General features: G+C 38.6%; 2 protein-coding genes across 3 annotated transcripts; one reads left to right on the top strand and one right to left on the bottom strand.

Moving 5' to 3' along the window:
• The first annotated feature begins 12596 nt into the window (after positions 1-12596).
• LOC114659407 (annexin A13-like) lies at positions 12597-69748 on the top strand. Of its 2 annotated transcripts, none has more exons than XM_028811877.2 (11): positions 12597-12758; positions 16962-17037; positions 19795-19889; positions 25295-25465; positions 47986-48019; positions 53261-53340; positions 55204-55272; positions 56289-56390; positions 57860-57935; positions 64502-64614; positions 65600-69748. In XM_028811877.2, exons 1-11 carry the CDS (start codon positions 12744-12746, stop codon positions 65717-65719), a joined length of 951 nt encoding a protein of 316 aa, XP_028667710.1. In that variant the 5' UTR covers positions 12597-12743; the 3' UTR covers positions 65720-69748. The 2 variants fall into 2 exon arrangements, with proteins under 2 accessions (XP_028667710.1, XP_051788798.1); XM_051932838.1 differs by having other exon boundaries at positions 57860-57939; positions 64506-64614.
• Positions 69749-77363: 7615 nt separating this feature from the next.
• fam83c (family with sequence similarity 83 member C) lies at positions 77364-116816 on the bottom strand. The gene is made up of 4 exons (XM_028811876.2): positions 116040-116816; positions 114310-114477; positions 103096-103220; positions 77364-79806 (listed from the first exon to the last, which is right to left on the bottom strand). Exons 1-4 carry the CDS (start codon positions 116559-116561, stop codon positions 78864-78866), a joined length of 1758 nt encoding a protein of 585 aa, XP_028667709.1. The 5' UTR covers positions 116562-116816; the 3' UTR covers positions 77364-78863.
• Between the last annotated feature and the right edge of the window lie 17017 nt (positions 116817-133833).

Here is a 133833-nt window from a genome sequence, read left to right as displayed (position 1 = left end):
ATGTATGTGTGTATATATATGTATGTGTATGTATGTATGTGTATATGTATTTATGTATATGTGTGTGTGTGTGTGTATGTATGTGTATATATATATATATATATATATATATATATATATATATATATATATATATATATATATATATATATGTATATATATGTGGATGTGTATATGTATATATATATGTAGATATGTGTATATGTAGATATGTATATAAATGTATACAACGTTGTATACAACATGCTATACAAAAAGATCCTTAACAAATAATTATTGATTCATTTTCCCTCACTTTAAAAAGGTTTACTGTTTTTCTTAATAAAAATTTTAAAGCAGTACTTCCCCGCTTGAAGCGCGGGTATTTTGATATATATATATATGTAGATATGTATATATATATATATATATATATATATATATATATATATATATATATATATATATATATATATATGTCAATGTATGTATGTATATATGTATGTCTAGATATATGTAGATATGTATATATATGTATATGTATATATGTTTGTGTGTGTGTGTGTATATTATATATATATATATGACAGCAACACTCATAACAATGACAACACAATTACATATATATATATATGTAGATATGTATATATATATATGTGTGTCAATGTATGTATGTATGTATGTATGTGTAGATATATATATATATATATATATATGTAGATATGTATATATATGTATATATATATGTAGATGTGTATATATATGTAGATATGTGTATATATGTAGATATGTAAATATATATGTATATATATGTGTCTGTGTATATATATATATATATATATATATATATATGTATGTGTGTATGTATGTGTATGTATGTATGTGTATATGTATATATGTATATGTGTGTGTATGTATATGTGTATATATATATGTTGATATGTGTATATATATATATATATATGTATATATATGTGTCTGTGTATATATATATATATATATATATATATATATATATGTATATATATATATATATATATATATATATATATATATATATATATATGTATGTGTGTGTGTGTGTATGTATGTATGTGTATATGTATATATGTATATGTGTGTGTGTATGTATATGTGTATATATATGTTGATATGTGTATATATATATATATATATATATATATGTATATATATGTGGATGTGTATATGTATATATATATGTAGATATGTGTATATGTAGATATGTATATATATGTATATATGTATATGTATATATATGTTTATGTTTGTGTGTATATTATATATATAAAAGACAGCAACACTTATAACAATGACAACACAATTACATTGACAATCATGTTACGTTATTTTTAAAATGTTTCCTTTTCTTTTTCATAACCTCTTTAACACACTACTTCTCCGCTGCGAAGCGCGGGTATTTTGCTAGTTAAGACATAAACATATAATGTCAGATAAAGAAAAGGATGTATAATTATAATACCAGTCTCTTTAAAAATGGATCCGAGATCAGATGATAGGTCCTTCCCATGCCATGACATTATTAATTTTCAAAAGAGTGTCAGAAACAGTTTCTTTAATTCCTTTTCAGCTTCTTCCTTGCTTGAAAAAATATAATATTGATCTTGAACTTCCACTTTCAGTTTGGCGGGATACAAGAGGCTGTATTTGATATCAGCTTTCCGTAGCAACTTTTTAATGTCAAAGTAGGCTACACGTTTTACAGCTGTTAATGGTGAGAAGTCAGGGAAAATATGAATAATATTATTTTCAAATATAATGTCTTGCTTGTGTCTGAGAAGTGCCATCACATCAAGCTTACATCGTAGTCGCTCGAAGCAGACAATAAAAGACGTAGGTTTAAAGGTACTTGACCTGTACGTGCGATAAGCAGCTGCTATCTCAATGTCGAGTTTAAAATCATCTCCAATTATTTTAGACAGTAATTCTACTGCAAATTTCACTGGGCTTGAGCTTTCTCGTTTCTCAGGTATACCCTCAATTCTTATATTATTTCTTCTGTACCCGTCTTCCAGGGCTGCAAGTCTATCTCCAAGTTTTTTGCATTCGGAATTCGCAGCTGTGGCTTTTTCATCTGCTTTTTCATCGGTGTTAGACGCCAATTGTTCCGCTGTTTCAACTCGAGCCGTGAATGCCTGCTTAACGTCATCCAGCTGATCTGTAACGTCATTAATCTGGTTGGCAAACATTTTCAGTTTGGATCTATTTTCTTCGATGTATTCCTCTAATTTCTCCAACATGCCTTTAAAGTTCACGTCAAAACGTTTAAATAGACGCGTTTCCCGGTCTTTATTATCCTCTTTAATCTTGATGATATCCTTCTTAAGCTCGTTCTTAAGCTCAATGTTAGATTTCTTGTTATCCTTCTTAAGCTCATTCATGGCTGTAGCCACAGCGGCAGCCAGTGTAGCAATCATCTCTTTCAGTTCGGACAGTTCGCTTCGGCTTTCGTGCTCCGCGAGTGGAAATGAAGCTCCTGTTACAGCAGGTGCTGCGGGCTCTCGATGAGTAGATGAGAGCACATCCTGCAGGGCCTTTTCTAGTCTCAAATGATCCTCAGAAATCAGTGATCCATCGCGACCTGTATCACTTGCACCTTCGCTCCCAATATCACTCTCGACTGGAGACAATACAATGGAGCGGGAACCCAGGAGATCTGCGCATTCGTCTGCCTGTTCCAGGTCAGTCTCCGAGAGGCCATACCTTGTACTCGGGCCGGATGTCTGTCCAGACTTTGAAGCGGCTTTAAATTTCTTTTCCGGTTCTTTCTGACTTTTCTTCTTGTTACTCATGCTTGTATATTTTAGTGGAAGTTCTTTGGTCGGGTTAAATACAGGATACCTCTAAATAATATGAAATACGTGGGAAAATAAAGCTAGCGGAGCTCTGCTTCAGACGTCCATCTCCTATAAACGGACGAGACCAACATTTCTGTAAATGTTTGTGATACACCATCTGTTGGAATGACAAATGCAGTGCGTTTTATTAGTACACTAGCAAAATACCCGCGCTTCGCAGCGGAGAAGTAGTATACAATACAATACAATACAATACAATACAATACAGTTTATTTTTGTATAGCCCAAAATCACACAGGAAGTGCCGCAATGGGCTTTAACAGGCCCTGCCTCTTGACAGCCCCCCAGCCTTGACTCTCTAAGAAGACAAGGAAAAACTCCCAAAAAAAAACCTAGTAGGGAAAAATGGAAGAAACCTTGGGAAAGGCAGTTCAAAGAGAGACCCCTTTCCAGGTAGATTGGGCGTGCAGTGGGTGTCAAAAGAAGGGGGTCAATACAATACAATACAGTACAGTACACAGAACAGAACAGAACAATTTCTCAATATAGTAAGAAATAAAAAATATAAATTTTAGAAGTACAGAGCAGAATTTAACAGTAGATGATATATCCCATAATAAGATTTGGATTTGTATAGAGTCCTGGAGACCTCATCCTTCAAGCTGCCTCCCCCATTTGGCCATTCCACAGCTGAAACAGTGCTGGGCCAGCCAATCCGATGAAAGGACCCCTCTCTCCCACGATTCCTGCGATCCTCCATCTGGGATGACTTTTCCTTAGGCAGGCAAAACAACTTGGCAGGTGGGCCATGGCACCAAGTGCCACATTTGAGTACCGAGAAGAAAAACAGAATAAGTGAGGGTTAGTATATAATTATAACTGTCATGTTACTTATGTTTAAGTGCTAATGACTAACAACAGAGATGCAGTCTGTACAGTTAATCAGCAGCTCTAGTCAGGATATGCTAAACTGAAGTAGTGAGTCTTCAGCCGGGATTTAAAAGCTGAGACCGAAGGGGCATCTCTTATAGTAGCAGGCAGACCATTCCACAGTTTAGGGGCCCTGTAACTAAAAGCTCGACCTCCCACTGTTATTTTATTAATCCTTGGAATCATAAGCAGACCGGCATCTTGAGATCTTAATGTGCGCTCTGGTTTGTAAGTCATGATAAGTTCAGACAAGTAAGCCGGACCTCGACCATTTAATGCTTTATATGTTAAAAGAAGGATTTTGAAATCTGCCCTAAACTTAACCGGGAGCCAGTGTAAGGATTTAAGAACTGGAGTTATGTGTTTGTATTTTCTTGTTCTTGTAATAATTCTCGCAGCCGCATTTTGGATTAACTGGAGGCTGTATAAAGAACAGTTTGAACATCCAGTGAACACCGCATTGCAGTAGTCAATCCTACTAGAGATAAATGCATGAATTAGTTTCTCAGAATCCTGTTTATTTAAAAAGCGCCTTAATTTCCTAACATTTTTAAGATGGAAGAAACATGTTTTGGACAACTTTGTAATATGCGCTTTAAATGACATGCTAGAGTCAAAGATAACTCCTAGGTTGCGGGCTGATTCAGTAAAATTGACTGGGATTCCCACTGAGTTAAATGATGACAAAATATTGTTGTGATCAGCATCATTCCCTCCAACAATTAACATCTCTGTTTTATCTGTATTTAAAGACAAGTAGTTCTTATTCATTCACTCCTTTAATTCACTAACACAACTAATTAAAGACAACATTGGAGAAACTTCATTTGATTTAAATGAAAGGTATAACTGGGTGTCATCTGCATACGAGTGAAAATTAACATTATGTTTCCTAATGAGAGATCCCAGTGGAAGCATGTACAGTGAAAACAGTAAAGGTCCCAGTACTGAGCCCTGCGGGACACCATATTGAACTTCTGTGTATAATGATGGAGTACTGTCAGCACATTTCTGTACATATTGGAATCGATTTGATAAGTAAGAACTAAACCAAGCGAGCACGGTGCCTGTAAGCCCAACATCATTTTCTAGCCTGTGCAGTAAAATAGAATGGTCGATGGTGTCAAATGCTGCACTTAAGTCCAACAACATAATTACAGTGGAGTTTCCTTCATCAGAGGATATCAGAATGTCATTTACAACCCGTGTTACTGCCGTTTCTGTACTATGACCAGTGCGAAAACCAGACTGGAATTTCTCAAATAAATTGTAATGCATAAGGTGTGTCTGAAGCTGACTGGCGACTACTTTTTCTAGTATTTTAGAGAGAAACGGTAACTTTGAAATAGGCCTATAATTATTTAGTATATGTGGGTCAAGATCTGACTTTTTAAGTAATGGTTTAATGACTGACACTTTTAGTGTATCAGGTACTGTGCCATGCAATAATGAACTATTGATAATGTTTAGGATAGGCGCTGCAAGAACATCCATTGCACTTTTTACTGGTTTTGTTGGCACTGGATCTAGGGAACAAGTAGTGGGCTTCATTTTAGAAATTAAACTTAAGACTTCCTGCTCAGTTACAGGATTAAAATTACTAAAGTGCTGAGTGCAATGTGAGACAGGGTCTGCTAAGCTAGTATTTGGTTTGTACTGTGATGCAGAGATCTGGGATCTTATATTTTTAATTTTCTCATTGAAGAAGTTAATAAAGTCTGTACTGCTAATGTCTGTTGATATTTTGCACTGTTGATCTGAATTTCCATTTGTTAATTTAGCCACTGTTCTAAACAGTGGCCGAGGATTTTTATTATTGCTATCTATTAATGTAGAATAATATTCTGACCGAGCTTTAAAGAGGGCTTTTTTATATTTATTAACACTCTCTGTCCATGCAATTTGAAAGACATGTAGTATGTTAAAGAGGTTATGTAAACATATATATACATATACATATATACATATATATACATATCTACATATACACATATCTGCATATACATATATATATATATATATATATATATATACATATACACATCCACATATATATGCATATATATATACACATATCAACATATATATATACACATACATATACACACATACATACACACACACATATACATATATACATATACACATACATACATACACATACATATATATATATATACACATGTACATACATACATACATACACACATATACAGTGGTGTGAAAAACTATTTGCCCCCTTCCTGATTTCTTATTCTTTTGCATGTTTGTCAAACAAAATGTTTCTGATCATCAAACACATTTAACCATTAGTCAAATATAACACACGTAAACACAAAATGCAGTTTGTAAATGGTAGTTTTTATTATTTAGGGAGAAAAAAAAATCCAAACCTACATGGCCCTGTGTGAAAAAGTAATTGCCCCCTGAACCTAATAACTGGTTGGGCCACCCTTAGCAGCAATAACTGCAATCAAGCGTTTGCGATAACTTGCAATGAGTCTTTTACAGCGCTCTGGAGGAATTTTGGCCCACTCATCTTTGCAAAATTGTTGTAATTCAGCTTTATTTGAGGGTTTTCTAGCATGAACCACCTTTTTAAGGTCATGCCATAGCATCTCAATTGGATTCAGGTCAGGACTTTGACTAGGCCACTCCAAAGTCTTCATTTTGTTTTTCTTCAGCCATTCAGAGGTGGATTTGCTGGTGTGTTTTGGGTCATTGTCCTGTTGCAGCACCCAAGATCGCTTCAGCTTGAGTTGACGAACAGATGGCCGGACATTCTCCTTCAGGATTTTTTGGTAGACAGTAGAATTCATGGTTCCATCTATCACAGCAAGCCTTCCAGGTCCTGAAGCAGCAAAACAACCCCAGACCATCACACTACCACCACCATATTTTACTGTTGGTATGATGTTCTTTTTCTGAAATGCTGTGTTCCTTTTACGCCAGATGTAACGGAACATTTGCCTTCCAAAAAGTTCAACTTTTGACTCATCAGTCCACAAGGTATTTTCCCAAAAGTCTTGGCAATCATTGAGATGTTTCTTAGCAAAATTGAGACGAGCCCTAATGTTCTTTTTGCTTAACAGTGGTTTGCGTCTTGGAAATCTGCCATGCAGGCCGTTTTTGCCCAGTCTCTTTCTTATGGTGGAGTCATGAACACTGACCTTAATTGAGGCAAGTGAGGCCTGCAGTTCTTTAGACGTTGTCCTGGGGTCTTTTGTGACCTCTCGGATGAGTCGTCTCTGCGCTCTTGGGGTAATTTTGGTCGGCCGGCCACTCCTGGGAAGGTTCACCACTGTTCCATGTTTTTGCCATTTGTGGATAATGGCTCTCACTGTGGTTCGCTGGAGTCCCAAAGCTTTAGAAATGGCTTTATAACCTTTACCAGACTGATAGATCTCAATTACTTCTGTTCTCATTTGTTCCTGAATTTCTTTGGATCTTGGCATGATGTCTAGCTTTTGAGGTGCTTTTGGTCTACTTCTCTGTGTCAGGCAGCTCCTATTTAAGTGATTTCTTGATTGAAACAGATGTGGCAGTGATATCAGGCCTGGGGGTGGCTATGGAAATTGAACTCAGGTGTGATACACCACAGTTAGGTTATTTTTTAACAAGGGGGCAATTACTTTTTCACACAGGGCCATGTAGGTTTGGATTTTTTTTCTCCCTAAATAATAAAAACCATCATTTAAAAACTGCATTTTGTGTTTACTTGTGTTATATTTGACTAATGGTTAAATGTGTTTGATGATCAGAAACATTTTGTGTGACAAACATGCAAAAGAATAAGAAATCAGGAAGGGGGCAAATAGTTTTTCACACCACTGTATATATACACATACAGACACATATATATATATACATATTTACATATCTACATATATATATATATATATATATATATATATATATATATATATATATATACATATCTACATATATATACACATATACAGTAATCCCTCCTCCATCGCGCGGGTTGCGTTCCAGACCCCCCCGCGAAAGGTGAAAATCCGCGAAGTAGAAACCATATGTTTATATGGTTATTTTTATATTGTCATGCTTGGGTCACAGATTTGCACAGAAATACAGGAGGTTGTACAGAGACAGAAACGTTATTCAAACACTGCAAACAAACATTTGTCTCTTTTTCAAAAGTTTAACCTTCCTCTTGTGTTAGGGTCTGCACCGACCCATTTTAAATTTTAAATGCATACAAGATTCACATAAATTTGTTTATTGCATCAAGGCTTTTTGACTTTGTCAGGAACCTCTATTTCAACAAAATAAAGCAAAAAAAAAAATTTTTACTAAATTATAAAATGCTCTGGTTGAAATTATGACCTTTGTGTTGTTAGGGTCGGTTTCGACCCAGTTATGATAATACGATGATAAAGCAATAATTAAAGCCAAAACTTAAATCCTAAGTGCACTGTCAGCTGACACACTGACAACCAGCTCCTCTCCTAATCATGTGAGCTTTCTCATTTTGCGTGGCTTTCCAGTATACCTGCACAAAAACAAAACAAACAAAGACGGGCATGTCCAGATATGTGAGGTGAATTCACTCATTTGAGTGGCCATTTGACTTGCAGAGTGCACATTTACAATTTGCAGCATGCAAAAATGAGAAGAAGATTTACAGTGAGCCAAGTTCTGGATCATATTTTTGGTGAAAATGAAGGAGAGGACACAGCAGCATAGCGATTCAGATGAGCAGGTTTCTGAGGAGGAAGACAATGTGGAGTATCATCCAGAAGACACAGACACATCTGATGAGTCGGATGAGGAGGTCACTGGTGCTGAAGCTGCTCCTGCTGAAAGATTCAAGTCCAAAAATGGTAAGATCTTTGGGAGCTCAGTACCTCATGATGTACATGGCAGGGCAGCTACTGCAAATGTCATCAAAATGACCCCTGGAATCACAAGGTTTGCTCTGACCAGAGTCAGTGACATCAAAACATGTTTTGAGCTATGTATGCCATTGTCACTAAAAAGAATCATCATTACTATGACAAACCTTGAAGGAAAAAAAGTCCATGGCGACATGTGGAAAGATATTGATGAGGAATACCTGGATGCTTTCATTGGTGTTCTTCTTCTTGCTGGAGTGTACAGATCCTGCAATGAGGCCACTGATAGTCTATGGGACGCATCAACAGGCAGAAATATTTTCCGGGCAACAATGTCACTTCAGACATTTCAAATGATATCAAGAGTCCCCAGATTTAACAACAGAGAGACCAGAGTGAGATCTGACAAGCTTGGTCCCATCAGGGATGTCTGGGAGAGATGGGTGCAGCTCCTTCCGCTGATGTTCAACCCAGGGCCCATTGAAATCCGCTCCAATCACCACTTTCTGTCCCTTGGGTGCACTGTTCATCACTTCATCAAACTCACTCCAAAAACCTTCTTTCTCATCCACTGCATACCCAACTTGCGGGGCATATGCAAAAACAATATTCATTATCACACCTCCAATTTTCATCTTCATAATCATTACTCTGTCTGACACTCTTTTCACCTCCAAAACACTCTTGATGTACTGTTCAGAATAACCCCTACCTCATTTCTCCTCCCATCCACACCATGATAAAACAATTTGAATCCACCTCCGATCCACCTGGTCTTACTCCCCTTCCATTTAGTCTCTTGCATGCACAATATATCAGCCTTCCTTCTCTCCATCATATCTGCTAACCCTCTCCCCTTACCAGTTATATTGCCAACATTCAAAGTTCCTACCCTCAGTTCCACTCTCTTTACCTTCCTCCTCTCCTCCTGCTTCTGGACACATCCAAAAAAAAACCCTCCCCCCAACCCTTTTCCATCTTCGGCCAACAGTAGCCCAATTTCCGTCAGCACCCTGTTGACTAACAGTACTAGTGGCGGACGTTGTTAACCCGGGACTCGACTGATCCAGTATGTCCGCATATTGGTTTGGCAAAATTTTACACCGGATGCCCTTCCTGATGTAACCCTCCCCATTTGGGACTGGCACAAAGAAACACTGGTTTGTGCATCCCCTGTGGCTGGGTTGTCTGCTCTTGTTTATCTATGTAGCACAAAACAGTGTGACTGCTGACCTGTAGTTAGAATGGAAACTGACCCAGCAAGAAAAAGTGAAAAGACATGTCATACTGCTATAAACAACTTTAATTTTTAAGTATGATGCCAAAGTTGTGAAAGTCTCATGCAGGAGATGGTTGCTTGACTTCAAACATACAGCTGCCGCCACTTCACTCACTTTCTAAAGCTGTGTATGTGTCAGGACTGGCCACCCATCCTGGCTTACCACTACCAGACTGTTTTGACCTTTGTACTAACATGATTGTTGAATGTGGATAGAAAATAAATGTGCATTTCCACTCATGTTAAATGTGATTTCTGTCCATTTCTGACAAGTTTTGAATATGGTCTACATGATCCATTGTCAGCTCATTTACGCACATTTTTTAATGTTGTCAAGTACCATTTGGTGCTTTACCTACAAATTGTCACTTGTGTACTGACTTCCACTCTCAACTTTATATGCTGATGTCATTTTTTCACTCAATGCTGATTTTCATCTTGTGGCTGCTGGAAGCTTTCTTAATATGCTGCCTTGACCATACAACCATAAGCTGCTAAAAATGAACAAAAGTCACAAGAGAGATTTGAGGCAGAATATACGATTGTGATGATGAGTGCGATGTACCCTGTGACTTTTTTGTAGGAAAATTGTTTTGGTAGTTGCTGGTTGATAGAACCCAGTCCATATCGGATATTTAACATATTATTTTTGGTCCTCAATAAAACTAAAGAGACTAAAGGCAATAGTAATGGGCTAGGGATGGAGTCACAATCTTCCTGATAATACACTGATAGGCTAAGGTAATCAAACCTCTTAAATCTTGAAGAATTTGAGCTTTGTGGATCTTCGAAATCTCAAAAGGATTAGTGATGCAGACCAATCACAATATTTTCTAATAAAAATTAAATCATGCACTCAGATTTTTTGTAGGTTTTGTTCTCATGATGGACCTCTTCTCAGAAAAATACTCATGTCATAAGAGTCTGGAAAAAGTACTGAGTCATGTTCCTGAAACCTGACAAAATTTTAAAATGGTTGGAAGAGATTTTGTGAGAGTGTTACTACCAGTAAAGCAAAGCAGCTTAACTGACTTAATGTTCTCCTGCTTGTCAAATGTGTTATGCCCATCAGATGTAATCTGCTTTTTAACAAATGATCTGAGTAAAAATGAGTAGCATAAATACAGTGTTAAAACTTAGTGGAAACAAAAAATATACCTTGGCAGGTTTATATAAAGGGAGGAATAGGTAGAAGATGAGTAGAACTGGGCACAAATCATCATTTCAGGCTTCATTTAATTGTTGTTTGGCTGCAAGTAAAATGTTGTATTCCAGGACTAAGTTTTTTTTTTTTTGTACAGTTATTTAGAGCACCACATACAGGGCACCAGGAGAGTCTTACGAACAAGTGGGCTTTTCATGGTTATTCGCTTTTGCACCACTTCATGAGAAACAACATCTTTATTACAATATTCTAGAAAGATACTAGATGCTTCCCCTATCCTTAGTAATCATGCTAGTTTAGTTACCTTTGTTACACTGGTAGTTCACTTTATATTTTTGTTCAACTGGAAGAATTCTTCACCACAATATATTTCACAATGGCTTAGAAATGTGCTATAATGTCTGAAACTGAAAAGAATAAAGCTTAGTCAACTCGGATCAGCTCACCTATTCTTCAAAACATGACAGCCTCTTCTTGTTACAGCTCTACTTCTTCAAACATAAAAGCAACTTTAGATCTTTGTCATTTCTCTTCTGCTCAATTTTTATCTGTTGAGGGAACAGGTAGTAGGAGGATTGGGATTACTAAAGTAGTGGTATAATATTATATACATGACTCCATTTTTTTGTTGTTGAAAAAGTCAATGAATATTCTAAACAGTATGTCTACAAAATGAAAAAGACCTATGCTAAATGTCACAGTTATACAGTGCATGCATAATGGGTTAACTTTGAATCCAGAAACCGAGTATAGGAATGAATGTTTATATTAACAAATCCCAGGATGAACTTTGGCTGATATTAGACAGGAATTGCAACGGAATTTTGCAGTTACACGGGAGGAGGGTCCGCTAGGACTGTTCCAAAGCCATTTACATGGACAGGCACATGCTTTTTCTCCGTCAAATTGGCTTAAGCTTTACACTTTAAAAATAGCCTTTAAAAATTTTTAAAAATATATCGTAAGACTCGTGGCCTTGGTTGGATAGCCTGAAGCCATAAGACACGTCTCACAATAAATGTACAATATTCATAATTATTAGTTTTATTCTGCAATAATATAGGGCGGCATGGTGGTGCAGTGGGTAGCGCTGCTGCCTCGCAGTTGGGAGACCTGGGGATCTGGGTTTGCTTCCCAGGTCCTCCCTGCGTGGAGTTTGTATGTTCTCCCCGTGTCTGCGTGGGTTTCCTCTGGGTGCTCCGGTTTCCTCCCACAGTCCAAAGACATGGAGGTTAGGTGGATTGGCGATTCTAAATTGGCCCTATTGTGTACTTGGTGTGTGGGTGTGTTTGTGTGTGTCCTGCGGTGGGTTGGCACCCTGCCCGGGATTGATTCCTGCCTTGTGCGCTGGGATTGGCTCCAGCAGACCCCCGTGACCCTGTGTTCGGATTCAGCGGGTTGGAAAATGGATGGATGGATGGATGGATGTAATAATATATAATGTAGGCTGTAGACCTTAAATCCTTGTGAACAGCCTTTTAACACTTGGGGCGCTAGCTCTTAAGCCAAAACATTAAAGAAGCATGCAAGCAGCCAACTACCGCGCGCGCCACCTTTCTGACGTCATCTACACTCGGCACTGGCGCGCGCTGGTTGCTGCACTGACCTAGACAAGACTTGGCAGCGCTGACCGGACTGGGGAGCTGAGCGGGTGTCTGATTTTCAGTGTCCAAAAAAATAAAAATAAAAAAACGATGGGAAACGTGCAAGTGAGTAATTATTCCTACATTCCTCGTCGGTATGACAGTTACCAACTGGACCCACGGGGGAGACAATATGATACACGCTAAATAGTTTGTTTTATACTTGGAAGATGACAACAAATGCTGACGCGATGTCTGATATACAGCGTTCGGTTGTGAAATATATAATACGATGCGTCAAATAGATCCTTATGGAGATAAATGATAACAATGTACAACTTAAAAACTGCGTTTGACGGCAAAATGGTGTAGGATGGTATTAGGGCCAAGCAAAGTGCTAAGGCTATGCATGAAAGAAAGGAGGAGATTTTAGTGAAACATGCAGTTGCAGACCGTTAGGCGTGTCCCGTGCAAGCCGACCCGATTTCCACCTGCCTGGAAATCCCTTCAGGGCGTTTCCTCGTTCAGAATTTCAATATAAAATGCATTACACCATATTCTGTTTAAAAGTTGGTTGAAGATGTGATTTGTGACATTTTTCTTTCGTGGCGCAGTAATAAAATACTCATAAGTTGTTCATAATTTATTGACCTGTAAAATGCATGGTTAAATATCTTATACAGTGCTTACTGTAACTTGAGATGCTCACGGTTAATCATAACTGGAGATCTCCTTATATAGCACAAGGCAAAAAAAAAATCAAATCTAATTTTATATGGGCCAATTAAGTTCCAACAAGAAGGTGGACCTCTAACCTCAAAGGAGACGTACGCAAACGCACACACATAAGTGGCCCATGGGATGTTCTGTTCGGTTTAGTGAAACCAAGCAGGATAGAGGAGACAACTCAGTGATAGTTTCAAACTGAATACAGCAAAGGGTAATCTAAGGGTAATCCCAGCTTGTGCATGAGTGTATGTATGTATGTATATATATATATATATATATATATATATATATATATATATATATATATATATATATATATATAGATAGATAGATAGATAGATAGATAGATAGATAGATACTTTATATATCAATAATGTACATGTTTGCGTGTATATTTATTAAATAAAATTGCTCTTTTATGTGAAGTGCTTTCAGAAGAAGTAGAAAAAAATGTTAATTAATTTAACTACTGCATCAGTGTAAAGAGTGACTAGAGATGCAATAGAGTGCATTTGCTGGGATGTTTTTCTTCCAGTCTGTTGAAGTGTAATATTTTGGTGATTCTTTCATGAAGTGACTGTAGTACCTGAGGTATTTTGCCTCTAGAGGACTAAAGGACTTTTTGTCCTTTGTTAGCATGGCTTGTTCAGCCTATTTCACTCCCACCCCCCTCCCCCTTACCAGAATTCCAGTTCCCTTGTTTGTTCCTGTAATGGGAGGACTGACCCTGAGAAGCAATGACGTATGTGCAGTATTTGATTTAACAGCATTAAGCAAGGCTGTCTGGAAGGAATTGACAAACCACTGGGGGTGGGATTATTTCAGTGAACATGCAGCACTTCTACATATACACTGCAGCATTTTACTGTATACTTGTCTCACATTCAGTAGTTACAAAGTGCTGATTATTCCTTAGGCCTGCATAGAATAAACAGAAATGATCTTTAATCCTTTTATGCAGAATATATATTGATGATATAAGGATACATTTATTAATACATACACTTTCACATAGTCATTTGCATTTCCACTGTTTCTATTTCCCACATGTTTCAATAAATATTTCTTTGCTTGGTTTATTTGGTACTTCTTTGGTACTACTTATTTTGGTATCTTCTAGTATGTACTATACATTTCCGGGGTCTTCCCTTACTGTCAAATTTATATACAATTATTGTTGTTCCATCTGCTGCACCCTTTTGTGCTGCCCTCATTACCAGATCTGCTTTTCTACTTTACCCATTCTTTATATCCCTTTTTAATTTACTCTTAATTTTGTCTTGATTTGAAATTTTTTCTTTGTGATCTTTCCTTCTTTATTTTTCATGTTTACCAACTTACATTTTATTTTGGGTGCTACTGAAAATAAATTTCTCTGTGTAGTTTATGTAAATTTTGCTCTATTCTATATACTCTTAAGCATGGTTAGCATGGTAATATTCTACTCTACATTTTCATTGTGTAGTTAAATATCCTGCCATTTAATTCAGAGTTCTCATGTACAAATCCCACTCCATTTCTGATCTGTGTAGAGTGTACATTTTCTCCAGGAGTTTTTACCTAAGTACTCCAATTTTACTCCTATTTATTCCCAAAGACATAATATGCTGTATTAAATGGTATTTACAAATTGACAGAGTGTGAATATGGATATATGGGTATCTTTAGTAGGGGTGAATGTGTAAGTGGACCCTGAGATTGGTTGGCACCTCATCCAAAGTGGATTCCTGTCTTGTGTTTGGTACTAATGCCCTCATTACCTTGTACTGAGTTAAGCAGCTTTAAGAATGTTACATTATCATTTATTTTATTTTTTTTAAAGCAGAGTTTAACACTCATAATTCAAGCCAGTTCAGTTCTTTGCAAGATGCAAATGTTCATAAATGGTGCAAAGTAATATTATTCATCTGTTGTTTGTCCACTTACAGTGCATTTTTTCCTTGATTTACCCCTCTGCTCAACAGTTTAAAATTACAAATCAAACAATTCAGACATTATTAAAGTGCACATAACAAACTTTCATTTAAGGGTATTTGCATATATTTCGGTCACAGCATGTAGAAATTACTACACTTTTTACACACGAGCTTCCTTTTCATGCCACCAGAATGTTTGAGACATAGCTATGATAAGGTATAATAATTCTTAAAATATTAATTATATGGAAGGCACACTCAGTTGGATTAAAATGGGGTGACTATCTTGTCTATTTAAGAATTTTCAAATTTTTAGCTTTGGAAAATCTCTAATGTTGCCTTTTTAGTATGTTTGGGATCATTGTTCTGTTGTTGGATGAAGTGCCTTCTAATGAGTTCAGAGGCATTTACTGGAACTTGAACAGAGAAGATATTTCTATACACCAGAATTCATTGTGCCACTGTCTTCAGCAGTTCCATTATTAATGAAGATGAGTATGCCAGTATCTGTGGCAGCCATAACACCTCCAGCATGTTTAAGAGATGGGGCGGTAAAATTTGGATCTTGGACAGTTCTTTTTCGTCTCCACACTTTGCTGTTGCCATAACTCTGATACACTCTGATACAACATTCAGTGTTGCCTGTCCACAAGACCTTTTTCCAGAATGTGCAGGCTCTTTTAAGCAATTTTTCCACAAACTGTAATATGGCAATCCTATTTTTGTGGCCATGTAGTGACTTGCATATTGCAGTCTGGCCTGTGTATTTCTATTCATGAGGTCTTCTGCAGGTATTAGTCTCTGACACATACACATCTGCCTTCTTAAATCTGTTTCTGAATTGTTGGACAGGTGTTTGGAGCTTTTCTTTACCATAGTGAGGATTCTTCTATCATCAGCAGTGGAGGTCTTCCTTGGTATACCAGTCCCTTTGCAATTACTGAGCTCACCAGTGAATTCTTTGTGTGTAATAATATTCCAGACAGTTGATTTACAGTAGGTAATCCTGAGGTTTTACCGATGTCTCTAATGGTTTTATTCTTGGTTTTCAACCTCATAATGGCTTCTTTCTCTTTCTTTGGCACAGCTCTTGTCCTCATGTTGAACAGTTGCAACTACAGATTCCAAAGGGTAGAAGGAAACCAAAGTGTTTTATGCCTGAGTGATAATAATGAAACACACCTGAGTAATTATTATCACCTGTGTGATGCCAGTTTTCTCAGACATTATAGTGCCCTGAAATGGCCAGGGTGTATATTGATAAAGTTTTGTTATAAAGTCTGCAATATGCATTTTAATCAGTCATGAGTTGTTTGATTTGTAGTTTCAAACCGTGGAGCAGAATGGTAAAACAGAGAAAAATGTGTCTTTGTCCTAAACATTATGGAGGGCATTGTAACTAGACAATTCTTTTATTCCTTTTCTTCACAATTATGTGTTTCTTTTATTTTGATCCATTCTCAATTAATTTCTAAATTGCATGCTGCTGAAATCATTCTTTGTATTCTATGAATTGTTCTTTTTAGTAGCACAGATGGTATCAAGAAAGAATTTTCTAAAGTTAACAAAAAAGAAAAGATGAACAGTTGCTATTTTCACAAGTGCTTGTTTTTTGTGCAAGATGCTGACTGCTAATAAATCTGTTTTATGCTCCTTACTTGTGTTTTCTGCTTCTGTGTTCTAGCCCACCATTATAGAATATCCAGATTTTGATGTGATAGCTGATATAAAGGCCATTAGAAAAGCATGCAAAGGCCTTGGTAAGACATTAATACAAGTAATGCTTGTTTTTGAAAAGTGAAATTGCCATGTTTTCTTTGTCACAGTTGCTGCCAAATACTTCAATAAAATACTTAATACATTACATGCAGCAATCTTGTTGATACTTGTCTTTTAAATTATTTGCTGAAGAATATTAGGAATATCGCCAAAAAGTATAAGGAAAAGATTTGTAATACTCCACAGTACATGTTTTCTGCCTCTTCTTGACTCCTTATAAGGTAAATTAAGAGTAATTTGCAGAGAAGTAAAACTGCTTTACAGCTTTAGTCATTTTTACTTTGTTTTGTAGTTGCTACTATGTTAGCCATTAAGGTAGAAGTGGTTCATTAATTTTAATCATATATTAAATATTTGGAAGAGCTGTTAGAGAGTAAGATACACCTAGAAAATAACAAGAACAATGTTTGCGTTAGGTCCAAATGAAGACTCGTGTAATGAACAGTAGCCTTGCAAAAGTATTCATCCCCCAACGATCTTTGTCCTTTGTTACAACATGGAATTAAAATGGATTTGGGTGATTTAGCACCATTTGCTTTACACAACATGTCCACCACTATGAAGATGCAAAATATTTTTTATTGTGACACAAACAATGATCTATATTTCCGATCTGTTTGGAGTGCCCCTTGGTTTTCAAGTTGCTTGCTTGGTGGTGTTAGACATTATGTGACAGATCATGTAACACTTTGATTGCACACAGGTGGAGCCTAAACAACTATTTATGTGACTTCTGAAGTTGATTTGTTAGACCAGATCTTATTTAGTTTGACTTTATGTTGAATGAGCGGTTGCTCATGAAGTCCTGAGTGAGGCATATTACCTGCATTGTGAGGGAGCATCAGTTATGGCACTATAGCCATGTGGCGCAATTTCCCTGGGGGTCGTCTGGCTCACAGGATCTTCATTATTGAGGACCCTAGCAGCTGGACCAGACCAAGGGGATGCCCACGTAACATGGCTGTGGCAGATAGATGGTCATATCCAGGTGGAATGCTTGTCTGCCTGGGGGTTTGCCAACCAGAATCCCGGGATGTTTCATATTGTGGTGGGTGTGACAACGCATTGTACCAGTGCATGCTCCCCAACCTGACCTGATCTGATCTTATTTAGGAGTTTCGTAGCATTCACAACTTTTTAATTTTTGCTTGTGTTTATTTATATATGTGTATGTGTTTATGTGTGTATATATATATATATATATATATATATATATATATATATATATATATATATATATATATATATAATATACATGTACAGTATATACACACACTCACACTCACACAGGGAAAGTCTATTGGGTAGGGACCCAAGTCATGATGTGTTACTCGCATAATAATGAAGTGATAGAAATGAAAATAAATACAGTGCATACCTTGATAGATGTGTAAACAACAACAAAAACATCTATTTGTATAGTATGTTTTCATACAAATGATGTAGCTCAAAATGCTTTACAAGATGAAGAAAGAAGAAAGAAAAATATAAAAATAAGATTAGGCAATACTAAGTAACAATGAATAAAGTAAGTTATGATGACCAAGGAGGACAGAAAAAACAAAAAAAAAAAAACTCCAGAGGGCTGGAGAAAAAAAATAAATATGGAGGGGTTCAGAGGCCACAAGACCACCCAGACCCCACAGGCCATTCTACCTAACATCAATAATCTAAATTAGTCCTCATGGTTTTCAGACTTCATGTGGAAGAATTAGATGGTGATGTTCATGTGTATATCTGGGCCTTAATCCATCAATGTAGGGACTGCATGGTGCCTTGATCAGGTGGTGGTGGTGGTGGTGGTGCAGATTGCCATGACAGAAAACCGGAAAAACAACAGTAGAAAAAGTAGGGGTTAGTACGGATTGTGGAGGCATGTTAAAAATGATAATTAAATGCATATACAGAATATCAGGGTTATATTATGATGAAGCTATGAGAAAGTCATATTAAAATAATGGGTTTTTAGCAGTTTTTTAAAAATGCTTCACCATTTTAGCTTGCCAAATTTCTACCAGTAAGCTATTCCAGATTTTAGGTGAATAACAGCAGAAGGCTGCCTCACCACTTCTTTTAAATTTAGCTCTTGGAATTACAGTATAAGCAGGCAGTTAGTTGAGGTAAGGTAAGGTAACGATTTAGAGTGAAAGTTGAGAGGCGTTCTGAAATCTAGGATGGAGCAAGATTATTTAAGGTTTTGTAAACCATAAGCAGTATTTTAAAGTCAATTCTAAATGGCACAGGTAACCAATGTAGTGACCTCAAAACTGGAGAGATGTGCTTGGATTTTCTTGGATTAAGACAGTAGTACTAGGGTGTTGTACCATATTAGCCATTATGAAAATAGAGAAAAGCCAAGCAAAATGACACCTTTTATTGGCTAACTAAAAAGATTACAATTTGCAAGCTTTCGAGGCAACTCCTCGAAAGCTTGCATATTGTAATCTTTTTAGTTAGCCAATAAAAGGTGTCATTTTGCTTGGCTTTTCTCTTGGATTAAGATAGTAATACATCATAACTCAGAGCCCCGCCCATTAGAATCAACCTGTATATATTGAATATATTTAATATATATTGATATATATTAGAATCACCATATATATATATATATATAATAAGGTATTTTATTTTCATTCTACTTGTTAAATCCACTTCTATGCTACTCTGTAATATTTTTCTTTTAACTCTTTCACTCTTTCTGCTTTTGCTCAAAGTGTTATTTTCTCTTTTATTTGTAGGTACTGATGAAGATGCTATTATCAACATTCTAGCCAACAGAAGCTGTGCCCAGAGGCTTGCAATTAAACAGGCATACTTTGACAAATATGATGATGTAAGCAGTCTCGCATATGTCTTTGTAATTTATCCCTGCTCCCTACAACAGATAGGTGTCTAATAGGTACAGAAAAATCCAATAAGGATTCAGTGTTTAGAAATCAAGTGCAAATTTAATCTTTTCTTGATTTTAGGCTGAAATCAAGAAATATCATGACAGACAATTTATATCTTTTAATACAATACAATACAATACAATTTATTTTTGTATAGCCCAAAATCACTGCCTCTTGACAGCCCCCCAGCCTTGACTCTCTAAGAAGACAAGGAAAAGCTCCCAAAAAAACCTTGTAGGGAAAAATGGAAGAAACCTTGGGAAAGGCAGTTCAAAGAGAGACCCCTTTCCAGGTAGGTTGGGCGTGCAGTGGGTGTCAAAAGAAGGGGGTCAATACAATACAATACACAGAATAAAACAAATCCTCAATACAGTATAAAAATTTTAGAAGTACGGAGCAGAATTTAACAGTAGAATAATATCACATAATAAGATTTGGATATAGTTAGAGTCCTGGAGACCTCATCCATCAAGCGGCCTCCCCATTTGGCCATTCCACGGTTGAAACAGTGCTGGGCCAGCCAGTCCGATGAAAGGACCCCTCTTTCCCACGATTCCTGTGATCCTCCATCAGGGATGACTTTACCTTATACAGGCAAAACAACTTGACAGGTGGGCTGTGGCACCAAATGCCACATTTGAGTACCGAGAAGAGAAACAGAATAGGTGAGGGTTAGTATCCAATTAGAACTATCATGTTACTTATGTTTTAGTGCTAATAACTAACAACAGAGATGCAGTCTGTACAGTTAATCAGCAGCTGTAGTCAGGATATGCTAAACTGAAGTAGTTAGTCTTCAGCTGGGATTTAAAAGCTGAGATCGAAGGGGCATCTCTTATAGTAGCAGGCAGACCATTCCACAGTTTAGGGGCCCTGTAACTAAAAGCTTGACCTCCCATTGTTATTTTATTAATCCTTGGAACTATACGCAGACCGGCATCTTGAGATCTTAATGTGCGCTCTGGTTTGTAAGTCATGATAAGTTCAGACAAGTAAGCTGGACCTTGGCCATTTAATGCTTTATATGTTAAACGGAGGATTTTGAAATCTGTCCTAAACTTAACCGGGAGCCAGTGTAAGGATTTAAGAACTGGAGTTATGTGTTCGTATTTTCTTGTTCTTTATTCTTGCAGCCGCATTTTGGATTAACTGGAGGCTGTATAGAGAACAGTTAGAACATCCAGTGAACACCGCATTGCAGTAGTCAATCCTACTAGAAGTAAATGCATGAATTAATCTCTTGGAATCCTGTTTATTTAGAAAGCGCCTTAACTTCCTAACATTTTTAAGATGGAAGAAACATGATTTGGACAACTTTGTAATATGTGCTTTAAATGACATGCTAGAGTCAAAGATAACTCTTAGATTACAGGCTGATTCAGTAAAATTAATAGGGATTTCAACTGAGTTAAATGATGACAAAATATTGTTGTGATCAGTGTCATTCCCTCCAACAATTAACATCTGTTTTTTCTGTGTTTAAAGACAAGTAGTTCTCATTCATCCACTCCTGTAATTCACTAATACAACTAATTAAAGACAACATCGCAGAAACTTCATTTGATTTAAATGAAAGGTATAACTGGGTGTCATCTGCATACGAGTGAAAATTAACATTATGTTTCCTAATGAGAGAGGAGTAAGACATAGTAACCAACGTGAACAAAAAATAGAAAGTAATGGGGAAAAAACTTTCAGTTCCTTGCTTAGCTGTGTTCATATTTAATCAACCATATTTCAAATTATGTACAAATGTAATTTGTCTTTACCTGAAATCATCTGAAGTAATTCTGATTAATACTGAATAACATCTATCTATCTATCTATCTATCTATCTATCTATCTATCTATCTATCTATCTATCTATCTATCTATCTATCTATCTATCTATCTATCTATCTATCTATCTATCTATCTATCTATCTATCTATCTATCTATCTATTATTCCTGTAAAATTTCCCAGTTAGTTTTGATTGCATAGTGCAAAAATAACCATTGTCCACAAGGAGGTAGTGTAGGAGGCACAGGTTCTTACGGTTTACAGGCACAGTTCAGGACAGGGATACATGAGTGTTAACTCCCTTCAAAATTTGGGACTAGGCAAGAAGAATGCCCAGTGGAGGGGTTATTAAGGGTTATGTGGCAATCTTAAAAGAGTCACATGAATTTATGACAATAACTGCATATTCAATTTCACTTACTCTCCACCACTATAAACTGTAAGGCGACAAGGACACCATTTTTCACAGAATTTATGCATTTTTCAAGAAGATATTCTCTCAAACCCATGTGGGAAAAAGTCTTATGAGAACAAGGTGTTAACATTACTTTAAAAAATATGTTTAGCACAAATTTGACATAGTAGGAATTGTGCTATTAGAGTATGTGATAAACAATCAAGAATGGTGGCAGCAACGTCATGCTTTAGGGCAGGAGTGTCCAACTCTGGTCTTGGTGGGCCGCTGTGGCTGCAGGTTTTCATTCTAACCATCTTCTTAATTAGTGAGCCGTTTTTGCTGCTGATTAACTTGTTTTGCCTTAGTTTTAATCAATGTGACTCAGACCCCTTAGTTTCTTTTTCCTTAATGAGCTGCCAAACAATAATGAGACACAAAACAAGCTGCCACATGACCAGCTTACGTGAAAATAAAGAAAGGTTAAGGTCTTGGTCATGTTGATCTGCTCAGGTCACTAAAACATCTTGATGGTGGTCTTAGAAAAAACATTCTGCTGTGGCAGAATGAGAGCAGCAACAAGTTATGATATTCAATAATGGCTTTAATTAACAACAAGAATTGGCTTCTCATTAAGAAATTGGTTGATGTGAAATTGGCTGGAGTTTGACGTTCCAGTTTAGCTGGTCATCTATTGGCTCGTTTTGTATCTCATTTCTGTTTGGTTGCCATTTAATGAAGAAACAAATCAATTCAGAACACTGAATCCTTAAAAAACAGCTGAAAACTGCTCACAGATTAGGAAAAGGGTTAGAATGAAAACCTGCAGCCACTGTGGCCCACCAGGACTGGAGTTGGACATGCCTGCTTTAGGGTGATTTAACATCTTGTATTTCGCTTTTTGCATGCTTAATTTCAGGCTATCTTGCTGCTATTTGATAAACACAGTAATTTGTTTTACTTACATTTCTTATAAAACATAGGAGACATGACAGTGGTCACCTGCATAATGGCAGTATAATAAACTATTAGGTCTCTTGGACAAATTGTTTACTTTTATTAATACAGTATATTAAACCTGAAATTGTGGCCAAAAAGAAAATGATGACAGTAAATACTCTTGTTTACAAATTGTACTTTAATATGAGTACTTTAAATGAAATGGGTAAAATGTTTTAGTAAACTGAATATAATATATACTGTATAACACAGACAATGTTTCCTTGCATTTAGAGAGATAAATCAACCAGATTAGAGGCTAATCTTTTCAACTTTTTACAGGAAAGCTATGATTTTTTTTAAGTTAATCATTCTTTGCTGAAGACCCTTATATAATTACTGTTTATACTCGCGTATAAGTCGAAAAATTTATGCCTTAAAATTCATTCAAAAAAACAGAGTCGACTTATCCACGGGGCAACACAATTGTTCATAGAATTTGGGTAATGACATTGTACACTCAACGCTTCATGGTGTTAAGTCACCGGTCATTTGCCGTTTCCCATGGTCTTTGAAATAATTATAAGCCATCAATACCATTGCTAATTAGCTAGTTTTTTTCTAATTTCATTAAATAATTCTTTAAACTGTGAAATACTTGAATTTGAGCATTAGCTTTTGCAGGTTTTGGATAACAAACATACCATTAGCTGCCACGTGCAACCAGATTTGGAATCAAAAGAACCAAGGCAACGCACGCTATCAATGCGATTCAAAAAATTTCTCAGCCTACCTCTTTGTCTCGTCTGACAGTAGCTGAAAAGCAGCATCAGGAGAGAGCAGCCTGAAGTAGTCCAGCAGCGGGTGATCTGTCGTGTCCAACAGCAAGCTATGCTGACTTGTGAAGTCCGGTAGCCAGTTCGGCTCCCACGGATCAATGTCTGGGTATTCCTCCCACGCGAACCTTGCTGTAGGTGCATTGGCTGCGCGAATGCGTTCAGCTGGCAGCCGATCAGCTGGCACGGCATCGGCTGGTGTCCGATCAGCTGATGCCGGCTTCTCACTCTCTTGCTCGATTCCTGATCACTGTCAATAAAATCCGATTCTGAAAAATCAGAGTCCGACTCAGCGATAATGTGCAAAACATCATCTGCCGAGTGTTTTCTTTTCTGCACTCGCTTCGCTCCCTTGTGACATGTCGATGCCATCTTGCCTTTGTTTACATTTGTTTGCATTTTGCAACTCACGCACACGCAAGGATTAGTTGCCAAGTCAACGATTCTAGCATTTCTCTAAGCACAGAGGGAATGCCTGTGACATGACAGTGAGTTTTGTCGCCATTAACAGCTGATTGTCGCCCTCTATCTCTGATAGCTGTCAAGTTTTACCCTCGACTTATACGCGGGTCATAACAAATTTCGTAATTTTCGGCTTAAAAATACACTTGACTTATCTGCGAGATCGACTAATACGTGAATATCTACGGTAGTCACCTGGCTAATTTATGCAGTCACATTTTTGAGTGCTGCAGCCAGATTAACACTGGGCATCTTTAACATTTATCCTGTAGGTGTACAGATATGCAACTGCATCTGTTTTATGTGTATTTTCTATTTTAATGCCTGGGTATGAATCCTACACACATTCATTTTTGGTATTGATTTTGTATATTTCCTTAGTGTCTTTGAGGAAATTTCACAAAGTATTGGATTAACTAGTAATTCCAAATTAACTCAACATGAGCATGTGAGTGAATGGACTCTGTGGTAGGCTGGTGTCCTGTACAGTATAACATAGTTTCCTGACTTGTACCTAGTGCGGCCAATATAGGCTATAACCTCTTTCAAGCATTAATTGGATTAAGTGAATCTTAGAAGGTTATATACTGTATGTAGATTAAACATATCATAAACATTAGCTCTGTGCATTATTATTTTTTTTTTCATTTGTGTCTTAATATGGAGATTACTGTAGCACCTTCTGCCACATAGTTCACTGAGTCAGGGTGCAACTTCTGATCCAGTCTGAGTCTGTGAGTAGTATGTGAAATGGACCCTTTGGATATGTGGTTACTTTTCCACAGGAATTTCCTTTCTTGTCAGTGCTGAATATATAGACTCTGGGCAATTATATTAAGTGAGTTTGAGACTCTTATTCTAAGTTATTTACTATATAAAGAAATGGTAAAATAGAGCACTGCACATTATTATTGTGGATTTATTTTCTTGTCCAGGAGATCGTTGAAGTGCTTAAAAAAGAGCTTTCAGGAAACTTTGAGAAAGCCATTGTATCCCTGCTGGATTCGCCCATAGTGTTTGCAGCGAAAGAGCTTCGCAAGGCAATGAAGGGACCAGGAACAGATGAGGATATCCTTGTGGAAATCCTTTGTAGCCGAAATAATCAGGTTTGTCAAATCTTTATAATAACTTACTGCATTCTGTAGGTATAAACTTTTATGTTTGGCTTCTAAATTCAAATATTAATCATATCAAGACTTTTTAAGCTGTTGCATTTTAATTTTGTGGTTAATTAAAACCAGTGGTTGTCTACTACAATTACTTCAGCCATTATATTTTTGTCCTTTTTTGATTACTGATGTGCCCAGTCATGTACTGTATGCATTGTACAGTATTTGTTGTCTGCTGTGGAATATATACACAACATCTCACCTAAACTTAATCTTGTATTTTTGATTAACTTAATACATCATTTTAGCACATTGAACCTTGCATTTCAATAAAGACAGAAGGGAGAAGTACAGTTGGTACTAATATGAAGTGTAATTATGAACTATTTTAATTAAATAACTCAGACCTTCCAAGAGATTAAAAAATAGTTATGGAATGGTCCATTACAGTCAGGTCAGGTCAGGTTGGGGAGCATGCACTGGTACAGCATGTTGCTGCACCCACCACAACAGCTTGGCATCCTGGTTGGTAACCCCCCCATGCAGACATGCGGTCCAGTCCCACCCTGCAGAAATGACCATCTATCTGCCACAGCCAGGTGTTACATGGGCGTCATCCTTGGCCCTGTCCAGCCACTCCCCAACGATGAGGGTCCTGTGAGCCGGATCACTCTCTGTTAATCATGCCACATGGCCGTAGTGCTGTAACTGACGCTCCCTCACAATGAAGGTAATGTGCCTCATTTGGGACTCTGTGAGCAATTGCTCATTCAACACAAAGTCAAACCAGCGGTACCCGAGGATTCTCCAAAGAGGCACAGTACCGAAGGAGTCCAGTCCTCCTCTCAGGTCAATGTAAAGCGTCCATATTTCATAACCATATAGCAAGACAGGAAGCATCAGGACTGTAAAGAGTTGGACCTTTGTCCATTTGCATAGATATTGGGAGCGCCACACAGCTCTTTCCAGTGACCTCATGACTCCCATGCTCTCCCAGTCTGTCCACTGACTTCATAGGAAGAGTAACCAGAGACATAAATGTTGCTGCTGAGGTAAGTAAACCTCTTGACATGATACATTACAGTACTTGCATGTAAATTTCACTTTAGTGAAACCATAGGAAATCACTGAACAGAAGAATTCATAATACAATACTATTGTACTATGCAATAATATAAAATAAAGTACATAATGTTTATTATGTACACGAACATAGAGTAAAATGAAATTGAATGAAGTGAGTAATATAAATAATATTTAATTTGAAACACAAGGAGTTAAGTGAAGTGAACAAGCTGCATAGATAGATTGGTACAGGGGACCCTTATAATGCCTCTAGATGTAGGTGTGTGTGTGTTCATCCTTTCTTTTCATTATTCATTTTGTGCTCTGGTAGGACAAACAATCTCTCAGCTATCTTCACTAAAAAATGTATTTCGTATGCATGTGCCTGTGTGCAGATGTGCACTTGCCTATGCTTGTGTGCGCCTCCATGTGTGCGTACATGTACTGTATATTTAACACTAGAATCCCTGAATCCTATGAAAAAACTTGTAGTCCTGGGCCACCATAAGTTCCTTCACACCTCTCCATCAGCGTCTTTTGTTTTGCAAATCTGTTGATCAGTGCAAGCAGCCTGCAATCCCAACCTCTCCTTTGACGGACCTGAGTCTTCGCAAAATTCTCAGAGAGCAAGTCTCTTTATCTGGCAGTGAGGTGCCTGGAGTTGTATAGAGTAAATAATATATTGTTATTTGGAATCCATACATTTCATGTATGTTCCGTGTCTACAATGATCTGGGTAAGTGTAGGATGACATGAAATGAGAGTCAAGAAATGCTAAACACATACCTAAAGCAGAAACTTTTTCCTTGTTATACTAATAATGATGTGAAGTGTGTAATTTGTGAAGACTTTAGTCCAAATGTCAAACACGTGCACTTTTATTAAAGAATATAACCAAAGAAAAAAAAATCATTCGATTTGCATGTTACTCTCAATGAGTTAAAACCCAAGCTCAAATGTCAATTGACAGGAAGTTGATACGTATTCTTCAATGGTGTAGAGGTAAGAACTACAGCCTTATAACCCAAAGGTTCTGGGTTTGAGTCTGGGCATTCCTCGTTTTGCTGCTATTATTATTATTACTATAATATAAAAAAAAACATACATTTGATTTGAGTCTGTAACAGCCAGTGTAAAGTTTTGCTACCTGTAAAAGATATTGCTGAAGGGATAAAAGCAGACACACAAACACTGGTGTACTCTGCGTTGTGGTGCATGATACTGAAAATGCAGATAGACTTCATACAGTACAGGCAAGATCTAAAAAAAATGTTCAAATGGTATAGCGTTTTCAAATAGTGATGTTTTCATGTATGAATGTGTGTGTGTGTGTGTACGCAAGAGAGGCAGAGACAGATTCAATCTCATTCAAGTGGTTACTGGAATATAAAATAAACACTTTTGCAAAGGTATAACGAAACCAAGTGTGCTTTATTCAAGAATAAAACTGAATAACAAAAAATTCAAGTGACAACAAGATACAAGGAGACATGATTCACCAGCGTTTTTGTGTCTGCTTATATCAGCGATATCTTTTACAGGTAGCAAAACTTTACACCGGCTGTTAGACTTGTGGACACTTTTTGTGACTGAAGACAGAGAAGAAAATTAAAATTAGTCAAAACCTTTTATTGATACATACCAGACTAGGGTAAAATGTCAGAGAAACACAGTCCTAGGACACCGCGCTTCATCTGCCTCGAGCGCAGATGTCCTTGTTCTTTTATACCTTTCTAATCTCCTGATCGTTGACCACGTAAGCAAAAAATAGCGTCCTGACTCATTGTACTTTTCCAATTTTGTAAAGTCATTACCCTAAAGGTATATTTTCTTGTCACACACATCATCAAAAGAAAACTTCCAGAAAGTATACATGCTTCTTGTCACGTACGCAAAACACAAACAAGTTTCATCATTCTGTCCTATTTTCTGTACACACATACATTTTGTTCAATTACATCATTTTATGTTTCTACACTCCTCCCTTTTTGAACAAAATGATGTGGGCAAAATAATTCTATCTTGAAATGGTTGATGAAGGGGAAGGGGGGGAGAAAATGGAAGAAGCTATACGAGACATGCGCTCCTCATGTAGCATATATGTCCTTTCCATAGAGGCGGTAAAGTACTTAGATATTATATAGCGAAACAAAGGGATAATACAACAACCAACCAGGAGGAGGAGGCAAAATGCCACAACCAAAGAAATGAAAACAGATCTTATCCATTGTCCCCAGGATCCGAAGGTGGATGCAAACCACTGATCCCAGGGATTTGTAATGCCAGAATTAGTGGAAAGTTCTTTAGAGAGAGCAGTGAGGCCTGCCAATGCACGAGTTATTGATCCATCTGGCGCGGTATTATTTGGAATATATGTACAACAAGCATCACCAAACATAGCACAGACACCTCCCTTTTCCGCAAGTAACATGTCCAAGGCTAGACGATTTTGCCAAGTCATCAGAGAAGTACGATCAAGCTGTTCATGTATGCCTTCAATAGCGTCTTTGGTGAAGTTAAGGAAACGTTGTTGGTTCCCACAGTTGATAATAGAGCAGAAATCAAACTGCACTGATGTGGTAATTCCTAACGGGAAAGTCAAGGTGACCAGGGCAGTAGACAAGGGAAAAGAAAAGCATAGTAGCACAGCAATCAAGGGTGCCATCTCTTGCAATGTGAGGCGTGAATCCAGGCAGGCAGTCCTTCAACTTTCACGGCGTGTGGTGTGGATAGAAGAATTTGGAATGGTCCTCTCCACCTAGGCTGATGCCAGTGTTTCCTCCGAGTATCTCGAACCAGGATCCAGGTGCCCAAAGGAATTGGTAAATCCTTGGAAAGGGGGCTGGTCCTCCAGGCTTGATTAACCTGCTGGTGGATTTCCTTCAACGAGGTTCGCAAACCTGCAAGACTAGAGAGAAGATCATTGTCCACAGTATGCAAATTCACATTTCCTACAACCATGCCAATGGGCATGGGACGTCCGGTCAGAATCTCAAATGGCGATAGTCCCAGTTGTCGGTGTGTCCGTCCCCTTAGTCCCATTAAAGCTAAGGGTAGTGCATCCGGCCATGATAAATTAGTTTGTTCACAAATTTTTTTTTGTGAGTTTAGCTTTTAAAGTGCCATTGCATCGTTCTACGATGCCTCCGCTTTGGGGATGGTATTTACAATAACCAGGTGGTTAATTCTTTTATAATGGAGTTCACAAAATGAGTGCCATTATCTGTTTGTAACTTTTGAAGGATACCCCATCTTGGAATAACCTCTTTAATTAGTGCTTTAGCTACTGTTTTGGCATCGTTGTGTTTTGAAGGGAAAGCCTCTACCCATCGGGAGAACACATCGACAATCACAAGACAATATCGGTACCCTTTAGACGGGGTTAGTTTAATGAAATCCATTTGGAGGTGTTCAAACGGACCCATTGGATTAGGGGTAACGGCGGGACTTACCTGGGTACCTTTTCCCACATTAAACTTTTGACATATTGCACAGCGTCTGCAAAATTGCTCTGCATATGTAGAGAAACCTACAGCTTCCCAATGTTTTTCAACATCTCGAGCCATGGGCGATTTTTGCCATTCCTGGGAAAGAGGCTTTTTGGGAGAAAAGGTTTGTTAGTGTGTTTATGAGTCCAGACTCCATCAGAGAGGGACCCTTCTTTGGACCATTTTCTCCTTTCGATATCCGTGGCTGCACTCTGTAAAGAAATAATTTGATTATCAGGGTCCTGGTCATTTCTCTGTTAGAATAAAGAAATTGGTGTGTTATTATATGCAGCCTCTTTAGCAAAGTGGTCAGCTAACTCATTCCCTTTGCTAACAGGATCCTGTGTGAGCTATCATTTAACAATCGCTAGCTTCGATGGTTTGGTTATAGCTTCTAAAAGGGATTCGATCAATTTCTGATGTTGGATGGGTTTGCCAGTACTGGTCTTAAATCCCCTTAGTTTCCATAATGCTCCATGATCATGGCAGACTCCAAAAGCATACCTGGAATCTGTATAAATTGTTACGATCTTCCCTTCGGACAGCTGACATGCTCGAGTGAGTGCTACGAGTTCAGCTGCTTGTGCACTTAGCTTGATGAAATTCGATTTGCTTCCAGCAGGCGGTCCCCTTGGACCACTGCGTAACTAGTTGAGATGTGAAGTTTTGGCTTGTACTAGGATAGAATGTACAGCGTGAGGCACTTTAACTGTTAGGGGGCTCATGAGAACTACATCCGTGCTTGCTAATACAGCTTCTGTTGTTGCAGCCACAGCACGAAGACACGGAGGAAGTGCTGCGGCCACTGGATCCAGTTTTTTAGAAAAAATAAGCCACCGGTCTTTGTTTATCTCCATGTTGTTGCGTCAGTACTGCATTCATAAATCCCTGCTTTTCGTCCACGAACAAAGTGAATGGACGAGAATGATCAGGCAAACCTAGCGCGGGCGCAGATAGAAAAGCAGCTTTGAGGTCACAGAGAGCCTTCTCAGCCAGTTGTTGCAACGGCTGTGCTCTTTCAGTAAAATTTAGAACCCACTGTCTGTAGTGGCTGTAATGCGATCGCTAGAGAGAGCTCTTGTTCCATACGTAATGTCATGACCTAGATATTTTACAGTTGTTTTGATTAGCTGCAGCTTAACTTTAGAAACTTTATGGCCATTTTTCCTCAGAAACAGCGACAATTTCTGAGTATCTATTGTACAATTTTCTTCCATAGCGCTATTTCCGGCCAAAAGCCGTCTAAATTTTTCCATCTACATACTGTATCAATGTACTACTTCCTTCCGGCCAAACGCCGTCTAAATTTACTACCTCTTTCCGGCCAAACGCCGTCTAAATTTTGGGCAAGAGCTTGTCCATATACACAAAGGGCTTCTCTGTATCCCTGAGGCATGACGGTCCATGTCTAACAGCGGTACCGCGTTTGACGAGATCGGGATGTACGGCGGAGATGCCAGCCTCTGCTTCGGGAGACAAAGGATATTGGGCACGGTGCGGGCGGAAGGAGGATTTCGGGTGGATCACCAGAGGCTCACAATGGGCTATCCTTTGAAACACTACTTTAGTTATTAAATGGTCAGGAGTATTAAAAATACCTGGAGTCTGTTCTTTCAAGGCATTTTTCCACCCATGGTCCTATTTTCCCCCATTTAACAGTGTGAAATAGCTAAGGAAATATGAGGCACTATGCTGCCAAGATAATATATGTGCTGTAAGCATGTAAAATGAACAGAAGCAGCTGCCTTTGTGGATGAAATAAAAACACAGTAGATGTGAAGGGTTTCGGGGCAAGTACCAGAAGTAAGGAAAGATTCTAGCCAGGTGGTGTCTACTTCTATAGGGAAGTATTGGGCAGTACAGTGTAAAATGTCAGGGGCCTGTAAATTGGGAAAAAGACAAGGGGAAAAAGAGTGTAGGGCTTGAGGAGAATGGTGTGTGGGGAAATATCTCATGCTGCAAAAGAGGGTTTGGGGTAAGGGGTAATTTGACACAACAACTTTTGGGGTTGAACAAGGTATGTCCGCCAGGACGTGTCTGGACTTGAAGAGATTTTGATACTTGAAGAAGGTGAGGTTGTCCAGAAGCAGTAAGCACAGTAACAGTTTCATTTGAGGCAAGGACCTTTGCCAGCGAGAGGGTAGATCGAGTGGCACCAGTGTCGATTAAGAAAACAGTCTCAGTGCCATCAACGAACAATGTCAATAAAGGATCAGTCTCTGAATTATGGGTGAGCAAAGGTAGTTGAAAAGAGTGGCTGGAGGTCCCAGCGTTTTCCTATGGCCAGTATTGTTGGTCAGGGGTGTCAGAAAAAACAGGTGGAATAAGGGGAGGTGGGGGCTGTTGCTGTCTGTAAGGGCACTCCCGACAAAAATGTCCAGTTTCACCACAGGCGTAGCAAGAGAAGGAATTAGCATTGGAATTTAAGGGAGAGGGAATAAAAGGATTCTTAGTGTGGTCAACAGGAGGAGCTCTAAAACCACCTCGTCCTCTTCCTCGTCCTCGTCCCCTTCCTCTAAAGCCATATCCTCGACCTTGGTCAGGAGCATTCCTGGTATAATAGTTCATCTGTGCTGCCAATAATTTGGCATGAGAGTCCGATTCCTTCTGCTTAGTTTGTTTTTCGGCATGTTCAGCATGTCGTTTGACTTCATCAAACGTGGCACTTTCCCACTCAATACAGGAAGTGCGGACCTTGTTTTGTATATCTAGGCGCAAACCGGAAACAAAAGGTGGAACTGCAGCTCGGGTGCGGTCATCAGCATTTCCCAAGCCCGAGTGATTAGCCATAAGGTCTTGAATCCTATGTGCCCATTCATCAACCGTTTCATCTCTCTTTTGTTTTGCAGCAGAAATAAGGGACCAGTCCGTTCCTTTTTTATATTTTTCTGCAATATTTTGTCTCAACGCCTCCCATTGTGGGTTAAATTCGCCTTCTCCACCTATCCCCTGTCCTCGAGTTAAAGCTGGGTTCCATACCCATGGAACGTCATTGCGGACACCCCTGCTAACAGTGGCCCATGTGGTCCCAAGCTTTCGACGAAGTACCTGGGTCCATTCAGCAGCATTAGGCTTATACATGCTATCTAACTGATCAAGTTGTTCAACAAATTTTAGTCCTCCTACTTCTTTTGGATCTGGAAGTGCATTCACGACATCTTTTAATTCTTGGATGTCCCAGTTCCGATTTATCATAACTGTTGTGGGATTTTGGGGTCCAGCTGGATGGGCAGGGTTATAATGGGGATTGGGAACTTCTATTAAAGGGCAAGTAAGTAAAGGTGAAGGATCAGAAGAGAAAAAAGTTGGAGCTGGTTTGTGACTTCGAGTGCATTTGGAGACGGGGGTTTGTCTAGTACAGGGTGGGTCTGCTAGTTGTAGTGCAGGGGGGGCAGTCGGAATGGGGGATAGAGGAGGGGATAATGGAGGTGCCTGAGGTTGGTACTGAGGAGGGGAAAAAATAATAGGATAAAGGGGGTCTTTATTTGGATTATTCTTCCTTTTCCTCCCATCTGCCTGTGGTTCAGTGCCTATCTGAACTTTCTGTAATGTAATTAGTAATTCCTCTTTCTCCTTTTTAGCCTTTCCCTCATTTGCCCGCAACAATTCATTCTGTTTCTGTACTGCTTCTAAATTTCTATCTTTTATTACTAATTCCCATCTATCGAACATATCCATTCGATACGGTCCACTATTATAACAACCCTGCTTATTCCTACACAGGATCTTCCTAGTTTCCTGTATTTCACTTACATCTCCTGTCCCCTCTATCGGCCAACGCCCACCACTCTGTCTATTCCATTTCTTACATGCCTTCTTGAAATCCAAACCTGTCTTCTTTTCTATAAATTTTCTAGGAGACCCATTTTTACGGGGCGTCTGTTGATCCTCCGAAAATAATTCTTCCAGCACTAATGATTTTGATCCCCCTGTGCGGCGATTAACAGGCTTACTGTTATAAGTTCCCATTATGTTCCCTTGCCCTCCCGGGTTCTGTATTTAATTTTCCAACTATATACTGATTCGCCTAATCCCTTGTGGTCCTATGAATCAGCGAGGTATTAAGTGTGCCACTCACTATTCCCTTACTGTTCCCTTCTTTAGTTCCAAGGGGAGACACCTAACTATCGGTCCTGTTCCAGTTCCCAGGAGAACACGGTATTGTTGCTTATTCCGTATGTAGATTTATTTATTCCTTCCTAACAGCAATCCTGCAATCTGTGCTCTTTTCGGTTTACATTTCCATACCACCCCGTTACTCGTCCCGTTAGCCTGTCCGCTCACATCCCCGGATTCCAGCTCAGGTGACTTCGTGTCCGATTCGGTTCAGCAGAATACTACATCAATACGTCCAGCCGAGTCTAGGATATGGGTGAGGCCAGTATCCTTTCGTCAGACCTTTCGTATGCGTCAAACTGCTTGGGTCAAGTCTCCATCACCTTAAGCAACCCGTTGAGATATGAGTATGACTAGACGGTCAACAGGAAACTCGCCCTCCCGTTATTTAGAAAATAAAAAATGTTCGGAAATCCCCCGGTGCTTACCCCAGTCTGGAAGTGTGCAAGCTCTGTCTGGAAATCCGTTCAGTCACCGTGGATGTAGCAAAGAGGAGACCAGGGGCTCCTCACGCAAGAACTGTTTCAGGACAGGGCAGTCCTAACTTTTGCCGGAGCTGCATGCTCTGCTGCCGGAGCTCAAGTTGACGGCAGTCCGCTGGTAAGACGGATCACTGAAATGATCTCGCTGGAGGAGTCGACCGGCCGTCTCTTGCCCCACGTCCAGGCGCCAAAAACTGTGGACACTTTTTGTGACTGAAGACAGAGAAGAAAATTAAAATTAGTCAAAACCTTTTATTGATACATACCAGACTAGGGTAAAATGTCACAGAAACACAGTCCTAGGACACCGCGCTTCATCTGCCTCGAGCGCAGATGTCCTTGTTCTTTTATACCTTTCTAATCTTCTGATCGTTGACCACGTAAGCAAAAAATAGCGTCCTGACTCATTGTACTTTTCCAATTTTGTAAAGTCATTACCCTAAAGGTATATTTTCTTGTCACACACATCATCAAAAGAAAACTTCCAGAAAGTATACATGCTTCTTGTCACGTACGCAAAACACAAACAAGTTTCATCATTCTGTCCTATTTTCTGTACACACATACATTTTGTTCAATTACATCATTTTATGTTTCTACAGACTGAAATCAAAGTTTTCTTCATTTTGGGTGAATACACTGTCAGCATGGCACTGTCAGATCTAAACACTAGTGTGGCGAATTGCTCATGTACTGAAGTGACTTTAGCTGCAAATGGAAGTCCCATTTTACGTATGGTGCCAAGCAGAGTTGTGTTGCAGTGCAGCAGTCTATTTGCCAGCGAAATCGCTGTGAAGAAGCTTTCTGTTGTTACGGTTCTGCCTTTGTACAGAAACGGCTCCATAAGCTTTATCGCTGCTCTTGTGAAAAGAATGGAGATAAATTCCATCAACTCAGAGAGGGAGAGGGGCAAGTTTGTTGTACCACATGAAACGTCACTGACAGAATAAAACTGAATAATAAAAAAACAATGCTAACTTTTACAAGTAGCCAAATTTACACCAGGTGTTACAGACTCAAATCAAATGTGTTTTTATTATATTATAGTAATAATAACTACTCAAAACATGGAAAGCCTTGCCTCGAATCCGGAACCTTTGGTATATAAGGCTGCAGTTCTTACCGCTACACCATTCAAAAATACATTCTATGATCTGCTTCTCGCAACTGAAAGACGGCACATGGCGGATGTTAGCCCACTTGCTGACCGCAACGTTAGGGGCTTCAACTCTGGCGCTGACGATATTCGATTCTCGAGAGGGGATGAAGTGAGTGTGTATGCCTGATGAGCCCAGAATTAAGGAGAAACACGTGTTGCATACTCTTTGCATTATTTGAAAGTAAACTATTAAAACCATTCCATGATCAGCTTCTGGGAACAGAAAGAGGGCACGTGGCGGATGTAAGGCGACTTCCTGACCAACCACAAGCGTAACCTGGCAGGTAACCATCCATACAGTCAGATTGTGATTCAGAAAACGAATGCCATGAATTTAATTACCACGATCTACATACTGTCAAATAAACGAAACACACGCCGTAGCGGGACAGCTGTGAAAAGCGAGGTTCACAAAAAAACAGATCCTTAACAAATTGTTATTGGTATATTTTCGATCCATTTAAAAAGGTTTTACTTTCTTCTTAAAAAATTAAAAGCAGTACTTCGCTGCAACGAAGCGTGAGAATTTGGCTATATATATCTGGTTCTCACAATTAAAAGAGGGCACGTGGCTGATTTTAGACGACTTCATGACCAAACATAAGTGTTACCTGCCAGGTAGGGTTACCACTTTTAATACAAAAAAATAAGGGACGCATACTGCAGCGGGTGCCACATCCCAGTGCCAACAGTTTGCAGACTCTACTTAAAAGACCCGCCCTCCTCACTGGACAGTTAAAAAGACCAATCAAACTAACGATGGCATCAAGTATTACCCAATCAAAAGTAGGAAAGGAGGCATCTTCATAAAATGCGTGTGGGATGATTTGCATGAGACGCTGCTTTAAAAAAAATGATAAAAAAAATACGGGACAAATTCCGTCCCGTATTGATTCAAAACGGGACGCGCAATTTCATTCTCAAATACGGGACGATTCCGTATTTTAAAGGACGGGTAGCAACCCTACAGTGCCAGGTAACCACCCATACAATCAGATTGTGATTCAGACTAGGAATGCAATGAATGTAATTACCCCGATCTACATACAAGGCAAAAGTCTTGCAACATTCAAAGATGATGGCTTGGGATAAGTACACCATAGAACATAAAAGAGCTTATGAAGCCTTGAACCGAAAAAAGCAAGATCTCAGAGATCGTAAAAAAAAAAAAAAGAAGGTAATGTCGTTTTACTCGCTGTAGATTTTAGTCAAACATTACCAGTTATTTCACGAGGGAGACCAGCAGATGAACTCAACGCGTGTTTAAAATCCATGCTTCTCCCACGCTCGGTTATATGTCGCGTGTTCTCGGGTAGGTGCACCAAAAAATGTATACATTTAAGCATGTAATGAGCAAACAAAAAATGAGGTATACCCGAAGGCACTGCAGTAGTACTTAATGTAACTTTACTTCTTAAATGTTAATGTTTTACTGTTTAATAATTTATACGCTTCTTATATGTTGTTCAAATTCTTTTATCAAAATACCAGTGACAGCGCAATGCACGATAACGTGGAGTGAATACACCATACGCATCCGCCCACGGCCGCCCTGGTGTGCGCAGATAGGAGTTGATTCTACAATAAAATAAAATAAAGATAAAAATCCAAGATTGTTTCCTGCCTTGTGCCCTGTGTTGGCTAGGATTGGCACCAGCAGACCCCCGTGACCCTGTGTTCGGATTCAGCAGGTTGGAAAATGGATGGATGGATAAAAAGAGTAATACAATCATCACCCATAAAGCGGATAGTAGACGTGACGTTCTATATGTGTACCAGATTTCAAGTCAGTAGGTGAAACGGTTTGCGAGCTACAGGTGATTTAAAATCCTGGACAGACAAACGAATAGCCACGGTAGCACATTACAGAAGAAGATTTTACTGTTTAATAATTTATATTTATATGAAATGTGCTTCTTGTATATTAATTCATATTCTCATATGATAATGATGTTAATGTTGTTTATATTGATTTCTATGTTATTGAAACTGCATGTATGTGTGTATATGTATGTATATATTATATATATATATATATCTATAATAATAAAAGGCAAAGCCCTCACTGACTGACTCACTCACTCACTGACTGACTGACTGACTCATCACTAATTCTCCAACTTCCCGTGTAGGTGGAAGGCTGAAATTTGGCAGGCTCATTCCTTACAGCTTACTTACAAAAGTTAGGCAGGTTTCATTTCGAAATTCAAAGCGTGATGGTCATAACTGGAACATATTTTTTGTCCATACACTGTAATGGAGGAGGCGGAGTCACGTATTGCGTCATCACGCCTCCTACGTAATCACGTGAACTAAAAACAAGGAAGAGATTTACAGCACGAGTCACACGCGGGAACGAAGGTAAATGACGTTAATTTTTCACTGTCTTTTAATACTGTGTAAGCATACATATTAACACATGTGCAATTAAACGTGTGCATTTACGGGGTGATTTCTCAGGCTTAAAAGCTCACCTTTTATCAAACGCGGGAACAAAGGTAACTGACGTTGTTCACTGTCTTTTAATACTGTGTAACCATACATATTAACACACGTGCAATTAAACGTCTGCATTTATGGGGTGATTTCTCAGGCTTAAAAGCTCGCCTTTTACTAAAAAGGTAAATGCAAAACTATTTTCAATCAGTTTATTGAAACGCTCCCGTTAAGGATTGCAATAACATATTCGCGAGATAAAAGAACGAAGTAGGGGGAAATGGAGGAACAGCCGCAAACAGCGAAGAGCAAAAAATTAATTAAACAATTGAGAACGGAGCGAGTTAAGCATACAAGCATGTTCATAAGGGAAACAAAGCACGGTGTAAAACGTAAGTTTAAATTAAGTTTATAGAAACGCTCCCGCTGCGGATTGCAATAACATATTCGCGAGATAAAAGTTTAATGAGAAGACACGAGGTATAAACGAACCACACGCCGTGGCGCAACGTTAGGGGCAACACTTTCAACCATTCTATGATCTGCTTCTCGCAACTGAAAGACGGCACATGGCGGATGTTAGCCGACTTGCTGACCGCAACGTTAGGGGCTTCAACAATGGCGCTGACGCCACATCTCAGTGCCAACACTTTGCAGACTGTACTTAAAAGACACGCCCTCCTCACTGGACAGTTAAAAACACCAATCAAACTAACGATGACATCAAGTATTACCCAATCAAAAGTAGGAAAGGAGGCATCTTCATAAAATGCGTGTGGGATGATTTGCATGAGACGCTGCTTTAAAAAAAAAATGATAAAAAAAATACGGGATAAATCCCGTCCAGTATTGATTGAAAACGGGACGCGCAATTTCATTCTCAAACGCGGCACGATTCCGTATTTTAAAGGACGGGTGGCAACCGTACAGTGCCAGGTAACCACCCATACAATCACATTGTGATTCAGACTAGGAATGCAATGAATGTAATTACCCCGATCTACATACAAGGCGAAAGTCTTGCAACATTCAAAGATGATGGTTTGGGATAAGTACACCATACAACATAAAAGAGCTTATGAAGCCTTGAACCGAAAAAAGCAAGATCTCAGAGATCGTAAAAAAAAAAATAGGAGGTAATGTCGTTTTACTCGCTGTAGATTTTAGTCAAACATTACCAGTTATTCCACGAGGGAGACCAGCAGATCAACTCAACGCGTGTTTAAAATCCATGCTTCTCCCACGCTCGGTTATATGTCGCGTGTTCTCGGGTAGGTGCACCAAAAAATGTATACATTTAAGCATGTAATGGGCAAACAAAAAATGAGGTATACCCGAAGGCACTGCAGTAGTACTTAATGTAACTTTACTTCTTAAATGTTAATGTTTTACTGTTTAATAATTTATACGCTTCTTATATGTTGTTCAAATTCTTTTATCAAAATACCACTGACAGCGCAATGCACGATAACATGGAGTGAATACACCATACGCATCCGCCCACGGCTGCCCTGCTGTGCGCAGATAGGAGTTGATTCTACAATAAAATAAAATAAAGATAAAAAGAGTAAAACGATCATCACCCATAAAGCGGATAGTAGACGTGACGTACTATATGTGTACCACATTTCAAGTGTATAGGTGAAACGGTTTGCGAGCTACAGGTCATTTAAAATCCTGGACAGACACACAAATTGCCACGGTAGCAAATTACACAAGAAGATTTTACTGTTTAATAATTTATATTTATATGAAATGTGCTTCTTATATATTACTTCATATTCTCATATGATAATGATGTTAATGTTTATATTGATTTCTGTGTTATTAAAACTACATGTATGTGTGTATATGTATATATATATATATATATATATATATATATATATATATATATATATATATACTAGCAAAATACCCGCGCTTCGCAGCGGAGAAGTACTGTGTTAAAGAGGTTATGAAAAAAAAAGGAAACATTTTAAAAATAACGTAACATGATTGTCAATGAAAGCCCGTTTCAGTCAATAAGTCTTATGTGTGTGTTTATGTATGTGTGTATATACCGGTATATGTAGATGTGTATATGTAGATATGTATGTATATGTATATGTATATAAATGTTTATGTGTGTGTGTATATTATATATATATATATATATATATATATATATATATATATATATAAAAGACAGCAACAGTTACAACACTGACAACACAATTACATTGACAATCATGTTACGTTATTTTTAAAATGTTTCCTTTTTTTTCATAACCTCTTTAACACACTACTTCTCCGCTGCGAAGCGCGGGTATTTTGCTAGTATATATATATACTAGCAAAATATATACACATACAGATATATACATATATATATATACACATACAGATATACATATATATATATATATATATATACACATACAGATATATATATATATATATATATATATATATATATATATATATATATATACACATACAGATATATATATATATAATATATATATACATACATATATACACACACACATATATATATATATATATATATATATATATATATATCTCTGTATGTGTATATATATATGTGTGTGTATATATATAATATATATCTGTATATCAATGGAAGAGAATATATATATATATATATATATATATATATATATATATATATATATATATATATAGCAAAATACCCGCGCTTCGCAGCGGAGAAGTAGTGTGTTATAATATATGTGTATGTGTATATGTATATATATATGACAGCAACACTTATAACAATGACAACACAATTACATTGACAATCATGTTACGTTATTTTTAAAATGTTTCCTTTACTTTTTCACAACCTCTTTAACACACTACTTCTCCGCTGCGAAGCGCGGGTATTTTGCTAGTCATTATTATAACATGGAAAAATTTTCTGTGTTAGCTATGTGTTCAGCAGTTCCTGTCATTGTACACTTACACAAATCGTTGTCGACATGGAACACACATGAAATGTATGTATTCCAAATAACAATATATTATTTACCCTATACAACTCTAGGTACCTCACTGCCAGATAAAGAGACCTGAGTTCTGAGAATTTTTGGGGGTTGGATGGAGGGATGTGATAGCAGGCTGCCTGTTGCCAGTGCTGATTGACACATTTGCGAAACAAAAGTCGCTGACGGAGAGGTGCGAAGGAATTTAAGGTGGCGAATTTAAGGTGACGAGTTTTTTCGGTGGCTTCAGGGATTCTAGTGTTAAGTAAATTATGTATCACAAAAACGTATTTTTCCTTCAGCTACTCCAGCTACTTAGGGGTTGCCACAGTGGATCATCTTTTTCCGTATCTTCCTGTCCTTTGCATCTTGTTCTGTTGCACCCATCACCTGCATTTCCTCTCATAAACCTTCTCTTAGGCCTTCCTCTTTTCCTCTTGCCTGGCAACTCTATCCTTAACATCCTTCTCCCAATATACCCAGCATCTCTCCTCTGCACATGTCCAAACCAACGCAATCTCGCCTCTCTGACTTTGTCTCCCAACCATCCAACCTGAGTTAACCCTCTAATGTTCTCATTTCTAACCCTGTCCATCCTTGTCACACCCAATTCAAATCTTAGCAACTTTAACTCTGCCACTTCCACCTCTGTCTCCTGCTTTCTCTTCAGTGCCACAATCTCCAGTCCATATAGCATAGCTGGTCTCACTACTGTCCTTTAGACCTTCCCTTTCACTCTTGCTGATACCTGTCTGTCAGAAATTACTTGTGACACTCTTCTCCACCCATTCCACCCTGCCTGCACTCTCGGTTTTACTTCTCTTCCACAATCTCCGTTACTCTGTACTGTTGATCCCAAGTATCTGAATGCATCTGTCACACCTGTTGCAGACCTCACTACTGTCACACTTCCCTCATGCTTATCCTGTACAATTCTTACGTACTTCTCTGCCTCTCCCGACTTCCTAATACAATGCCACAACTCTTCTTGAGGCACCCAGTCATATGCTTTTTCCAGGTCCACAAAGACGCAATACAACTCCTTCTGGCCTTCTCTATACTTTCTCCATCAACACCCTTAGAGCAAATATTGCATCTGTGGTGCTCTTTCTTGGCATGAAATCATACTGCTGCTCACTAGTCATCACCTCCTTTCTTAACTTAGCTTCCACTACTCTTTCCCATAACTTAATGCTGTGGTTCATCAGTTTTACCCCCCTGTAGTTACTACAGCTCTGCACAAGCCCCTTATTCTTAAAAATCGGTACCAGTAACACTTCTTCTCCACTCCTCAGGCATCCTCTCATTTTCCAAGATTCCATTGAACAATCTGGTTAAAAACTCCAGTGCCATCTCTCCTAAACACCTCCATGCTTCCACAGATATGTCATCTGGACCAATGGCCTTTCCATTCTTCATCCTCTTCATGGCTGTCCTTACTTCCTCCTTGCTAATCCGTTGCACTTCCTGATTCACTATCACGACATCATCCAACCTTCTGTGTCTTTCATTCTCTTCATTCATCAGCCTCCTAAAGTACTCTTTCCATCTGCTCAACACACCCTCCTCTCTTGTGAGTATGTTTCCATCTTTCTTCTTTATCTCCCTAACCTGCTGTACATCTTTCCCAGCTCAGTCCCTCTGTCTAGCCAATCGGTACAGGTCCTCTTCTCCCTCCTTAGTGTCCAGCCTCTCATACAACTCATCTTATGCCTTTTCTTTAGACTTCACCACCTCTCTCTTCACCTTGCGCCTTATCTCGTTGTATTCTTGTCTACTTTCTGCATCTCTCTGACTATCCCACTTCTTCTTCGCCATCCTCTTCCTTTGTATACTCTCCTGTACTTCCCTATTCCTCCACCAGGTTTCCTTTTCCTCCATCTTCTTTCCAGATGTCACACCAAGCACAATTCTTGCTGTTACCCTTACTACTTCTGCTGTTGTTGCCCAGCTGTCTGGTAACTCTTCACTGCCACCCAGTGCCTGTCTTACCTCCTCCCTAAAATCAACCTTGCAGTCTTCCTTTTTCAGCTTTCACCATTTGATCCTTGGCTCTACCCTCACTCTTCTTCTCTTCTTGATCTCCAACTTCATCCTACAGACCACCGTCCTATGCTGCCTAACTACACTTTCCCCTGCCACCACTTTGCAGTGTTCAATCTCCTTCACAAAAACGATCACAAAAACTACTTGTGTAAAAACATAGAGAATAAATACCCATGGTCCCATCACTAAATGGAGTAGACTGCAAAACTACTGGTTAAATTAAGCAATTTCTGCAGCAGTCATCATTGTACATGGGTCTAAGCGTTCATAGACAGATAACCATGGCAGATATCTCTGAAACTGTTCAATATTTTTGTGTGTTTGCTAGGCTGTTGTCATCCAGGTGCTCTAAACAAAACAAAAATTGCATAATTTTCTAATGAAAATTGCAATTCTATGATGTGAGAATCAACTTAAATTTTTTGCAGATACTCACTCACTCACTCACTCACGCATATTTGCACACCCATACAGACACCAAAGTAAATCAGCTTTTCTTGATGTTCTAAACATGGTAGAATCAGAATATGAACTCAACAGCGACCCAAACACCAAACTTTTCTTTTATGTGCAAATAAAAATAAAATTTTCTCTTAACATGGAGTTATTTCTGAAAGTACATCACCTTAAACATACCCTGTCATTTGAGAACTTTCTTTGCCTCTTTTTCTTAGATCTCCCATTTGCAATCGTCTGATTACCCCTTGCCCCTTCTTACAACATGGCAAAAGAAGCTTAAACCTTCCCTATAATAAAGTTATGATTTAAAAGATAGGAATAAAATTAGGTACAATTAAAGTATTTTCAAATAGAAAATAATAACAAGAACAGATTGTAATTTAGTTATCATTATTCTTATTTTTGATCAAGAAGATGTTAAATCCCAAATCAAAAACACTTATTTATTGTACATATTATTGTTATGAAGCTTTTGCTGTTTTTTAGTGAAAGCTTTCATTGTTGTTTGAATATTATGATACACATAACAAAGAATTGTTTTGTTCGCCTAGATTTGTAAGAGTGGGTGCTGGAGGATCTTTTGAATTTTTTTTTTGTTGTTGTATCTGCAGTTTTTGAAGATTAATAACCAGAAAGTGTGCTTACACTGTCTTCCCTTAGACTGGATCTTACACATTTGAAATGTGTCATGTTAAAAGTGTATCTTGTACTGCAATTAAAATGGAAAGGGTAAATTACATCATGTTTCTTTATGATATCACATATTGAATCTGCTGTTTCTGTGTGTGTGTGTGTTTTTATTACACTCAGATTGTGTTATGTTACATCTTATTCGCAGCATCTTCATGTAACCATGATAACCTATGAATGTCAAAGTAGCACTCACACAAAGTGACATAATGTACATGACTGAGCTTTGTGAACAACATACAATCATTACCATACTATTAAATTGGATGCAGCCATTTCTAGAATAACCTTTCCAGTATGCTGAGTGAGATGTGTAAGATAACAACAATAACAACATTTATTTATATAGCACATTTTCATACAAATAATGTAGCTCAAAGTGCTTTACATGATGAAGAAAAGAAAAATAAAAGACAAAGTAAGAATTAAAATAAGACAACACTAATTAACATAGAGTAAGAGTAAGGTCCGATGGCCGGGAGGGACAGAAAAAACAAAAAAAACTCCAGATGGCTGGAGAGAAAAAATAAAATCTGTAGGGGTTCCAGACCATGAGACCGCCCAGCCCCCTCTGGGCATTCTACCTAACATAAATTAAACAGTCCTCTTTATATTTAGGGTTCCCACTGGAAGGACTTGATGATGATGGTCATGCAGACTTCTGGCTTTTAATCCATCAATGTAGGAACTTAATGCTTTGATTAGGTGGTGGTGGCGCAGGTCGCCACCACAAAAAACCGGGAAAAGAAACAGAAGAGAGAGTAGGGGTTAGTATGGATTTTAGAGCCACCATGAATAGTTATTATAATGAATTGAATATACAGAGTATCAGGATTAAATTAAAGTGAAGTTATGAGAAGGCCATGTTAAACTAATGTGTTTTCAGCAGTTTTTAAAGTGCTCCACTGTATTAGCCTGGCAAATTCCTATTGACAGGCTATTCCAGATCTTAGGTGCAGAACAGCAGAAGGCCGCCTCACCACTTCTTTTAAGTTTTGCTCTTGGAATTCTAAGCAGACACTCATTTGAGGATCTAAGGTTACGATTTGGAATATAGGGTGTCAGACATTCCGGTATATAAGATGGAGTGAGATTATTTAAGGCTTTATAAACCATAAGCAGAATTTTAAAGTCAATTCTGAATGACACAGGTAACCAGTGTAGTGACATCAAAACTGGAGAAATGTGCTGGGATTTTCTTTTCCTAGTTAGGATTCTAGCAGCTGCATTCTGCACTAGTTGCAAATGATTTATGTCTTTTTTGGGTAGTCCTGAGAGGAGTGCGTTACAGTAATCTAGTTGACTGAAAACAAACATGTGAACTAATTTCTCAGCATCTTTCAATGATATAAGAGGTCTAACTTTTGCTATGTTTCTTAAGTGAAAAAATGCTGTCCTAGTGATCAGATTAATATGCGATTTAAAATTCAGGTCACAGTCAACAGTTACCCCTAAGCTTTTTACCTCCGTCTACACTTTTAATCCTAATGCATTGAGTTTACTTCTAATAACCTCATTGTATCCATTATTGCCAATCACTAAAATTTCAGTTTTCTCTTTATTTAGCTTGAGAAAATTACTATTCATCCATTCAGAAATACAAGTAAGACATTGTGTTAGTGAATCAAGGGAATCGGGGTCATCAGGTGATATTGATAAATACAGCTGTGTGTCATTAGCATAGTTGTGGTAGCTGACGTTGTGCCCCGAGATAATCTGACCTAATGCAAGCATGTAGATTGAGAAAAGCAGCGGGCCCAGCATAGAGCCTTGTGGAACACCATATAGGATATCATGTGTCTTTGAGTTGTAATTACCACAACTAACAAAGAATTTTCTCCCTGTCAGGTAGGATTCAAACCAATGTAAGACACTGCCAGAGAGGCCCACCCACTGACTAAGGCGATTTCTAAGAATGTTGTGATCAGTGGTATCAAATGTGGCACTCAGATCTAGGAGGATGAGAACAGATAAATGGCCTCTTGTCTGCATTTACCCGCAAGTCATTTACTACTTTAATGAGTGCAGTTTCTGTGCTGTGATTTGTTCTAAAACCTGACTGAAATTTATCAAGAATAGCATGCTTATTGAGCTGGTCATTTAACTGCATAATGACTGCCTTCTCTAGAATTTTACTTAAGAAAGGCAGGTTAGAGATGGGTCTAAAATTTTCAAAAGCAGAGGGGTCAAGATTATTTTTCTTGGGTAGGGGTTTAACTACAGCAGTCTTAAGGCAGTCTGGGAAGACCTCCGTATCTAATGACGAATTTACTATGTCAAGAATATTATCAATTAGCATGCCCGATATTTCTTTGAAAAAACTTGTAGGTATTGGGTCAAGGATGCAGGTGGAGGGTTTCAGTTGAGAAATTATTCTATGTAAATCAGGTAAATTTATCCTGGTGAAAGAATTTAATTTGTTTATAACGGAATATTGGGGCTTAGGATGATCCGCAGTGTTGGGGAGATATACTATGTTATTTCTAATATCATTAGTTTTTTGATTGAAAAATACAGCAATAGCCTCACAGGTTTTACTGGAAGTATTTTGGAGGCATTCCTTTGTATTACCTGGGTTTAGCAAACGATCAATTGTAGAGAATAAGACTCTGGGATTACTAGCATTGTTATTTATAATCTTAGAGAAAAAGCAGTGCCTCTCAAGACAGACTGTGTTATTGTACAGTATTCTGTTATTTTAACCTTCAATATTTTATAGTGGATAGTTATTTTAGTTTTCCTCCATTTACGCTCAGCTCTATGGCATGTTTTCTTTAAATCAGACACTCTTTGGGTCTTCCATGGTATAACAATGCTAGAAGATTTTTTAACTGTCTTTTCAGGTGCAACTATTTCAACAGCAGCTCTCACTTTAAGATAAGGCCTGTAGACTTACAAGAAAAATTATTTATTTAATTATCTATTTGTTTGTTTGTTTATTAATCAAACCAATAAATTAACGCAATGGAGCTGTTAAAATTTCAGAATCTTTCTCCCTTTCAACATGTACCTTTGGTTACTTTTACTGAATGTGTCATGCCAAAGCTTACTACAAAAAGGTTTGTGAAAAACAAGTCAAGTGCAAGGGTCTCAACATCACAATAACGTTAAAATTAATTTTTATTGGTATTATTGGTGTTTAGTCTATAGTGGTTTTTACAAGAAAACTACATTTTGGTATACCTCGTACATCATTAGTTAAATAAATAAACAAGAATATAAAATCACAGTACTTTTTATTTAACTTTGCAGTGTGTCAGGGTTTACATCACATTCCAAGTAGGTCGCTGTCCTCTTGGACCTGAACTGGCAGCCTTGTACAAATGAGTCCTTAAAAAACTTTGCCCTCTAGGCTGTAGAAACATTTCTGGGAAGCTGCTGCCATCATTCTTCATTGGAAAGGTAGTATGTTATTGCACTCCTCAATACAAGAGGTGTGGTTCTTAAACAAAAAAAAATAATGTTTATCATAGCAATAGCCTGTGGTGAAGCCCAGTGCCCACTATGCTTGTATAAGGTTTATGCTATATTTGTGCAGACTGTTGTTCTATGTAAATTGATTTATTTATATGTGTGTTGTTTATGACAGGAACTATGGCATCTTAAGAACACGTATTGTGAATGTAAGTATTTTTTTTTTAAATCAAATCTCAGCTTTTTGCTATGTTTAAACAAAAGCAGAAATAAAACCATCCTAGTGCAGGGTAATGAGAAAGATATTAATGATTTATGTTAATTAATTAGTAATTTCCCACTAACTTCTGATTACTAATATAAAATAATGAAACAGAGTACTGTTAATTCTTCTCTCTCATTTAATCATCAATCATTTTCCATCGAATCCAAAAGCTACTATCACTGGAACTTGTATCCCATGTTTAAACTTTGTAAAGTATAATCAAAAAGGAATGAGGAGCAGAATAGGCAAGAATAATTAAGCAATAACATTAACAACCATGATAAAGGTATTATGAACTAATTACAGTTTTTAAGAAATTGGCTGGATGAATCATGTGAATGCATTATTAGATGCCTTCTCTCTAGCACTTCAGCTTTTACTTTAAACTGAGCAGGTGCTTAATTTCATAATATCTTATTAAATGGGTTAATTCTTATATTTAAGTAAGAGAATATGTATTTGACAGAATGTGTTCGTAAATGTTTGATATACAGTATTTTAAAGTGAATGTTTGCCAATTGTCAGTGCTTTGGTTTGCTGGCAGGAATGGTTGTATTGATTTTTTTAGGAAGAAAAAAAAACATGATAAGTTGTAAACAAATGTCATGCTACAGGCAGCAGTTAAATATTAACACTATGCAATTTGTTTTCCATGGTACTGTATATTTTAGTGTCATCTTACCCACATAAGTGTTTAACCCTTTCCTGACCTGGGCAGATGATTTCATGCTACAGAAATTTACAAACCAAGTAATATTAAAGTATTTTAGAACCCTTTTAACAGTGCATGTGTGTGAAGTTTGTAGAAAGACGCCAGTGATACGTGTCAATTCTAGTAACTTCAAGTGTGAGTTTAGCTCTCAACTACATCTCCTATGAAATTCCTCTTTTTAGAACTGAGAAACGTAATATGTGCAAAAATGTAAATTTTGAGAGACCAAGTAGGGTCAATGAGGTACCCTATCAGAAAGAGAGTGTTTGAATTTTATGGGGAGAAATAAAACTTTGGTAGTTTCATAAGAAAAATAATTAGGATAAAAATATCATCAACCAAAGTTTTTAACAGTGGGAATCTTGCTGGGTAGATTTACAAGTACATACATATATATATATATATATATATAATATATATATATATCCTGAAATCAGATTCATCCAGTTTAGGGAAGTGGAGGACAAGAGACTTACCTGGCTGCACTAGACACAGGTTGGGAAACAACGATTTATGTTGATTTATGTGTGGAACCATTGCTTTGTGTACAATGGTTTTTTGGAAGTTTTTTGGAAAAAATATTCAGCCCTCAAAGAGTTAAAACCAAAACAATGGACCTGAGGCACCAGGACTAACTATGATGCCATTCATATATTACAAAGGATAATTTTAAATTTAACAAAACAAGCTCAGATCATGCAAGATCTCTAAAAGTGTTGTTTAAAATAAAAGCAGATTTACATCTACTGCACATATAAGGAGATTGCCTGAGTAACTTGCATAAGGACTGTTTGTTTTGAGCTTTGAAAATTAGTAGTTAATGAATTACATGAGAGCCCAGATTGAATTTACATGGGAAATGAGATATTGCAGAGATTCTTAAAATAACAGACGAGTGAATTTAGACCATGTAATAACATTATTTTAATTAGAAACTTTTAAAAAGTCTTGGCCTTTTGTGCACTGTAGAGAACTATGCAGTCAAATGAATGAAAATGTAGTCTATGTAAATAATATGACGTAGATGACATTGGTTGGCTGAGGAGAGACATGATAAAGGTGGCCTGTTTGGTGATTTAATTTGTGGACCCAGCTATTCATTTATTATCTAACCTCTAAATCCAGTTCAGCATCATAGGTAATTTGTGGATAGCCTTTGATAATCTATGTGCTAGTTTTGTACCTAGTAATTTAAACTCCAAGTCTATAAGTGATTAAGTGAAATCTGTTTAATGGTCTATACCGTCATTCATTTTTCCTTGTTTGATCTTAGAATGCTATTTAAATACTATCTAAGGTAGAATTGTGACTAAACCTTATAGGTATGGAACAGGGTTCAATACAAAAATCTGCAGAAGAATAGGACAAGATGAGACAATGAGGAAAAAATATTCTTGCTTCTACTTTTTTACACTTGTCTCCCTGGCCATCTCAGAGGATATTTGTATTTATAATTCATAATAAATGAGAAGAGTAAAACAAAAAAAAACAATGACAGAATTAATTAGAATACCAGACATCTAATCCAAATATACTGACCAAACATAAGACTGTTAATTTTAACCACATTTTTTAAAAAGAAACGGTGCTCATTATTGACTGTAAGCACAGTTTTGTAGTTGTTTTTTTTTTAATGACAGTTTAACAAATACAACTTTCAATATTTTACAAAGCAGGTATTATTGGTAATATTACAAAAAGGAAAATGTAAGATACAAAGAATACAATAAATCCATAGCATTAGTTTGAGAGACAACACCTTCAATAGTACGCATTACTGCCTCATAACTCTTTGGAATAGGATTTGATTTCAGACCCACTATTTGTAAGAGTCTTTCATTGTGTCCATATGGGTTGTCTCCATCCATACTAGTCTCTTTCCAGATCCCAAAGACATGTATGGTAAATGAATTGATTGCTTGTAATTGTCCCACTATAGAGTACTACCAGAGGGATTAAAGTGTGTTATGAGACATCAGTTGTAATATCCAAATTTTCACATTAGCATGTAGATTTAGTTTGTTTAACTGGAAGTATTCCAGTTCAATTAATGACTTAGTGTGAAAATGATGTAATATATTACCTTAAATTGGAAAAAATCAAATCCTCTCTATGAGGATCTATTCAAATCTTTTTCAAAATGCGTTAATAATTCATTAATTCTAATATAAGAATGATGGAAGTGTGCTTGAATTTCTTACTCTATTTGCTGTTTTATCATGCATAAAGGACCATTTCAGATGGCACTGTCCATTTGTATTGCTGTCTTTTTTTGGGTGGGTACTGAATGCAGAGAACTTTAATATAGATTAATTTTGAAGCATACTCTTGTATTTGCTATGTTAATCTTAACTATTTGATTAAGTTTTATTCTTTTGTAATGTTTTGTTCTCAAATAGAGGAAAAAATAAAGGAAAATGTTGAATTGTAAAGCTTGAACCTGAATACTGTATTTGGAATTTACCCTTAATCAGCTCTTAGGATGTAGAAGTGCAAGTAATTTATGAAATTAAATAAGAATTAAATAGTTCTCAAGTTAGCGCCCACATATGTTGTATACAGACAAATACATACAGATATACATCTCCAAAAATGCTCTAAATGTGTTCTAGGTATAACAGAATGTATTTTTCCCATTGAAAGCCAGAAGTTGATTTTTTTCACAAAAAATTAAAACTTCCTTCGAATCTGGAATATAAAAAAAAAAGTAAAAAAAGGAGAAGAATGTTGTCCAGGGTGTAGGAGGAAACATTCAGTGTATTTGAATAATAAATATCACAAAATAATTTTAGCCTATCTATGAAGCTGAATTATTAACATAACTACTATTAGTGCAAGTATAATAATTTGACTAATACATACAGTTTATGCTTTACATTGTACTTTTAATTTTCCGCAGTTTTCAAAATCTCTTATTAATTAAATTTACCATCCGTCCGTCCTACTTTCTGACTATATTGAGCACACTATATTCATTCCTGAGACTTGGAGAACCAAAGCGTATTCCAGTAACCACTGAGAGTAGGAAACAATTCTGAATGCAATGCTAGTTCATTATTGAGCATCTCCTTCACACAGCTACGGTATATTTACTAGTTTCTGAGCAATTCAGTGTTGCTTAAACTTACAGGTTATATAATTTTGAGAGGTTACATGCTTGTAGTACAAAGATATAGCAAAAGGTAGTTTATACAATGTATTGAAATGAAAATGTTCCCATTGCATTCCTACATGCATAATAACATGTCAATGTAGACATTTTTTTTATTGTAGTATATATGATTTATCTTACGCAAAAAAGAAAAAGAAATCTGATTACATGTTGATTTGAATACAAAAAGGACATAACCAGATAGAAAATGCAAAAGATATTTTTAAAAATTACATATTTGTCACACATTTTAATTATATATTTTATTAAAATCAAAACAAGTGCACCATCTCAAATCAATCTTGGGTGGATTTAATATGAGGTGTAAATCAGAGGATTTTAATATGAACTATTCATTTAAAGATATTGAGACAGTGCAAAGGTTAGAATAGATTCAGCATGCTTAATCAAAGGCAGCATTATTAAATGTCTGTAAAATTCTTGGTACAAGTTAAACAAAACTAAATACTACTGGCAGGATAGGATCTTGTGCATCTGGCTGTAGTCTCTGAAACACAGGTCTTAGATAGTTATGAACATTGTTAATTCCATAGTAAAATAAAAATGGCATACTATGGAATGAATGCTGCAGCATTCAAAATAAGGTAATTTATATTTTGAAGGACATGCTGAAACTTCTGATTCAGTTTTGGCTTTGGGTCTGCTAGAATTGTTCCTGTCAGCAATTCCTATCTTTACAGGTTTCTTTTGAGTTTCTAAGAACCTGCACTCATTGACACTTTGGCTTTCTTTGCAGTTTTTCTTAAGGGAAGAGCTACTCTTTTATAATAGGTCTTTCATTGTTAATTGCCTTTTTATCACCATTATTATAGCAATATACAGTGCAGTATTGTCCAAATAATGCTGCCATGGGTGAAGCAACATAGCTTGTTTCAACACTGCCTTCATAAAAGATGGAGGGTTTGTAAGAAATCAACAAAAGTTGGGACACTTGTAGGAATTGTTTGATTCAACTTTCAAGGCTAAATAAATTTCCATTGCTGCAGAAAAGCTGTAGGTTATTGACCCATTTTTTGTTACCTGGAAACAGCTTTTGTACCTGAAACGTACATTCCTTTTCAGTTTTTAGTAACCTAATCTTATTTTTAACTTCTGCAGTTTACTGCTTACATGTGTACAATTTCAGGTTATTCACTTGACTCGAACTACTTAAATTTCAATAAAACTGTAAAAATAAGGGTGTTCTAAAACTTTCATCTGGTAGCTTAATGTCTATATTGTCATCTATGTTACAGTGAAGTAAATTCTGTAATGTGTAATATGCCTTCTTTTTATTATCATTCTTCAAATTTTAATGGCAGTGTTTGAGCGAGATTTGGAGGCTGATATAGAAAGCGACACAAGTGGTGATGTACGAAACTTGCTTCTAACTCTGTTGCAGGTAAGCTAATGTTGAATAGTTTCTGTGACTGCACTTTGAACTGACCTACTCCTTGTGCAAGTAACACCTGCAGTAGATGTAAATTATCATTATATAGACACACACACATGCTGAATTCTTTAAGGTAAAAAGTGTTTATCTATCCTTATTTTGCACTTTGTTTAAGCAGACATCATATGACTTCAGAGTATTTTTTCTTATACAGTACAGTAATCCCTCGCTACATCGCACTTCGACTTTCGCGGCTTCACTCTATCGCGGATTTTATATGTAAGCATATCTAAATATATAACGCAGATTTTTCGCTGCTTCGCGGGTTTCTGCGGACAATGGGTCTTTTTACTTCTGGTACATGCTTCCTCAGTTGGTCTGCCCAGTTGATTTCATACAAGGGACGCTATTGGCGGATGACTGAGAAGCTACCTAATCAGAGCACACAGTTAAAGTTCCTGTGTGCTGATTGACTCAGCGACGGAGTGCTGCATTAACCAGGAAGTCTCATCTCACTCATTCAGCATTAACGTGCTCCTGCTACTGCTTCAGGGGCCGTGTCCAAGCGCCAACAGAAGATGCAAATGATTGCAGAAAAGGTAAAAGTTTTGGATATGTTGAAGGAAGGGAACAGCTACACTGCTGCAGGATACCATTACGGCATGAGTCCACGATTCTTTTTATTTAAAAAGGAGTAAAAGCATATAAGATCTACAGCCGCAGTGTACTTTAACCAGGGCGCAAAACGAGTTGCAAGTGGACGTGATAAGGCAGTAGTCTGGATGGAATCTGCTTTAGGGATCTGGATTGAAGACTGCCAGAAGAAGAACAACGGCGATGCTACACAATCACCTGAAGAGGCTCCTTTAGAAGAGCTGTAACACTATCCTTTGTTGTGCAGTAAAATTAAACTCATTGTTGTCGGACAAGTCGTCGTGTCATTGTTGGTGAGTAACCATAATTAATTATCTAAGTACAGTACTTATTACATGTACATAGTTTAGTGTCACTGTACACACATTTTACTGTATACAATTTTTCTTGCATTGTACGTATTTATTGCAGGTGGCCTGTCTGTCGTAATGGCTGTAACATATGTGATATCGGAGACGCTCGATATCTTTAAAATAATATTTAAGTTTTACTGTATATAAACTGTGTTTACATACATAATTTCAACGAATCTTACCTAATATCTAAGAGAATACAAAGGGTTTATGCTGTATAATTGTGCGGGAAATGTTTATAATAGTGTGGGAGAGTTTATAAGGGCTTAAAATATATAAAAAGAACCATATGAACATATGGTTTCTACTTCGCGGATTTTCACCTTTCGCGGGGGGTTCTGGAACGCAACCCCCGTGATGGAGGAGGGATTACTGTACAAACCGCATGTTTTTTTTTTATTTTACGTTCTTCAAAAAGATGTACATGCAGAACAAGAACTTGGCAATTTCTAAATCAGTGATAAGAATTACAAATAATAATAATAATAAATCACATGCTTGATTTTGTATTGATGGCATTTACAGTATTAGAAGGAATATGAAAAATAGATTGTTAAATGCATATTTAGATTTAAAGCCAATTTACTCTAATCAGTCACCAAGAACAATTTTGTAGCTTATATATATACAGTATAATGTGTGTGTGTGTGTGTGTGTGTGTGTGTGTGTGTGTGTGTATATATATATATATATATATATATATATATATATCTGGCACCCGGCCCGGGATTGGTTCCTGCCTTGTGCCCTATGTTGGCTGGGATTGGCTCCAGCAGACCCCCGTGACCCTGTGTTCGGTTTCAGCGGGTTGGAAAATGGATGGATGGATATATATATATATATAATATTTGATTTGTTTCAACAGGCAGACCGTGATGAGGGTTTTGATGTAGATGAGGATCTGGCAGAGGCTGATGCTACTGCACTCTTTGAGGTAATAAATTACTACATCAAAGTACAGTAATACGTATTGCCACAAGTCTTATAATGTTGTTGGGCAACAGAGGTGGAACATGCCTAATTCACAGAGATTCTTGTAAGCATTTGGGGAAGAAACTGCATCATAATCAATCAAAGGGAAAATATTGATTACATTTAATTCCTAGCTAAAAAATAAACCCATTTAAAACTTTTCAGGTGTCGAATCATCACTCCTAATAGAGGTATTACCAAACTTTCTAACCATATTTAAATTTTTAACGGGTGGAATTTATTATGTGACTCTAACCTGTAATATTATGAAAAGTAGATAAACACCTCTTACAAACAACTCTGTAGCTCCTAACACTGTTCAGAACAGATTTACTGAGCAGATAAAGTATTCACATTTAAAGAGTGAACGCCCATTCATTAATTCTCAAATTGCAGTGGTTTATGGTTGCAAGAGGCAAAGCTTATTCTGGCAGTGAGGCACAATTTAGCCTTCTACAGAAAATTTAATTTCTATAGTGACAATGGTAATCACTCCATACATAGTATGTACATTGCACTGTAGCCTACAGTATCTGGTGATCAAATGTTTTTCTTATAAATTAAAACATCATAGACATTAAAAACTTTCCTACTTGTGTATGTAACCATAACTGTATAGCTGCATTGAGTCAAATGGCTTTTCAGAAAATATACTATATGTCTCCTCATCTCTCAGCATTTAGTTACAGTAGTTAAACATATAATTAAAGATGCATGTATGTTTTTTGCCCTACACAATGTTTATTCTAAGCAGTTTGACCAGTGATCAATGTATTAATGCAAACACTTAATAGTTTCTGTTTTTTTAGGAGTTCAGCTCTTAATTTTATCATTTTGCCTCTTCTGTGCAGCCATGGAAACCATATGTTAGGTCAGCCCATTTGAACAGGGAAGTTCTAGAATGTTACATAAGTTAATGTTTGTGAAAGGTATAATGTGCAAAAGCATCTGTCAATATGTTTTTCATCTGTCTTTTAGGCTGGAGAGGGTTGCTTTGGCACTGATGAATCTACATTTACGCATATACTGGCTAAAAGAAACTATCTTCAGTTACAGGCTACTTTTAAAGTCTACGAGTCGGTAAAGTTATTAATACTAAAATTGATACTAGTTTATTATTCTAAAACTAAAAGTTACAGTAGTACCTTTTATGATAAAACTAGCTATGTTACCTGGCTTCACCTGGAAAATTTCCAAAGACACTTTACAAAGTTTTGGAGCGTTTAGATCCAAAGCAACATATACTGAATTGTGATTTTCTTTACCTTATTACACACAGCATTGATGTTTACAGGCTGCACGTACACGTGGACCATGCAAAGATTTGAACATTTTAAGTTCTGTACAGATAAAAACAGGTGAAAAGAAATAGTATTATGAACTATGTAAAATGTAGACCTCCTCTATGTTCTGTCCAATGTAGGAACCCCTTTAGTGAGTTTTGCGCATGTTTAAACTGACCAAGGAATACTGTAACTCCCAGCTTGTGCTGTACTCAGAGATTTAAGTGGACTGGTGAACTGGAGCATAGAGCCACATCTGACCTGCAAGTGTGCACCATAATTCTCCACAAAACTGCTTGTATTTTACCACCTAACCATACCCCCCACATTTCCATTCTTTGAGGTTTATGAATATAAAAACAATCGACAATCCCATCTTGCCCGAATTTGTATTTATTTTACAATGCATCATGAGGAGTTAGAAGAAGCCAACAAAATAGCGAGTACTGTGTATACCCAAGGAGGCCACTTACTAACCATGTCTTCTTTGAGTTTTACGGAACTTTTCTTCATTCACATCTAGGTTTCTGTGTAGCACGCCTCCTCGTCTCTCTTTTTCTGTACAGGGCAGCTGCCCTTCTCCACTTGCTGCCAACCACATTTCTCTGTGCAAATACAGCCTTAGCTTGTACATTGGCATTGTTGAGACAGCAGAGTTCATATGTATCAACTCCTAAATCCATTTCTCTGTTCTGAAGTGGAAAAAGGACACAATGCCTAAGAATACCCCACTCGCTACGATATTATTACCAACTAATACCAACAAATAAAAAACATGCATATGCCAATCTTCTTTTATCTATAACATCATGGCTTTCAAAAAAATCAAAGTGTTTTTTGTGATTTGGAGGGTATTTAGTTTTTCTAATGTTTATGGGTTTGTTTTGTAAATATTGATGTACTGAAATGTCCTTTCTTAGTGGATACCTACAGCCTTAGATGTTCCATACCGCAAAATTTCAGTTTTTTAACTACACAGGAAATAGCATTTTTAATGATCAGTGAGTCAGTCAACTTTGCAAATTATATATAAAAATAATACCATACAGAGCTTTTTTTACATTATAGTCTGGATATAATTATTTTAGCTATGTATTTACATAGCAAAAGAGAAAGGTCAGTCTAAATTGCTGAGTAATAAATTAATGCATACATACCTTAACTGTTGCCCATGAATCAAGTAAAGTGTGAGGACTGACTTTTCTTTTTGCACATAATATTACTGCTATTTATATGTGTTTATTTTATTCACCTCCCTGATTGCAGCTTTCAGGAACAGACATAAAAGATGCAATTAAAAGTGAATCTTCGGGAACACTGAAGGACTGTTACATCACTCTTGGCAAGTATTTTCCCTACAGAATAAGGTGTTAGTGAAGAGCGATCCTAGCTTGTATGGTTTTGTAGTATTATAGTTGTGTCTCCAAAGTTGTCCATAAGACATTTACTTTTAAATGGTCTGTAGTCTTTCAGTAAACATTAACCATTTTTAATAAAGGGTATAAATAATTTATTAAAGGATAGATAATATGTGTTTCCACTAGTCTGAAATAAACCTAAACATAAAGCAACAATATATAAGGAAATAACAGGACAAAGTTGGTCTTTGTTGTGTTTAACTTAGAGCTTGAAAGCCATCATTTAATATAGCGGAACAATTATAAACTGGTGTGTGTGTGTGTGTATACAGCGTGTGGTGGGGGTTTGCTGGGGGGAATTGGTATGCAAGCGAAGTTCATATATACTATATATTCTATATATATATATTCTATATATACTGTGTGTGTTTGCTTATATATAGTAGATAGATATATGAACTTCGCTCGCATACCAATTCTCCTCAGCAATCCCCTCCCCCCCAACGGTACTGCTGTTGACATGTTCTCTCCCCGGACTGTCCTCAAAAGGGCATTTTATTTAAGTGGGAAAGCGCTTTTACATCGCTCCCTGCTGCTGCAGCACAGTATACAGTATCACACAGCAAGCACAAATAAAGGGCACTGTCTTCCTCTCTGTGTCATTCTACCTTCACTTCTCATGGCAAGTAGTGTTGTCCTCCTCCTCCTCAATCAGTCCCAGGTGTGGTGAAAGCCCAATGTAGTAGGGCTCCACAACTACCACAGTTCCCCCTGGCGGCATCCACAAAACCCAACAGGGCTGCAGCAAAGTCCCATGAAGCCCTGCAGGAATCCGTGGCACCGCAGCAACCCAAGTGGCCTGCCACCTATCGACCTGGGGGAGACAATGCCCTGCCCTCTCCCCTTGTCCTTCCACAACATTGACATCCTCTCTGTGACAATGCCCCTCCTTCAGCTGAGCATGTGGGAAAAAGCGGCCTGTCTTAGGAGGTCCATCCTTCTCTAGGAGATGGTGTCCATGTTGGCCAGTCCACGGCTCTGTCCTGAAAGATAAAAGCAAGACCATGATGGTGAAACGCTGCGCCGACGCCATGTCTCTATTTGGGGCCATGCTGGCAGCATTCATAATACAGCCACTCCCTTCCTAATACCTGTGCCCTGTGAGATTGAAAGCAGGATGGGAATTCCTGCTTCGCCTTTCACTCTGCTGAGGTCGGCTTGTCTCTCCACTCCCGCAGAGGTAAGCCCCCCATTACACGTGAGTGCATATGCTCACACGCTGCACTGTTCGGAAACCTGGTCTTTCTTTTGTGGGTCTCCTTCTTTCTCTGAGGTGCGGGGACAGTCTGGAGGTCTCTATGGCATAAAGAGAGGGACCTTGCCCTGTTTGTGCCCCTTTAGACTTGAGTGTGACTGCCGCTGACTTGGTGAATTACAGGGTTCAGGATTAGAAAGCCGCTCCATCCCATCTTCCCCCTGTGCAAAGCGGTCTGTCATCCCGCCTATGCCCACTGTTGGAACCAATGTTACTCATCCTCCTTCCAAACCATCCGGGGACAATTCACATTGAGTTCTCTTATTTTGCGTGGTACAGGTTTCATTTATCTGTACCACTGAATCTGTCAGGGTGGAGCCTTGGTCGTCCTCTACAACCCTCCAGTAAGGCTCTTCAGGTTAATCTGAACCAGCAATAAAGCATGCAAGGGCTGGAGGACCCTCTCCAGCTCTCGTACATCCAATATATTAGTAAGTATGTCAGATGACGGAAGACTTGCACTTCGGTGTTCCTTCACCGCCGGCAATAAGCCAGGTGACATGGACATCTCCGGTGCATGCTCAGTTGGAACATCTGGAGGGTTGGGGTAGCCCCCAAGTAGGTCTGCCATCTCTGCCTTTCTTACTTTAACGGTAGGCTCTGTCACATATACCCCAACCCTTTACCTTCTTTGGCAAGTGTGGCTCGGCCAATCACCACCCCTCCGCCTTTGCAAAGTATATTTTGGGTTACCTACCATGTAATCACATATCTATGATCCGCTTCTTGCAGCTGATATATATATCATCAAATATCAATATATATTTATATATAGGTATGAATCACAGTCTGATCAGATAATGCTTGTGGCTGGTCAGCCAGTTGGCAAAAATCTGCCATACCCTTACAGTTGTGAGAAGCAGAGTACACAACACATTTCGTCCTAATTGGGGTTCATCAGGTGTATGCACCTTTGCTTCTCTCAGTCGTTGCACCATGGTGACTGGTTCACTTACTTGACAGGGTGTAGATCTGAGTATTATAATATGACTTGAATAAGGCATATAAATGTTAATTGAATGACTAATAGCATCCTACTTTTGGAGTATTAGATACATTGCAATAAAAGCACTGAAGCCTTAGCCATCTTGAAGTACAGTTCTGCTATTAAGACCTTTCTGATAAACTAAAATCTTGTACATTTTTTATTACCACTAGATGTCTCTGTAGCTCTATCTCTATTTAGACTCAATCATGAATATACAGAAGAAGCAGGATGTAAATGATTTATTTAAATAATGTTACACCTTATGGTTAACTGTCTATTTTCAATTGACTTATCTTTCTTATGATTGTGGGGAATCAATGTTCCTATCATTGATAAAAAAAGGGCAACATTAATAAAGGACACATTTAGAAGTACTTCGTCTAACAAAAATAAAGTCCATAGAAAAAGCAAGTGGAAACATGCATATTATGCAAAAAATATTTCCTGGAGGCCAGGTGAAAATTTAGATAATGAAAGCATTACGAGTTTGAAAAAAATAAATAAGTAAAGCTTCCTGAAGAAAATGCAACCATTGCATACCCTGAACAACTGGCCAACCAGCAGTTCAGTTGTATATACATGTAGTTTGAAACTTCCCTAGATTTACTGTAAGTGATGGTGGGTAAAGCATGCTCTCTGGGGATTGGTATTATAATCCACTAGGTATTGTGGTCCAATAGCTAAGAAAATGGACTCTTAATCACACTTTTTGTCTTCTCCAGTAATTTACTGTGACAAATTTACCTAATCATTTCACTTGCTGGTACAAAATTTGTATAGAAGAACATTATGTACTTGCTTTGGGTAAAAAAATTAGCTTAATAATTATGAAAATATTCTTAAGATTTTCTCTTTATGATTCAAAGACAAATTTGGAACCAATCATCCATGTATTACATTTTTCTGACATTCATGGCAGATTTCCCTCAAGAACAACGGATAAAATCTAGGTGAAGTTTGTTTCTTAAGTAAACTGAGCTATGTAGTACTTTTACAGAAATGGCCAGCAAGTAGAAGTTGGTTGGTTCAAGTTCAAATTCAAGCACTTTATTGTCATTGTGTAACACAACAAAATTACTTTTTGTGACAGCCCCAAGGTGCATTTAAAGAAAAGTCAAATAATTCCAAATATGTCATATACAGTGTTAAGTGATTAAGTAACCAGAGCAAATTATTATTGCTCAAAGTACAGCAGCATAAATTGTTATTGCACCTGTTAATGAATAGAACATTACATATTCTATATTGTATTACATTAGTATATTGCACATGTTCAATTAAAAATGGTCTTAGACTGAGGAGATTCAGAGTTCAAAAATTTTTTAGTCTGTTTAAGCGTACACGGATTGACCTAAAGCGTCTTCCTGACGGGAGGAGCTCAAACAAAGAATTTCCAGTATGAGTTTTGTCCTTGTGAATGTTTTTGGCCCTTCTCACATAGCGAGTCTTGTACGAGAGTTCGAGTGATGGCAGTTCAGTCCCAATAATGGCCTCTGCTGTTTTTACAACCCGCTGCAGGGCTTCTTTAGCAGTCTTGGTGCAGCTGTTATACCAGGCCATCATGCAGTTAGTTAAAATGCTCTATATAGTGCATCTATAGAAATTAACCATCAGCTTCTGGGGGAGGTCAGCTCTCCTTAGCTTCCTGAGAAAATAGAGGCGTTGTTGTGCTTTGCCTATTATAGCCAAGTTGTTGTCAGCCCAGGACAGGTCCTCTGAGATGGTGACTCCTAGAAACTTAAAGCTGGAAACTCTCTCCACAGCATCTGCATTGATTGTTATCGGACTGTGATTGGTCTTTTTAGTGGTCCTAAAGTCCAGAATAACTTCTTTGTTCTTTTTGGTATTTAGGACCAGGTTGTTGGTGTTGCACCATTCTGTCAGATTCTGAACCTCTTCCCTACATGCAGCTTCACTGTTGTCTGTTACAAGCCCAATGACAGTTGTATCATCCGCAAATTTAACAATAATGTTTGATTGGTGGATGGGTTGACAGTCATGGGTGAAAAGTGCATAGAGAAGGGGACTTAGTACACATCCTTGCGGCACACCAGTTCTCAGGGTAAGGGTGGAGGATGTGTGTTTGCCCATCCTGACAGACTCAGGGCGGTTGGTGAGAAAATCCAGTAACTAGTTGCATAAGGATGGAGCAAGTCCTAGTGCATAGAATTTTTGGATCAGCTGGTTAGGTATGATGGTATTAAATGCAGAGCTGTAGTCAATGAAGAGCATCCTGACATAGGTGTTGGGCTTTTCCAGGTGCGAGAGGGCAGCATGTAGAGCCACACAGATGGCGTCCTCAGTTGATCTGGCCGATAGGCAAACTGGTGTTGGTCTAGATCAGCTGGGATGGAGGCTTTGATGTGGGTGATTATCAGTCGTTCAAAGCACTTTGCGATGACAGGGGTGAGAGCAGCTGGTCGATAGTCATTAAGACAGGTTATCCTCGGTTTTTTGGGAACAGGTACAATGGTTGTGGATTTCAGGCACAAGGGGACTGCACCTGAGGAGAGAGAGAGGTTGAATATGTGTGTAAATACCTCCGCTAATTGGTCAGCACAGGCCTGGAGCACACATCCTTGCACATTATCAGGACCTGCTGCCTTCCTTGTATTGATGTTTTCGAGTGCCCGCCGCACATCATGTATGTGTACAACCAAAGGCTGTGAGTCTCCGGTCAGGTCGAAGCTGACTGGAGGCTGGTTATTGTCCTTGTCAAACCGTGCAAAGAAACTGTTAAGTTCCTCTGCTAGGTTGGCATTGTTATTGGCCAGTGTGTCATTTTTCTTTTTGTAATCCATGATTAATCGGATGCCTTGCCACATCTGTTGTGAGTTTGAGTTACTGTCAAAGTCCTCCTCAATCCATCCATTATCCAACCCGCTATATTCTAACTACAGGGTCACGGGGGTCTGCTGGAGCCAATCCCAGCCAACACAGGACACAAGGCAGAAAACAAAACCCTGGGCAGGGAGCCAGCCCACCGCAGGGCGCACACTCACACACACCCACACACTAGGGACAATTTAGAATCTCCAGTCCACCTAACCTGCATGTCTTTGAACTGTGGGAGGAAACCGGAGCACCCAGAGGAAACCCACGCAGACACGGGGAGAACATGCAAGCTCCACGCAGGGAGGACCCGGGAAGCGAACCCGGGTCTCCTAACTGTGAGGCAGCAGCACTACCCGCTGCTCCACCGTGCCGCCACCTCCTCAATCCGTTGTTTGTATATTAGTTTAGCAGACTTGATGCCCTTCTTGAGGTTAGCTCTGGCAGCTCTATAGGCTGAGGTGCCTCCTAATTTAAAGGCTTTGTCACTTTCCCAGAGCAGCTGTTTGACTTCACTATTCATCCATGGTTTCTCATTTTGGTAGACCTTAATCTTTTTGTTGACAGTGACATTGTCCACACAGTAATTAATATATGACAGCACAGATGAAGTATATGTCTCTAAGTCTGTTTGATGAAAAAATATATTCCAGTCTGTTTGTTCAAAGCAGTCCTGGAGTTGGAAAATGGCCGTTTCAGGCCAAACTTTAACAGTCTTGCTAATCGGATTAGTACTGCTGATAAGGGCTTTGTGCGCTGGAACAAGAGACAAAGAGAGATGATCAGATTTTATGAGGTGGGGGCGTGGAATGACCTTATAGGCGTCTTTTATGTTTGTATAGACGTGGTCTAAGGTGTTTTCCCCGCTGGTTTTACAATGTACATGCTGATAAAATCTGGGGAATATATCCTTAAGATTCGCTTGATTAAAATCCCCAGCAATGATAAAAACTGCATCAGGGTGCGAGTTCTGTTGTTTACTGATAATGTCAAACAATTTTTCAAGCACTGACTTAACATTAGCCTGAGGAGGTATGTATACTACCGTAAGTAAATAAATTCAAGAAAAGGCAAAATAGCTCACTGTATTTGAATGTATTAAATTGAAAATGTACTGTATGTTTCATACACATAATATCCTGTAGATTTTAAATTCACGTTTGTCATGTGTACTAAGTACAATGAAATTCTTACAGTACTTGTATGCCTCCTCAGAATAGTACTGTAATTTAGAGACTTAATCAAAATACTTCATCATATTCCTTACATCCAATGACTTAATGTCATTATAAAAATGTATGTCAAAATTTGGAATATTTTGCTTTGATTAAAATAGTTCTGATTTATTTTAAGCAGTTTTCCTCTTTTTAAATATTGATTTTATTTATATATTTGTTTATTTATTTGTTTTTCAGTAAGATGTGCAAAGAACCTGCAACTATACTTTGCTCGCTGCCTCAAGCGCGCTATGAAGGGTGCAGGAACTGATGAAGACACCCTAATAAGGATTATTGTTGGCCGCTCTGAGGTAAGCCATTCTGTGCCAGAATTTCCATGGATTTTTCTGTAATGAGATACTACAATGAGTATTTCTTCTTTACAAATATTGGGTAAATATCCAATTTTAGTAATGGGAAACCTTTTAAGAAAGCCAGCTGAACAGCTTTATCCTCATATCAGTGTATATTGTTTGTGGTAAAGAATAAATCACATGTTTAATGATTTTCTTCTCTTTTTTTCTTATATAAGGGTAAATCATAAAGAAAAGGAAATTTGAAAATTACACTGTAACCGCAATGGATAGAAGCTGATGCTATACAACACATTCATAAAGGCTTATTGGTAGTTCAGGCATGCACAGCTCAGCACTCTGCTATTATACTAGTTGTCTAAGCATTGTCAAATGATCATGGATGATCTACTGCGGGATTACATCATTGTTGAACAACGTGCCGTAGTGAGATTTCATTTGAATATCAGCTATAGATCATGAATATGGCATAGTGCATGATGACTTGGGGTACTGTTTATTTTGTGCAAGATGGTTACCCAAACAGCTTACTGATCAGCACAAGGCAACATCTTTTGGTGAATTTCAGCAGGTTTCACTACCTCTGCCCAAAGTAATCTCACTACGGTGCATCATTTAACGATGGTGCAATTCCTGCCACGGAATGTCAATGTTTTGTTTGACTTTAGCTTCAGCTCGACTAGACTAGAGAGCTGTGCTCTGCATGTTCGAACTACCCATAAGTTGTTTACTTGTGTTGTGTCAGCTTTTATCAGTTGCGGTTACCATGTATTTTAACAACTGAGCAGTAGTCTTCTACATTAAGTACAACAGATATTTGTAATTTATTTCTTCAATAATTCTCAAAAGGCATGCTAGCAAATAACTACAGTTCTATAACAACATTATACATTCTTTATTTCTATTTCTATGCTAACAAGAACTGTTTCCAGTGAATAATGAATATCTTTCAGTAGTATAAAGTACATTGGTTATTTTTCAGATTGACCTTGAGACCATAAAGGACATGTACTCTGAAAAGTATGATGTGACTTTAAGAGATGCCATAAGCTCTGAATGTGGTGGGGACTTCAAGAAGGTGATCTTAGAGATCTTGCACTGATATGATCAAGAAGTATGGAGGTGATTTCACTGAGAAGGATGTATCCTCCATCTCATCTGTTTAACATTGAATGTTTTAATCTCTGAAATACACTTTGTGAGATATATAAAACTAAGTTTATTAACTATCAAGTTGGTCTTGTAGTCTATAACTGTTAAACTACAATATTAATATTATGGTTTGTATAAAACAACTGTTATTCTTCAACTTTTCTTAGCATCTTTACATGTGTAATTCCACTTAAGTAACTAACATAAAGTAGCACTAATGAACTACAAAAGGTATTAACCTTTTTACACTGTATTTTTAAGAGCTCATTTTTCTATTAAATGGGAACAGTATTTTGAGATATTAACACATGAGCCAGTTTTCAATATCATATTAAATCATTCCAACATCAAAGAGAGTACTTTATTAACAAGGAAATTGTAATACAAAGCTAGTAATTAAACTGTCCTTGACTGTCAGTTAATGACTTATTCAGGAGGGGAAATACACATGCAAAGCAGCCTTTGTTTATTGATTCCAGGGTGTAAATGCTAAAGAGATTATATATGCTAAGTTAACCTTTAACATGTTTACCTTTGGATGAAAATAAAAGGATTGGATAAAGAAACTAAAAAGTTAAAAAAAAAAAAAATGCAAAAAAAAAAATCTCCAAAGATGTAAACTTGAGGAAATAATCACAGTGATAACTGATATCATATGTTGTCGCTAATCATATACAACAGCTAGAATGACAGAAGCAGTTTCTTTTGTTTATATCTTCACATTACATTTACATATTACACATTTATATTTACAACACATATTACATACAAAGGTGACTTACAACATTTCAGATGTAATTGGTTATATTTTGTTTGTATTACCAGTTGGAGCACGGGCACAGGAAGTGACTTTCTCAAGGTCAAACAATGTCAGTAATGGATATATATATACAGTGGTGTGAAAAACTATTTGCCCCCTTCCTGATTTCTTATTCTTTTGCATGTTTGTCACACAAAATGTTTCTGATCATCAAACACATTTAACCATTAGTCAAATATAACACAAGTAAACACAAAATGCAGTTTTTAAATGGTGGTTTTTATTATTTAGGGAGAAAAAAAAATCCAAACCTACATGGCCCTGTGTGAAAAAGTAATTGCCCCCCTGAACCTAATAACTGGTTGGGCCACCCTTAGCAGCAATAACTGCAATCAAGCGTTTGCGATAACTTGCAATGAGTCTTTTACAGCGCTCTTGAGGAATTTTGGCCCACTCATCTTTGCAAAATTGTTGTAATTCAGCTTTATTTGAGGGTTTTCTACCATGAACCGCCTTTTTAAGGTCATGCCATAGCATCTCAATTGGATTCAGGTCAGGACTTTGACTAGGCCACTCCAAAGTCTTCATTTTTTTTTTCTTCAGCCATTCAGAGGTGGATTTGCTGGTGTGTTTTGGGTCATTGTCCTGTTGCAGCACCCAAGATCGCTTCAGCTTGAGTTGATGAACAGATGGCCGGACATTCTCCTTCAGGATTTTTTGGTAGACAGTAGAATTCATGGTTCCATCTATCACAGCAAGCCTTCCAGGTCCTGAAGCAGCAAAACAACCCCAGACCATCACACTACCACCACCATATTTTACTGTTGGTATGATGTTCTTTTTCTGAAATGCTGTGTTCCTTTTACGCCAGATGTAACGGGACATTTGCCTTCCAAAAAGTTCAACTTTTGTCTCATCAGTCCACAAGGTATTTTCCCAAAAGTCTTGGCAATCATTGAGATGTTTCTTAGCAAAATTGAGACGAGCCCTAATGTTCTTTTTGCTTAACAGTGGTTTGCGTCTTGGAAATCTGCCATGCAGGCCGTTTTTGCCCAGTCTCTTTCTTATGGTGGAGTCGTGAACACTGACCTTAATTGAGGCAAGTGAGGCCTGCAGTTCTTTAGACGTTGTCCTGGGGTCTTTTGTGACCTCTCGGATGAGTCGTCTCTGCGCTCTTGGGGTAATTTTGGTCGGCTGGCCACTCCTGGGAAGGTTCACCACTGTTCCATGTTTTTGCCATTTGTGGATAATGGCTCTCACTGTGGTTCGCTGGAGTCCCAAAGCTTTAGAAATGGCTTTATAACCTTTACCAGACTGATAGATCTCAACTACTTCTGTTCTCATTTGTTCCTGAATTTCTTTGGATCTTGGCATGATGTCTAGCTTTTGAGGTGCTTTTGGTCTACTTCTCTTTGTCAGGCAGCTCCTATTTAAGTGATTTCTTGATTGAAACAGATGTGGCAGTAATCAGGCCTGGGGTTGGCTACAGAAATTGAACTCAGGTGTGATACACCACAGTTAGGTTATTTTTTAACAAGGGGGCAATTACTTTTTCACACAGGGCCATGTAGGTTTGGATTTTTTTTCTCCCTAAATAATAAAAACCATCATTTAAAAACTGCATTTTGTGTTTACTTGTGTTATATTTGACTAATGGTTAAATGTGTTTGATGATCAGAAACATTTTGTGTGACAAACATGCAAAAGAATAAGAAATCAGGAAGGGGGCAAATAGTTTTTCACACCACTGTATATATATATATATATATATATATATATATATATAATATAGTGTAAATCATGATGGGGATTCTGAGGGCTGGACAGCTACTGAGCACTGTGAATTCCCAGCCCAGTCATTACTGTAATTATATAATTAAAAAATTTAAATATGTACTGGACACATATAAATATATATTCCCCTGTTATCCAACCATCACACCTTAAAAGCATTAATATCAAGTATGTATGTGTTTTCTTCTTTTTCCCATTATGCCTTTATGTTAATTCTCAAGGTCTTTGAAGAACATTATTGTTCATGCCTGAACACAAGATTATAGAATTTGTTTGGATCTTAGGACTTTTCACAGCCAAAAAGTACTTTGTATTTCAGCTTTATTACAGAGAACCTGTATCAAATGTGAAACAGAGTCTCACAAAACGTTTTTGCAGTCCTGAGTGTCTATTAGTCATTTTTAAGAAGGTATACACATATTCTGTTGTTTTTACATATTATATTTATTTACTTATTTGTTTTGTTTTGTTTGTCACATTCATATCAAAAACATATTCTGTAATTATAAGGGTCAAAATGTTGAAAAACATAATCTTTATGAATATCACTTTCCTTGGTGTTCCACCTAAAAGCAAGTTCAAAGTATCCACTCCTAACACTTTGCTTAATTCAGAATACAGTTACTTTTGCATTGCTTTGTTTTTTACTGGTTGTCTCCTTAGTTTCTTTACCTTTTATTTCTCCAAAAGAGATTTCCTTTTCTAGAGTTTCTCATCGTAGAATTCTTTCAAGACAAATTGTATATAGGAATGAGATGGTGCTCAAAATCATTTTATAGTGTTTACCATTAACAACCAATCTAGGTGTTTTGTGATATTACCAAATGATTAATTCTCTGTTACTTCACTTCCATATATAAAACTTCTCTCGCTGACATTTACTCCTTCCTCAATGTCCATTTCTATAAACTGTATTTTTTTCCCCAATTTGTATCTTAATAATCTTGAACTTGCTTTTCATAAAAATGAAGCTAACTATACTTGGATACATCTTTAGACTTTCCAGTTTTGTCCCTAATTTTGTCTTCACTCTATCTGCTATCTGACTTGAATACTGTAGTCCAATGTAATGAAAGAGTTTCAACTGCTAGTTTTTTCTCTCCCTACTGTAATGTGCAGAACTGTCTTCCTTACTTTTGTATTATGTAAAACACTTGAATATCACCTTCTTCATATTGTTTTTTATTTTTATGATCAATATACAGTCAATGAACAGCTTGCCTCGTACTCTTTCTGTACTTTTTAATATAATCATTTATTGCAGTCATTCTAATTTTGGAGTATAAGAAGTGGCAACAGGGAACTGATGCATATTTTTAACTCATGGTAAATGTTTACACCAAATTTTAATATTTCTCTCCTATATTCATAATAATTCCAGAGTTTGTTGTATTTAGTGCATTAAAGCCTTTTATCTATCCTGTCTCTCCATGTATGTTTGGCATTCATTTGCTTCTATCTCTTTATGTAGACAAACACTTTCCAAAGACTGTATTTTTGTAATGTGGTTTCATCTTCTCTAAAAAGATATTTAAAAGCTTAAGAACATCATTGGAAAAGTAAAGATGACTGAGACTGAAAGAGGGGCACTTGAGGGTTAATAGTTTGTGACGCCTACATGGACAGTGGTACCACCAGTGTACCTCAAATAAATATGGGAAAAACTCTTTTTGGACACTGTAATTTAATTTAATTGTCTAGCAATTTAGGTCATTTTTTCAGTTTCTGTAGGTGTGCTCAAATGTGTTCTCATTTAATTTGTCAAATTCCAGCTGATTTTGATTTACAAGTTTGGTTCACCTTTGCGCTTCTCTACTAGAAAACTTAAAGCCATTAGCCCGTCTGCACAGCTAATTACTTTAAATTGCTATTTAAAGTGTTCAGTCTGTGGTAGGGCTGTACCAGCAACAAAATGTCTTCCATCTGAGAAAAGTAATCTTTGTTGCGGTTGAAGTTAACAGCTACAGGTTTGGAATCGGCTATGCTGCCAACACCCCATGCTGCTATGCTTTTCCTGTGTCGAACAACTTTTGCATTCATGTGGCTAGTTGAGTTATAAATATTCATAGTAACAGTTATTAGAGAAGGATGCATCTTATTTATTTATTTTATTTGTTGGCCATTCTAGAAATACATATGTTGTTAGTTTCTACTGGTTTATTTTGGTTGAGTCTTTTATCAGACACTTTGTAGACATTTAGGTTTATAAAAATGTGACTTTTTTCTTGAGAATGATCACATAGTTAATGTATTATTCTAAAATTATTGTGGCATAAATATTAGATGTGATAATGAATATAAAATTATTTACCCACCAGCCCCAAGCATAATCTGCCCATTACTGTTAGACTGATTTGGATTGCATGTGTTGTTTGTTTGTAATTACTGGAATGAAAACATAATTTCCTTTTATGGTTGCATTTTATGGGGGGTGTAAATGCCTTCACAAGAAATCCATTATGAAATGTAAGGTCTTGTTGATTTCTCATTAGAAAAGTCAGAAAAACAGTAATTTTAATTTCCTGTTGTATTCACAATTGGCCAGAAGTAGTCCTGACAGCACAGTACACAAGGAAGGAAACACCACTGGATTGGGTATACTCACTGCTGTACTCACTCTCATACTAGAGCAAATATGGAAACACTACTCTTGAATGTCTTTGAGGATGAGAACGGAAACTCCATGCATATGTGTGGAGACAACATCCATGTGCAAGATTCAAACCCAGGAATTCAAACTGTGAAGCAGCAGCACTAACCACTGCACTACTTTGACAGCCTAAATGTGCACCCTTTAAAACATGGTGATGTGTCAAAGTTTGACCGTTCCATTTCTGATTTGTATGTAACTAACCACCTAAAAGAGCTACTTGACATTACTTGCAGAAGTAATGCATTTTGGTCTGTTAAAAATTATACAGAGGCAGTCAGGCAATGCTACAAGGTTGTTTTATGTGTCAATCATTGTGCAGAAACAAAAAATTATAAATACAAAGTAGTGGTAATTTCTCACTTATATTATATGAATAGTTAACTGAAACCTCAAACATAGATGATCTTCAACAAGATTGGAAATCTGTGTCACAGTCTGCATTGCATAATTTGTGCTGTTTGTCAGCTGAAACAAATTTAGCTAAATGTCTTCAGAATCGTATAGACGCTGGATTCTTGAAGATATCATGTCATTTTTCTGCTCATAGTGTTTAGCAGATGGGAAAGTGGAGGTATTAAAAGTACAGAAAGTCAAATTTTGTTTCTAGTGGCCTTTGTAAAGTTAGTATGATTCTTAAAACACAATTCTGGAGAGTTTTGGATCTTGTTAACTTCCATCTTTGTTGATCTGCAAGTTTTGACACGTTACTAATTAGTTAAGAGATGAGTACTTATACAAACCCCACTGTAAGTTAATCAGAGAATACGTATATTTCAAAATGGCTAAACTTTGTAAATCTTAGCTTTTAATTAACTGATTACATCACTGAAAATTCACAATTTCAGATTTTATTTTCCTTTTTGAGACTGATAGTGGTGGAGCTTCAAGCAAGTCAGAGTCAGGTTCAGAGGTATTTGAAGTTGTCTTGGCTGTAGGAGAAGAGGACAATTAGTCAGTGCACAGTGTAATCTCAGTAGCCTTCACTGGTGTCTCCTTGAAATTAGCCTTCATATGGTTTGTGCAACACCTATAACACTGACAGTCTTTTTCAAATAAGTATTCTTCTATACATTTTTTTTACCTGCTTACTCAGAGCAGGGTCACTGGGAAGCTGGAGTCTATCCTAGCAAACATTGCGGGCAAAGCAGGAACAGTCTAACAATCCCAGTTCATCTAACATGCATATGTTTGAGCTGTAGGGAGAAAACCATGTAGACTCTGCGTATGGATCACATGGGAAATGTACCCCACTGTCCTTGTTAGGAGGAAGCACTGTCACGGTGCTGCCCTTCCAAATAAATTATTTAGTATTTATGATTTTTGCACAAACCTTGAAGTTGCTCATAGCTGAGTGCTCTAAATGAAATGGCAGAACCTCCAATTAGCACCTTTATAATCAAGGTGTGCATCAATGGAACCAGTGTTGAGTTGTAGAGACAGTACAGACAGTGGCAAACCTACATTGTTGGGACCCTGAAGCTTGAATTGTTATGAAGGATGGCATTTGAAACCAGCAATTAGGTCTGGGTAACCACTGTTATCTTCTGCAATGAGGTTGCTCCATAATAGATCACCACAAATTTCATTTTTTATTCTTTAAACACCTTTTAATTTGTATTTTAACTATTATTTTGTATTTTATTACACTGTTATTAATATTTATTTATTTAGAAACCTCTTCTCAAGCAGTAGATACCCAAAGTGTTTAAGCAGTGTGGACTAAAGCTTCATTAATTTCATAGTAGATCCACCCTGAGTATAGATATGTTTATAAACATGTTTATAGCTAAGCTAGTTTCTTCTTACTCAACACCACAGCTTCCACTATTTGTAAGTGTGGTTTTAAACAACCACTCTAGAAAGACATGGTGTGAATTTTCAGAACGTTTATTTTACACTGCTCTGTTCTGCTTATGCCAAGCTCTAAATCTGTAATCTGACGGTACGGAATTAAAAATACACCACTGCAAAATATGTTCTCTTGTTACATCTTATATTACTCCCTCACAGTGCTTGCACCTCAGTTCATTTCCTGAATGGGTGATTTTTATAAGAATTGTCCACGTTTTCTTATTTAAGAAAGTTTCTGCTTTGAATATCATTGTTCTCCCAAAGAAATGCAGTTATGTCACAGCTCTAAATGGTGTCAATGTGCACACACAACCCCCAGCAACGGACCAGCATCCTATCCAGTATTGCTTCCTATAATACAGGACAGGCTTGGCTTTCAACAGTAGTTTTCTTGAGACTGGGTTCGGAAATTGAAGGGTAAATTTGATATACTAGGTCAGGGGTAGGCAACGTCGGTCCTGGTGAGCCGCATTATGTGCAGGTTTTTGTTCCAACCCAGTTCCTTAACGAGAACTCAATTATTGCTGATGAAGCACATATTGCTTAAGTGACATTTTGATGCTTCATTTTAGTGGTCTCGCTTGTTAAGGTTCTCCAACCTTAATTGCTTATTTCAATCTTAAACTGCTGCATTCAGTGTTTTAATTGCTCCTTATTAGCAATAAGATGTAAAAGACAAAGCAGCCAGCAGTTCTCCTGCTAGCTTTTTTCCAATTACATCTGTGTGTGTTCATCATGCACTGTTTGATTTAATAAAACACTTAATAGAAAAATGTGACAGACTGAAAATGATCTGTTTTAGGCTTCATATCATTTGGATGGTATCCTTGGAAAGGAAAAAAATCTACGATATAAGAGCCTTACATTGCACAGACTAACAAGCCATAAAATTAAATAAGGTCTGAGATTGGCAATGATTGGTTTCTAATTAAGCAATTGGGTTGGAATGAAAACCTGTAGCCACTGCGGCTCACCAGGACCGACGTTGCCTACCCCTGTACTAGGTTGTTTGATTTATTTAATACTGTGTCAACTTGTTAAACTGAGAAAAATATTTAGAATGTGTTTTGTTTCAAGTGTGCTTGTGTTTTAGTGTAGTCTGGGGCTAAATGATGTTTGTTGAAACTTGCTGAATATTTTGGCATTTTGTGCACATTACATAATGTAATCAGTTAGATCTTATTCACACTTGTGTTTTTCCATGCATTATTGCTGCATCTGTATAACACAGTTAATTTGCACTACATTAGTAAAATAATATTTTGTGGTACCTATTAATATCACTGTGCAGTACATTTTTAAAATTTAACATTCTGCATATTTTCTACACAAAGATAAATATAATAGTTTGTTTTATTTTTTTAGTGAAACTATAGTGCTGTAAGCAGACATAATGAGTCACAGCAAAATGTTTACTGCAAAAGATAACTGTAAATGTGTCAAATTGTAGACTGATTGCTTAACATGTTTGAGGCAGACATCATTTAGTTACTGGACTTATTATACCAGTACTGTGATTGTATCTGTCTGCATCCAGTTGACTAACTAGTATATCGAGACTCAATGTAAAGTGCCCCTGCTTTGCAAAAATTCACCCGTTTCCTTTTAATCAAATGCTACACATAGTATAACAGCACTAAATTCTCAGAGTATTTGAATCCATGCCTTCTATGGTCTGACTGACGTTTTCAGAGAAGTTCCAGGTTCAAATTGGACATATTTATTTTACAGATTAAACTTGATTGTATTCTGTCTAGTTCTTGTGTTCAGCAGACTGTGGTACTAATACATATTTCTTTTACTCATTAACGTATCTACAGGGGTGTTTAATTCAAATGCTTTGAAAAATTTCAAGAATAATTGTAACTTTTATAAGAAGAATAATAGTCATAACAATACATTTTATTTCTATACTTGGGTTTAAGTTGCTGAATGCCTTGGCTTTAAAAATACCTTTTGGAAATCTTGCATTTCTGTAAAAATGAATTTTATGACCAATACAGTGTTTCATACACCAAATTACAGAAATCTAAACAAACAGAAAATCAGTACAAAATAAATCAAACATTAATTTCATACATAGACATGTATTAATGTATGAAGTTCAGGTCACCTTGCATTTAGGTAAACCCAAAATTCACCATGTTTTGATGGTCTTTGTCTTTCCAAACAAACACCGGCTGTCAGAATGGTTTTCCTGTCGGTTGTGAAAGGGCCCTGCTTCTGTCATCATATGTTTGTCACTGGCTGGCTGTTCTTAGTCACACAGGCTTAGGAGAAGCAATTAAGAAGGTGACTAATTTAAGGCGATACTGCGCATTGAGACTTTACACAGCTGTCAGCTGGCTTATAATTACACAGATGAAACTAAAACTATTTTTAAAATGTACCCAACCAAATACACATTCCTGCCAAGGGTGACCTGAATCAAAGTATCTTGCCCAATTGTCATCACTCATGGAACTGCTTAGCAAAAATTTAGAAACAAATATTTTTTTTAAAAAGTACTTAATAGTACACACAGACTTTTCTTACGAGTGATATACCTTTAACCAAGTAGCATTCAAACTTAGTAAAAAGAGAAACCTTAAAGTAATCAAAAACTACAGCATTTCAAATATGCCGTCAAACCTGTGTGTTACTTTTAACTTTTCAAGCTATTTTTGCATCCCATACAATTAGACAATCAGTGTTAGATACCATACCTTGATTTTTAAAATACACCTTCTACAATGTGGCCTGCAGAGGGCACTCCTGCCGCCCAAACCCGACACAGACACTGGACACAAGTTCAACACACACGCTTTATTATTTTTTTCCTTTTTCCTTATGGGAAATGCCTTCCTCTGTTTCCCACATACAGTACACCACACAGTTCCAAAGCACAAGCACAGTACACAGTTTTCTTCTTTCTCTCTGTTTTCCTTCCACCTCCATTCCTCCTGGCAAACTTTGTCCTCCACCTCCCTACCCTGGCTTCAGGAGTAGTGGCTCCTTTTATAGGACACCCTGAAGTGCTCCAATCTCCTAAGGAGCCCTGTGGAAGTCTTGAGGTATCGCTACAAACCAGGGGGGCTGCCCTCTGGAGGAGGTAATGCCCTGAATGTGCTTTCTCCCAGGGTCCTTCCACTATATAGGCATCCCGGCTGGACAAGGGCCCCAACCATACGCCACAACAAGTAAACAAAAAATTGCAATGCATGTAGGTCTGCAAATTAAATATGACTCTCCCTTTTGTAGTGGTTAAGAATCAGAAATAAAATAATTATGTAGGTGAGATACATGAAGGCATTTGGCCAATATTTTAAAGTACAGGCTAATAAAATATTGTAGGTAGGAATCTCAATGAATAACAATGGCCGCTGTAACCCCAGCATATAACTGAAGGATTGTAACTCCCATACGGCAGCAGCTAGGCTGCATTATGCTGTCTTGTTCCAGTGGCAAGTATGTAGCAATACTTTTTTTGCAGCATTCGATCAGCATTTACTTGATTGGGTAATTTTTATGTCACGGGTATTGCCTTATGCAACATTTCAACCACATGAAGCTGACAGATTGGGATTTAAGTAAATACAGAAATAACAATCCGGTGTACTTAAAGGGTGTTTGGAAACAGGTTGCAGTTTTGTTGACTTACTGTAAGTATCTGTATAACCGGTACAATAAATACTGTTTTGAATTATGTTAAGACATCATTTCTACAAATGGAAATGTCACCTTTCTAGGATAAAACTCACCCACTTACTAAATTTCTTCTGTCTGCTGTGTCATTTGAGCGCTTTAATTTCAAATGTAAGGGCCACTGGAAGATTCAATTTCAATCAAGTGTAGAAATTCTGTATTGTAACTTCCCCTGCCTGAGATGCTAGATTGTAATTAGAATAGGCAGGTTTAACAAACTGAAAGTGTGCCCAATTTACAAGTGACTTTAGTAAATTATACTTTTTACTGGGAACAAATTAAATATTTGAATATTTTTTGAAATTCTGTAGGAAGTTCTAAAAATTGTATATAGTGTAATTCCAATCAAATTGACAGAATCGTGCTATGACACTCAAATTTGTTGCACATGTATCATAAATAGCGTTTAAGTATACAGAATAACACTTTAATTTTAAATAATGGTGTCACAGTGGTGCAACGGCTAGTGCGACTTCCTCACTGCTCCAGTAGCCCAGGATTGAATTCTAGTCCAGTCATGTGAGGCATTTGCAGCTTATCTCTATTAATTTATAAGTTTGCTCTTGGTCCTTAACATATGCAGGTTAGGGTAACTGGTACCTCTGGCCCAATAGAAGTAAGGACAGGATTGTGCATGCTTAGACTCTCCCCTCCCTCACTAAAACAGTGGTGGCCTATGCAGGGTTGGTTCCTGGATTATACCTAATGTTGCTGGGATTGGCTTATAGCAGAAAGGACACTTTCAATAAATGGATGTGGGGATTTTAAATTTTAGAATCTGTTACTGTTAGAATTTATGTAGTGTGAGGAAATGTTATCTGTTCTTCAAAGGAATCACTTAAACAGACTAAACACAGGAAACCTTTTATTTTAATTGCAGCAAAAACAAAATTAGAATCATTTTAAATAAAATGTCATAATACTTTTTCAATAATAAAAAACACAATAAAAACATTCTTTACAATATTTAAACATGAGGTGGTTTTGGATGCTGCGTTCAAAAGTTCACATTTTAATATCAAAATGTTTACAAATACCTTTTACCAGTTTAAAAAAAAATCAATCAAAAAAGGGAATTCCCCAATAATAGGAATCCAGATAAAAATAATGTATTCTTCACAGCTTCATGTGTTTTATTTTATTTATTAATCTACTGTATATTCTCTTGAGCCCAGGGCAGGTGCACAGTATGCCCATCAGTGCCAAGACAACAGTAGAAGCGGCCGATCAGTAACGTAAGACTCACTGGAATCATTGTCTCTGAACTCCTCATTAGCAGAGGAGCTACGAGTCTTGGCAAAGAACTTGCTCTTTCACCTGCATAAACATAACCAGAAATCCAACCGTTTTTTAAAACGTTAGCCATTTAATGAAAGGTTAACAATAAACACTGCAATGAAATTATCCAACAAGGACTCCTGATAGGTTTGTGTACAGTATGTAGAAACAACAAACTCTACCTGTTGTTTATTTATTTTTTAGAAACTCTAAGGAGTGCTTCCTTTTTAATTAAAGAACAAGGACATCCTCCATGTGAGCCTTAGAAAAGTAAGCCCCCCGCTTCTGAGGCATTGTATATTTTGTTCTGTGGCTGACTGCACCACCCCTTGCAAACCATGAAGTAACAAAGACAAGGCAAGCAGCTTTTGAAAGTGCAAAGAAACTAGCAACTGCTGCAAATCCAATAACATTAAGAGATTTATAAAGGAAGAAGCAGGCTGCCTCACAGCTTCAAGAACCTGTGTTTGACCCCTGCAGCACATTCAACTGCTGAATGAGGCCTTTACAAAACCTGGCAATGTCTGTTGAACTGATAGTTATTTGATTTCTTTTGTTACCTGTGCATTTGTAAACGTGCTGGTATAGAAAAAATTTGATCTTTTTGCGTATTCACAGTTATTATTTTTCTTTTGTCCAAGCTGGAGTTGAAGTTCACCCTTTAATAGCCTGTACCAGCATGCTTCCAGAGTATGTTATGGATTGTTATCTTAAATGGCAATAGTCCATAATGGAAGAGATGCTATGACAGATATTTGTGCTTTATAAATGCTACTGCCATCTTTCACACTAAGAATTTCTCATGTGCAAACACAAGTCATTGCTGTTCAACTGTTCATTTCTGAAAAGCAATTTGCTGCCATGGCCATGAGAGGCAATTCCTTGACAATTGCTTGCTGTAAAAAATGAAAAGCAACTTTGTACCTGAAACATTTAACCAGTGATTAGTATGATGGTGGCAGTTCCTTGCACTAAACATTTCAATGGCATAGTTTTTAAAAACGTCAGTACTAGGATACCCCGGGGCCTGCCAATATTTCACAACTTGCATCTTCAGCTGTTCAGAACAGTTGCTTATTTCATTTCAAAGCGGCTATATATTTTCTTGGTTTTGTTGTACTGGTTTACCAACTCCAGTTTGCTGTGACCCAGTGTCATTCTTTTCTCATCATGTCTGTTGATTTTATTCATTCGCTCTTGCGGTTGAGCCTCTGAAGGAAGGGGCCCATCAGGTATGCCAGGTCTGTTTTCAGTATCAGACCATTTTATGTCTTTAAAGGCAGGAAAGCCATTTCGGGGTGGTGACCTAACTAACATATTTGCTGGTGGCACCTCTTTATTTTTAATTGGAAGAGATAGTAAATCAGTCATTTTTGAAAGCAAGGCTGTTGGCCTCTGTTTGGAGTTGGGTTCATGTTCAAGGTAAGCGTTGTGATTGGAGTTAAAGTTCTGACGGGTCTCAAACAGACCCAAACCTGTTGACTTTGGAACAAGTCCGTTTCTTGAATTTGACCATTCGGTGAATGGGACCACGCCAGGCCCATTTCTTGCATTTGACCAGTCATTTAATGGGACAACACTAGGCCCTCCAGTTCCAGAGCCTCGAAGTATTTGGTTAGGAAAATGGAATGTGGTAGGACTTGAGCCTCTATCCACATTACTAAGGCCATTGTTCCCTTCCTTTTTATCATGGTTGGCTTTACTTGGTGGGGATATTGCCCCGGGTGATTTCTTGATGCTGGAAAGGCTGTTGCTGGAGAGGCTGCTAGAGGGGTCAGAGCGAACATTCTCTTTAGGCCCTTCCAGTTTGTAATCAAAATTGAAAAATCCAGTTGGCCGAGGAATCTGGACATTTAAAATTGCATCATCATCATCATCATCATCGGGATCATGGAGACCGCTGATGACTTGGGAATCTGCATAAATGCAGCGAAACTCTCTGTCGAAGCTTTCAACAATACTTCCTGTGAGGTGGATCATCATGTTGGTGTGGACCTGAGCAGAAAGCCAAGTGAAGCTGGGAAAAAACAGAATAGACAATGTCATAAGCAACTGTCATCAGACTTCTTAAACACACCCGACTAAACTTTTTTATACCAATTTTTACACACAAGGGGAGCAGTGTTATTTTTTTCCCCTATATTTTAATAGTGAAAAGTACCCTTTCATGTGAATGCTTTGAAAAATGGTGTGTCAAAACAATGCTTCTGTTTTGGTATAAATCACCAGAGAAGAGAAGACCGGTGACATTGCTGGTCAAGTATTAAGCTGGGGGAAGAACTTAAATCCCAAGAATCAATGTAGCACTTATGCAATGGGCCTGCCATGATTCTTGGGATTTGAGCTCTTCCCAAACACACAATAGTTAGACTAGTGACAACATCAGCCTGCTGTTTGGTGGCAATTGTTTTTCAAAGCTCCCACATGAAAGATTACCTTTAACTATTAAAAGATAGAAACATGACTGTTTACATTTAAGTAAAGTTAAAGCTGACTGAAGTGGAAAGAAATCTTTTAAGTATACAGAAATAAAGAGTGGACCACTCAGCATATTCCTCAGAACAAGTTTGTTAATGAGGAGTACCAAAATCAGTTACTGAGTTACAGCAAACTGGAACCTGAGCTATAAAACCAGAAATACCTCATCAGACACACTTAATGCAATTTAGTGTCATGAGCATGACCAGATCTAACATCATGGTGACTTAGGGGCAGAACGAGAGGCCCTTCTCACAAAGGGGTCTTAGCTTATGAAAGAAAGAAAATGCCCAACAGTTTCACCAACAGTACAAGCACACACAGCAACACACCGTTCAGCATTGTTCCTGACCCTCATGATTATGAACCTGTCCAATCAGACCTAAACACAAAGCTTTTAAAAGAAAAACATGACGGGGTAAGGGCACGATCAGAGCAGGTGTCTAATGGGTCACTATTATGACATCCTGTTACTCTGCTGGAAGACAGAAAAAAGACAAAATGGAGGAGTATTCAAAGTGAGGAGCTGTGAAAGGAAAAAAATAGAGAAGCAAAAGGTGCAGTTTTGACCAAAACTACTTAAAAAAAAAAAAAAAGGGAAAAAAAAAAATATATGATTTGGACAAGCCATAAATCCCACAGTTAAGACTAATGAGACTGTCCTTGCTGACAGTCAGGACAGGGTTTATATCGCCACTTCTAGTACCTTTAGCAACAACGCAGATGTAGACATGAACAATAACGTGGAAGACCATGAGACCACTATAAATATATGAAAAAACAAAACACTCCATTAAATATTATATAGTCCTATTAAAAATAACAACTTGATGTTCATTAACTACACTATCAGGAAAAAGTTAATTTTCCACAGGTATGACGTTGCACTCAGTTTACTACTTTCGTTGTATTACACCAATGGAAAAGTAAAAATGAAAAATGGAAAAAGAAGGTGAAGTTGAACTGATATAAAGTTTTGGATTTTTTTTCTACTTCAATATCTGTACCTGATTAATTATTGACATATTTGATGATCATAATTTGTTAGTGTATGTGTGTACCCAGAATATTGATTTAATGGGAGCCTTTCAAGTTTCAACATCCTGGTGCCCGTAAGGTACGTAATCTAGCCTTCATCAATGGAGGATGGTGGGGTGTTCATCCTAGACACCATGGCTAAGGCCATTTCAGGGCACACTTAGGTACACTGACTCACTCACGTTCTGGCCAATTTACAGTTACTAATATCCATTTAATTAATTTTTATATAATTTCTTTTCAATGCCAGTTTCATGTCAGGTACTTTGGATGTAAACCAGAAAACTCCTTTGGATGAAGTACACCCTTATTAGGCTAATGTACAGTTTTCACTCAACATTCAAATCTTTGGGAGGAAAAACATGTACCTGGAGAACAATCCACTCTCACATGGGAAAACTGTGCAACTCAACACTTAGGTTAGAATTTGATGCCAGGACTCTGGAGGTTAGAGACATCAGCACTAAACACTGTGCCATCTCCTTTCCACACCATTGGAAACCTGCTAATACTAATATGGCACGCTTGCCTTTACAAGTTTTATGAAGATTTACAAATGTTATTGTAATAACATTACACAAAATAGTTTAGGCTTTATAAATTGTATACTTTTTAGGATAATGTGTTCTGCAATAAATACTTGTGTCAGACCTAAGGTAAACCGGTTTGGGATATTGGATAGTTTCAGGTTGGTAGTGGATAAAACAGTAATCTCCCAGAAACAGTGGCTTATCTGTGTTCACAAACAAATGAGGAGGTGACAGCAGATGGCCAAAACTGATAACCTAGGGATGGGCACTTAGAGTCATTTTGCACTTGAATGTACTATGGTGCTATTCAGTTCTTTTCTGGGACATTTTCAAGTTGTTTTTTCCTGCTGCAGGCTCTTTATAACAAAGTCTCTTTAGTTTTCGCATTCAGTCTTTGCCAGTCTGGTGAAGGTTTCTAGTGCAGATTCCTCCATGGGATTTTCAGAACTTAAGGGGTGTAACTAGTGAGGCTTTCAGGCTTGTTTCCATCCTCCTACTTCTTCTTCTTCTCCACCTGCATTTGCCCTTCTGCAAAAACAGCCCCAGATTTGGATTCTTTACAGTTCTTGGGATTTTGCAATTCCACTGCAGGACAAGAATATAAAAACTTTTGTGTTCATAAGAATTACTTCTGAGTGATTTGACATCATTTCAGTGTTTTTTTTTTTTGTCTGGTGCCTTCTCATTCACCAGCAGGAGAAAAACTCCACATATGATATACCATTCGATGTATCTTGATGTTTAGTTAGGCAAGACGTCACGTTTTTTGTCCCGCCACCAAATACCCCCCCCCCCCCCCCTCACTAATTTGTAGGTCTTCTTGGATCATTCTTTGTGCAGAAATTAATACCCTGATGACAATACCAGTTGGTTTCTTCAACAATAATGATCACATCAATCGGTCCCAGGGGTTCACCCCAAAGGGATATGAGGGGTCAAGGTTGCTCCTTTTCACAAAACTTTGACAAAATGGGGATCAGTAATACAGGCATGTAAAGCTAATCTCAGAAGGTTAAAAATGACAAATTTTCATATATAGGCATGTGGGGTATTGTTTTACTGCATTTCAAGTATAGTGATTATGAATATGATATTATTTTTGATCCTTTACTAGGGACCTAGGCCTCTATCAGAGGGTGACAAATAACAAATTTTGATTACAATCCAGAATATTTTAACTTCTCACATTTAATTTGGAGAACACATTTTAGTGTTTCAAATATGTGCCATAACTATTCTTGTTTATTATGTATTTATACCCCATGAAGTAAATCATTACATTTTACACGAATTAGGACGTCTTACACTAATTTCAGCTTTAGTTTCTATTATAGTTGGTTTATTCCTCTGGTCAGTCCCTACTGATAACTGATTTGATTTTTCTTCCCTGATACCCGAGACTCCCACCAGTTCAATTGCACAATTCACATCAATCTTGCATACAATTACTATCCTTTCAACTTTCAAAGGATGATAAAAACCTGGCTAGAATGGCAATTGCCACTATTGAATAGTTATGTATGTATTAGTGACATGAATGAGCACTGTCCCCACCCTGAAACAACACATAAAATGTGCTTTTTATTATTCCTCCTCAAGACAAGCCTGCTTTACAAAGTACTTGAGGGTTTCACAAACATTTAGTCCTAAACAGATGCCCCAGTTTGCTAAAAGAAAGAGAACAACAAAATGTAGAGACCGTCACTGAAAAATTCCATGCACCACTAGCCTGCTTACCCATTAGCAGTGTAGCCACCACCACCACCAAGTATCCAGTCATCCATTTTAAAATATGCTTAATCCAGTTCAGGACTTTGGGAGTTAGGTGTCACTCTGGCAACACTGGATGCTCAAAGCAGCTTTGGATGAGGTTTTATTTCATTACATACTGGTTACTTACGCACTGAGCCAAATCAGAGTCACCAATTTACCTTAAAACATGTCTTTGTGATATGAACAGAATGCTTTAATGTCTCCCAAATCCAGATTCCTTGCGGTATAAGACAGCAGCACTGACTACTATGCTACCATAACTATCCTACAGTAAGCAAAAGTATAGAATACTGTGTGTTAGTATGACCATTTTATGCAAATATAAAAAGTAGGGCACACAGTTTAATGATACTCTGTGCTAAAGAACAATGCAACCAAAGGCACCGCACTGCAAGAAGCAGGTTCATCCTGTCTGTCTTCACCTCCCCCTAATGTGGACACACACACACCTTCATTCCAAGCTTCTGATTTCTCAAATATTCCAGTCTGAAAAACGCAACCCCACAGCAAACCAGTGTTCTTTCAGACAACAAATACAAGATCTGTGCCTTACTTTAAAAGCAGGAAGACTGAATGCGATTGTGAAGCAAAATGTCTGAAAAAACTACAGTAGACAGCAAATGTGCCTGGCGTCATTTCTGCCTGATGAAAGGTTAACTGTAGGCACTGCTAAGATCAAAACATGTCATGGCATCCATAACATTAGTGCACAGAAAAGGTTGTGCTAAAATTTGCTGTTTTCTTTTTTGTCACTGATAAGCACTACATGCACATTTTTGTTTCTAGATCTGTTGCAGTGAAATCAAAGGCATGACTGAGCAGAAAGTACCATACTGATGAATAAAGATCAAATGAATGCGTGTTTTGTGATACCTCAAACAGTTCAAACACCTTACATAACAATGCAGGGAAATCCCTTAAGATTTAAGACAAGAAAATACTTGTATTTGCTTTCAAATAATTAAAAAGACACAACTTTATAAATGATATTCTGTAGTACTAGGGTGTTGAACCATGTTAGCCATTATGAATGTAGTGAAAAGTGAAGCAAAATGACACCTTTTATTGGTTAACTAAAAAGATTACAATATGCAAGCTTTTGAGGCAACTCAGGCCCCTTCTTCAGGAAAGATGTAATCACAACGCACGTTCGCTCAAACCCCCCTCCCCGGAGGCGCAGTTCGCATTGTCAAGGGGGTGGGGAGCTGAATGAACGCTAAGGAGAAGTGGACTTTGTGCTGGCTTTGTGCTGCTTGTCGCTCTGCCTGTCAATAATTTAAAAGCCTGTACATCACCAATTTTCCTGTCTCACTGTCTTGTCTTGCGTGAAGTTAAAATGTTTTATGATAGTGAGATGTTACTCATATCCTTAGCCCGACATTCACATATCATATGTGTTAACAAAGTGTGTTTTATAAGTTTACATGTGTTTAAAGCATGTGGGATGGGTATTTTAAGGCTTAAACTATAAAAATGTTTATTTATATGGTCTTTCTATATCGCGGATTTTCTCCTGTTGCTGATGGGTCTGGAACATAACTTCCGCGATAGGCGGGCAATCACTTGTATTTAAAAACCCGCGAAGTCGTGAATCCGCGAAAAGTGAACCGCGAAGTAGCGAGGGATTACTGTAAATACATTTGTTATAGTTAAAAACCCATGAACGTAGTTGGATAAACCAGATGGGCTGGGCGTGTTGGAAGGTATGGCACTATGAACATGGGCCACTGCCTTAAGTTGCCACTGGTATGAGCTAAGTTTGTGCCAGTGTAGACATTCTGTATTCACTGAAAGGCACACCACCAATGGCCACAACCTTGAATAATGGGAAACTTGGACTTGGAGACCAAAAAAGAAAGGCCAAACCAAACCCAAACATGAAGTCAAAGCCTTTGGGTTGCATTTATTTATTTTCATGGTCTCTCGGTAGCCTTTAGTTTAATCTCCCTGCCTTTTCTGGTGTGTTTGCATATAATGATAAAAAAAAAGCATCTACTGCGATAACCAAGTCTGTCTGTCTGTCACATCTGTCCATCCGTATAAAACAACTTGACTCGCAGTAGTCCAATTTTATGGAAATTTTGCACACTTCAAGAAAATTTGTCAGGACTGATCAATTTTTTTTTTTTGAGATTTCTCAAATACAACACACTGCAAACATTTTTGAAATTTCAAAATCTCCCATTGAAAAACATTATCAAATTTGAGATCCCAACTATCTAAAAACAGAAACATTCTGTGTGACGTCCAGTACAAAGCAGTTTACTTTGTCACGTTTACCTTGAAAGCAGTTACTTTGACTTGTATATTTTAAATATTTTTTGTACTATTTGTTTAATGGCCGCTCCTGATAGAAAAACACTGAAACACCTTCAGTCGTGCATCACAGCAGGACACAGGATCAGGCGTTCACAGACGGGGCTGGATGGAAAGGAAGGTACAATATTAGATGTGCATTTACTTATACAATTCACTAATAGTGATATTCTGTTTATTCAGTATGATAGTAATAATATGGTGTATTCATCCCCGTACTATGCAAATACCATCCCTTTCACCAAAATGCAGGGGTAGGTGTTGTGAGATGCCAACGGTTTTATTCCTGCCACTGCCCCATCTTGCGCTCGTCTCTGCAGCTGTACTCCACTCACAGCAGCTCACTTCTCCTGCTCCTTGACATTGAAGTGGGTAAGTGACATGATATTCATGACCATAAAAATGAAATAAAAAGCACTTTAACTTATGTAGAATATATGAAAGATGGCTTGGTGACATTTATGCTACAGTGATAAAACATGTTACACTAAAAACAACCCAATGGCTGCATTATCTATAAAGATTATAAAGATTCTGCATTTCTCTGACGCTATAATTTATTGACAAAGCGCCACAATGATCCGCTTTCTATCTACAATTTTAGCTTAAAACAGATTTGAAATCTCCATTGGGTGCTTCTTTAAAAAAAAACCTTTTGTTTAAGAAATCTGAACTACAATTAGCCACAGACCATCTACATCCAAGCACATGTAGCAGTGCTACTTTTTATGGACTTCAAATCCCACCAACCACAGAAGCGCTACATTATGGGGCAGTGACAGCTTTGCTTCAGGGGTTGCCTGAAGGAAGAAATGTAATGAGGTGCTGCTTTTAAAAAGGAGACATGTGCCACCAAAGGTTCGCAATCATCTAGAGTATGTTCGTTTGTTTCAACGCTTTACTCACAAAGGATTACAAATAAGTTTCGACAGATTTTCTAGATTTTCATTTTTGTCCCAGGCCTGCTTTTACATGTGGTTTTCATCGGGATTGGAAAACGTCTTTGTCAGGGGAGTGCTCCGAGTCACTACAAACCTTAACTTGCATCGGCATCCTGGTGGGACAAAACTTTAAATTTAATTCAGGGCACTGTTCACAGGGGGTTTCATTTCTTTCACTGTCATCATCTGCATTTGTTTTACTGGACTGTGTTTGGTCTTTTGTCTTGTTTGTTGTTAACTGTTCTTGTGTAGAGTGTTTTGTTTAACTAATTATCACTGTCTAGGTTGTTTGGGTGGGCTTTTGCCTGTGCATTTGTTGTTTATCAATTGCTTTTTCTTCAGTTACTTGTTTAATATATTCTTTATTATTAATTCATTTGTGCTGCTGTGTTACATGTCTCTCCTTCAGTGTGCAAGCCGGGTCAAGGCTGGATATGTTCCTGGGGTCCCCGAAATAAAATAAACAAATCATATGTGAATCTGTGCATCATGTAACCACTACAAACTAACAGTAGCACATGAATGTTTTCATTACTTGAATTGTAATTTCCTGTCAATGAAAGCAAGTTTAGCCACATGATAACTGTAAAATGGTATTGAAAAACATTTTTATCTAATTACATTCTATTTACACTATTATTTTTTAATGAGACGTATGGTTGAAAAATATATAATATGCCAAATTTTGATAAACTCTTTGATGAAATGACTAGAAATTTTACAAATGCTCCATGTTTCAAACCAGTAAGACACGTCTTCATATACGTCTGAATGTTACGTCATGCACAATTTTCATATTTGTTTTAATCCTCCTGTAACCTTTTGAAGTAATGTTCTTCCAGTCTTCTACCTCATGCATCTTATGGGATCTTTTTGAATATGAGAGAGCCAATCACCATATTAGACTCCTATATTCTCACGACCTTGGCATTTCCCTGAAGCTAAAATGTAATTGGCAACCATTCACCAAAATGGGCAAGGCCTGTATATGAACATTCATAAAGATTATGCAAGCATAAATTGTAGCAGTTCCACATAAGTGTTGTCACTACACATACAATATTGGAAGATAACAGCACTAAAGACATGATGGAATTGCCCTGCACAGAAGGTAAGATGGGGACTGCTTCTTTAGGGGAAGAAAGATCTGAGGTCTGGTCAATGCACAGATGCAGGACTTGGCTATGTAAAAGAAATGGAAGTACACAGTTAAAGTGGGATCTTGAAAACCATAAGGAGAGAGACGTTAATGCAGAAGTTTGGGTGAACAAACTGCTTTATTGCCAGAGAATAAATTGGCCTAATGGGAAGGAGACCAGTGTTACACTTTAAAAAGTAGTGTGATCAAAGAGTGAACTTTCTCAGCGTTGTTTTGGGGTTCACCATAAAACAGACTTTCAGTGCATCAAATTACCAATAGTTTAGCTGTTCCACTGTCTCATTCAAACATTTGTCAGAAGGCATCATAGTCTCCACTTTTCACATTCCCAGGAGACAGCTGCATAAAGAAGTGCTCAATGATTTCAGTCCTGATTTTACTCTTTCCCATAGATTGTTTTATTTGCATTAATCTGTACTTTCCCAATATGTGAGATTTTGAGAGTACTTTTTGAACAAATCATTTTTAGGAAAGAAAGACTCCAGAAGTTTCAAAGAAATGACCTTGTTTGACTAGCAATATTTGCTGATCCTACCCCTATAGAGTGGTGATGTTCTGTATGTTGGACAGATATGTAAGAATTTTAAAATACTAACCTTTTCATGTCTGCCATTGACAGAGTATGTCAGTCCATTTATCAGTTTCTGAAACTGAAGAATTCCAGTTAAAAGGAATGGAGAGGATCTAGAACTAGAAGATAGCAGTGCTGACCTGTAGTAGGTTCCACTGCAGTCCTTCCTGTTGAGGATTGAAGAGCCTTAAGAGAAGCTTGTCTGTCTGATGTCTCATGTGTTAGGTACCACAACAGAATGGAAGAAAAAGAATGAACTGCTCCTTACCTCTAAAGCCTCCGTCAGGGAGCATGTTATTGGCAATCAGAAAAAGGGGCGCGCTTGCAATAAGTAGAAATGTGAAACTGTGCTGAAAAGTCATTAAAGAGTCAGCGAATTTGGCATACCATGTGATAGATCTAGCGATGTAACTTAACATACTCGGACAACAAGATCAGCAATGCAGTTGACAACTTTGACAACCCTTCTGATTAAATGTTGTGTAATGTACTACTTGATTTAGTAAGCATTCGGGGTAGGACTATGCTAACTGAGACAGTCTGGAATCCCACCCAGTGAAATGCTGTTTGCTCCTCTTTGATGCCAGTACTGGTCTGAAGATGAATTAGCAGTAAAAATACAACAATATGGAGGGACATTGTGCCTTAAATAATGCACAGTTTGCATAGTTTCTTTTTTTTTTTTTTTTTTAATATAAATGTCATTTGGTGGTTAAAGATACAATACTTGTTTCAAGTTAATTGGACGGATTTGAAAATGAAATAGACAGAATTTCAAACTGAAATAATATATGTTACTCCACTTTTTTGTCAAAAATGGAAGAGAAAATGACTATTTTCAGACTTTGTAATTATTAATTAAAATATCACCAGATCCTCTATGATATGAGTCTGCCATTTCCTACAAGTTGTACTGCGCAAAACCAAGTTTGCAGTGGAGCTTGGGAGACAGAGTTTATGTACAGTCGGTGTCTCCTGAAAAGCAGAAGGTTACCAAAATAATCTTTCCCCCTCACAACATGAGGGTTTGACAATCAGTCAGGTGAGGTTCTAAGAATAATATCTTAGTCTTAGTTTAGCTTAATTCCCAACCTTTATGATTACTATGTATTATTACAGTAAGTGTGCAATAGCATGATTGTCATATTTGCAGTATACCCTTTTGAGATAAGCATATTATAGTAAGTAGTATTACTGATTATTTTTATGACTGATATTGGAGGAAAGCCAGCATCAATAAAATCATGGGACTGTGTACTGGAAACAGGGAGGTTATCATTGTAAACAACAGATAAGGCTTTTTAGGCTTTACTAGCTATGATAATGAATCCTCTTTAAAGAAATTGCAGATTTGACTTTTTAAAAAATTAACTAAAAAACAAGTTTCTAAAATAAAATCATCCATTAGGTTAAAACGATTACAAACTTTAACAAGTGCATTAAAACACAAAAACTTGAAGTGTGTTTAATCACTGAAACTGAAAATCTGAATCAGCATGAAGACCATGCAGCCTTCGGTCACCATTGGCCTTCCTCCAGCGTTACGCCATTCTCCATACACCTCTAAGTACTTATTACACGTATGTGTTATTTTGTGGGCAGGTTTTTGCATTTCGGTATCAGCATCACTCATGAATTTGCCAGCAGAGAGGAGACACCACATCTTCCCAATAATTGTGGCACCAAGGTTTTCTTTTTCTTGCACTGTTTTGTCAGTTAAAGTAAGATGCAACACAAACAGCTACACACACACGAAGCACTCAGGAATATTGCTATTTACAGATGTTTTAGCACACATGTGGCAAATTACATATCAACATCTCACTCAAATTTACTTAAAAAAAAAAAAATAAATGTTGCCTCTGAAATGCATTTATGATGACTTAAATGTTATTTACTTTAACTTAACATCTACTATCAAAATACAAGAGTGAAATTATTACCCCAAGTACAAGACCCACACAATATAATAATGATATGATAATACAAAAAAAATAAACTCTTTATGCCAGCGTGTCGTTTTAACAGGCTCTGATGTGAAGGAGGGCATCACACAGTCTGAGTGACTCTTGGAACACTGTGGCGAAAAGAGGTGCCCCAGGACAGCAGGTCAAGGCAGAGACTCATAATGGTGCCTTTTTGGCCACTGGCCAGTCTAATATTTTTATTCTGGTTGACAACCCCTGCGCTTGTAGTTAATCCTTAAATAAGCACATACATGATATTGTTAGAGAAAACAACAAACATATTCCACTATAAATCATAACTTTTAAATTTCAAATTAATTAAAGGTAAATGAAAAATTAATAAATCAAAATAAATGCCATAAAGGTACTGTGGCTGGTTACTCTAACGTTCCATTCTTTGGCAGGTTGTAGCCGAGTACAATATGATGGCGCCCACCTATACATCAGGTAAAAGTGGCTAAATGGTCTCAACTGGAGTATGCTGCCATTTCATATTACAATCTTCGTATTTATTATTGCATACTCAATTTCCTCAATAACTTCTTTTTAGTCATCCTAATGTGTGTTCAGACCATAGCGTGTGTGTGTGTATACAGTGTATATAAATATATATATATTATATATATAAAAATTGTTTAAAGAGCTTCAGTAAGAAGCCACATATAATGTTTTTTGTTCAATTTTTTGAATGCATTATTTTAAATCAGAGTCAATTTCAATGCTATGAATACAGTAACTCTGACTTAATTCACTTAAACTTTTTCAAATCAGGACTTTAATCTAGGAAATAGGATCCTGACAGTTTCAAGGCAGTCTTATTGTTGTAATACATCATTCAGTCTGTCACCCACAAAGGCTCTTTAGTCTGGGCAGGTGCACAAAGTGAAACGTGTCAACAACAGTTCTGGTACTTAAAATATCTAATAGCCACAGCTGAGCACTCCGTCTATGTCCAGATTTCCTCAGGACGCTTAAAGCAGCTGTCAAAGAAACATAACATGAGCAGAGCTTACAAGGGGATGAACCCTCTGCAGGAGTACGTGGATATAGTACTCACCTGTGGCATCAATGATTGAGGAAACGAACCTAACCGCCCCCAGGATACGGCTCTAAGCAGTCACTTATGCAGGTGGAGTTAGAAACCTCAAACACTGCACACATTAAACCCAGGGTCACAAGGTAGTGAATTTGGATTGATACCTGAATTTGCTTCAGCTTTGTTATGTGTATCAGTCAAAAGGAAACCTGAAGTAATAAATACTTAAAATAACACAGCAGTTGCTTTCTCTTTTATTTTTTAACCATACCTGTCTCAATGCAAAGGGGTAAACTTCTTTCGTCATCTTACTTGGTGGGTTCCTGTGTAAGTAACAGGAGCCTTCAAATCAACAGTTGCTCCAAAACTACTGCTAGGTTATCTTATTTAAACTGGGTAGTATCTGAAGTCTGTGGTTTGAGCAAATATTCAGGGAGAAATGGCTAACATTCAAACTACAGAACTGATTACGTGAGCAAATAAAGGTGCCCCTCAATAATGACATTGTTAGTCTTCAAGAAACAAAACCAAAAAATGTAATTTAATTTACCAAAAAACGTCTGCAATTGTGATCCTTATGGCTGTTCAGTGTTTTTTTTTTTTTTTTAAACCACCCTGTAAAAGTTACATTGGCCTGGAAAAGCATGTAGGGGCACACACCAGAAGTCAGAGGTCAGATTTTGGCAAGACAGGCCACATTCTTGTTACAAAAAAACTCCCAGATACATAAATGATATGAGGAACAAAGGTTGTTTAATGACCAAGCGGAAATGGGTAGTGGTGTATCAGTTCATTATTTATGGTAACAGTGGACTTGAGCTCTCCTTAAAATCTTTATGAAGTCTAATGCCAGCAGACCAGGTGACATCCTGGAGTGGAGGCTGTGCTGAAGCAGTGCCACCAGGGGCCAAGTATACAACCCACTTGTCAAATCTGGTGTATTCAGGATGCCAGCATGACCCCTTCACGGTCTGTAAAGAAGTCTGACAAAGCAAACTTCTGAAAAAGTGAAGTCAAGGGAGAGCCAATGCTGCAGATGATGAAAACGGGGAGACCCTACTAAACACAGAGATCCCTCTGTGATGTGAAAAAAGACAGGAGGCATTTCTCACTGTCCCAAATATTTCCAAATGCTCCCAGTACTAAACGGCACCAGATAAAAAGACCATGCCATAACAGTAGAGCTCCCGGTACTAAACGGCACCAGATAAAAAGACCATGCCATAACAGTAGACAGAGCGGCAAGATATACCGCCTACTGTAGAATGTGAGTGACAAAGACACCAGTCAAAAAATATGAATACAGGATAGCCAAGCAGACAGTTTATGACCAATTGTATAAAAGTGACATCTTTAAGCCCATGCAGCCAGAAGTTTTACATGATCAGTGGTCACCACCTATCCCAATCTCATTTACTGGCACAATACAGCCCTGCTAAAGCCACATCACTCTTTTTATGGAAGATGTGGCTCCTCAGCACCCTCAAGCCAAGTCTGGTAGGAACCAATGCATCTGCAGTGTGTGTGTCACAAAATGGGGATGAAAATTAAATTTTGAAACTAATCCACTCAACCCGTTTTATATTTTAAATAATTTCCATTATAAAGTAAATCTGGCAGTGTGGTAGGCTTTAGTGGCATGTGATTTTTCATCTGTTAAAATGCATCTTGACATCTGTGAAAATATCTCTGTAAAATTCCTGGAAATGTCAAGGCAGCAAGATATTGAGAATCATTGGCTATTGAGAAGGCCAAGTTATGTCCTGACATGGGGCAGGATGTCACATTCTCAAAGTTCAGAAACAGATCTATATGGTCTGCTACACTTATCATCCTCCCACATGTCAGAACAATCATCTTAAATGGAAGCGGTTATCAAAAGGAAAACCGCTGTTTTACTATAAATGAAAGAATGCAAGAATGGCAAGGTGATTTCAAGAGTTGGCCCGATTCTATCTCTGAACCCTCTTTGGGACAGTAACTGCTACTACTACATTTTCTTGGACAGCCTAGGCTTGGTACTGTACTGTCAACCTTATGTGACATGCTTCCTTATACTGTCAAGATACAATCTGCAGACAATCAGACTGTCACCACAAGGGTCACAGCTGGCATCCTCTGTCACCAGCATTACCATTAATGCATTGTGTCTTTACTGCAGCTGTGAAGCCCTTCTGCTACCAGGTGTCAGACAGTATGGTACAGTTTTCTTACTTGTAACCCGATGGCTATTACTGGATCACCAGTATTTCAGATAGCTTTGGAGACCTGGGCTGACTTACATGACTAGCATTTAATGGAGTCCTTTCTAATACCTGGTCCCACCATGTGCTTGTTGCTCCCTATAATCCCTGGACAGAGAAAGTCAGTAAGTAAAATGGAATGAAGAATAGCAAGAATTTAAACCAGCTTAGAGTTAATGTAGTTTAATTGAAATGCCAGTTATAAGAGGAACCAAACCCTGGCCAGGGCACACAAACAACAGACCAATTTTGAGGAGCCACTTATAACAGAGGAGTAGGAGAGGCTCACCCTGGCTTGGACAGAAAGCATTCCCTTTCTAAGACTGGGATGATAAAGTTATGAAAAGACAGAAGGAGACTGCCTGCTGGAGCCATATGCTCCCCCAGTACAGCGGGGGGCAGCAACCTTCTGCTGGATCTCTTATGGGTGCGCCCACAGGGTGGGATATGGGGGTTGTGGTCCCGACGAGTGGCAATGCTGAGTTTTTTTGGGAGATGCAAAGAGAAGGCTACCATATTCTTGACCAGCAGTGTTTCCTGAGTGCAATAATGTCTCCCTGGAAGTACTCCTAAATCTGGCATAAAGGAGGCTTTTTCACCTCACCGAGGCAAGTTGGAGTTTGAAGAAGAGGAGGACAGAATGTATTGTTTCACAAAAGGAACACACCTATTGTAAAAGTATTGATTTTAATAAAGAGGACTGTTGCCTGTGTTGTTGTGTTTGGGGATCTGAGATGCCCCATGCTGGTCACACACTTTATCTAATCTGCATTTCTTTGAGATGTGAGGGGAAAGCCAGAGGACTAGGAGCAAAAACTCCAGAGACAAAGGGAGAACTTCACATGAAGAATGACTGGCCGTGATGAAGGGTTCAAACTTAGGACTCTGGAAATATGAGGCAGCAGTGCCCACCACTGTTGGTATCCATTTTAAATGATAACAGGTTGATCATGGATTGAGAGTTATGTGACTGAAACTCATTTGAAGTGAAGCATGCCAGGGCGACAAAAAGATTTCAGAAATACTGACAGACCCTGTTCAACATCCTCCATCGGAGTTTATTTAGATATCTGATGGCCTACTTGGAGCTTGGCACCTCTAAATCATGCCTCCTGGCTTTGAAGTAACAACTGAGACTGGAAGAGCACCAGTGCCATGTTAACTGTGTGACCCTGTTGCATATCGCACTGTTGAATGTCACTGGCTGCCAGCCAGTTGTAGCCCACATCAGGTCACAGTTTTAGAACTTGGGAGAAAGATGGGAGACTCACTTTTACGTGAGGAGAACATACAAACACCTCACAGTCAGGGACGAACCAGGATATGAACCCAGAATTGGGGATCTGCGTTTACTTATCCAGCAATGACATGCGTTGCATCAGGACCCATGAAGAGGCCCTTTTTGACAGCAGATGTTCAAAGACTGCAAATGAATGCACCCCTAGTGGTATTTTCTGTTTTCTAAAACCTGATCCTTGCATGGGTGGGATGCAAAGAAACCCCAGCAGGGCACATGATAGTTAGATACTTTATTAATTTTAATTTAAATACACAATTTTGTTTCATTCGCCTCTCTTTATCAAATGAAACCCTCAAAATGAACGCTGGTACTGAGGAGCCACATTAACAGTGGAAAGTTTACTTTCGTGTCAATACATTTGTGTATTTTCACCTTGAAGGAAAATGCAAGATATGTGAAAACTTTAGTCGTAGGACCTTTTTTGGAGCGTACACAGATGATATTTTAACTGCTCCATGAAACTGGGCCCCATCTTATCTTAGCGGCTCCCCCTACATAGTTCTCCGAGTGATTCAGTGTATCTTCTCTCTGGTGGGACTATGTTGTCTTCAACATAAAAAAAAAAAAATACAAGAAACTTTGCTGTTATAATGGCTGCTCCCTTTGGCTGCTGTGGATGAGCTATTTAAACAAGTCTGTCTACTTTATGAGTGTGATTTGTGTGTTTAAGGAGAGGCCAAAAGGGCAGCCCTTCCCCCAGACCACTGAGACTGTTCACATGTATGCACACTTTGAAGAATATTGTTTAAACAGCTGCATTTCAACATGCTGAAGGAGAACGGCAACAAAATTTTTTTTCCTTAAAGTCATGTCAGTCATTGTCCAACCCGCTATATCCTAACACAGGGTCACGGGGGTCTGCTGGAGCCTATCCCAGCCAGCACAGGGCTCAAGGCAGGAACAAACCCAGGGCAGGGCGCCAGCCCACCACAGGGCACACACACATCCCACACACCAAGCACACACTAGGGACAATTTAGGATCGCCAATGCACCTAACCTGCAGGTCTTTGGACTGTGGGAGGAAACCGGAGTACCCAGAGGAAACCCACGCAGACACAGGGAGAACATGCAAACTCCATGCAGGGAGGACCCGGTAAGCGAACCCAGGTCTCCTTACAACGAGGCAGCAGCACTAAAAGAAAAACAAGAAATGGCAAATATATCAAGGCGAGAGAGACACTGGTGTAAGATGAAAAGCCTGCACAAGTGTAATTTCAGGTGGCACTTTGGAGTGCTTTTACATAACGTCATGTGTCGTAGTTAGATGTGCCATTCCAAATCAGTCCCATGTGAATGTGTTGTGAGTGAAATGCATTCAGATCCTGTCAGGCAGACAAGAAATTTGATTTGCAGGAGAAGGCACTGCCTTGGACAATTCTGATAAAAGGCTGCTACCTGAATTCCCCAAGTTTTGATGTACTACTGAAATTTCACCTGTCACTTGTCTAAAATAAAAAAAATATGAACTGATCATCCAGAAGTGCAGTCAAACTACATTTGGAATGATGTGCTAATGTCTTTAAATGCATTTAATCAGCTGTTTATTTTCACCAAAAATACAGTTTATCTTCACATGTTTTTCTCCTGCAGACCATGTAACAAATCAAAGGCAACCATTTTGTTCCCTCTTGAAAGTCCATCTTAAAATGCACATGAATGCTCTGAAGTGAGAAAGTGGAGCATCATAAGTCAGAGCTCCAAAAGCTCTGATATCATGTGAACACAGCATGAACGCCATTCAGGGTTACTTCTTGCCTTCCTCCTGATTTGCCGGCATAGGCTCTGGGCCCAATGTGAACATGATTTGAATTAAACAGGTGCAGGAATATTTCTATTTCTATTCACGGTGCCCTAATGGAGACATTCTTTGATGTAGTGCATGATTTACACTTTCTTTCCAGTATTTCCTGATTGGCTGAACTCTTCCTAGATGGGACACATTCCCACAACTTCTTCATGTAAAGGTTTGTTTTCTTTTGTTGTTAATTCCATAAAAAGTATAATCAGCCAAGTGACAGCTCATCACCCTTTACATCTACACCATAACAAGTGTGCCACATTCAAATTAATCAGAAGAGAGTTCCACCCTAAACTATAACCAGAGTTTTCTCTCAAATAGGCCAGTAGAAAACACAAATCTCCCTTCGATCTTATGTGCCACGCTCCCCCCTACCCACCACTCACTACCCTTCTTTTGGAATCTCTAAAGCTAATGTCCCATTATGTGACTTCTTGTCATAATGATTGTGAGATCTGCCAACTGCAATTGCTGGCTGTGTCACTGGACCATGTCAATTTACATGACTAAAAATCACTGGGCCTATCAAATTTAGCACCTGCTGGCTGGCCTTCCAGCACAGTCATATTTTTCCCTTTTTGTAACAACCAATAATTTTCTCTCTGACACAACCAGGAAGGGTTAACCGGTATGACGAGTTCAGCCTCCGTCTTGGCCTTTTGTTTCTCTTTTTCCCCTATTCTGTCATGGTACGTAAAACACAATCAGAGAGATTCTCTTCTGTTTGTGAGGGGCAAAACACCCTTCTTCCTTGTTGCTGAATTACAGGAACTGTAATTCTAAGTGAACATTCATTGGTTGTCACCTCCTCTGGACACACAGCCCATCCCTATGACTGAACACAAAATCAAACCTTCATCCATCCAACCATTTTCCAACCCGCTGAATCCGAACACAGTGTCACGGGGGTCTGCTGGAGCCAATCCCAGCCAACACAGGGCACAAGGCAGGAAACAATCCTGGGCAGGGTGCCAACCCACCGCAGGACACACACAAACACACCCACACACCAAGCACACACTAGGGCCAATTTAGAATCGCCAATCCACCTAACCTGCATGTCTTTGGACTGTGGGAGGAAACCGGAGCGCCCGGAGGAAACCCACACAGACACAGGGAGAACATGCAAACTCCACGCAGGGAGGACCCGGGAAGCGAACCCAGGTCCCCAGATTTCCAAACTGCGAAGCAGCAGCGCTACCCACTGCGCCACCTGTTTGATTTCATTAGAGCAAGTCGTGATCTACTTGGAGTAAGGAGTAAGTTGCTGGGCATATCAAACTAGGGGGCTGACATTCATGGGAGTGTGCCAACGACTACTTATGACTTTGTAAGATTAAGTAAATGAAGGCTAAAACTAAAAATTGATGGATTAGTCATGTAATGTTTTATGGCATTTAACTTGTAGACAGGAGAACCCAAAAGTAAACAGTGTGGCTTAGTGCTTAATTTAGACATTGTGGGTTCAGTCCAAGCCTCGGATGCCCTGTATGGCTCTCAGCAAGTTGCCGATCTTTTAACAACAAACTGTCTATGAAAATAATTCTAAAGTGGTCAAGAGATGAGCTGACCCAATGTGCATGGACCTTTATTTAATGGTACCAGCACCTAGACCCGCTTTTGTGCTACCTGCCCTTACTGTACAGCCAGATCTCCACTGCCATCTTTTGATTTAGGGGTAGTGCATGATTTAGGGAGGTAAGGCTGGTAGCATGCCGCTACACCACTCCACTGGACTACTTACTGCCTAATGCCCTTTCTAGCAATATCATCTTAACACTAGAATTACCAAAGCCTACGAAAAAACCCGTAATTCCAGCCCATAAATGTGTAAATGTGTCAATCAGCAAAGCAAGCAGCCTGCTATCCCATCCCCCCACCAATGCAGAAAGGGCAGAAAGTTCTCTCAACTCAAGTCTGTTTACCTGCGTGTGAGTTGCCCAGAGTTGTATAGGGTAAGTAATATATCGTTATTTGGAATAAATGCATTTCATGTGTGTTCCATGTCTACAACAATCTATGTAAACACATCTTTAAAACAGAAACGTTTTTCATGTTTTAGTAATAACTGATAAAATGTACACATGAAGTGTATAATGTGTGAAGCCTGAAAGCCAAATATCAAATAAAATACTTTCACAAAAGGTACAAGTACAAAAAAAAAAAAAACTGCGCTTTTATTCAAGAATATAACTGCAGGAAAAACTGCTGGCTGGTAATCAAAAGGTCACCGTTTCGATACCGGAGACCTCAGTTTTGAGAAGTTAGCTGCTCTTATTCTTACTATTATACAATAAAGACATACAGGTGCTGGTCATAAAATTAGAATATCATGACAAAGTTGATTTATTTCAGTAATTCCATTCAAAAAGTGAAACTTGTATATTAGATTCATTCATTACACACAGACTGATGTATTTCAAATGTTTATTTCTTTTAATGTTGATGATCATAACTGACAACTAATGAAAGTCCCAAATTCAGTATCTCAGAAAATTAGAATATCAATTAAGACCAATGCAAAAAAAGGATTTTTTAGAAATGTTGGCTAACTGAAAGGTATGAACATAAATCGTATGAGCATGTACAGCACTCAATATTTAGTTGGGGCTCCTTTGGCCTGGATTACTGCAGCAATGCGGCGGGCATGGAGTCGATTAGTCTGGCACTGCTCAGGTGTTATGAGAGCCCATGTTGCTATGATAGTGGCCTTCAGCTCTTCTGAATTGTTCGGTCTGGTGTATCGCATCTTCCTCTTCACAATACCCCATAGATTTTCTATGGGGTTAAGGTCAGGCGAGTTTGCTGGCCAATCAAGAACAGGGATACCATGGTCCTTAAACCAGGTACTGGCACTGTGTGCAGGTGCCAGGTCCTGTTGGAAAATGAAATCTGCATCTCCATAAAAGTTCGTCAGCAGCAGAAAGCATGAAGTGCTCTAAAACTTCCTGGTAGACGGCTGCGTTGACCTTGGACCTCAGAAAACACAATGGACCAACACCAGCAGATGACATGGCACCCCAAACCATCACTGACTGTGGAAACTTTACACTGGACCTCACGCAATGTGGATTCTGTGCCTCTCCTCTCTTCCTCCAGACTCTGGGACCTTGATTTCCAAAGGAAATGCAAAATTTACTTTCATCAGAGAACATAACTTTGGACCACTCAGCAGCAGTCCAGTCCTTTTTGTCTTTAGCCCAGGCGAGACGCTTCTGACGCTGTCTCTTGTTCAAGAGTGGCTTGACACAAGGAATGCGACAGCTGAAACCCATGTCTTGCATACGTCTGTGCGTGGTGGTTCTTGAAGCACTGACTCCAGCTGCAGTCCACTCTTTGTGAATCTCCCCCGCATTTTTGAAAGGGTTTTGTTTCACAATCCTCTCCAGGGTGCGGTTATCCCTATTGCTTGTACACTTTTGTCTACCACATCTTGTCCTTCCCTTCGCCTCTCTATTAATGTGCTTGGACACAGAGCTCTGTGAACAGCCAGCCTCTTTAGCAATGACCTTTTGTGTCTTGCCCTCCTTGTGCAAGGTGTCAATGGTCATCTTTTGGACAACTGTCCAGTCAGCAGTCTTCCCCATGATTGTGTAGCCCAGGGGTAGGCAACGTCGATCCTGGAGTGCCACAGTATGTGCAGGTTTTTGTTCCAACCCAGTTCCTTAACGAGAACTCAATTATTGCTGATGAAGCACATATTGCTTAAGTGACATTTTAATGCTTCATTTTAGTGGTCTCGCTTGTTAAGGTTCTCCAACCTTAATTGCTTATTTCAATCTTAAACTGCTGCATTCAGTGTTTTAATTGCTCCTTATTAGCAATAAGATGTAAAAGACAAAGCAGCCAGCAGTTCTCCAGCTAGCTTTTTTCCAATTACATCTGTGTGTGTTCATCATGCACGGTTTGATTTAATAAAACACTTAATAGAAAAATGTGACAGACTGAAAATGATCTGTTTTAGGCTTCAAATCATTTGGATGATATCCTTGGAAAGGAAAAAAATCTACGATATAAAAGCCTTACATTGCACAGACTAACAAGCCATAAAATTAAATAAGGTCTGAGATTGGCAATGATTGGTTTCTAATTAAGCAATTGGGTTGAATGAAAACCTGTAGCCACTGCGGCTCACCAGGACCGACATTGCCTACCCCTGTTTTACATCTTATTGCTAATAAGGAGCAATTAAAACACTGAATGCAGCAGTTTAAGATTGAAATAAGCAATTAAGGTTGGAGAACCTTAACAAGCGAGACCACTAAAATGAAGCATTAAAATGTCACTTAAGCAATATGTGCTTCATCAGCAATAATTGAGTTCTCGTTAAGGAACTGGGTTGGAACAAAAACCTGCACATACTGTGGCACTCCAGGACCGACGTTGCCTACCCCTGGTGTAGCCTACAGAACTAGACTGAGAGACCATTTAAAGGCTTTTGCAGGTGTTTTGAGTTAATTAGCTGATTAGAGTGTGGCACCAGGTGTCTTCAATATTGAACCTTTTTACAATATTCTAATTTTCCGAGATACTGAATTTGGGACTTTCATTAGTTGTCAGTTATAATCATCAACATTAAAAGAAATAAACATTTGAAATACATCAGTCTGTGTGTAATGAATGAATCTAATATACAAGTTTCACTTTTTGAATGGGATTACTGAAATAAATCAACTTTGTCATGATATTCTAATTTTATGACCAGTACCTGTACATTTGATTTGAGTCTGTAACAGCTGTTGTAAATGTATGCCACTTGTAAAGGTTAGTGTTTTCTTTTTTTATTATTCAGTTTTATTCTCCTAGTCACATTCACGCTGCCCCCCCCCCCCCCCCCCCCCCCCCCATTCTGACACTGCTGTTTTCAAATGAAGATGTACTATAACAGAGGTGAACTCGGATGAGGGTTTTACATCGGAGACAGAGAAGAGAAGCCCCCCTGGCAAGAAACATCCACTCACACATAAGAACAATGCAGCTACACCAGGTGTAAAGGCGAAAGATTTGCACCGTTTGGATGCAGCAACAGGTTGGGCATCATCCTGCCAGTCAACATGCCGCACGCATGTCCTTTAAAGAAAAAGCAGTACTAACAAAGCTTGCCAAGGTATCATGCAAAGTACTGTTTTTGATTGTTTTCTCTGGTGGTCTTTATATGAAAAAGATTTACATGTTACGTATATAAAAGTTAGATTGAATGTTATTTGCCTATTTACCTTGATTTACTTACTCATCTTCCTACAGCGTAAAGTCACAAGTAGACTGCAGAGCTTCCTGTGTTGGATCGACAAGGGCAGGGGTGGGCAGATTCAGTCCTGGAGGGCCGCAGTGGCTGCAGGTTTTTGCTCCAACCCAGTTGCTTAATAAGAAACCCTTATTGCTCAAGTAACACTTCAGCTTCACTTTGGTTGTTTCGCTCGTTAAGATTTTGAACCCTTATTGCTTATTTTAGTCTTAAACAGCTGTATTCTTGGTTTTTAATTGCTCCTAATTAGCAATGCCATGCAAATGACAAAAGAGACCAGCATTTCTCCATTTAGCTTGTTTTCATTTACACCTGTGTGTATTTATCATGCACTATTTGGTTTAATTAAATACTTGGAAGGAAAGTGAAGAGAAAAAAGTGAAGCACTGAGAATTACTCATCTGTTTTAGACATCAAATCATTTGGATGATATCCTTAGAAAGGAAAATAAATCTAGGATATGAGAATGACCTGACATGGCAGAGTTAAAGCACTAGCAAGCCATGCAATTAAATAATTGACAAGGATTGGTTTTTAATTAAGCAACTGGGTTGAAACAAAAACCTGCAACCACTGCGGCCCTCCAGGACTGAATCTGCCCACCCCTGGACAAGGGGATGCTCACCATTTAAGGTGGGCCACAATTACGAATTTTTTTCATAGACTTCGGTAATTCTAGTGTTCAACACCCTGGCATTCACAAAAGCACAGAAGGCAGCACATTTGCTAAGCTGTATCAAGAACCAATCGTCTCACACAGCACACCACTTAGACAGCCAGTGCGGTCACAAACACGCTCACATGTAAAGAGGAGCACCCTGTCATTTGAAACTGTCAGCCTGCTGAGCAAGCTATTCGCTTTGAATGACTACCAGTCTTTGCCAAAAGATACAGAAACGAGATAGTCACCTGTAAGAGCCAGTGATGACCTCCTCGCCATCTATGATGAGAAACTTTTCCAGGACCTGACCAGTGAACTTCTTCCCAGATTTTGTGCAGTAGGTTTCTCCACAAATACTGCGGATCCGAATATTCTGTTACAGAAAAAAAAAATAATTGTAAGGAGTAAAAATTGCTTTCATAATAAGAAAGAATTTGGGACTTTTAGATAGGAGACTGTCAAAATAACTTCCTCATAAAAGTCAATCAGGATTCACCAGAACCAGCATTCACAAAGCTTTTCTGCTGTTGATTACTTCACCTCTGTTGCCTTTCCCTTCTGGTATATGTCCACACATTTCTTATCACATTTCTTTCTCTTTTTGTTTACTCACTTACCTTCTCTCCCCACAGGCTATATCATGCCATACAATCAGAATGACTAATATATAAGGGCTCCTTGTGCCGGTGCCAAAAAATTTATATATATTAAGCACACATACATAAATACACTCACAGATATATGACATGCTTTATAATAGTAATTCTTTACATTTATATAGCACTTTTCTCACTAGCCAAATGCTTCCACGCAGGGAGGACCTGGGACACAAACCCATGATCTTCTTACTGTGAGGCAGGTGTGCTACCACTGTGCCACTTGTGTGGTGTTTCTGATTGTGACCAACATTCATTTCAGGGCTGTTCCTGTCTTGTTCTTCAGCTTCTTCCTATAACTAACTATGAACTGGGTTGTGTGTATTTCAAACTAAATGAATGGATTGCTTCTCTGAGGCTGCCGGCAAGACACAACATACTGTATGGTACATAAAATGTATATCACCAACTTCTGTTTTGCAATAGTCATTACCATGATAGGAACTTGTGGGACCTGAAATACTTCTTCCACCTATTAGAGACACATCTATGCAACCTCCTGCACCAGGAAGTTCTATTCATTTAGTTTATGTGTAAGATTCTGAGGAAGTGCAAAAAGTAAAAATTTCTTGCCAAAAAAATAAATAAATAAAAATACTTGATCCACTTCAAAAAAAAATCAGATGTATCTCACAGATTGCCAGAAACACCTTCTTTTAGTTTCAATTGTGACTTCCAGTGAACAATTAAAGCTGTTATTTGACATACAGAGGTACAAAGGATCAACATGACTTTTTCCTTTGAATTCTAAATGAAAGCAAACTATGGGCACCTGCGGGTGTGTTTTAAAGAACTTCTTTAAATATTTTACTTCTAGGTCATACAGAAGGTGTCATATCCATGTGGTCCATCAGTTATTTACGTAATCCATATGTGAGGCTCCCACTCCCTACCGCCTGTACTTCTCCTTTATGACAATGAAACTTTATCTTCACTCAGCACTTTCTTTAATTCTAGTAGGATGAAAGCTAGTGTTCCTGGTTTCTTAAGGGGTGGAAGAAGGAATTCACAGACTAAAAGTTTGAATGATTATGAATTGTGGGGATGTTACACTTGTCTCGTGGTCTCTCTGTGCTGTCTGTACACTACAATACTGATAAATCATCTTCTTCCCTGACATTATCCCATTGCTTAGGGTTGGTTTCTCTGACGAGTCCCTCCAAGTTTGCCTATCCTCTACATCCTTTTCCCCAGCCTGCTCTCTCTTATGCTGTACCCCACAAATCCCTCTATCCACACCTCCATCTCCTACACTCTCTCAATAATCCCCTCATTTTTCTTTGCCACATGTCCATATGATCTCATTCCATCTTTTCTAATTTTACCACTCTTACCCTACTCAGCTTTCTCCTTTCATTTTCCTCAACTTTATTTTCATCTTTTCCTTTTTGCCCTCATTGTTCCATCACACATCACTGCTGGACATAGTGCTGTTAAATAGATCTTTCATTTTGCTTGGCATCCTTTAAATCACATGGCAAACTTGACACCACCTGTCATTTCTTTCATTTGTGACTCTTTTCCACTTTGCAACTGCTTAGAACCTAAAGGAATACTCCCCTGTGTTGCTTGTAGCAATGGCCAACAAAAAAATTTAATCTCATGTTTTTATGGAGAACTGAGATAACGCTTCCAACACAACAGGCTCCTATGGCGACCAACACTCAACAAACTGCAAATAGTATCAAAGACGTCCATTAAAAAAAAAATCTCTTTTTTCTGTTGCATAATCCATATGTCAGATATCCAGTTGTATGCTCACAATGGACCCCAAACACATGCATTTTGGATAAAGTATTGTTAAATAAAGAAAGCCCTTTCAGAAAATCCCCTCATGAACAATTGGGTGCTGTGCTTAAACAGAACAACTATTTCAACTGAAGACCTGTCTCCCTACTCATTCATTGGAAAGGAGCCCTGGATGTTAACAGTCAGGCTGAAGCTAAGGTCAAATGAACATGGACACACCACTGCAGGATTGCACCATTGGTGAAATCTGCTGCAATTCACTGAAGGATGGTTAGTTTATACAGATCAGTAAGTTGTTTCGGTACCCGTATTGCACAAATTTTATTGTACCCCAACTCATCATGCACTATGTCATGTGCAGATCCATAGCCGATATTCAAATGTGCAGTAACTGCAGACAACATAATGTGTCAGTCTTGTCTGATGAAGGCATTCACTATGTTGATATGGACTTACGTGTATAATGTTGATGGTTGACCGGATTGAGCTTAGTCAGTTACACTTGGAACTCTCTCTTTACTTCACAAAAACATTAAATAAAAAAATTGTTCTCTGCCCTCACTAAACAACAGGGGATAAGTAACAGATAACAAAATATGTGTTTGGGTGGGGGGGTGGTGGTTTGTGGGAGCTGTTCCATTAAACCTCTTTACCTTTGAAAGGTCTATGCCTGCTTTGTGTTGTATTTACATACTTTCTCAACATAACATACTGCTAACCATTTTTCCAACATTTACTTTCAATCCACTGTTTTCCAAGGTACTCTGGAACTCACTCACAAGATCACTGGCATATGACAATTGTCAGAATTCACTGCCCTGATATGCTCACAAAGAAAGTCCACCAGAAAGACAAAATTAGACAAGCTAAGATCCAATGTCCTATGTAGACCTACATGCATATCAAACCTTTCTGTGTCTTCACATGTTATTCTCACTGTTGATACCCAATTACCCCATATGTAATTTATATTAAATGATTGACTGCTCCCAAAGAAAAGGGTATTAAATAATAAGATCCCATTAATCTAATCCGATTTTCCCACTCTTCCCAGCTAGGAGCTATATAATGCGCTTAGGGTAATCAGTGATAAGAAATGGAAATCTGCTGCAGACCAAAATTCACTTCCTTGAGTGTTGGCCACCTACATGTAGAGGGGAGTCAGGCAAAATTCTTGGTCCAGGAAGTCTAAGACATTATAATTTTGTTCTTTTCAGGGTGAGTGCAAGGGCTGATATTAATTTTCTTAACCAAGATTTGTACTTTTAATAACATAATTCTTCATAGCTCCCGAGTCCTGTTTGTCTGTGTGGTGCTTGCATGTTCTCCCTTGTGTCTGTGTGACTTCTTTATTCACTTTGATTTTCTACACATCATAAAGATCAGTGTGAACATGTGAGCGAGTGTATCCTGAGATAAACCAGCACCCCACCCGAGGTCAGTTTCTGCCTGGCACCCAATAATGCCAGGAAAACATCCAACATTACAAGCAGGGTGGAACATGAGTGAATGTATTTTGAGGTTTTCTTGTAGTTGTACCGTGTTAGCCATTATGGATGTAGTGAGAAGTCAAGCAAAATGACACCTTTTATCGGCTAACTAAAAAGATTATAATAAGCAAGCTTTCGAGGCAATTCAGACCCATTCTTCAGGCAAGATGTAATACAGAAACTGGAGTTCCCTGTGTTTATATAGACACTAAACTAAGACAGATCCAGCATAGGAAAACCTTTAAGTGAGACATCTTAGATGTAAAAAATTAACAGACCTCTTCAGGCTAAGATTTATTTAGCAAGAGAGGAGAACAATGTATAGTCAAGATCTTTTGATAAGATCACTGTCTAACAGAGTCTTTTGAAGTTTCTGATGAGTTTTTTAATACAATGTGGATCTGTAGTCAGGTCGTCTGTGTCAGTCTGAGAGATGCAAACACATATCTGGCCATAAAACTCTTGTCTCTATTTTAACCATGTTGTAATGTGCTAAATTTTAGCATGAGTTTAACTTCCCATTCTTCTCACTCTTGCTGTGTTCTGAAGTTGCCCATAAGCCCTGTGACTTTAAAGTCCCTCTCACAGTGTCTGTGGCTGTTGAAGTGGGCTGCTACAGGAACATCGGCGTTGCCACGTTTAATGTGGAACCTGTGTAAATTCATTCTTTGGCGGTTTGTCAAGTTTTTACCCACATAGAGTGCAGTGCCGGGACATTTCATACAGAGAGTTAGGTAGACCACATTGATCTGCAGGAAAATGATCCCTTTATGTGATGTTCTAGTCGGCAGTGTGTGATAACTACACAATCTGTATCATAAATGTAAGGACACATTTTACATCTTTTCTGTAGGCAGGGAGATGTGCCATTTTGTGTTGGTTCACCATGGGAACTTCAGACAATTAGTTGCTGCAGGATTGGGGGTTGTGTGTATGCCAGGAGGGGTGGTTCTGGAAATACATTTTTCAGTGCTTCGACGTTATTTGGCATTAGCTACAGTTCTTTTCGATTTTTTGAAAGTGCTTCAAGATGTGGGTTATAGGTGTCAACAAGTGAAATTAGAACACTCTAGACGACAACAGGCCATTCAGCCCAACAAAGCTCGCCAGTCCTATTCACTTATTTCTTCCAAAAAAACATCAAGTCGAGTTTTGAAAGTCCCCAATGTCTTACTGTCTACCACATCACTTGGTAGCTTATTCCAAGTGTCTGTCGTTCTTTGTGTAAAGAAAAACTTCCTAATGTTTGTGCGAAATTTACCCTTAAGTTTCCAACTGTGTCCCCGTGTTCTTGATGAACTCATTTTAAAATAACAGTCCCGATCCACTGGACTTATTCACTTCATAATTTTTAAACACTTCAATCATGTCACCTCTTAATCTTCTTTTGCTTAAACTGTAGAGAAAAGCCAAGCAAAATGACACCTTTTATTGGCTAACTAAAAAAATTACAATATGCAAGCTTTCGAGGCAACTCAGGCCCCTTCTTCAGGCAAGATGTAATCAAGCAAGATGTAATTGATTACATCTTGCCTGAAGAAGGGGCCGGAGTTGCCTCGAAAGCTTGCATATTGTAATCTTTTTAGTTAGCCAATAAACGGTATCATTTTGCTTGGCTTTTCTCTACATTCATAATGGCTAACACGGTACAACACCCTAGTACTACTTGCTTAAACTGTATAGGCTCAGCTCTTTTAATCTTTCCTCATAATTCAACCCCTGTAGCCCTTGAATCAGCCTAGTCGCTCTTCTCTGGACCTTTTCTAGTGCTGCTACGTCCCTTTTGTAGTCTGGAGACCAAACCTGCACACATTACTGAAAATGAGGCCTCACCAGTGCATTATAAAAGTTGAGCATAACCTCCTTGGACTTGTACTCCACACATCGTGCTATATAACCGAACATTCTGTTAACCTTCTTAAAGGCTTCTGAACACTGTTGGGAAGTTGATAGCTTAGAGTCCACTATGACTCCTAAATCCTTCTCACAAGGTGTACTTTCGATTTTCTGACCGCCCATTGTGTATTCAAACCTAACATTTTTACTTCCTATGTGTAATACTTTACATTTACTGACATTAAATTTCATCTGCCACAAGCCTGTATGCTATCCAGCTCCTTCTGTAATGATATAATGGATTCCAAATTATCTGCTAATCCACTTATCTTGGTATCATCAGCAAACTTAACCAGCTTGTTACTTATATTCTTATCTAAATCATTTATATATATTAAAAATAGCAGCGGCCCTAGCAGTGACCCCTGTGGAACACCACTCTTAACATCGGCCAGTTCTGATGAGGTTCCTCGCACCATCACCCTCTGCTTCCTGTGTCTGTGCCAATTCTGCACCTACACTACAATAAATACAAGGAATTCAAGATTTTGTTGAAATTTCTAAGCTGTTTTTGAGTTTTTCATTCTTACTCCATGACTTGTAGCCTGGAGACATCCCTTTTATGACCACAAATACTTTCTTTGCCTATAAATCCCTTTCCCCCTTCAAATTTCTGAGTTTAGTAAGTCAATAAACATCCTTGCTCAACTTGATTGAAAACCTACGTTTTGTAAAAAAAAAAAATAATGCAGACGAACAGGGTGTAATTAGTTACTGTACAGGATGACAAGCGTGCTATTTCATATGTCAGAAAAAATATTTGTGACAATATTTGTGTTGAAATAAGGACGGGTTGCCTGTCATTGAGTAATTCCACTTTTGGCCTCATGGTTAAGGGTTAATGTTTTTTTTTTTTTTTTTTTTACGGTAGTGAAGCCCTAAAGCACTATTCATAAATGCACCCCAACAGGATTTTAAGGACTTCATGCTCATCCTCTTTCACAGTGACATTCCATCTTGTTTTGCAACCTCGTGTGTGTAGGAGCAGGCTTAAACTGGGATTGAGGGGACTTGCTTCAGGAAGGAGATTAACACCAATAATGATGCAAAGTACAATCTGTTTTTACTTTTTTCTGTTATTGTCTACTTTAGTAACACCCTTCATGAAATGGAGACATGAACAAATGCCAGTTATTCCAGTCCAGCACTGATGCAACTTGTTAGCAAACAACCCAGATCTCCCTCTGAGTTGACACCTTTATCTTTTATACATAATTTTTAATAATAAAACTTTATATAGTTCTTTTCTAGCCTAGTGAAAGCTCTTTACATAGATGGAATTGAACCACTTCACCACCACCAATGTGTAGCATCCATCTGGATGATGTCACAGCAGCCATTTTTGCACCAGTATACTCACCGCACAATAGCTATCAGAGGGTGAAGGGTTGAGATAGATAGTTAGCCAATAAGGGGCAAGAGATAATCAGAAGGCGACAATGGACAACGCCGGGGGATGCAATTAGCCAGGACATTAAAAAACACCCTACTCTTGACCAAAAATGCCTAGAGATCTTTTATGATCACAGAAAGTCAGTTTTACATCTTATCTAAATGATGGTGCCAATTTTTACAGCACAGTGTGCCCGCCATGGCACTGGGGCATTGGGGTCCACATTCAGACCACATACTTGGCTCAGGTGGATTACCTGTTCTGAAGTGCACATGGCAGGGCTGATTACAGTACATTTGTTTCCGTTCCATCTAAGAATTATCGCTATCAAACTTTTAAAGGTTTGCCTTGTATTGCTGCTTTGACGTTTAGCGTTGTCAAACCTTATGCAGTTTGTAATTGGACTGCCTGCCAGCAAATGTTGCTGCATGAATTCCTACAATGCCAAATTATGCATGTACATACAGTAAGTATATGAAATTGAAGCATCATTGGCAGAGATTTTTGAATTTTAATAGTGATGCACTGAAAGTTAAAAGGCCTAGGAGTCCTTTATTATTTATTTATTTTTTTACTTAATCTTTATTCTTATAATGTGGAGAGAGAAGGCATTAAATCCTCTTTGGTGACTTAGTGTTCATGCATTAACTGTTCAAGCTGCCAGAATCTTAACTAGGAAAAGAAAATCACAGCATCTCTCTCCAGTTTTGATGTCATTACACTGGTTACCTGTGTTATTTTAAATTGACTTTAAAAACACTGCTTATGGATTACAAAACCTTAAATAATCTCGCTCCATCCTATATTTTGGAATGCCTTTCACCTTACACTCCAAATTGTAACTTTAGATCTTCAAAATGAGTGTCTGCTTAGAATTCCAAGAGTCAAACTTAAAAGAAGTGATGAGGCGGCCTTCTGCTGTTATGCACCTAAAATCTGGAATAGCTTACCGATAGGAATTTGCCAAGCTAATACGGTGGAGCACATTAAAAAAACTGCTAAAAACCCACTAGTTTAACATGGGTTTCTCATAGCTTCATTTTAGTGTAGCTCTGATAAACTATATACAGTATGGATTGAATTATCGTTTTCATCAAGGTTCCACAATCCATACTAATCCGTACTTTCTCTACTGTTGTTTTTCTGGTTTTCCGTGGTGGGGATCTGCACCAACACCACCCGATCAAAGCACCGTGATGTCACTACATTGATGGATTGAAGGCCAGATGTCCACATGACCATCATCATCTAATTCTTTCATGTGAAGCCTGAAAACCATGTGGATTGACTTATATCATTTATGTTTTTGTACAATGCCCCGTGGGGGCTGGCAGTCTCATGGCCTCGGAACTCCTGCAGATTGGTTTTTTTTTTGTCCTTCCTGTTAATAGATACCTGATCTTATTTTTTTTTTTTTTATAAGCTTTTTATTCTTCACCATTTGTATGAAAATGTGATTATATATGTTGTTTTTGTTTTAAGCAATTAATCAATAGGCTGATGTGCTTTTATTTAACTTTATCTTTCTGTATTCAAGATTTTAAATAGCAGCATGCTTCACTGTGCTTAGCAACAACTAAGCAAGATAATCTGACTTACATAATTTCAGAAGAGTTTAAGAAATCAGGTAACATTTGTAAAAAGGTCAGCATAAATCAACTTAGATGTCTTAAAACACCTGGAGCTTTGGTTACATAATGATCAAGTTGAGGAAGATTGGAAAAAAATTACATAAATCTCTCTCTTTCTCTCATCCCCGCAAAAACAGGCATTCTTTACAATTCCATATGTAACTAATGTTAAAATAAGCAATCGCACAGCAAAGGTACAGATGTGGCAAGAGTTGAGCGAGCATACGCCAAACTCAACAAATGCTTCCCCCTTCACTTACATTCTTATGCTGCACTGACTTGTGGGTGCCTCAGAATTCTCAATCAGCCGAAAAAAGTCTGGAACTTTGGGGTACTAATCCACCCTTTTCTACAGAACATTTTCTCTAGAAAGTATTGCTGCATTTATATGCAATGGGAAATATTAGAAATGAGCCTGCTGAAGGGACATTTCAAAGGAACAGCCTGCCAAGTGATTGCTCCCAGCAGGACACGTCACAGAGAACATACTGTAGATAAACAGATTTGCTACCTGTGACAGAACACTGACCTGTCACCTCATTTTGAGACATAAAACAGATCTCCAAGAAATGCCATTTTGTCATTGCGTTGCATTTGGACCGAAGCATTACCTAGTTTTATCTGGTTTGTTTTCACAAAGATGCAGCTGCTGATCTGCAGTTACTTTTTGTGCAATTTAAATAGCACAATGATAACCTCGCACTTCTCTAAAGAGTCTAACATAAAATGCAAATGGAGAGAACACAGAAGTAAGATGTGATGTCAAACACTGTAACATGGGAAATTCTCATAGCATATGAACACTGCAAAACATGTACATTGGTAGTATATTCTTATAATGCAGAACAAAAGCAGAATCAAGATATCCAACTAAATGACACACTCCATCAATGGCAAGCATGGGCTACAAAGTAACAAACTTTCACCCGTGTGAACACTTGACTACAGCCGACCATTCTTATGATAAGAATGGCTGGCTTTCTGAAATAACCAGCGAAGGTGCACAGAGAGTTTTCAAGCTTAACTAACTGGCTAACTGTCTAGTGGTTTCTTCATTCAGGCTGCCAGATGAAAAGGAATCTTTTCCCATAGTTGCCTGCTTTCTGAGGTAATGAGACAAAGCACTTCCTCTGTGGCTCTTTAGTAGGAATATAGCTCTTTTCCACAGTTTTATCTTTTCCATCTCCTTCTTTCCACATTACACTCCCAGTATTTTTCGTTTATGTAGAATTTACTCACTTTAGGACTTCTAACTATTCATATCTCATGTCAAGTAAAAATTCATGATGCAATATCCACCTTAATAAAAGGATAAATGTCTGTGTGTCCATCCGGTTCTTATATCTCTGTCATTGCAAAAGCTGATGCATCACAAACATTTTTAGTAAGAAAATATACTGCATTTGTCATTCCAGCAGATGGCGTATCACAAACATTAACACTGCTTTTACAAATCTCATACCAAATGGCATATAACAGTGTACATTTACATATTTGGCTGTTGCCTTTGTCCAAGGCGACTTACAACAGAGACATATCCATTGCATGGTGGACTGCAAACGTTAACACTGAGGTCTAATTTGATTACTTCGATTTCAATCAATCTTACATGGGTAGCACAGCTACGTATATTCATATGCCAAAATCCAACTTATAAAGAAATCAAGAAGTATGCAGTTTCCAGGAACATAAACCTACAGAGTATTTCACTTGTACCTCTCAGGCACACACTTCTGCATTCCATGTGGTTATAATGCCAATCAATAATCTAGAAAGCACACATAATGCAGATTTGCTGTGCTCTGGAAGCCTGCATAGCACTTCAAGGGTGTATTTAAAGATGGTCATACTCTCCAATTTATGTCTCAGTTTTCTGTAGCCAATATGTCCATCAAAAACGCTTAAGTTGGGAAAATAAAATGTTCATCAATTGCATATCTATTTGTGTCTTTAGGAGTTTACCAATTGAATTATTTAAAAAAACAGCAGACTTTGAAAGCGGATACCTGATCTAGGCTAGTTGTGGGTTATGACCTGTGGCAGCACTTACATTAAACCACTTTAAAAGAGAACAAGCAATTTCACCCAACGCAATCATTCCCAGATATTGTCAAAATAACAATATTGTTTTCAGCTGGACAACTTAGAAACTCATTGTCTGAATTTGCTACTTCTCTATGAAGACACTGTGAAACAAAATGCACTTTTGATATGCATCCATCTGTGACCCTGTGTTCTTGTTGAAGAACTAATTTTAAAGTGACAGATGGCATTCACCCTAGAAAACTATTTCCAGACTTTGGAACAATTTTGTTGCAACTCCTTGGACTAAAAAGAATTGTCATTTTCCAGTTCAATATGTCTAAACACTTTTCTGGACTTTTACTGCTGCCATTACACTCTTTTGCTATGGAACATAAAACTGCACTCTCCCTATATAATAGCATTAAACATCTGAAAGTTTGTTGACTCCACACAAGTTTCTAAAGGCAGCTTCTCTCTTTTCCTCAAGCAGGTGGTCCCTTCAAATTATTTAAAGTAACTGTCTGGACAATGGCAGCCAAACCAGGATCAGCAGAATCACTAATCACCATGAACCTTTTCTCTGAAACAGTGAACACTAGTGAAACATTTTAGACACACTTACTTGTAAGTCGCTGTGACGAATGTTGAGATTGTTGCACATTTCCAAAAAGTAAGGCATGTTTTTCTCATCCAGGAGGATATAGACAGCAACTCTGCGTTTGTTTGCTGCTTCCAAAAGGTCACAAAACAGATCCACGTCTGTAAAGAGGTCCATTAACAATGCAATCACCTGAGGATACCAAAATTGAGAGGTGAGTGGCAGCAACATAATTTACAATGTATATTTAATATTTGCAATAGCACTCACTTTTGGGAGATTTTTTTTTTTTTGTTTAACAACTGTTTGTCACAGAAAGAAGGTCAACCCATTTAATGTAGCAAACCTGGATAAGCAGGAGCATAGCAGAATGTGAGGAGTTACAAACAGTGACATGTCAGTGACATTTGCACATTTCAGTTATCCATCAAAGGTTTGCTAGGGGGTTTTAGGATGCGTACGTGACACAGCAAACTCTGTACACTTTGTGGCAGCCCTGAGGGTGAGGTCAGACATTTGAAATGTGAGCTTTCTGTCCAGTTTATGAAGCATAAGCATTGTGACCCAAGGCCAAATGAGTGACAGCTGCAAGCAGCTTAGAATAATCACCATGGTGCTTCTGGATCATCTACATAGAAATCACACAAAGAGCATAGATTTTATTCCTTTTTAATGGATTATAGCCAATTAACCATCAAATGGCTCTATAAAATAAATGCAAGGAATGCCAACAGTCACCCCCATCCTTCAGGCATGTTAGAAGAGATTACTCTTAGAAACATGGCTGCCAATCTCTTGATGTTTATTTTATAGAGCACACTCCTTGTGTTCGCCTTCCCGCTCACATTTACATGACAGAATTTTTAATTAAGTAAATCACTTTATATAAAGCTTTTCAACACTGCAAACAGTCTTACTGTATATAATTACAAAGCAACAGCCTATTCGTTGGTTCAAAAAAAGCATACAAATGACAGACACAGCCCAGCACACTGGATGCCAGCATTGAAGGCGGTTAATTCCTCGGGGGGGACGGGGGGCGCAAATTAAAATGTAACCACTTAATTGTTCAGACTACCTATCATTTCACTGTGGTATGAAACCTGAGACAAAAGGAAAATAATGCAAACTGCACAAAGGCTGCAGATAGGAGCACTTGATGTAGATACAAAATATTGGGTGTTTCCATTTTAAAAGTATAAAAAAATTACATTGACTGGGAGATAAGTCATGGTAGATGAAAGCTAAATTTATGTTTAAAAATATACGCTAAAATATCCTGGCTCTGAAAGACATTCAATATACAAATTGCAACGTATTCTTTCTGCGTTTAAGCGTAGAGTCCATTTCTGCATTCTGATGTACGATGCTCTGTAGTCTTGTCCGTTCTATATAAAAATGCACTATATTGTTGATTTTTTAGTGCATAAAAAGTTTACATTAACCAAGTTAAGCCTTTCTGGCAGTCTGAACAAGGATTGCCCCTTTTCTTAATTTGCAACGGGAAACCATTTCATCGAATTAATTGTAACCACCCTGCCGAGTGGATGCCACTTTGGCGTGCTTGTGAAAGCGCCCACCTCTTTCCCATTCTCCACTCCAATGCCAAAAAGGTTGGTAGAGCAGCGCCCATCCTCACGCCTGCGCCGCTCTTCCTCGTTTTGTTGTGGAAACCGCCTGCGCTGCCATCGCAGAGTACCGAGTTAAGTAAAGCGAGCGACCGCACTAAACCCCCCATCGCCCCCGACCCTTGCCTGCTTAGCCTTGTTGATGAGTGAGCGAATTATGTCCTTCAGGTTCTGGGACTTGTCTCTCTGGAAGTAGATGCGTGTCTCCGACATTGCCCCCCGTGACACTTGCATATTTGGCCAGCCGAGCTCCAGTAGCGGAGGTTCTTCATCAGACATCATTGGGAAATAAGTGCCCGAGGTGAGCTCCGACAGTGCATCCCCTTCCATTGGGCCATCCCTGTCAGCGCCGGACGCCGGGCTTAGACTCGGGCCGTTTTTCTTGTTGCCATGCCGAGTGATGTATTCGATTTCCAGAGGGGACAGGAATGGGAGCTCCCGCTCCTCCGCCAAAACTCTTTGGTATTCCTCCTCCCCAGACTCGAGCAGGGCATCGGTGGCCAGGCGAGCACATTCGTTGTGGCTCAGTTCCAAGGTGGAGCTCTGTTTCCAAGGGTTCTTAACCTCCTCCAGCCGAGCGGCCAACTTTCCCAGGGCTTTCCGCCCCGATATCGCCGTCCCGGGCCGAAGAGCTTCTGAGCTGAACATAGCTTTTTTGGAACGAAAAGCAAGCGACGTACACGTTTTTTTTATGTTTTGGAGGGCCTCTCGGGTTATTTAGAACGAGCCCACCACAGCACGGGTCTCTGTCAGTGTTGTGCTGTATTGCCCCTACTTCCACATTTCACGCCCTCGTTATTATTAGCTACACTGCGTCTGCATTTGTTGTTTTTTCCTTTTTCCGCAGAGACCTGTCCGGTCACCCGCTATTTACTGCTCACCTTGCCGTTTACTCCGCCCACCCCTTCCAGCGCCTTACCTGTTATATTACTCCTCCCCTAAATCACGGATCGAGTCCTGCCTCCAAAATGCTTGCCTGCTGTTGCCCCAGTCAAGCCACACCCAGCCAGTGCGTAAGTGTCTTGATTTGCATATCAGATTACCTGATACGTTCTGACTAAACAGCAGAAGGTATCGTCCCTCCGGCAATGGCTGCTTAACCTCACCTGAGCTTCCTGATAGGCTTCTTATGAAACCAAACTGGCATTCAGGAAGCTGGCAAACCATCAGGAGTCTTGTCAGCCCCAAAGTGACAAATTTATTTAAAAAATGAGGAACAGCTGTCAGGTAGATTGTTCCTTTTCACCACTGTATTGTTTTACTTTTTAAAATACATAAATAAATATCAGCTATGTCCTATAAGAACCCTTCTTTGTCCTTTCACTTTCTGAATTTGCATTTTCCTTTATGGAAGCACTGAGGGCTAAGTATATACCACTCTTGGCAAGAGCACCAAGGAAAAACTCATGTGGGTCATTTAAGAGTTATCAGTTAACACTGCTGCTGTAGGATGTCACCCAAATGGCCACAGAGGGAACACATAAACTCAACATAGGCAGTGGTCAAGTCTGTAATGCAGAAGAGCTAATGGCTGTGTCACCAAGCTCTAAAGCATTCATTCAATTCAATTCAGTTTATTTTTGTATAGTGCTCTTCACAGAGTACCTTTTGACAAGTTCCCAGGTAAAATGGAAGTATACATTTTACAGAATTAGTACACACAAAGACACACTTTTGTTAAAACACACAGAAAACATAGTAGAACCTGATTAACCAATAATATCAGTCCATTAATTAATTGTTGAGCTATGGACAGTCAACAACAGAGAAGAGGAACACAAAAACTCCAGTCAGCAACAGCCCTGGAGAAATTAAACCTTTGAGCAGTTAAAGACAAAGTCAGACCCACTAGCAGCCTTGAAGACCTCAGCCAACTGGCTGCCCACCCCATTCTGGGCATTCTATAGTGGAATCTGATAAATGAACCTTTCCATCTGATGATTGTTCATTCCTTAGCTGAGCCTACTAACTCTGGGGCGGTGAGTTAATAATTTATTTGTGTTAATTTTATTATTTATTCAGATATAATCTTAACTATGAAACAATTCAGCCTCTCTGAATCTCTGCATATTGTTATACATGATCATACGGTATGTTTCTGTATCTTTTTTGCCATTGATCAGCACACACACACACACACACACACACACACACACACACACACACACAATGTTTTGATGACAATTAAATCTTCCAGATCCTCTTATGCATTTAAATGAAAGAAAAAAAAATATTTTATAGGTGCATGCTGAGTAAGTGTGTACAACATTTTTAGACATTTTTAATTTCTTCTGGAATACAAGAAAATTGATTTAATTCAGATTATAGCTTCAATGATCTACTCTTCCTCTATAAGTATGTCTTAGAATGTGTCCTTCTGGTTTCTATATACACACAGCTAGCTAGCTAGATAGCTAGCTAGATAGCTAGCTAGCTAGCTAGCTAGCTAGCTAGCTAGCTAGATAGATAGATAGATAGATAGATAGATAGATAGATAGATAGATAGATAGATAGATAGATAGATAGATAGATAGATAGATAGATAGATAGATAGATAGATAGATAGATAGATAGATACTTTATTAATCCCAAGGGGAAATTCACATACTCCAGCAGCAGCATACTGATACAAAAAACAATATTAAATTAAAGAGTAATAAAAATGCAGGTAAAAACAGACAATAACTTTGAATAATGTTAACGTTTACCCCCCCCACCCAGGTGTAATTGAAGAGTCATATAGTTTGGGGGAGGAACGATCTCTCAGTCTGTCAGTGGAGCAGGACAGTGACAGCAGTCTGTCGCTGAAGCTGCTCCTCTGTCTGGAGATGATCCTGTTTAGTGGATGCAGTGGATTCTCCATAATTGACAGGAGCCTGCTGAGCGCCCGTCGCTCTGCCACGGATGTCAAACTGTCTAGCTCCATGCCAACAATAGAGCCTGCTTTCCTCACCAGTTTGTCCAGGCGTGAGGCGTCCTTCTTCTTAATGCTGTCTCCCCAGCACACCACAGCGTAGAAGAGGGCGCTCACCACAACTGTCTGATAGAATATCTGCAGCATCTTATTGCAGATGTTGAAGGACGCCAGTCTTCTAAGGAAGTACAGCCAGCTCTGTCCTGTCTTGCACAGAGAATCAGTATTGGCAGTCTAGTCCAATTTATCATCCAGCTGCACTCCCAAGTATTTATAGGTCTGTACCCTCTGCACACAGTCACCTCTGACGATCACGGGGTCCATGAGGGGCCTGGTCCTCCTAAAATCCACCACCAGCTCCTTGGTTTTGCTGGTGTTCAGGTGTAGGTGGTTTGAGTCGCACCATTTAACAAAGTCCTAGAATAAGTTCCTATACTCCTCCTCCTGCCCACTCCTGATGCAGCCCACGATAGCAGTGTTGTCAGCGAACTTTTGCACGTGGCAGGACTCCGAGTTGTATTGGAAGTCCGATGTATATAGGCTGAACAGGACCGGAGAAAGTTCAGTCCCTTGTGGCGCTCCTGTGTTGCTGACCACAGTGTCAGACCTGCAGTTCCCAAGACGCACATACTGAGGTCTGTTTGTAAGATAGTCCACGATCCATGCCACTAGGTATGAATCTACTCCCATCTCTGTCAGCTTGTCCCTAAGGAGCAGAGGTTGGATGGTGTTGAAGGCGCTAGAGAAGTCTAGAAACATAATTCTTACAGCACCACCGCCTCTGTCCAAGTGGGAGAGTGATCGGTGTAGCATATATATGATGGCATCTTCCACTCCCACCTTCTCGGGTCGAGGGTGTGGCGTACCTGTGGCCTCAGGTGGTGAAGCAGCAGCCGCTCCATGGTCTTCATCACATGTGACATCAGGGTGACAGGCCTGAAGTCATTCAGCTCACTAGGACATGATACCTCTGGGACTGGGGTGATACAAGATGTTTTCCAAAGCCTCTGGACTCTCCCCTGTTCCAGGCTCAGGTTGAAGATGCGCTGTAAAGGACTCCCCAGCTCCAACGCACAGGCCTTCAGCAGTTGTGGCGATACTCCATCTGGACCTGCGGCTTTGCTGGCACGAAGTCTCCTCAGCTCTCTGCTCACCTGCGCTGTTGTAATTGTGGGTAGGGATGTCTCTCCTATGCTGGTATCAGCAGAAGGATGGGTGGAGGGTGCAGCACTCCGAGGTGAGAGTGGGTTAGGGTCAAACCTGTTAAAGAAGTTGTTTATCTGGTTTGCTCTCTCCACGTCTCTCTCGATGGTGGCACCCCGCTTCGAGATGCAGCCAGTGATGATCTTCATCCCATCCCACACTTCCTTCATGCTGTTATTCTGCAACTTCTGCTCCAGCTTTCTCCTGTACTGCTCCTTCGCTGCCCTGAGCTGGACTCTGAGTTCCTTCTGCACGCGCTTGAATGGTATTTGATTGGTGCACATTTGCACCATCATTTAAGTCCATATTCAGAAATGAGATCTGCCATGTACAGTATTTGTGTGCCACGTAAGAGTGGCATTGCATTGCCTGTGCCAAATATAATGTTTAGTTCTGCTTTCCACAAATCTCATACTTTGAGGAGATGGGCCAAAGTATCTTACTATTAAAAATCCATCCATAGACTTTGTGAGATGACTTAACCCCCTGTAAGGCCAGAACCATAACCAGGGAATGATTTCCGACAGGATGCCAGTCCAGTGCAGGGCACACCCACATGGAATCAATTAATATAACACTTTCAGAAACACAAGACCCCGGAAGAAACCTTCATGGGTACAAACCCAAGTGTCAAGATGTAGGGCTTGTGAAAGCGTGGGCAGCAACCAAAGTGTAAGAGGGGAATTCAAAGCCCGTGGATTAAGAAATTGCCTCTGATTCTGTGTCCATCTAGTGAAAACTAATCTGAAGAAAATCTGAAGAATTTAGTAAGGTACTGGATAATAATAGATAGATATCGATATAGATAATAATAGATATAGATAATAATCTATCTTTTATCATGCATGTGTGCTGGGGGACCACCTTCCTGGCTCAGGTGAAGTAAGTAGATCCACCCCGGGAAAAGAGAATATGCTGACACTAACAGTATCCTCACTTTTCCCCCTTAGCATCGAAAGGCTACTTAAGGATGCCACCGAGTTCTGCCCACAAGGCTCAAAGTAGACTCCACCCCTTTTGGCACCAAAGATATAAGGAACATGGTGTCATTGTTTAATCTTCTTGAGAGGAGGACAGAGCTCCAACTCTCAAGCCAACTCTAATTCTAAAATGAACAAGGCTGTTAAGAGCCATTTTTGCTTTAGTTTTTGCTGCAGCACAGATTTGTTATTTTCTATTTTTTGTAATTAAATAGGGTGACCCAGCTGGTGCCCCAACTTTTACCTGCCTGTGCTAGACTGCTTTCCCAGCCACATTACACTGTCTATCTGTCATGTAGTGTCTTTCATATCTACAGTATCTATCCATGAGAAACTACTACAACAGAGGGTCCTTGCTGCAGAATGGGGTGGGGGGGGGGGGGGGGGCGGGGTACAGCAAGGTCAGATATACTGTAGGTAGCATTGGACATCCAGCTGTTACCATTTAGTGTTCACACTAAACCCTAAGCAAACTAACTTCAAACCTTAACTTCCATCTTAATATGCAAATATAAAAACATTTCTGCAATGTGATATACAGTAGGGGCAGTATTTACCTTGTATAGTGATGAATGATAATAATTAATCATGAGGTCACTGGTATGGGGTGTGTGGTGCTCCTGATATTGTTGCAAAAGGATGAAGATCTAAGTCTTTACAGTCCTGGGGCCTCATGCATAACACCGTGCGTAGAATTTGCACTATAACATGGCGTAAGCACAAAGCGGAAATGTGCTTACGCACAAAAAAATCCAGATGCATAAATCTGTGCGTTCACCATCTTCCACATTCTTCTGCTCCATAAATCCCGGTCAGCGTGAAAAGTAATGCACGTGAACACACCTGCTGTCCCGCCCCAACTCCTCCCAGAATTAGGCCTCTTTGAATATGCAATTCAATATAAATAGTACTTAAGATCAGTCTTCTGTGAAAAGACAACAGCAAAAGCACGAGGGAAAATAGAAGGATTTCAGCGAATACCAAGTGGAGGCAGTTAATCGAGTGACATAGTGTTGGAGAAACTCGAAAGCTCACATTCACAAAGTTGCACAGTGCCCGAAATAAAAAAGAAGTTGTCACATATCAAAGTCGTCGAGAAAAGGAGAGTCGTAGCCCATCATCTGAGTGTCATATAAAAGCTTATTAGGGTACAGAGAAAAAAAATAGGCACCCAGTGGGAAAAAAGCACGAAATGTCAACTTTAAGCTCGAAATTTCCATTTTAATTACGTAGTTTATTTTGTCATTAAAGTAGAATATCATAAACTTCATCTTAAAATCATTTAATGTTTAGTTTCTCAAATCCCATCGTAACTAAAGTAGCACGTTAAATGCTTTGTTTTGTATTTGATCTTCTATGTGCTCTATGTGTGAATCACTACGTGCTTCCGGGCTTTTTCTTCATCCGACAGGACACAGAATCCATTACATTCGTAATATTACAGCTCTCTGAATAATTAAAATACTGAGATGTATATGTGATATCATTTTCATGATGATAGGAGTTAAAGCATGTTATTAAACATGGGAACACGGTGGTGCAGTGATTGTTCATGTCTCACGCAAGATACTTCCTGCGCCATGCGCAACTTTCGAAGAAATAATTTATTGCAGCAGTACTGTCTCTTTCAAACATACTAACCTCCAAATCCTGTCTTTACTTTTCTTTCTCCAAATACCCAATCGCCACACAATCAGCTCTGTAATAGACGTTAAGCCATCTGTAAGCTTAGAACGCCGATTCTTAAAAACTTTTAAGGAAAATTGAAATATCTTTGTGGTATGTGTTTAATTATTCTATCCATCTATCCTTCCAGCACCAGCAAGAATACAGTGCGAGGCAGAAACAATCCATGACCGTGTCCTCACATGTTTAATTATTAAGAATTGTGGCATGTGGCTGGGGGTGGTACCCAGCCGGGACACCTGGGAGGACTGGAGGAGGGCTCACGCCTCCTCCAGACCACAAGGGGGCGACCTCCCTGGTTGCTTTGGGAACCACGGGAACTGAGCTTGGAAGCTCAACCCTATAGGGGCCCGTGGTCACCGCCATGGGGCGCCCCGATGCCTGTGGAGCCATGGCTGGGGGGAAGAAGACCAGGGACCCCGGAGTGCTTCCGGGTGCGCAGCCGGTACTTCCGCCACACTGGGGAGTGCCGGTGGAAGCTAATCGGGAGGCACCTGGAGCACATCCTGGTGGGGATAAAAGGGGCCGCCTCCCTCCGTTTGATGACTTGAGTCGGGAGTGGAGAAGGATGGAGCTCGGAAGGAGAGGCAAGGATGCGGCCTGAAGAGAAAGAGGCATTATAAAGAGGCCTGGACTATGGGGGAGTTTTGGAGGGTTGTGTGCTTCACTGTAAATAATAGTATGTATAATAAACGTGTGTTGGATGAACCCTCGCTGTCCGCCTGTCTGTGTCCAGGCTGCTTTCCACACAATATAGATTATTTAAATGAAGTTAAAGTTTTATCTGTATAATATAATAAATATATTTTGCTGCATTTCATCTTAAAAATGATATCGTCATCATATGTAAATATGTGCTTTATAAAGTGGCTCAGGTTGTGCAATATTATAACTATCGCAAGTTTACAGTGAGGTAATTGTACTTATAAGTACAAACAGTTCTACAAGGAGCACTTGATGGACTGATTGATTGCGTTTATAGTTCTTGGGATGAAACTGTTTCTGAACCGCGAGGTCGGTACAAGAAAGGCTCTGAAGCATTTGTCATATAAGAGCAGTTCAATAGACAGCATGGCTGGGGCAGCATGTTCTAGATGCTGTATACCGATAATTCTCTTTCTGATCAGCTGCTGTACAGCTGTGATTCCCCACTCAGATACAGTGATATACCGGTAAATACTCCGAGTGGTGCAGTGAGAGTAAAATGGAAAAAAATGATCCGCTGTGGCAGCCCCTAACAGGAGCAGCTGAAAGAAGAAAAAGAAGGTGCAGTTTGAGTAACAATGCTAAAGCAGCTATGGTATTTAGAATAGTTTGACAATTCTGTGGACCATTATATTGTTACAGGTTAATTACAATCAGATGCATTAAACTAATAAACAATATGCGGTTAATTTCAGTGTATTTATAAACTGCGTCAGGGATGTGGATCTAAAAAATAAAGGGTAACCACACAGGAACATTAGCAATGCTTTGACGCTGGGTGCCTCCAGTCTGCAAATCGAGTGCAGAACTTGCGTACGCCAGGATATGAGCTACTGTGGAAATGTGCGTGACTTTATGCCAAGTTTAGGTTTTATACATTTTTGTGTGTATGTTCTGTTTATACATGAGGCCCCTGGTGTTTCCTGTTTTGCTATATGGTTGCGAGACTTGGACGCTATCCAGTGACCTGAGACGAAGACTGGACCCCTTCGGTACTGTGCCTCTTTGGTGAATCCTTGGGTACTGCTGGTTTGACTTCGTGTTGAACGAGCGTTTTCTCATGGAGTCCCAAATGATGCACATTACCTGCATTCTGAGCGAGCTTCAGTTACAGCACTACGACCATGTGGTGCGATTCCCCGAGGGTGATCCGGCTCACAGGATCCTCCTTGTTGAGGACCAAAGAGGCTAGACCAGACCAAGGAGACACCCACGTAACACCTGGCTGTGGCAGATGGATGGTCATTTCTGGAGGGTGGGACTGGACCACATGTCTGCCCTGGGGGGGTTGCTAACCAGGGTCCCAAGCTGTTTCGTCGTGTGGTGGATGCAGCAATGTTTTATATCAGTGTATGCTCCTCAGCCTGACTTAACCTAACCTGACAAAAAAAAAAAAATAAATATTATAATTCCTAGAGAATTAAGAAAATAAATACTAATCTAACATTATACATTCCTTATATGTCAACGCCTGGACAACCCACAGTAAGGGGAGGATGATGGAATATTAACACCTGACCTAATCCACATCCCATGCCCAGCATTGAGTGGAGAATTGCAGAATAAAGGAGGGGCCTGACCTCCAACCCCACCCACATCTGCTCCCTATTTGCATCACACAGTGAGGAGTACTTGTGTATAGAGCTGCAGCCAGCCTATTTGCCTACTTTTTCATTTTATTATGTATTCTTATTTTTTGTTTTTGCTTATATGTTTAGAGTATTTCTTGGGCCACTGTAAAGAACATTAGAACATTAGAATATTAGTACATTCTAGACAACAACAGGCCATTCAGCCCAATAAAGCTCGCCAGTTCTACTTATTTCTTCCAAGAAAACATCAAGTCGAGTTTTGAAAGTCCCCAACGTCTTACTGTCTACCACTACTTGGTAGCTTATTCCAAGTGTCTATCGTTCTTTGTGTAAAGAAAAACTTTCTAATGTTTGTGCGAAATTTACCCTTAACAAGTTTCCAACTGTGTCCCCATGTTCTTGATGAATTCATTTTAAAATAACAGTCTCGATCCACTGGACTAATTCCCTTCATAATTTTTGCTTAAACTGTATAGGCTCAGCTCTTTTAATCTTTCCTCATAATTCAACCCCTGTAGCCCTGGAATCAGCCTAGTCGCTCTTCTCTGGACCCTTTCTAGTGCTGCTATGTCATTTTTGTAGCCTGGATACCAAAACTGCACACAGTACTCAAGATGAGGCCTCACCAGTGCATTATAAAGGTTGAGCAGAACCTCCTTGGACTTGTACTCCACACATCATTCTATATAACCTAACATTTTGTTAGCCTTTTTAATGGCTTCCGAAAACTGTCGGGAAGTCGATAGTTTAGAGTCCACTATGACTCCTAAATCCTTCTCATAAGGTGTACTCTCGATTTTTCAACCGCCCATTGTGTATTCAAACCTAACATTTTTACTTCCTACATGTAATAATTTAGATTTACTTACATTAATTTTCATCTGTCCCAAATCTGCCCAAGCCTGTATGCTATCCAAGTCCCTCTGTAATGATTCAATGAATTCTAGATTATCTGCTAATCCACCTATCTTGGTATCATCTGCAAATTTATCCATCTTGTTACTTACATTCCTGTCTAAATCATTTATATTTATTAAAAATGGCAGGGTCCCTAGCCATGACCCCTTTTGAACACCACTCTTAATGTCAGCCAATTCTGATAAGGTTCCTCGCACCATCACCCTCTGCTTTCTGTGTCTGAGCCAATTCTGCACCCATCTACAAACATCACGCTGAACTTCCACTTCTTTTAATTTGATGCCCAACCTCCCATGTGGCACCTTATCAAATGCTTTCTGAAAGTCCAGATAAATAATATCATAAGCTCCACTTTGATCGTATCCTTTTGCTGCCTCCTCATAGAATTCCAGCATGTTAGTAAAACACGACCTCCCTCTTCTGAACCCATGCTGACTGTTCCTAATAACTCCTGTCCTTGCCAAGTGCTGCTCAATCTTATCCTTAATAATTCCTTCCATTAATTTTCCTGTGATGCATGTTGATCTTACTGGCCTATAGTTGCTTGGATCTGCCCTGTCACCCTTTTATATAATTGGATGATATTTGCCATTTTCCAGTCCTTCGGAATCTCTACAGTGCGCAGTGACTTCCTAAAAATATGTGTCAAGGGTTTATACAGTATATGTACTCACTAGCCTCCTTAAGAACTCGAGGGTAAATATTATCTGGTCCTGATGAAGAAGAGTCGCCATGGAGGTCTTAGCCAAATTAACCAACTGGGCCCAGTTGTTTCCCTTCACCCCAAATTCACATCCCAGGAGCCCAGTGGGGACAACCTGTGAAGTGAACCTCATTACAAACCATCTCATTGATCAAATGATTGAGATCATAGTCTGGTCTGCTTGTACACACATGCTGTGGCCAGCCTTGTGAGTTTTTTCTGTATTGGGTTTTAGTTTCCCTGTATCAGAATGTAATTGGCCCAGTGAGAAATTGTGGATGTGTCTTGCAATGCACTGGCATCCTGTCTTGCCTTATGCCCACCCAAGTCTACCAGGATAAACTGGTATACTTTGTGTTTTGTCTATTACCAAGCAAAACAAGGACACAATAAAGTGTCATACTAAAATCAGTAAGATACAGTATGCCATATTTCTCATAGCTCCCAGAAGCAGGATTCACGTTGACCAATTGGACCCTGGGGGACAGGCTGAGTCGTAGCATCAGCATAACCCCGAGGGTGCAAGGCTATCATTACACGGTTGCCCAATACTTGGGCAATTTTACAGTCATCCTTTAACCTTATATATGCAGCTTTGGTGGAGAACTTGCAAACACATAGACATTAAAAAGGAAGTCCAACCCCAAAGCTGCAAAGCTGTGCTGGCAACCGCCCTCATTTTCCTGGTCATGTCCTCAGTTTTTACGAACCATGGACTGTCTGGGAGGAATTTATAAAATATTGAAAATGTCCAGAATTTTGGCTCCTAAAATTTGAAAATCTCCTTTTCCTCATCATTGGTAAAATTTGAAAACTGTACACCAATCAGCATTTGTAGTGAACACACTTTTTCCAGAATCTTCACTTCCATCCTGGTAGTAAACAGTGCAGATATTGACGAGAATAAAAACAACCTTTTAAGTTCTTGGCTTTTGTCTGTCCAATTTGGCTTTTTCACTTCATCTTTTGAATTCTTCTTTATCTTCTTGGTGAGCAGATAGTTGTTTCTTTCCTTAATTATTTGTAATTTTAATTCATTGTAACTAAATGAATTTATTCAAAATTGAAACTACAATTTCACATTTTGTATGTGAGATCTTATTTCCAATTCTTCTTTCAGCAGCTTGGTTAAACAAGAAATGTCATACATCCAGGTACAGGCCGTCGTATTTAAGTGTCAGTAAGTACTGCTTTGTAATATTTTAATGGAAAATATTGTTATTGGGTGGCACGGTGGTGCAGTGGTAGTGCTGCTGCCTCGCAATTAGGAGACCCGGGTTCGCTTCCTGGGTCCTCCCTGCGTGGAGTTTGCATGTTCTCCCCGTGTCTGTGTGGGTTTCCTCTGGGTGCTCCGGTTTCCTCCCACAGTCCAAAGACATGCAGGTTAGGTGCATTGGCGATTCTAAATTGTGCTGTGTGTGTGCATGCCCTGCGGTGGGCTGGCGCCCTGCCCGGGGTTTGTTTCCTGCCTTGCACCCTGTGTTGGCTGGGATTGGCTCCAGCAGACCCCCGTGACCCTGTAGTTAGGATATAGCGGGTTGGATAATGAATGGATATTGTTATTACCACCCGTTGTTCCAAAATGGGTTTTATTGTGAATGAGTCAACTAATAAAATAAAAAAAAAATCATGTTTATTCTGTCATATAAATGCAATATCTTTTTAGTTATCAAGTGAACAAGTAATAAGTCACTTCTTCAAATAAGTTAGTATTTTTATAATTCTTTCATTTACATAAATTCAGAAATACCCATTATGCCAAAAAAAAGTGCAAGTTCACAGAATACCTGAACAACAAATGTCCTTGTTTTATCAGATCATATCAGTTTTACTGAGAAAAATAGCTTTAGTGGAAAAATATAAAAGAATGTAGATAAATGCAAATAAACTAAATTGAAAAGAGTAAAATAAGTTTTATTTTACTAGAAGTGAATTTACCATGTCTGTCATTTTTTTACAGGTGTACGACAGTTAAGCTATCTAAGGTCTGTTAATTTAAGAGGCTTGACATATTCAAAATATTTAATAGGTTATTAGTTTGCCAGTGACTGTGATTGTGGCCATCATATACTTATCGTGATAAACTGTTACTAAAGGTTTGTATCATTTTTAAAAAACCATAAGACAGCATAAAGGGTTTTATGGCATCATTGGGAAAGGCGTCCTCAAAAGTCCTAAAATGTCCTTATTTCTAAAGAAAGAGAGCTGGCAGCCCATTGTCAGCCACAGCCACCTGTTAATAAATCCTTTTCAGCGAGCTTACTATGACTATTGAAGCTAATTAGGTGCAAAGGAGGAAGAAGACAGACACCTTTGTTCATTAGAGCTCCTTTGAATATGCCACAGTGGCACAAACACAAAGGAAGTCCACACAAGGTGCTGCCCGTAAATCCCCCCGATTAACGCCTACTGGAAAGGCGAGGTGTGCCGACGCACGTGACGCACCCTTGGACTGGCTTATCCTCTTCCAGCGGACCGGCCAGGAGTTACTTGGAACCATGAAAGACAATGAACTGGCCGGCGTCTTTGTTTAGCAAAGATCAGCAGCCGCGATAAGGCGACATGTAGATACACCGATACGGAGAATACAAAGACACGCTTATGAGACTGAGACTGAATAACTCCCACTTGAATACGTAAAGCCGGCTGACGTGCGCGCACGCGTGCTTTGAAACAGCTTGAGAAACGCTCGTGTGGGACAGGTAAGAGACATAGCGAAACTACAGAGGACATCCAATGGCATGAAGCGAGAAGCTCCAGAGACACATCGTTCATTATAGGATAGCCTGCGAAAATTTCGAGCTTTATTCAATTATTGAACAAAACTAGAACATATAACAGTGCCAAGTGATGGTATTTTTTAGCAACCGAACACGTAATAATATAAAACGAAATAATAGCACCCCAGTGTTGCCCCCTCTCACACTACTCAACAGCACTGTGTCTGCTGTGGAAAACTTTAGGTTTTTGGGTTCCACAATTTCTCAGGACCTGAAGTGGGCACCAAACATAAGACACAATTGTCAAAAAGGACAGCCCAGGAAGTTCAACCTGCCTCAGGAGCTGCTCATCCAATTTTACTCTGCAGTAATCCAGTCTGTTCTCAGCTCATCTATCATAGTCTGGTTTGGTTCAGCCACAACACAGGACAGAAACAGACTACAACGGACAGTCAGGACTGCAGAAAAAATCATTGGTGCTGATCTGCCCTCCATTCAGGACTTATATAGATCTTGAGTCAGGAAACGGGCAGAAAACATCATTGCAGATCCATCACACCCTGGTCATAACCTTTTTCAACTACTTCCCTCTGGTAGGCATTACAGAGCACTGTATGCCAAAACTACCAGACATATGAACAGTTTCTTCCCTCAGGCCATCACTCTCATGAACACTTAAATCAATCTTACAGCATCAGAGACAAATTGTGTAATAAACCAGTCAACAACAACCATCCACTGTACTGAACTGGTCTCCATGTGTATATAATGTAACTGCTTACCCATTCCATTATTCTTTATTCCATAGTCTGTGTTTATTCCAGTATCTCATCCCTTTTTTTTTAAGCACACAGAGAGCAAGGTAAAACCGGAGTCCAATTCCTTGTATGTGTACATATACTTGGCCAATAAAGTTGATTCTGATTCTGATTCTGATTCTAATAGCACAAAAAGGAAAGGCGTCCACTACTAAGAAATCGGCTGTGGGGCGATCTATATTTGACAGACGCCCAAGCATTTTGCGGTTCTAAATTTGTGAATTGCATAGTTAAATGCAATAATGCAATTAGCATTATTCAAATCACATCCTTGGTATTTCCCAGTTTGATTGTAAACTTATTGATTTAATTATGAATGTCACACTTAAATAAACTGTACCAATATGGAGCGCATTTGACAGCAGGAGAAAATGATATACAAGAGCGTACTCCACAGATAAAGCAGCAGCTTGTGCTGAGGGTATACTTGAATGCAAGTCCTGTTGGGCAAATGGGGTTTGGGGTGGGCGTTTGCTGATTTCGTAATGCATCTTAGCCACACACGTTAGCGTCTTTGAAAGGGACTGACCTGGGCGTTAATGCTATGGAATGATCTGTAGTTGACATGGTCAGCCTGATTATTCACAAAGCAAGAGCATTGTCAAGTGTCATTAATGAAATTATAGTTAAGTGCATTTTGTAGAACTGTGACTTATTTTCTGCTGTTTATGTATAAGGAAAGTCGCTGTAGTTATTGAGTAAAAATGCTATATGCATGCATAGTAGTTTGATACAAGTAAAAAAACAGGGTGAGGTTAAGATTGGTTTGGGTGTGCTGGCAGATGGAATTGTAACTGTTGATTCACAAATTAGAATACACATCTGGGGGCAACCTGATAAAATATTTGTAGTGAATAGCAGTGAAATCCAGCGCTGCCAAGCCTACACCTACGGGACTTCTTCTAAAATGCCGGTTACTAATTTAACCAATATGTGTGCTAAACTAAAATGTCAGAGTGCAAGGAGAGGGCAGAATAAACCAAATAAAAGACTCAACTCTGAACTTCTGCTCTCCATTCAGTAGTTCAGATCCTCTCTGCACACACAACACACATTTATTTTTTTAGGAGACTTTTGAATGTAGACACTTCATCCTAAGCTGAATCTTGCTCTCTGTCAGACCAGGGTTAGTGAGATCACCTCTGATCTTTGCAGCCTCTTCATATTGTATATCTGGTTTCAGCAAGACTAGTTACCACTACTATAACTTGCAGTAATTGTGACCATTTGTCATTCAACACATGTCACTAAGTTTCACTCATCCAAAAAAAAAACAAATCCTTGAGATTCTTGATGGCTAGAAAACTGCTTTAGATGGCCAGAAAACCTCCCAGCATGCTGACGCCAGGCATTTCTATGCTTGTCATTTGTTCATTAGTGTGAAGTTATGTTGAAGTAATTCGGGATTCATTGAAATCGAGCTAATTCTGTTGCAGAAAACCTGGATTTAGCCAAATTTGTGTGATTAAGCCAGAATTACAAGATCTATAAGTACAATGTGGATAATTAGTTAAGCCAGTTTTATGGAACAAGCTCAGGCATTGACTGTTCCAGAAATAAACATTTAACAAAATCCAGCTTAATTAGCGGGGCAACCAATGCTCTTAAACTAACCTACAAAAATGCACATTTAACATGAAGGATTAACAATTTGAACCTGCAATAATTAAGAAACAAGAACATTCATTCAAAAGATTGAATTTTATAACTGTCCTGTTACAAAAGCAGAAAAATCCAACGCAATGTTGAAAATGTTGAGCACCTTCCTGGGCAAAGAATTGACATAAAAACACAACTTCTTCACCAAATTCTGACCCTAGTAATATAATCAGACAATCTGGCATGCCCAGAGAAGAGTTTGCATGAACGTTACATTTTACATCCGATGCTGGTGCTGACATCAACACCAATCACAGCCGTATCCTGTACTTTTGTTTTTTTTGAAAAGGGCCGTTTTCTTCACAACACTGGAGATGCCACACATATCATCAAAGCAATCACAACAGTGCACCTATCTTTGAAGAGGTCTCTGCTCACCCACACAGAATAAAATAAGTAATCAGCATCAAAGAGGATTTCCAGGAATGGAGGTGGGGTAATCTAAAGTAAACAACTACGACATTTCTGAGCAACAATAACTTGTAATTAGGGATGGGAATCGAAAACCGGTTCTCGGTTCCCACTGTTTCAATCCCTTGTAATTGTTTGCCATTTTTGCAAACGATTCCCCTATCGCTTCCAGTCGCCTCGAATGACGTCACCACGTTGCGTAGCGTCATTTACCCAGCAGGAAACATGGCGCCTAAGCGGCACAAACGGTCAAAAGTTTGGTTATACTTTACGAGAAAGGATGACAACAGGGCAACTTGCAATACTTGCAAAGTAGATATTTCATCAAGGGGAGGAAACACTACGAATATGCAAAAGCATTTGCTCACAAAACACGCGATAACCTTAAATGAATGTCGTATTTTTGATCCGCTCCGGACTAGTGAATCTCAACCCAGCAGCAGCGGTAACGTTTGCACGTCCTCTCCCGTTAATACGGCAGGTAACTAATCAACTAACATTGCATATTATGTTAGCGCGATTTGCCATATTGCAAAACCTGCTATTACTGTGCATTGCATTTAGATGACCACGACGAGAGAGACAAACAGTCTGGCTGTCTCAGATGCTGGCAGTTCTCGCTGCAGTCTACCGGTAGCTTCTCCTTTCACAGAGGCGGGGAAAAGTAAAATGACACAGGCCAGGATAGACGAATGTCACCGAGCAGTGACTAAGTTTGTGGTAAAAGGCTTGCACCCATTTGCCACAGTAGATGCCCCCGATTTTAGGTAAGTGAATGTGTTTAATTGTAGGCCAAGTCAGGGAATGTCAAAGTTGCATGTTCTCTCTGTTTTCATTTATATATCTGTTAGAGAAATGACAAAGACTCTGAACCCTAAGTACAAAGCCCCAAACAGAAGACAGTTTAACCAACCACTTAATCCCTGTTTGGTATGCGGTCGAAAAGGCAAATCTGATTTCTGAGCTGAAACATGTGTTGAAGGCAGCCGTCACTGCAGATGGATGGACAAGTTTTAGTCAAGATCATTACCTCACAGTAACGCTGCATTATGTCAGGAATGGCCAGGCTCAAGAAAAAGTCCTCAAAACAAAACCAGTGTACCAGGCACAGACAGGGACAGCTGTAGCAGAGGAGATTGATAAGATCTTGGAGGAGTATATGGTATCAAAGACAAGGTTGTGGCAGCCACTGTTGATATTGCGGCCAACATAGATGTAGCTGTCAAAATAGTTGATGGTTGCAGAATTGCACAGTGCACAGTTCAATTGGACTTGAGTTGATTGCATTTGTTGCTGGCTTATGTAGTTTTATTTTTGAGTGCTCAGCTCATATATACTTTTAAAAAGGAGAGTGTAAATGTTACTGGACGTTCTTGTGTAATTGCCACAGAATAATTTATGTTATACTTTGTTATTGCTACAGAAGAATATTTATTTTATTATTATTTTACATTTACAAATTTTTTTCTGGGGACCCCGTGGCACCCCATCGAGGAGCCGTAGGCTGTGGATCTCTTAAGATCTTACTGTTGGGTTGGTAAGGTCATGCTACTCCTAAATTTCTATCTTGTTCAAAGATGAGATATAAAACAAAGTTCTAAGCTAATCGAC

Source organism: Erpetoichthys calabaricus, chromosome 10, assembly GCF_900747795.2.
Source record: "Erpetoichthys calabaricus chromosome 10, fErpCal1.3, whole genome shotgun sequence".
In the NCBI taxonomy this organism is placed as follows: domain Eukaryota; kingdom Metazoa; phylum Chordata; class Cladistia; order Polypteriformes; family Polypteridae; genus Erpetoichthys; species Erpetoichthys calabaricus.
This window is presented reverse-complemented; position numbering and strand designations above follow the sequence as displayed.

Coding starts and splice junctions, on each gene's coding strand:
- LOC114659407 (XM_028811877.2), top strand. Junction 17,038..19,794: donor AAAAGCATGCAAAGGCCTTG/GTAAGACATTAA, acceptor TTTTATTTGTAG/GTACTGATGAAGATGCTATT. Junction 64,615..65,599: donor TTATTGTTGGCCGCTCTGAG/GTAAGCCATTCT, acceptor GTTATTTTTCAG/ATTGACCTTGAGACCATAAA.
- fam83c (XM_028811876.2), bottom strand. CDS start 116,561: ATGTTCAGCTCAGAAGCTCTTCGGCCCGGGACGGCGATATCGGGGCGG. Junction 103,221..114,309: donor TTCGTCACAGCGACTTACAA/GTAAGTGTGTCT, acceptor TTTCTGTAACAG/AATATTCGGATCCGCAGTAT. Junction 79,807..103,095: donor GTCATCACTGGCTCTTACAG/GTGACTATCTCG, acceptor GTTTTTTCCCAG/CTTCACTTGGCTTTCTGCTC.